The sequence below is a fragment of the Coturnix japonica genome, chromosome 1, assembly GCF_054131305.1.
Source record: "Coturnix japonica strain WE chromosome 1, WE-NBRP24, whole genome shotgun sequence".
Taxonomy (NCBI): domain Eukaryota; kingdom Metazoa; phylum Chordata; class Aves; order Galliformes; family Phasianidae; genus Coturnix; species Coturnix japonica.
This window is the reverse complement of record NC_140663.1, coordinates 119,325,962-119,451,436: the sequence shown is the minus strand read 5'-3', so window position 1 is coordinate 119,451,436 and position 125,475 is coordinate 119,325,962. Positions and strand designations below refer to the sequence as shown.

Sequence of the window (125,475 nt, the reverse complement as noted above, 5' to 3'; positions counted from 1 at the left end):
GGTTGGTCACCAGGAGAGGGAGGGGAAACCCTCGAACCTCCTAGTTCTGGGCTTTGATGTCCCTGTCCCAGCATCGGTCGCGGTGGTGGATGAAGGTAAATGGGTTCGAGTGTTAAGATAAAAACTGCATAATAGAAAAGATGCTGCCATGACCTACTTGTTCAGCCTGTCAATCACCATGGACCTCCCTGAATCAAGACCTGGTCACCTTAAGTGAAATGCTGTACAACATTTCTGAATTGCCTGAAATGTTATGTAAAATATAATAAGTTCTAATTTCACATTACCCTCTGAAACTTTAAAGTATGAACCTTTAAAAAGAAGTAGTTTCCCTTGAATAATCTGCCCAAACGTGAGCATGTCAAAAGCTTTATGTTAGATATGAGGGAATTGAAAGGTCTGTGTTTCACAGAATCACAGAATGACCCGGGTTGGAAGGGACCTCAAGGATCATGTAGTTCCAACCCCCCTGCCTGGCAGGGCCACCAAACATACACATTTACTAGATCAGGTTGCCCAGGGCCCCGTCCAACCTGGTCTTGAACACCTCCAAGGACGGGGCATCCACAACCTCCCTGGGCAGCCTGTTCCAGGGCCTAACCACTCTCCTAGTGAAGAACTTCCCCCTAACATCCAACCTAAATCTTCCCTCCTTCAACTTGGATCCATTTCCCCTAGTCCTGCTATTATCAGCCCTGTCGAAGACTTTACTCTGCGATGGCTGGTTCATAGCCATGGACTAGCGCACCAGGATGGGAAGTGTTTTAGTCTCCTCTATCCTATTAGACTGAAAATATAAGAAAAAAGTTATATTTTCATATTAAAATAAGTTTAAACAAACACTTTGCAATGCATAGAGGCCAAACTAGAAGGAATCAGTACAACTTGGTTGTAAAAACACTCCCCACTCATTATGCCTACTGCTTGTTTAAATCATTTGCAAGTCAGATCTCACCGAGGTACTGTGCATGAGTTACTTTCTCTGTCATTTATTTGTTTGGCTCTCCAAGAAAGTGATTTGCATATATTTCAGAGATATTTATTAGTTTTATTTAATAGCAAGCAGCAATAATCTTCTGGTGCTCCTGATGAAAACAATTTGAAGGGTACCTTACTAGCTAACTTGTTAGACTTGAATCTCTAGCCCAAACAGCAGGTAGTCACTGGGTTCAACAAATAACAAAACATATTTGGGTGCAGTAACGATGGAAAGTCAACAGATGGAAATACTTCTGAAGAATTTGTGGATTATTTTGTGTTTCCAGATTTAGATTTCACTTTTGATGAGTAATTTTAATTTGCATTTGAAATGTGCCATAATGGCATGGTACAATCCCAAACAGCGCTCTTATTTACTGAAATACTACGTACCCATCAAATTTTCCACTGAGAAATGTTCAGTAAAACAGCTTCAATAACTACTTTGATGACATTAATAAAAATAACTTTATTTTAACAAATAATCAGAAAATGCAAAGGCTCTGATGCCTGCAATTTGTCCTTTTTCACAGTATTTTATTAATAATTCTACCACTAACTAAGTTATTGTGAAGTTGTTTAAATAACAATGCTTTGTTGTATCTCAGCTGAATGACCAAAGCAGTGAAGGTGGTAATACAGGTGTCTGACTGCAGGCAAGCAGCTGAAGTGCTGTTGGCTGTTGGCCACTCCACAGCCAAGCACTCCACTCTTATCATGCATATTTCCATCTTAAAACAGGATTCTATAGTCTTTTAAATCAGTTCTCCAGGCATCCAGCTTGCTAAAGTAACCTACATTAAACCCAAGAAGATGATTAAGTAGATTTGGTGTCTCTGTCTTAGAGACACCATCATCCTCAGGAGCTGCAGGGCAGGCAGGTGGAATGTTCTTCCAATGGTGGAAGAAAGCTCTCAGCTTCCACTGCAAGCCTGCCAAAACCTTCACAGTATTTTCTTGCTTTCTCCAGAGGAATGGACAAATGTGGAAAAATCTAATTTCCATGGACAGATACAGTCAGTCGTTCACATATACCTGCTTCTAGGCACATTGTCAAATCGCTATTAATACAGATTAAAGTAAGAAGTAAATGTATCAGGATGCTCTCTAAGAGGATCTCTTTCTCTGCTGCACTTCTTAGAACACTTGCAAACAATACAATGCGCTCTATAAATGCCTGGCCTTGTGCAAGTGACCTCTCATTTGCTGTGAATGTGGTGGAGGGGGCACAGTAGCTTCTGCAAAAGAAGAACCAGTGAACAAATAATGAGAATGATGTTTTTTTTATCATCAAGGACTGTGAAACATCAAAGTATATGTTTATATAAAACCAGTATACAATCCTACCTGCAGAATCTGAAGTATAACTGTTAAATTTTCACTAATAAATATTTTAAATGCATGAGCTCTGAGTAATCCTTTTGTTATAACAGCAGCGAAATATGGGGCATTCCTTTTTTTTTTCTCATTTGATCTCAGTAATTGTTATGCACAGGAAAGAGACAGAAAACCATCTCTGTAAGAGCAGCGCCCAACTGTTCGCTGCAAGACAATGCTTTTTTTGTTTGTAGTTTTTATTCAAGAGCTATTTGTGTTGAGCTCTCCCACTGAGCTTGGCAGTCTTTGCGTGTTATTATCTGCAAAACTACAAAATCCAGCCCATTCTCAGCTTAAAACAGGTCACAAAGAATTTCCCGGCTTATTCTCAGTGATGGAGACTTTCCCAAAAGAAAGTAAGAAACTTCTACAATTAGCCTTTATTATTTCAAGCCTTTGAACTGAACCGTGGGCCAAATTTTCAGTTTTACACCATTAAAAACTCATGATGAGGACCGTTACTTCTTCATTTTATTATTTGTAAAGAATGCTGTCAGTTCAAATCGCTCACTATGTATTATTCCACACCGGTGCTTCCTACTGAGGGAAAATAGAGCAGAGAAAGATCGTAAAAGGATTCTCCTCCTTCCCCCACACGCCAGTATTTCCATATAGTCATCATGACAGTTACTCTTAGCCGTTTTTATTACTGAAAAAAATCTGATTTACATAAGCAGGACAACCAAGCAAAGAAAGCAGCTTCCGTGTTCAAACACTAAAGCCCTTCACCATCAGTACCCCCATCCTCTTTCCCTATGCATCCTCAGGACAACAACAGAATATGTGATTTTCTGCTCCTGCAGTCGTCACAATGCTGCTACCTCTCACCTGTTTTCTGTTCTAACCCATAGGCTTCGCATTCATCTACACATCCAAGATGATCTCACTCCACCTTTATTGGACAGTGACACATGCCCATTTGAGTTTGTAAGATGCACTGTTCCACTGTAACATGGAATTAGCTTAAATCTGCCCCTCCTTTTTACTTTACCTTGATCTTAATGACAAATATTGCTTACACACAGAACTTCAGCATGCTTTTCTCTTGTAACATTTTGTTTTGCGAAGTATTCTACCTAAAAATCACAGAGCAGTGTACAGTTGATACTGCTCAATTGCAAAGGCGGTGTTGGGAAAGCAATGGGTGGTGTTAGAAAGAAATGAAGGATAGAGCAATTAAAAACCATCACAATAAAGCCACAGTTTCCAAAAGTAGCTAATTACACTCCATTGTTAATTACATTTTGAATAGTTAATTATTTTTAAAACAGAGGTGAATCCTGTCCTCATTTAAAACAAGCAGCAAAGTTTTCATTCTCTTAGCTCAAAATTCAGCCTTGCATACCTTATTTGCTTGTCTGGTGCTAAATACACTTGTTTTTATTCTCCCAGGAGAATACTAACCCAGCAGTTAATTCTTCAGGTGACATCCCCCCATTACAGAGAAGAAAGGTTGTTTTGCCTCCCCCAAGCCAGCCCCATTTCTGTCCAGAAATGTTCTTGCATTACAGCTCAAACCAGTCTGATCTGATTTGCATCTCTGAACACAAGAATAAGGAATTAATTCTCCGTTTCTGTGTCTGTTCAATTCAAAATACTCATTTCATAAAGTATTTGAGATGGATGTTGCTCTCTGACTCACATACTAGCTTTGGAAATGCCAGCTTCAGTGTGCTCATTAGGCAGAACTTTGGGAGACTTTGGAATTAAATGCTGCATAAACATTCAGATATCCAGTACAGTCCTATGGAAATGAGAAGAATTTGTTATCCAGGAAAGGATATAGCAGTATTTCATATAGTTGTTCATCAACAAACATTAGATTTCCAAAATCATCAAGATAACATTTTAAAATCCACCTGTGCATCAAGGTAAGGCTACTATTAGTAAAAATCCACTTTGTTTTGCATCAGAAATTGAAATATATTTTACTATTATTCTGGCCATATAGTGAGGACAGAATGAGTCTGTATTACCGTAATACTGTGCAAATAGGTGATCAGTATGTAAATGCATTCTGACTGACAGCAGTCTAGGTGCCTGGTTAATGTTTAGAAGGTAACCCATCATAGACACTGCAACATGCTTCACTATCAGTATCCATTTAGGGCAGCAAGTACATTTTGAACTTTAAGTAGATGAACAAAAATGTTTATTTCTGCCTAAATTAGAACGCAAAGAGTAGTTCATTGCAGAAGTCTTAGGAACAAAATTGAAATGGTTTGGCAAAATGAGAAAAGCATTAGATCACTCAAAGTTCTAGACTTCGAGTCTATGCCCTTTAAATAGTGGAGGTGGATGCAGGAGGATGAAATTTCGCCAGATAGAGATAGGAGCAATAATATATTGGCTAAAAAGCCAATAATCGAAGCACGAGAAAAATCTCCAACAATATAAGAAGGTAATTTTAATTCTTTCCATTTAGAAGCTATCAAGTATTGAGTTTTTTCTAATGCTTGGAAGATGGCCAAAAACATTTTATCTTTTATACGGGGAAACACTTTACGAACACTGATGGGAATCTACTCATTCTAACAGGAAAGGAAGCAGTGTTTCTATAAAGAGTTTGTTAACCTACAGCCATATGGTGTCCTTCCATAAAGAAGTGCTTCATAAGGAAAAAAAAGAAACAAACGTAAAATAACCTGTTTGAATATGTTGGATTTATGCCACGTTTTGTCCTTGCAGCCTGGTGCTAGGAGAGGTATTAGCAGCCAAATAGAAAGGTCAAGGACAGGTTGGTGAACGCATAAGCCTGGGGATATACATGGGAAGACAGGAGGAAAGGGAATTGAGATAATTTGTTGGATCTATCCCTAATGTGTACAAGAATACCAGCTCAAAACAGCCTCAGTCTGCTTAGCTTTTGAATCAGGAAACTGAACACAACTCCCCTTCCTCAGATGTGTAAGAAAAGCTGTAGACAATCTCTGTTATGTTTCTCCAATGTGACAATTTACAAAGGGAGATTTTTACTCCTTCTTTGTTTTGCCAACTCTCGCCCCATTTATTACAATTACAGGAAGTATTTTATTCTCAAGGGAGAATCACACAGAATTTCAGCCATCTTGATGTGCTTTGTACCCCAGAAATTGAGAGAGGGGGTGCCAACAGTATGGGTGGTCTAAAATGATGTAACTTACTCAAATAGGTAGAACTAGTTTATGGCCTGGCACATTTACAGCTAAGCAGTTCTCAGGCTGACGTTAATGGAGTCATTTATTAATATGTTATTAATAAATAACTTTTTGTAGGTGAAAAGATCCTTTAACTTTTACGAATTACTCAGTCATGTAGGCTTCTTTCTTCTTTTAAGGATAGGCAGCTGAATTTCCATGTTAAATCTGGGGTTGTATTTACTTCTTGTTGGATAATACAACTGAAGAAACAAAGTTTGCTATTGATTAAATCAGATACAAATGATTTACAGTGCTATACACTACACTTAATTGGAGAGGAGTCAGCAGGATTACACAGCTAAAATAATATAACTATATTCGTTATAGTTTTATCAGGAACTCTAGAACAAACTACCATTCCAGCAGCTAATACATCAGCAGTGCCTCCGCATGTAGAAATTATTTGTTTGCCCTACTTCACTGGCAAATAGCTCCAGATATTAAATCTAAACGACAGTCTTGTTAGATTAGTTTATCTAGGAAGGGTCGCTGCTTGGCTGAATTAAGTCAGACTTAGCCCTTTAAGCATTAAATGTCCATCCTATAACTGCAATAAAGACTAGACTTCACTAGCTGGAATATGTCTGAAATACTACACCAGCAAAATAAAGAATAATAATAATGGAAAGAGTACAAAGCAAATAGCTCTGCTAATTAAACTATTTTGTACATATTAATTCGTCTCTGCTGTTTAGGTTTTCTAAGTCTTCTTTCATAACTCTTCCAGGGACACAGGGTAAATATGATTTTGCACTGTAAGACATTTTTGCCTATGTTATGCAAATATTGTGTTCAGAGTAAGCTCCCATGTATTTCTTTGACATACCCACCTCACACATGAGAACAAATGGCAACTGATCTACAGTTTGTCTGTAGACTAACAAGTCAGCCAGTAAATAAAGCAGCAAATGGAACATTTTTTTGATCAATCAGAACCGTTTATCATGAAAGTACCTTACATGGCCATCTTAAATGTATAACAGAATTCCCCTGTATGTTAAAGGTCGCAGCTTTTGAGAAGTCCTGATCTTCTGTTGTTCATTTATGTCTTTTAGAATGCCATGTTGATTACACAAGCTTTGCTGTTGTCGTCACTACAATGTATAGCACTTGCTGTGTACTTCAGTAATAATGTCAGTTGATTTCTGCATGTTTGTTTGGTTTTTAATTTGATGCAGTTCAGAAGCAAACATGACTTCCCCTATCTTTAACTATGAACATTAAAATAAGCATTTTTCTGAAGTATATTCAGAAGCCAATGTATTACTAGAGAGCACCAACAAGGTTAAGAAAAGTACAGCAGTTCCAGTGCAATGAGAATCATAATGGCACTAAAGGAAAACTGAAAGCTGTAACTAAACAGAGCAGCCCGAATTTCTGAAGAATAGAAGACATCTGTCTGACCACTGCCCACTTGGAGGAGATGCTTATAGACCTAACCTGCACAAATCACATCTTCCATTTACCATCCTGTAGATAGTGCTGTGTTGTGGCTAAGTCCAGAACAATTTTACCACTGCATTTTTCTGAACAGAAACTCTCATAAATTACTTATATTCCTAAAAATATTCTCTAGCATTTACAGTGTACTCTGTAAGCAGATGAACGACCTCCAGAGCACTTTGAGGAGAATCAATTAAAGATTTCTGAGCTGCAGCAGCCAGATGGCCGAGTCTGAGACCACATCTGGACTGCCAGAAATGTTAAGCAAACCACGTTATCTCGGTGTGCAAAAATATCACAAGAAAAAATCCCAGATGATCCAATAAACTCAAAAAAATCCTCTCCTGTTCTAAAATGGGCTTGTTGGTGTAAAGGGATCGATGCCTGGGAGAGGCGCCAGAGATTTATGCAACCGCTGCATTATTTGAAACTGATCAACAGTGAGGGTTAGCAGCTATGAGCATTTTGGAGCTCACATACTTCTCTTAACCAAGAGATCAAAGGCAGGAGATTATGATCAGCCCAACCACAACCGGACAGAAGAAAGATTTTAGGAACCGCAGCAGTGGCTGGATGCATTACAGGTAATTAAATTCATATTTCCCGTACTTTACCTGCATATTTAGAGGTGGAATTACACTGCAGCAGTTAAAAATAAATGAATGCATTAGATAAATATAAATTGCAAAAAAATCTGTTGCTTTCTAGGACACTGGGAAGCTTCCCATCGTGATGAAAGTAGTATATTTTCAGTATAGTCTCAAAAGCCTTCCTTAAATTCAACACGTAAGAATTCTGGTGACAGGGACCTATTTCAGTGGCCAATTCAGTGCACAATATACTCACCTTCTGTATTATTAATAGAAAGGGCCACGGCCATAAGTTTTGTGGAATTCAAATATGGCCACTTTTGCCTCTATATCCACGGTCCGTTTATGTAATTTAAAGGATGCTGGATGAATTCAAGCCTCTGGTTTGGAGACCATGTAGCATGGTGCAGCTGAGCCTGCCTAGAGCAAGGCCCTCCAGCCTGCAGCAGGACCAGAAGGCAGAACAAACACTGTGCCATGTTCTGAGCACCCATTCACACGGTGGGAAAGGTCCCTGGACTTGTCCAGTGGTCTGGGCTGCTGGATGAATCTGTTGGTGCTCACCCCAACAGGACCACAGCTCTTAACAGTGAAGCAACCTCTCCTGTCCTGCTGTCACACCCAGCTCCCCTCCCTTCATGGCTCCCAGACCAGTTTTCCATTATTTCTCTTGGGAGCTTGCTTCAAAGGTTCATCACTGTTGTTAAGGAAAATTGAGGATATAGTTCCCATTTCTCTTTTTACCCAGGTTCCTTTCCCATTCTACAAGTGGTATTTCACCATACTTGCTCTTTGGCTGAATTTCACAAAGCCCAAATTAGCTGACAGTGCGTGTTTCTCTGAATGATGAGAGCAGAGTGTTCTTCCTTCTCCAAGTTCCATTATCTGCACTGTGGGAATAGTGCAGAACCCCACCAACAACATGTCTATACTCCACAGGGACACCTGAATTAGTGTGTGTTAGTGACCTTTGTTATTTCATCTGGTATACACTTATCTAATGCTGTTCAAAAGTATCCTCTGGTCAAAACACAGCCCAACATCTTCACAAAGCTGTTTATTAAATATACAGAATTACTTCTAGCAAATTTGCCAACTCAGCAAAGACAAAGATCTGTTCTGCTTAACAAGGATGCTTTCAAAACCTGCTAACATTGATCCCTTCCCTTTTAACACTTCTGTAATGTAATGCTTCAGCAGTTTTTCCCCCTGTTATTTTGCCCACAATCAATGTCAATCCAACAAATCTAATTACCCCCAGAAAAGGACCGTGAAGTGTCCTATGGCTGGACAAACATTAGCACCCCAACTGAGGCCAGAGGAATACTGGGGAGGGCTGACAACATAGTGGTGCTGCCTAGAGCTGCTAGAGATTGAGCTGTCAGTCTCACAATGCTGGACAAGGGAAGCCTGTAAGGCAGTGTGTCCACACAGTCCCTGAGCACCTCAGCTACACCACAGATGGGCTCATACCACATGTCCTGAGCAGCCTCCAGCAGCTTTACATGGGAGTCTCCAAAAAATCCCCTCTCTCTTGCATATGTTATGAACTTATTTCTTACACAAGGATCAACAGCTTATAATAGCGTGGTGAAGAGATTTGTACTTTTAGTCACAGTTGATGAAGAATAGGTTTGATTTTTCCTTTGTCGTGTCAAAAGCTCAGCCTAATTCCCCCATCCATCATCCTTACAGAATCCTTTATACTTTCTCAAGATACCAATGCATTTATACTTCAGTCTGATTTATTTCTTAATATTTTCTTTCCACCTCTTTAAAAACGTTTCTGGACCAATGCAGTATTAGCTGTCTCTCTCTAAGGAAGTAAACTTAAGTCATATTCCATCTTGTCCTCCTGCTTCTTTTGTTCTCTTAACTGCAGCTATTTTGCAGGAATACTTTGCAACCTTCTTTTTTTTGCTAGCAGGAAAAGGTGCCTTGTCCTCTTTTTAGAAGGGGCACAGCAGAGAGCAGCACGTGGCATTTGTTCCTCTGCCTGTTCCCAGGTGCCTCCATGCACTGTCCATGCTCTTTGACTTTACAGCTGCTGCTTTAATGCAACACATTTTCAGCAGCATCAGATATTCCTACTTCATCACACCAGAGATCAAGCCAAGAATTACAATTATTGATTTATACATGAGAGACAACACTTTGAGCAGGAAAACAAATGTTTCGGCGCCTCTATCAGCATGCGTTACTAAAACTGTGGGATGTATTCATTTCAACCTCTGTGCCATCAGACTCTATCAGCCCCAGTGCATAAAAGAAGGAACTTATTCTAGCAAAGAATACTCCACTTCTGTTTCCAGTAGGAAGCTGGGGGGTGGAATAGTCATACAAGCTTTTCTCCTTTATTACTTCTTGCTCCAGGGTTTCATTTCCAAGACCTCTACTCACATAATAATTCCATAGCAACTGCATTTTGGGGGCAAAAGACTACATGGGAGAGAAAAGACTCCCAGCTGTGCTAGCAGAGATCATTCTCGAGCTTTATTTTTCCCAAGGATGCTGAGGAAGCTAGGGCTGTTAGGGATCTGTGCTTTTTGATTGCTCCCTCCCTGCAGCAGAAGGGAGGGCCAGAGCTGGCTTACCCTCCTGATGCACTGCTGCTGGGGAGTCACCTGCTGCCATTGGTTTTAGCTCCTGCTATAGATAGACATAGCCACCCAAAAGCACATCCAGTTTCTTCAGCCACATCCACTGGCTTACTAAAGTCTGCATATCTTCCTCCTCAACAAGCAAATGCTCCAGACAATAATTCAGCTCATACAATTAGTGGCAGCAAAGAATCCTTGAGCAGCAGAAGCATGATTAATTACCATCTAATAACATCTGCCTGCCTTTAGCCTGCAATCTCCTGATCCTGTAGGCTTCAGGGAAGGATTTGCAGGGAGCCTGGAGCAATGGGAATACTAATCTGAAGTTTTGTTTCCTAAATGCTTTCTATCAGGCTTAAGGAACAGCAGGCAATACATGTATTTGCACACAGGTTCACGCCATAAGGAATCATACATCTTTTCTTCTGTCTTAGTGTCTGATGCATTAATGTTTTGAAACTTAACTCTGTAACACCATAGGTCTTCTGTTAAGTTTTCTCAAAGGCAGCACTAGTTTCAGAGTAATACTGTATATGATTAAATTCTCAGTACCGGGGATCTGTTTCCATAAACAGTCCCCCCTAACTTTAACTAAGTCTCCATTGAATTGAGACCAGAAAGGAAACTCTGGAGGCAAAGTGTATATATACTTAAATGGCAGCTGTCAAGTGGCTTGGGCTGCTCCTTCCACGGTAGCTGTGGTATCTCTCCTCCCATGAGGTTCAGCATCACCAAAGATCAGCAGCTGGGGAGGAGGCCAACATGCAGCCCTTCTCCCTGCTGCCCACCAACATGATTTTTTAATAGGTATAAAACACACAATATTCCCTCATTTAAGCTTAGGCAAGTTAAAAATAATTCTGTCATGAGGATATTACTTCATACCCATACTACTGTTCTCTACATTTGTAGCCACACAAAAGAGGACGAAAATACATCAAGACCTGTAAGGCAGCCAAAATCTTTCAAATATGTTTCCTCACTACAATACACAGAGGCCCTAGAGTGTGCCCAAAGAAGTGCGAAGAAACTGTAAATGATCTGGATCACAAGTTTTTGAGGAGCATCTGAGGAAACAGGGATTATTCAGTCTGGAGAAGTGAAGGCTCTGGGGAAACTTTATTGCTCTCAACAATGACCTGAAAGGAGGCTGTGGTGAGGTGAGGGTTGGCTTCCTCTCCTAGGCAATGGTGACAGGACAAGAGGGAATGGGCTTATGTTGTGCCAAGGGAAGTTCAGGTTGGACATTAGGAAAAGTTATTTTCCAAAAGAGTGGTGAGGCAGTGGTAAGGGCTGTTAGTTAGGTTGTGGTTGGACTCGATGATCTTTAAGGTCTTTTCCAACCTGAGCAATTCTGTGTTTCTGTGAAATAACTTAAAGCCATACATAGTCACCCAGTGACTTACAGCTGATTGCTTACCTTAAACAGTAGATTTCCTGAAAATCATTTAAAGCATTAGAAAAAGGCATTAAATTTAGCACTGGTGTTCTCTGATTTACTAACCATCCTCCCTTTCAAACTGACAGCCTGTTGCCTAAGAGTTTAGCACAGTGCTGCTCTCCAGTGCTAGTTTCGGGTTTGGTAGTATGTCCTTCCATTTCACTGGTGAGAGAGCTCCACATTGTGGGAGGAACATGTACCACGAGCAACAAGACAAAGGATGCCGAAAAGAGAAGTTATTGCATCCAATTTAGTCTTATTTCACTAACCATTTTTCAGCGGTAAGTGTCTGACAAAACTCCAACCTCTCTCTTTCAAAGGGGATGTACGTACGACAAATGCATCGCTTTGCTCTTGCCAGTATGTAGGGAAAGACACTGCACAGAAATGAGGGGAGAATGATTCAGAGATCTCATCTCAGCCAAGAATTTAAGTATACACCTAGCATAAGCTGGTGGTAAGGTTAGACCTTTTGAATGATAGGTAAGGTCAGCATCAAAAACAATCTGAAGCTAGGGAACATTTTCGTCTCACTGAAGTGATGTTTTATTTAGAAAGTGCTGGCACTAGAATTTTCTATGCCATCATTTTCATATGTTTAGTTCCTCTATCCATTTTAGACATCAAGATCGTAACTGGCATATTCTGAGGGATATGCTTACCACTGGTATCTTTAAGAAAAGGTAATAAACAAGACACTCTCTACTAGGTAACTGAAATGCAGCCTATGAAAATCAGAGTGCCATCATCTTTAACAATGAAGTTGCTCAGTATGATGGCATTTGCTTGCGTGCAGTGATTGGGTGGCATTCTATTGCACTGATTTTATACCTGACAAAAACAAAAAATAGAAATTAAAAATGAATAAAGAACCAAAAAACATCTAATTTCTTCCACCCTGTTAGTGGTCATCTTTATTCCCTGTGACACCTTTTCTCTCGAGGACAAATTCTGCAAGGTATAGGTGGCACATACTGTTTAGTCTCAGAACTATCCCTTCTCATCACCTTGTGCTGACCTATATATTTTCTCTTGGGTTCTGAGTTTCACTTCTTTGCAGTTGCCCATTTAGTGACCTCTTACTTGTTCACAATCCATTTTCTTAAAGCTGACAGGCCAGCCACCATTTTTTCACTGCACTTTAACCTTTCATGCTTGTTCCCTATGAATGAAGTCTATGTATTCTACAACACAGTTATCAAATAATTCAAGATGTCTTTTACAGAATGCTGGAAGGTGGTTGGAGCATTATAGAGATCAAATAGCAACACAAAATGCTTTCAGTGGCTGTATGTGGTGCATAGTTGTTCCCCTGCCAGATTTGGAGCAAATGATATACCTCTCTCAGCTCCAGCTTTGTGAACCATCAAGTCTCTTATATTCACACTGCTCAGGGATGAGAAGCAGAGGGTACCAGTTCTGCACAGTGATGCTGGGAAAGGAAGCAGATGTCTGTGAGTATTGCAAGCCACTAGGCCGAACCAATGCCCCTCAGCAGGGACACCAGAACCTGAGATAACAGAAGATGACAGCTTTTTCCAACAGTTCTCAAAATCCACAGACAGACTGCTCCAGAGAGACATAGAATGCCCCGAGTTGGAAGGGATGCACAAGGATCACTGAGTCCAACTCCTGGCTCTGCACAGGATCACCCAAAATTAAATCCAAGAAGCTTCAGCCCACTGTAGCCTCAGCCACACTTCTGGTGTCGTGTCTTCCCATCCAGAAGGACCCACACAAGCATGTCTTCCTCTCCTGGCTCCATTCCCAGGCCATTTTCTTCCATCTGTCCCTCCTCCCTCTCCTACTTATCTCTTAGCAGCTCCCAGGGACAAGCCACCACCCTGGAGAGAAGCTACCTCCCCGCACCAGCAGATGCAGTCCCCAGGTCCCTAATGCAGCAACCACTGTCAGTCAGTCAGAGGATAGCTGTACTAAAATGCCACATCCTCTCCAAAGGTCACAAACTATATCCTAAAGCACAGGGTCCAGTTAATTAATTAACATATGTAACATTATTGAAGAAAATTGTTTTTGAGCAGTGTGAGAGCTAGATAAGATTTAAAAAAAAAAAAAAAGGTGTATACATGCAGGCACAAGCAAAAAAAAAGAAGTGAAATTGTTGACTCATGCTAGTTATTAACTCAAGGCCCCAAGGGAAGAGCACTAATGTGAAAGTTATAAAGCTGAAAAAATAGTTTTAACAAACAGAAGGCAGATAGAAGACAGTAGCTCAGTGAGGTGGAGACAGAACGTTAGGCTTCTCCCAGGAGCAACAAGGGCTGCTGGCTTTGCATGTGACCGACAGCTGCATGATAAATGAGAACATGTCCTGCACCCCAATAATAGTGAGCCAGTGGGAAAGGACTGCGGCCTGGGAGCTCAAGGCACATCTAGGCATCTCACCTCCTGGTTAGTAGATCCACCTGCCCAGACACAGAAATTAAGAGCATCAATACGTGCATCTCGCAGTTTGGATGAGCAAGAGTTTGCGTGTATTTAAGAACTAATGCAAAGTAGTAGGCTGCTTTCTTTCTTGTCAGAAGAAAAAGAATTTCCATCCATTTTGTCTCATCACAGCATGGCAGCCATTTTCTCACTCTATTGCGCAGCTGCGGCCTGCCTTCTTGCAGCAAGGCAAGCCACGGCTTTGATTCTGCTGCTCATTATTAGATCATTTGATAAGTTTGTGTTTTCACAACACAGATGCCCAGGCTCTGCAGAGAAAAACACTTTTACGTCCTACTATACTGTCAGCAACCACTCAGTCACACTCTCATTGCAAAGGCAGAAGGAAAAATGGGCTAATGCCTGTTCCCCCCCGCCATCATTTGAGCAGGGCATGTATACACAACACTCCTCGGCTATTCCTATTGCAGGAGGAATTGGCACCAGTGTAGGAACATGCAGAAAGAACAACCAGGCTGGCATAACCTCCACCCTTTCCTTCAGACCTGTGCTCCAGACCCTTGACAGCTTCTTCGCCCTTTTCTGAACACACTCCAGGACCTCTATGACTTTCTTACAGTGAGGGGCAAAAAACTGAACTCAGTACTCAAGGTGTGGCCTCACCAGCTCTGAGTATAGAGGGATGATTTTTTCCTTCTCTGTACACAGATGAACAGTGTCCATCTCAATATCAGCTGGCTTTTCAGTTGGGATTCCCAATGACTTTTTGCATTTGGGGAAAAAGGACTTCAGATCATAGTGGTTTAAAGCCTTTCCTGCACTATCCCTAGCAAGTATCAGACAGCTGTCATTGTCACTGAGGTAAGAGTGAAGCAGAAGTTGTTAAAAGGAAACAAATAGATAAAAGAATGATTTATCTAACCAACAAAGGAGGGAAGTCTCCCAAATATTAATTTTGGGGGTTGGCAATACTGAAGTCAGCCAAACAGAGTCCAAAAGAAACATTAAGGTAGAAAATTATTCTGTTTCAGCTACTTGCTAAATCAAAGAGAGGAAGAGACTTCAGACATTCTTGCTGTTCTATTGCTAGACATGCTGATGTAGCAATTATCCTATCTGCCTTGCACAGTGCTATTATGCAGTCAGTTTCATTTGAAGGAAAGCTGTCCTGAGACAAAAGATTTAAGAATACTCTCCTATTCACAGGATCCTTTTTAAAAGGGTTGTTTCATTCTGTTTGTTTTTTTAAAGTCACATTTATTTGACAAAGAAACCTCATTGTTTCATTGAGTTTAAGATTAGATCATTACACCAGAGGTGCTATTATTTGTTACAGTCATCCATGACTGAGCCACACAGTATCATTTCAGCAGTGGCTATCACTACATTCATAATTGAAATGAATTTTATCAAGACAAGAGATGGCATGATGATAGAGATACTAAAGACAGCTGTGTCTGTCTACAGTCTATACACAGGAAATCTTGCCTTGAAGGTTGACATTACCTACACTATGTTACTGGGTATCCCATATAGTCAGAAAGTATTTTTAGATGCTTTCAAGTTGGTGACCGCCATACACATGTATTCCCATTTTCAGTCCTCATTCTGACATTTTAGAAACAACAGTAGCTTTTGTGTGCAGATTAGTTGCTGTTGTAGACCTTCATATACCCAGTATAAACAACACGCTGCCAACAACAACCAGCCAATTAAGTAGTAGAACTGTAAAAAGGACTCAGCCCTTTGGAGTAAGTATTTGAGGAGCAAACAGTATCAAAGATATGTGGCATGTGAAATGCATAAGTGGAATAGCTGAAATAAAGAAGAAAACCATTGAGTGACTCTAATAATTGGGCTGTATCCCTGGTGCCTCATCTGCTAACAATATGAAACAAGACTTCCAATTTAACCTAAGTTAGCAAGCACTCCTGTCTGTTGCTTTGTGTGAACTCAGATTTAACCCAAACATTTTAGTCATTACTAAAACTCACTTTATGTTAAGAATCATGACATACTAGAGTGCATTAATAGTGATTTCTCATATAATAGACACCTTGACTACTAAGAAAACCAACCTTTCAGTGTAGACATTGCCAGGACTTGAATGAATTTCCTTAGAAGGTAACAATGACTTACTTTCTGTCATTGCCTAAGTTCTTAAAGTTGTGCTTTGAACAAACATAGCCACATCTTATTAAAAGGTGTAAATCCTCAGGTGTGATAATTCTGTGGTAATGCTTGGTTCAAAGTGAGGCTTCAAGTGGAAAGTAACTTAGGATAATAAGCCGTTCTCATCTTGAAACTGGTATCCTATTGTTTAGTTAGACAACAGTTCAGATACATGGCAGTGAGTATGCAATATTGCAACAATATTGCCTTGAAACTCCATTCAAAATGCCTATATAAAAATAAACACTACAGTGAAGTTCAGGTTTGGAGTGCAGTGTTTTAACAAAGGATGCACTCTACCTTATGAAAATTGATCTTTGAGCAGGCAGCTGACTGCTATATTCCCTGAGGTGTCTGCTAGAAAAGATGATTTCCTGAGCAGTAACGTAATAGAAAATCCACGTACATATTGTTGGAACTACTCAGCAAATCTCATGACACAGTTTATTTGATGAGTGAGAGGAGTGCCTCTGAGTTCTTCACTTGGGAGAATTCGAGTTGCCCGAGTCTCCAAGGTATACCCTAAAACATACTCAATTCAGCAGCTAACCTATTTAAAAGGCAAAGATCAGCCCAAAGGGGATTCAGTCACTATGACATGGTAGTTTGGTATGCATCAGTATACCAAAGCAGTTCTATAAATCACCACGTCAAAGCTAACAATGCCATCTCAGAGTCTGAAACATGGTCCAGAACTCCCTATACTCAAGCATAAGATCATTGTGGATACTTAACAACAAAGGCATGGGGAAGGCAGGCAAATTCTTTGCACCCGAGGCTGTAATAGCTTTTTAAAATTGCCATGATTATCATGCCTTCATTGGAAGACTTGTTCTAAAGGTTCATGCTAAAATGGTAGTGCATATTAGGCTTTCATCTGCCTTCCAAAATATGAAGACAAAGCTCTGGGCGTACAGGTACTTTATGTATTACATTACTTTGCAACTAATGTGGGTGGACTATACCATCTGCTGCAAAATTATCTGGAAAACTGGTGATTTTTCCCATCTTCCCTAGTTGTTGGGGATCTAGAAGTGATTTCTGCTCAGCATGTGTGAGTAGGCATGGTATTAATTAAACTGGGTTCTCTGCAGCACGTTAATGGACATACATCAGAATTAGCTGCCTAGTTTTTGCCTGTTGCACGATGGACAGGTTCCTTCCAAGGATTTGAAAGAGACTGAAGTTGCACTGTCTACCTACAGTACAGCCTGTGCCAATAACCCAGCATCAATCTTGCTCTGTCTCTCTGAGAGAGCACTGTATTCTCTGGTTCTTATTCATGCAGAAGGGAGGAGAATCAAACAGCCATCAGGATCCATGATGCAGCACTACGTATTTCAGGATACCAAGGCTTCCTTTCATTCTCCCATCTGCTGGTATGAATGCCAACAGTAAACCAAGATTCACATCACTTCCTTTCCTAAGTAGGACCAACTCATATCAGTGATGGCCCACTTGTACCAAATCCACTTCCATACTCCAAGCAATTCCTCCACAGTCCTTAGGTTGACATAATCTTCAGGCCAAGTTTTAGTGGACCAGTACCCAACTATTTTCACATCAGTATACTTACTGTGGGCTTTGGCTCTCAAAGGCCAGAGAACAGAGGAGGGATTTCCACTGTTTTACTCTTTTCTCTACAATCTCAGTTCTTACTGCTTCACTTTCTGGCAAAGCTGATTTCTTTAGTGCTTCTGCCAAGCAGAATTACTGCTCTTGCCTCAGGGTCTGATACAGCTGTTGGTTGGCTTCCACCCTGCTCTCCCAGCTACTTTATCAGGAGTTTCAGATCACCTTCTGGGCATAGCCACTATGTTCTCAGCCTGTGCCAGATACAGAATGATCTGATTTTCCTCTAGCATAGAAAAAAACCACTACAATAGCTGCTTTCATTTATTTTTTAAATCATTTTCATTTCACATACATAAAACAATCACAGTAGAGGAATCAAAGCTATGACAGAGGGAGCAATACATTCCTTTGGATCAGGTGATCTGTGATTCTGTGATTCTGAGGTGGATCTAAAGTATTTTTCTTTTCCCTGCAGATCAGGTCAAAACCCATCCTGACCTCTTTAGGAGGAGGATCCCAAGATAAGTCTGTTAAATACAGCTTGTATCTCTTGACTGATCCCAAATACCTGCATTGTTATTGAGTTTCAGAGTTGAGTTATATACCTCTACAAAGCAGCCTGTACGCTTTTTTACACCGGTCCTCACATGTTGCTTGAATTATGCAGAAAGCAGCTAACAAGTGGAACCAGGTACTACAAGCGCTTAGAATGGAGCTGGATGAAAGCAATGGAGAGGAACAGCTTTGTCAGAGGAAATGCTACATACATCCTGGTGTTCCTACGGTGCACTTTGTGTGCTTGTGAGACATCAGACCACAGTAGCATTCTGTACACCACAGTAATATGATGTAAAAGCCAAGCTGGGCCACACAGTAGCTCTGTGGAGCAGGAAGGCTCTCCTCAGCTCTGCTGGGGTTTGTGCTATGTCCATGCTGCCTTTAAACGCGTCATGGCCAAGAGTTACACTGCCTCATTGCAGCCTTTCAATACCTGAAGGGAACTTACTCCCAGGAGGGGAGTAAACTCTTTGAAAGGGCTGACAATAGCAGGACTAGGGGAAATGGTTTTAAGTTAAAAGAGGGAAGATTTAGGTTGGATGTTAGGGGGAAGTTCTTCACTAGGAGAGTGGTTAGGCCCTGGAACAGGCTGCCCAGGGAGGTTGTGGATGCCCCGTCCTTGGAGGTGTTCAAGACCAGGTTGGACGGGGCCCTGGGCAACCTGATCTAGTAAATGTGTATGTTTGGTGGCCCTGCCAGGCAGGGGGGGTTGGAACTACATGATCATTGAGGTCATTCTGTGATTCTGTGACGTCAGAGAACATATCTATGTATGTACGGGGGTTAATGCTATGCCATGACATCATCCTGCTGCCGTCCCCGCGGCGGGCCCAGCACGGAGCCGCCCCCAGCGGGCGGGGCGCGCAGCGCGGGGCGGTCCCGGCGCAGAACCGCTGCCGGCAACGCTGGGCCCGGGCAGCTGCCGTGAGCGAAGCTGTCGGCGGGGCGATGCGGATGGCGGTCGGTGCGGCAGCGGGGGACGGGGCGGCGCAGAGCCCCGGCCCCGCCGCCGTGTCGCTGGGTTTGAGCGTGGCCGTGGTGTCCAGCTTGGTGAACGGCTCCACATTCGTCCTGCAGAAGAAAGGGATCGTGCGGGCCCGCGGGCGAGGTAGGGGCCCCGCCGGCCCGGGAGCTGCAGTGCGGGGGGGAGCGCCGCGGTGGGATCCCGGCCCCATGCGGCACGGGCGGCATCGAGCCCAGCCCCGCCTGCCGCGGGCACGTCGGGCTGCCCCGGGTGCGGCCAGGGGAGCCGGGCGGTGGGCGGGGCGGGCCGGGGGCACCTTGCGGGCGGCCGAGGGCTGCGGGTGGGGACGCAGCGCGAAGTCACCGCTCCTCGTGTTGCAAATCCCATCCCTCGGTATTGTTTTCTGCTGTAAAGCTGCTCTCTGAACAGCCTGGCCAGAACACAGATGGGAGTTCACGAGGCGTGGAGGTATTCTGTGTTTTACGCTGCAAATGGAGCTCCTCAAAGCACGCAGCCTGCAAACAGCAGTTTGCCGCTTGCAGCTCGATGCTTGGAGTGTAGGGAGACTGCAGTGTGTGTGTGTGTGGATGCAATGGAGCAGAACAAACTTCCAGCTCTGCTGGCACCGGCTGATGGCCTGATCTGACAAGTTGTTAGGCTTCCTACAGTGACACGGGGAAATGGTTTTAAGTTGAAAGAGGGAAGATTTAGGTTGGATGTTAGGGGGAAGTTCTTCACTAGGAGAGTGGTTAGGCCCTGGAACAGGCTGCCCAGGGAGGTTGTGGATGCCCCATCCTTGGAGGTGTTCGAGACCAGGTTGGACGGGGCCCTGGGCAACCTGATCTAGTAAAGGTGTATGTTTGGTGGCCCTGCCAGGCAGGGGGGTTGGAACTACATGATCCTTGAGGTCCCTTCCAACCCGGGTCATTCTGTGATTCTGTGTGATTCTGTGATTCCTACAGTGACTTTACATTAAGGGTCTCCAGTAAACCACTGTTTCATAGGTGTGCTCTCCAAGATGGCTGTAATCTACTTTTATTGTCTGTAGAGAAATTACACTGCATCATAACTACAAATCTTTTTTGTAAGGGAGACAGAAGAGAAAGGGAAGACTTTTCATCCCTGCTACAGGAACTTTCCATCTTGTGGTACAGTTGGGCCTCGTTGCCTCTGTAGCATCCTGAGTTAGGTGGCTGATGGGTGTGCATTTGCACGGGTGCTGTGTCACAGCTGTGAAACATCTGCTTTGGAGATATGACTACTTGTGCATCTTTCCAAGTGTTTCCTGTCTCTGTGTATTGGAGGATGGGCCAGGTGACCTTTAAAGCTTCCTTCCAGCTCAAATAATACAATGAGACATCCAGCCCAATACCCTCAGTTTCCCTCTATGTAACGTTGTGAAGCTGTGTGGCTCTTCCTTGAACCTAGCAGTCAGAGCGAAGAGTCCAAGATGTTCGGTGTCGGATGATGAGTTCTTTTTCCACTGGCTTCAATAGGTGCTGTATAATTAACAAGGAGGCACTGCAAGGCTTTTCTGTGATCTCTCCTGAGTCAATAATATCATGTCATTGCAATTAGTAATCCTCAGAAACAGCAGCGGGTGGCAAATGTTTTGCAAAGTTATCTTACTTGAGTCAATATTTTCTGTAATTTGTGCCCCCGAGTGTTTTAATTTTATATGCAATAACAAAAGTCTAAAAAATGATTACTCCCACTCTAAAGCTGGCCATTTTCATTAGTCATTTTCCATCTCGCTTCAATTACGTAGTGTGATTTCCAAGCTCTTAATATTTCATAACTTTCCAGAGTTGCAGTTTATTTTATCTTTCTTTCACTTGGGATTTCAGAATGCACGCTGTAGAACTGTAGAATGGCTTAGTTTGGATGGACCTTAAAGATCGTACAGTTCCAACCCTGTGCCCCACCAGCTCAGCCTGCCCAGGGCTCCATCCAACCTGGCCTTGAGCACCTCCTTGTTGCACTCCAGGTCAAACTTCAACCATCTAAGCATGAAAATAGTCATCCTTGAGCTGGGAAGGCCAAGGAAGACTATCCTGAGTTTTTATGCCTCTTGGAAGTGTGTTGTTATGTCAGTAATTCAGAGGTTTCAATCACAGCCTTTTCCAGATATTCAAATACAGGAGGATCTGTCCACACTAACATATTGCCAGGTCTGCTTGCAAGATAGATTCTTGATGCAGCTTCATTGGAGCTACGTATTGGAGCTACACATGAGCTCCTAGTAGTGGCTCATGTGTCCATGTTAAACTTCCTTCAGAGTGGCATTTGCTGACATTTTAGATGCTTTTCAAACTCATATAGCATCAGTGGTGCATAGTTATTCCAATCTAGAGACCAGAGCCTCTGGCTGTTATGTTCCCTTGAGAAGCTCTGATTTGGGCAGTTTCATTTGCCCTGCAGGCCAAGTCTGGGCATCTTCCATCTTCTCTCTTATTTTCCTCCCACTCAGCTGCCTTGAGGTAAAAGGTTAAGATAAAAGTCCTTGATAGTTGAGAGTACTGAAATTGTCCTGTTTTGTTGTTCTGATAATGCAGTTTCATATTTCTCTAATACATCTTCCTGTACTTCCTCTCCCAGGTACTTCGTACTTGACAGATATAGTATGGTGGTCTGGCACTATTGCAAGTAAGTATCTTAAATGGCTTGATAGTTTTGAATTTTTATCTATTTATTTTGGAAGGGGGAAGTTGTGGTTAGGTGGCGAAATGAGACATCAGAAAATCTGGTTTCTAATCTTGGATCTGGCACTCACTTGTAGTAAAGCTGCTTTCCCTCAGATATATCCTACTTTTACTAGACTGTCCCTCTGTCTGTTCTGTCCGATGGTGTTAGAAAAAGCAAAGAGCTGGATGAACCCAGCTCAGATGGTTTTTTTCTCCTGGATTTCCTGAACCATCTGATACTTGCAGCTCTTGGCACCCACACGCTGCTCTGACTGGATTCCTGCATGTTTTCTGTCTCTGGATTGCACTGGTACACCCGGTTTTTAATAAAAGTCAAAGCTGAATAAGAAATTGTAGCTGTGCACAAAGGGGCTCATTGAGCACATGTTATGTTTCAGATCAGAAAACACTTAGCCTCAATTTAAAAACCAATATCTTTTTTTTTGATTTCTGGTTTGATAGCTCCGGTTTCAGTGTTGCTCTTAAATTGCAGGATTAATATGAAACCTTATGTGGTGCTGATTGTGAGATCTGTGCAGTTCTAGTTTTAGTGTCTTTGTAAGTTATCTTCACACTAAATTCACTCTCTGGTTTCAATCCGTGCAGAGTAACTAAGCTTTCTCCTTCTGTAGTTCAGTCTTAGTCTTACCCACAGGAGTTTAAAGGCAAATCTGGTTTATAGACACTAGTCCAGCCTCCTGTGGATTATTTGGAGATGTTTTGATGCTGTTTCTGAGAAGCATATGAGTCCAGTTATGTCCCTTGCTTTGATGCCACAAAGTACTTTGCTGTCCTCAAGCTGTGCAAGAGGAATGGAAACTGATTAGATCCCTCAAAGGATGGGATTCACAGCAAGTATAGGAGCCAACAGAGCTTCTAAAGCAAGTCTTCAGCTTATTCAGGCTGAGTTTAATTAGTGCTTTGTGGGTTTCTGACTCCATGATCATTGCTGCCTAAGAAGCAGTAAATCTATGCTTTGGTCACTGTTGTTTGTTCTCTGTGAGGATTCTGTATTGAAGCTCAGAACAGACAGTTTACATAGGAGAGTTTTTGGTACAGGGATCAGAGGAAAAGACTTCATTCTCAAAAAAAGCTTCCTGAATTGGCTGAAGGTGCAACAGCTGAAGGGACTGGTTTAAATTGGCTTTAGTCTATCAGGGAGGTGCAGGTATTTCAAAACACAGCCTCATTTATTTTACAAAGAAACCAATTATGGACTTTATAGGTTCATTACTGCAACACCGTTAGAAACTGCAATAGCAAGGGCTGGGCAGGCAGGCAGCTGTGGCATCTAGAGAAAGGTAATCCCTTGGGAATTAATCGGGTGAAATTACATTATTATTTTTCAGGTAAGGAATTTGGAGTTAGGATGACTAACAAAGCCCGCATCAACTCTATCAACTTGTTTTTCCAGTATTTGTTCAGACACTGCACAAGCATTTCTGTGTTGGCATGCTAACTCACAATAACACTGCCTGGCTATTTTGTGGCCCTGGGATCCACTAGAAGACTTCAAAGAGAGGCTTATGGATTCTACTGAGAGACTTCTTTGACTTCTCAATCTTCTTTAACACTAGTCAAGAGAGTGATTGCAAATACCTCAGTTGGCTTTATGTTCAGTAGCTAATTGATTACTATTAGATACAGCACAAGCTGAACCTTTGCGATAAAACGAAGCTGATAGATGTACACTAGGAACATTCCTAGTGTGTATCAGCTGTGAATAGATTCAGTCTGTGGGAAGAGGGCAAAGTTTGTTTGCAATAAAGCAAAGTGAAGTGCATGGAGCAGGCAGCTTTCACTGTTCAGATCTGCTTTGACCGGTCTCCTCGCAGATGTAGAAATGTCAGTGTGCATCAGGCTTTGTGGAGCAATAATTTGTGGGATGGATATCAGTGCTTCTTTTGCAAGCTGGAAGCCTGATGTGCCTTCAGGAGCTGAAGTAGTGACTTGATTTACAGCACTGATGTGTGTGGAGATGAATTTCTAAGCACTGAGGACTGCATATGTTGACAGCAAAGGTCTTCAATAACCGACAGATGGTAACAATCGCTGAGATTTATTTTCGTTTTAATTGGTCTTATTTAATCCAAGTCTGTAGTTCCCAGCGGTTACTGTTCTATGGTAAGGCTGAAAAGTTCATTTGGCTTATTACACGTGCAGTGTGACTAAAGCTTCACATGAGACCTAATTTATGTGTCTTGAGTTGGTACATTAGTGCTGTGTAGTCAGAAAAATGAGTCACCTGACCTATACAGAAACAAAAAGCTCAAACTTTTATTGGAATGACTGGGAAATGTGCGAAACCTGCAGATTCACAGCATGCCAGGTAGGTCCTGCCTTCCATACAGGATGTCACTCAGACCCATTGGATGCTTTAAGGATAGTGACTCAGCTGCCCCGTGTGCCTACCAAAATACAGACCTGGTTATGGTAGCTGAGTTACTCTGCTCTTAGGGGCTGAAAACCTTCAAAAGACCAGTGCTGACCGATGGACCAGCTTGTGCTGCTCATAAGCTTTTCTGGCTTGTTCTTGCATACAGAGAAAGCTTCAGTGACTTCAATTAGAAAACTGCAAACATGGCAAGATTATACTAAGTTTGTGTATCTCCTTTGTGCTTCCCATAGGTCACACGGGTCTTCATCTTTACTGGTAGTGTGAGCTAATTTAGTAAATTAATTGATGTTTGCACTGTGCTTTGCAGGTGTGAGGAGTGCTTTGATGATAAAGACGTTTGATAGTTGAGTGCCAGCCTGAGCAGCAAGACAGCGTGGATTCTTGAAAAGTTTTCATATCTTTATAATAGCTTTTAAAATCAACTTAAAACTTGAGCTGTGTGTAATTTGTGTTCAGTCTCAGGGCTTTTGCCAGTTACCAAACTGTAACTGTGTAAGCATAACGTTGGCCTATTATAAGCGTGCTATAAACTTGTATGCCAACACTTGCAAAACCATCCAGCCTTTTTCTTTTTCTTTTTTTTTAACTGAAAATTTGAACACATGAAGTGTTTATTGCAGCTGTGGTGTGCAATAGCGTGGTAAATTTTAGGACTAGTTGTTATGGGGCAGAGAGGTGCAAATAAGATCGTGAGGCTGTTAATGCGACTTGGTATGGATATGTTTGGTTTTGTTGGTTGTATTTCTTTTTGCAATGATCAGAAATCTGATGTTGTATAATGCTGTGAAAAGTTGATGCATTCTATTCTATATTGAAGAGCTTTTATTTATGTAGTTGATATTTCATTATTAGATTTGTTTGCTGCATATTGTCCTTATTTTAACTCCCGAAGGTAACACTGCTGTTAGAAACTGCAAGTCAGTGTATTTGTGTTATATGAATGCACATTCTGAACCTGAAAGTATAGATTTCATGTACTTACAGTGCTCCTTATATGAAGATATTTGAGTGTAATTAATGACTCTTTCTAATTGATGATCTTATTTATAGTTCACCAAGAGAAGTTGCAAATAAAATTATTTACTCCTAGATCTTCTTCTATGGCAAATACAAATCCTGTACTGATGTATAACAATTCCAGCCATTTGGGTTAAGTGCAAAATGAACAAATCTCAGCAGATCTGTAACATCTGTTTTCCAGTTCAATCAGTCTTTCTCAAACAATATTGGGTAACTTTTCATTCCTGTTTTGTTTTTTAAACAAAGAAGCTTAAAGACTTATTTCTGCTTCTCTTAACAGTGGCTCTTGGTCAAATAGGAAATTTCTTGGCCTACACTGCAGTCCCAACTGTGTTGGTGACTCCCTTGGGAGCTCTTGGCGTTCCATTTGGGTAAGAGTTTACTTGTCTTGTTTTTATTTGAGTGCTGTTACTCCTTAGTGTTAAATAGGCTGTGTGATCACTGGATGTCTGCTAAGGAGATGCCAGGTTTATGAGCGTAATGATGAGTTGTAGCTTTGCCTGTTCTGCTTTGCCCAGTGAAGTGTGTGTATAGACTGGTGGTAGTGGGAGTGTGGTGAAGAAAGGGTTCCTGAATGTCTTCTTTTTTTGTTTTTTTAACTGTTCCAGACTGTAGGGATCATTATACAACTGTTTTTTCCCCTTCATTTTGATTATTCTGGACTCTTCTGCTCATTCTCTTACTCACAGTTCCCTTACTATGTAGATCATTCCTTTTGTTTCACATTTGTTCTCTGCCCTGCTGTCCACAATCCATGCATGTTTATTGATGCTGATTTTAATTCAATTGGATTTGGCCCAGTTTCCTGAAAGTGAGAGGCTCCCCTGCGTATGGATGCTCACAGGTTCTTCAATGTTATGTTCACATAAGGGAAAGGGCATAAAAAATAAGGCAGTGTTCCTGATTGGAGTTTAATATACAGCTTTACACAAGGATTGAGTAAAGCTGAGACTGGATGAATCTTCCTTTTCATAAGTAAGAAGTGTGTTTGAGGGCTATTTGAAGATTCACTAATGTTTGGTAATATTTCTTTAAAAAGGAAATTCATATCACACATAAGTGTGACTGTATTAACAGGATGTTTTCAGACTTAATTTTCTTCTTTTTCTTTGTGAAAGGTCCATTTTAGCTTCTTATTTGCTGAAAGAAAAATTGAACATTCTTGGCAAGCTGGGATGTTTGCTGAGCTGCGCTGGGTCTGTCGTTCTCATCATTCATTCCCCAAAGTCTGAGAGTGTAACAACTCAGGCTGAGCTCGAAGAGAAGCTTACAAATCCAGGTACACTTTGTTCCTTTTTCAACTCGGAATGATTTTGTGAGGCTGACTGAGAGAACACGTGAGGAGGAAGGTAGCTACTTCTATGGCACAAGAGAACTGACTTCTGAAGAAAACATGACATGACAGAGGCAAACTGGTGCAGCTCTTGTGTAGGAAAACAGTGACTTGATGTGCATAGGATGCCTAAGGTTTATTGATATGTCTATGCAGAAAGGAAAACGTAGATGCTTTTGAAAAAGTTCTCTTTCACAGGAAGCTTAGAACAGTGGCCATTTGAGCTTGTAATGTTCTTAAGTTTTGGATGTGTATCACTTTCTTAGTGATGGAAGCTATAATTCTAGGATCTCGATTTACGTTGTTTTATGCAGAACAAATGATACTCATTGTCTTTTCTTCTTGAATTCTACTCCTATTTTTCATTCATAAGAACAGAACTTCCAATTATGGTTACTTTCTTTAATTGCTTTAGGTAAGAGAGAAACTCAAACCTAACAGCATCATCTATCCAAAGTCATGGATGAAAGGAAAAACATAAAAAAACCAAAAGAGTTGCAAACAAGACATATGGTCTGGTCTAAATTTAGTTTACCTGAACAAAATGAATTGGAAATATATGACTTTAGAGTTTTAAAGCATACAATATTTGTCACTAGTCCAATTGGTATACTAACACTATAGTGTAAATGATACGCCCTCCCAGTTCTTCCATCTGTCCCCTCTCATCTCAGTCAGTTATTGGAGTCTATCTTTATGCTTATGCTTTTTGCTGGATCCACACGCTGTGCTTTAGTGAATGAGTGATAATGAGGTATCATCAGGGCTTCCGTCATAAGGGGCTTTATGCCTGATGGGAGAGAGTTGTTAAAATAAAAACCAAAAAGAAAATACATCTGAAATTCTGTTCAGATGTGCAACTGTCTCTTTTACTGCTTGATGATTTGCTTTACACAAAGAACAGGAGGACACTGTTAATTTCAGGTGCCCACAACATCACTGAAAGCACAGCGTTTTGGCTCTGTATTCAACAGCAAATCATAGCTGTGATGTATACTTCAGGTGCATTGACAGGACATGATTTGCCTGCTAAAATCTTATAGAATGCCAAGAGTTCTTACCTTGCTATTATCTTGTTTTGTTTTCCAGTTTTCGTGGGTTACCTCTGCGTAGTACTGCTAATGCTTCTCCTGCTAATCTTCTGGATAGCTCCAGCTCACGGACCTACTAATATCATGGTTTACATCAGTATTTGCTCTCTCTTGGGCAGTTTCACTGTTCCCAGTACAAAAGGCATTGGGCTGGCTGCTCAAGATATCTTTCACAATAATCCGTCAAGTCAAAGGGCTTTGTACCTCTGTCTGGTACTTTTGGCAGTATTAGGATGTAGCATTATCATTCAGTTCAGGTACATCAATAAGGCACTGGAATGTTTTGACTCCTCTGTGTTTGGAGCCATCTACTATGTTGTGTTTACGACTCTAGTCCTGCTGGCTTCAGCCATCCTTTTCAGGGAATGGAGTAACGTAGGAGTGGTCGATTTCTTGGGAATGGCATGTGGATTCACTACGGTATCTATTGGAATTGTTCTTATACAGGTCTTCAAGGAGTTCAACTTCAATATCGGAGATTTAAATAAACCTAACATGAAGACAGATTAATTTATTTTTTTCTTTTGAGGGGAAACTGGGTGGCTCAGGGAAAGATAAAGAGCCTTTCATTTCTAGGTCACTGATTCAAATATGGTTCAGGTTGGTAGTCAGCCTCTGATGATTCGGTGGCCTACATGAAATGAATTGGAGGCCTCCATCCAGTTTCAAAGGAACAGTTATCCATTGTACCCCAGTCAATACAATAAATGACCTTAATTGGAACCATGGATTGAGTTAGCATAGAGACTGATGTATTTCCTTACCTTAGAGGATAATCTATCAGAAGAGATGTGAGGATATTCTGACAGACTTGAGTGAATCCTTGTCTTATGGCTGAGGTGTTGTTTTTGTGGGTAGAAAACATCGGTTTCTAATGCACTCAATCCAACTTCTTTCCATGAGTGATGTATACCTTAAAAATAAGAGGGGAAAAAATGCGAGTTGAACAATTTGTTAATATTGCAATGTGTTCACTGTCAAGGCTGTGAATTCTGGGACTAATGGTGGTTGAATTATGGACTGCAGATTTGTCCTTTTTAGTGACTGTCTTGTCGTGCAGTGAAGACACCGGGGAGTTTAAAATTAATTAATTGAATTATTTACACAGAGCAGTGAACCTTTAAAATCCTTCACTATTTACTTATCAGCTGATGGTAGTGTTCAGGGTTTGAATTTTCCTTTGTAACATGTGCATTAAGACATACTGCATTCACCTGGGAGTTTTTAATTGGGAGCAGACAAAGACTGTAAAAGCTATGGAAATGATGCACAGACTCATTGCCTATATTGGTGGCTTATTTGTAAGCAGCTCAGACCTATTTCAGTGCCTTTGTAATCCAAAAATACTGCATAAATGTGAATGTATTTGTTTCAGATGGCCTATATTGGTTTAATAATTCAGTCTCACTGTCAATAATACTGGATTGTATTCAAATTCTGAACATGTAAAGCATCCAGGAGGCACATATTTTGGAAGAATAGACTTGCCTGAACTGAAACTCTTAGACGCTTCAACAGCTTTGGCATAGTTGTAATGGGAAGAGGTAACCTATGAGAGGACTGCTCAAAGCCAGCCAACATACCTTGGTTCTAATTGACTAAACACAAGAAGCTGCATTGCAAAGTAGTTAATAAGCGGCAAAAACAAAATAGACATTTAAAAGACAGAAAAGCATAAGATTTCTCATTGCTCGGGAAAAGGAAAAATGGCCTTGTCCTCTTGTAACGTGGGAAAAGGAGATTGAAGCCTTAAATGAGAGCGCTGAGTTTCAGGAAACCAACTGGAACATACATTCAGATCCACTAACTTACAGACCTTTATGAATAGTTCAGCAATAATATTTTGACAGGTAGTACTCAATAGCTTAAGCTGCGAGTGGAATGATTCTGAACTGATTGTTAAACCTTATAGAGAACATTTGTACGTCAAAAATAGTTAATTTTCACATGTTTATATTTGCTGGTTAAAAAACCACAAGTCAAAAATTTGTGAGGAAGGCTTGAGAAGTCATAAATGTTTGTTTCCCTTTGAGTACAGAAGCAGAAATCGTTCAGTGGGACTCAATAGCTCTGGGTCAGGTTGTTTCTTGAAATGAACAAAATATGGTTACGAAACAGCGTTTGAAAAAGTTCATGATGTTTTTGAAGAATTCGTGAATCTTTGTGACTGGCTGAGGGTAATGCAAATGTTGGTTAATGGAAGTAATGGCGTCCACTCTGAAGTGGGTTTGTTTTGGTGTTTTTGTTTCTTTTTCCTTTGGTGTGAATTAATGCTATCTTAAAACTCACCTATTGTTTTGGATGCCACTTTGACAACTCTGAACTCCGGACTCATGATCTGAACTGGCAGAAATATGCACTGTTATAGGCTGGCACCTAAATTGGGTGTCTCGGCTTAATAGAATAGCACTAGCAGAAAACAGGCCACCTTGGATTTGCAGATACTTCATATGATTTCTAGAAAGTTTCCGAATTGTAGATGGGGCAAATTGGACCACAAAAGATAGTTATTCAACTCTGTGGGTATTGATTAGAGATGGTATATCGGTTATCAGCAGACATTTGTTTTGTCACGCTAGTTCCCTGTTTTTACTGAAACCTGAACTGTACGTAAGTTATGAGGCCTGTAGTTGACCTACTTTTTAAAACAATGTTAATTGTTTTCTGAAGCAGTCAAACTGTCTTTTCAACATCCACCTTCACAAGTTGAGCGTTGGTTTTGTACCAGCCTTTAATCTCCGAATGCTTCCACAAAGAACTTTCTTTAGGTTAAAGTGCAAAAGTTTGTGGTCTTATCTCAGACCTCCTTTGGCCATATTTGTGTGTTTTGTTTTCAAACATTCCTATTTATTTAGAAAGTGCCTATCCTAGTCCGTTAGGTGCATATGCAAGTTATTAGTTAATATTGCATCCACAATAACTTGACTGCCCTGTCTAACTCTTGCCATTTTCCGCAACACACAAACAAGTTTACTTGATGAGCACTCTCCAAGCAGAGTAAGAATTAAGTAGCAACCATGTTCTGTGGTCCTTTGGCCATCCTTACAGCTGATAAATGTATGGGTGGATGTCTTCTCCCCGGCTGCTCCTCATCCATGATGAGCTTTCTAGAAATGTCTAGTTAACCATGTTGTTTAAAACAGATGTCAAAAGCCAGCACATAAGATGAAAGAAATTCTCGTGGCCTTGCACATCATTTATATCTGCAGCCTTTTACATAGTGAATGCTAAATAACGGAAGCCTTTATTTTTGCTACTTTGTTCAGTATGTCACGATGTTCTTTTGAGTACTGCTGTACCTGGATCTGGTTCAATTCTAACTTTAGGAGTGTATTAGCATTTTGTTGTCACTGTTGGTATCATTCTTCTTCCCTGCATCCCGTGGCCTCCCTTTTTTAGTCTTTGCCAGTTGCTTTTCTGATTGAAAAGGAGGCACTGCTGAAGTTGAATTTTAGCTGTTCTGGCTTTTTTTTTCCCCCACCTCTGTCAAGTAAGCACTTGAAAAAGACATTTGAGTTCCATCATCTCAGGGAGCAAATGTGCATAGCTGTTTCCTGAGCTTTCCCTCATGGAAGTGATGGAGCCTACACGTGTAAAATGGACTGATTACAGTGGTGGGATGCATTTGAGTTAAATTCAAACCCATACAAAAGGTTTTTCACTCTCTATGTCTGACTTCTGTTGTACTTATCAAACATATCTACTTGTTACTCACTTGACAATAGCGCTTTGATGATTATCCCTTCAGTGTATGGAGGATTTACATGTGTCACTCCCGATCTTTACTAGGTGTCAAACACAAAGATCCCTCAAATGTTCAGTAGGAAAATAGATACATTTTTGATACAACAACCAAAAAAAGGATTTGTTACCTTAAGTACTTATGTAAAAATGAAATATACCTAAGGTTATCTGCTGTACTGACTTTCCGAGACATTATATATGTAAATAGAGCCTATTTATTAGTGAGCTAAAACTGATATTAACAAGAACCTGTCATATCACAGTTTGACAATTGAGGCTTCCTATTAATCATCTTGGTTTGTATCGAACGTATGTATTTTTCTGAAGTAACTAGCACTGAAAAATGAAAACACTGGATTTTGTTTGTTAAAACACTAGAATCTATGAGGTTTAGCTTTGCTTTTTATTTGAAACATAGAGGGTTTGTACTTGAAGAAAGATCTGGGGTTAATAAGTATGAAGCGCTTAAAACCGGACTTGGCACGTTTTACCCTTCTTTCTTCATAAATATAAAGCATTCTACAGATGTTCCTCAGTTGTCTCGCTGAAGCTTCACTGTTAAATCAACTATTAACAAACATTTATCAATTACCTGATATCTTTTCTTTACGGAGGCCAATCTTTGAAGTAATGTTTCGATGCTACTGAATACAGGCTGAAGCGATGCAGAATGTTAGTGCACCACATGAGGCACCAGCGATGTGGAAAGTTCTTACTATTAGTGCCCAAGTGTTTCAGACAACAATGTTGAAATGATTACAAAGTTAGAGATGAAGAAATCTTTCTTAAAGGCTGAAAATAAGTGTTTTTGGTGGGTTTTCTTGTGCTCGGTTGGGTTTTGTTTTCTTTTTTTTTTTTTCCTCTAAGCAGATACTCTGGAGGGTAGAAAATGTTACACAAATGGGGTATTTTTAACTTAATTCTTTCTTTGTTTTCAACTGTGGAACTTTCTTCTTTTTTCTAACTTTTGTTTTCCTGGAATGTTAAAAAAACAAAACAAAACCAAAACCAGTTCTGATGAGATGTGGGGTAAAAGTGGATGGCAACAAATACATAATGTCAGGTTGCTTCAATGCTATTGCAATATAATCACTATGGATTACATAAAAATGGTTTATTTTATTAGCTTTCAAATAATGTGTATATATATATACATATATATATACATATATATTTGTTAATGGCCTACCAAGTCAAGCTTACTCTTTGCTTTTTAAATAATAGTTATAGGCATGTTGTATTTGCCTTGTGTAAATTACAAGAGGCTATTTATTAAGTTTTCTGATGACTAATCTATTTATTAATCTGTAACGTTTTAAAATAAATGATTTTATTTCTAGCTCAACGCTTGTTTTGTGACTCCTCCTCTTTATCGCACAGGGTAACTGTGACATATAGATGTATAGACGTCAGACGTGTAGTTATTCAGATGGTGGGATAATCACAGAATCACAGAATTATCAAGGTTGGAAAAGACCTAGAAGATCATCTAGTCCAACCATTACCAATACTTCCCGGCTCAATCATATTCCTCAGCACCACATCCAAGCGTTTCTTGAACACTCCCATGGTCGGTGACTCCACCACCTCCCTGGGCAGTGCATTGCAATGCCTGACTAGTCTTTCTGAAAAGTAATACTTCCTAATGTCTAGCCTGAGGACATTAGGCTGTACATTAGGAAGTATTATGAGGAACTGTTTCAGTCTTTAGGCCTGTGTCTTAGGGATCAGACTGGTTAAATGCAGCAGGGATGTGGCCACCAGAGGCCGTTACAGCTGCCTGATTTCCCCATCAGTTTTCAGCACTGAACTCAGCAGCCTGGTGGGATGCTTTAATACTCCGCCAGCTGGTGATATTGTGCCAACGGATACCAGACAGCGGCTCTGGGTGGATATCTTCTTGTCGCAACCTTCCCACTGTTTGTGTGGAGATGGAAATGGTTGCACAAGAGCCAGCTAAAGGGGACGGCTTACGGGACAGACCATGTGATGGGGGCGGGCTAGAGTGAGGCTGCCTCGCCCTTTCCGGCTGTGGGACCGGCGGGGCGGGCACAGCCGAGCTCGGGGAAGGCGCTGCCCTCGCGGCTCGTCCCGCCGTCGCTCCTCACCCTTCTATCCCTCCCCTCATGGCGGTGCAGAGCTCGGCCGCCCGCCCCTCCCACCGCCCGCTCCGGCCTCCCCCGCCTCTTCGTCCTCCCGAACGGGGAGCGTGAGGGGCGGCGACCGCAGGTAACGGGGGGAGGAGGGCGGGGGAGGCCTCGAGGCCTGAGGGCTGAGCAGGGGGGAGGAGGCCGGGAGAGCGAGCTCCGAGAGGCGGGGCATGTGGGCGCCAGGCGCGGCCACCGGTGGCGACGTGCCGGGAGCCGTGTGGGTGAGGAGCCGGCAGGCCCCGGTGGGCTGTGCATGGCGGTGGGGATCGAGCCTGGAGGGGTTCGTGGTGCCGGGTTCGTCGTGGAGCCCAAGAGGTTCTGGTGCAGGGCTGAGTGCCAGGTGAGCTCCGGAACAGCTTCCCAGCCCAGGCTGTGCTTTGGTCCAAGGTAGGAAGGAAGGTTTTGGCTGCGTTCTGTAAATCAGAGAGAGACTTTGGGTTTGTTTCCATTCTGTGAAGGTAGGAGTTGCGTCTGGCAGCTGGTGTCTCAGTCCTGGCATGTCTGTAGGTTGTCTGAAATATGAGGCTGCCTATCTTATAAAGCTCCAGGTGGAACATGAGTGAACTTTGCTCATCTGGCTGGAGAATGAGGTAAAGAAAAAGTTGCATCAGGGATGGAGGAGGTCGTGTCATTGACTTCACGTTGGGTCCGCTTTGATAGACTTCTGGGAAATGCAGGCAGGAGTGCATAGCAGTGCTGCTATGAAGCACACTCTGTGGTCATTTAGCTGATGAATGATGCTCTGTTGTAGTGAAGGTCCTGCAGTTGAACATTGTTCTTTATATAGAAGAGGATAAGTATAAATAACATAGAAAGAACGGGATGCACAAGAAGTTAAAGAATGGATTTTTTCTTGTTTTCTCCCCCAGTATCTTAAAATTGAATGCTCTTTGGTTTTTTCTTTCTTAATATCACATTAAAGGAGTACATTTGCTCAGTGTTCAAAAAGTCTTAATGTACTTAAAGTACTTAAATGGTCTTTTTGAAACTGATGCGTCTTTTGCTTTGGGCGTTTCTGCTTCTAGTGTGCTGTCTGTACACACACGTATGACATCTTGGTAAAAAAATGTTAAGATCAAGCATATTTCCTTGTTTATCTTGTCTGTGTAGTACATAAAAATAAGTCTGCACTCTCATGGACAGGGCTGGAAAACTTTATCTCTTTTTTAGGAAATTAGGAGGAAGTTTTTCACTCAGAGGGTGGTGATGCACTGGAACAAGGAGGCTGTGGATGCCCCATCCCTGGAGGCCTTCAAGGCCAGGCTGGATGTGGCTCTGAGCAGCCTGGTCTGGTGGTTGGTGACCCTGCACATAGCAGGGGGTTGAAACTGGATAATCATTGTGGTCCTTTTCAAGCCAGGCCATTCTATGATTCTATGATCTGATTCTGTTGTAGGTAGACTTGCACTACAATATTGGAGGTGCTCTTTCCTACTTTCTGGACTCCTTGGGCTCTGGATGATGTGCATCTCGGCCTTTTACAGGTGCACGTGACTGAGATTGGAACCAGCAGCTCTTATGTCTTAATTGTGTGTTACATCCATCCTTGATGTGTTCTCTGTCCACATGTCTCAGAGAGATACTCACAGGTGCACATAACATGATGAGGAAGAAGATCTGGATTTGTGCGATAGTGAGATTAGCATTAAGTTATGGACATTGGGGTTTCGTAGCTGATTTCTTAATGTACCAATTAATGTTCTTATTAATTTATATTTTAGCAACATAACATTGGGAGTATTTAAGAAGTGAATGCCGCTGGATTTTGGAACAAATTGGTACGTATGTAACAAGCCTTCAAAGGGTACCTTAGTGAACATGTGTGTTGTTAGGGGATGTTTCTTGTTCCTGTGGATTTATGCCTCTGGAAGGGCAGCAGGGTCACTGTATACTTGTTATAAGCTTCGGTTGCTTGAACCCACTCTTCTCCCACATAAAGCTTTGTGGATGGGAGGGTGTTAAGCAGGTGCCCTATTTGAAAGTTAGAAACACAGAAGTTCTCATGGAGCTCTTACAAGTGACCAGAACTTTAAATACAGCAGAGGTGAAGAAGAGCTGTACCTGAGGTAACTCTCAGTAACATCGTATCAAAATAGGCCTGTTGTTTTCAGATCCTTCTGGTGAGTCATGTAGTGCTGGTGATGTGGTCGAAACAAGCCTCGTAATTAATGGCACCGAGCAGGGAAGGGTTGCCAGCGTGTAAATGCTGATGAATACTTTCAGGAAACGTTTCTGTACAAGGAGATGCTTCTGAAGGTGTAAATGAAAGTGATTACACACAGCCAGGTGGAAGTGGCTAAACAAACGCAATTCAGAGAACAGTAGCTCTGTAGCAAAGAGTTTGGAGGTTACGCTGTTGGAGCAGTTGAAGCTGACTGCACAGGAAGTGTGAAGAAAACCACTGGTTTGGGGTTGAGTGAAAAGAGACTTCCACCGTATTGTGGGAGTGATAATATATCAGCTGAAATGCAGTGCACAGCTTCAGGAGCTGCACTTAAAGCATGGGCTGTTGAGAGAGGACCCAGAGGGCAGCATAGCAGAAGGCAGCTTGCAGGCATGGAGGGAGCTGTACATTGTTCCAAGGCCAGAGTGGACATTTGTGATGGCTTTTGTTAGTCAAATCACAGAATCACAGAATGACCCGGGTTGGAAGGGACCTCAAGGATCATGTAGTTCCAACCCCCCTGCCTGGCAGGGCCACCAAACATACACATTTACTAGATCAGGTTGCCCAGGGCCCCGTCCAACCTGGTCTTGAACACCTCCAAGGACGGGGCATCCACAACCTCCCTGAGCAGCCTGTTCCAGGGCCTAACCACTCTCCTAGTGAAGAACTTCCCCCTAACATCCAACCTAAATCTTCCCTCTTTTAACTTGGATCCATTTCCCCGTGTCCTGCTATTGTCAGCCCTGTTGAAGATCATCCCATTCACAGTTAAAAAGATCAGCTTGTGGAAAGAAAATCCAGAATTGTAGCATTCAAAGATTTTAGTGTATATTTAGGCTGTTTCTCAGAGAAAAGACAGTCTGCTCAGCTCTTGAGGGCTGGTGGCCAAGTAGGCAAAGTTAGAACAATCTACTGTGTTAACTTTTACTGACTGTAATTATTGCTTTCATATATAATGCAACTATTAGAGCTGATAATTAATTTTCTTTGGCTGGTAACTCTCTCATACTTGCTTAAGCTAATCTGCTTTCAAATGTAAAATATTATTTCATCTCACAAAATCACTTATAATGTCTCTGCACATGTAGCTAATTTGTTACAATAAATATTTAACATCTTTTAAAGCTCCTTACCTTGTGCTCCTGTGGAGAGAGAGAAGGACTTCTGAGCAATGTTTCCTTCTGTTAGGGTGGTGTCGCACTGGAACAGGTTGCCCAAGGAGGTTGTGGATGCCCCATCCCTGGAGGCATTCAAGGCCAGGCTGGATGTGGCTCTTTTATCTATAGGTGTTTTCCTTTCGGCCAGTTCTCTGAACATTCATAATAACCAGCAGCCTTAAAATAAAAGCCTAAATATAGTTTCCATTTCCCTTCGTACTAAAGAGATGTTAATCTTCTTGAAAGGACTTTGGGTTGGGTTTTGTTTTGGGTTGTTTTTTTTTTTTCATTTTAAAAGGATTTCCACAGATATCTTAAATTGCAATCTTACATATTAGATGAAATCCAGGAGATCCTCATTGCAGTATATAACAGGAGAAAGAATGTACTGAAATGAGTGTATTTAGCCTAGAGGATGAGCATGTAAAACCTTCATCTCTAGTCCAGCCTAGTTAGTGCTTTTTGTTAAGCTGTGGTCTTACATAACTAAGGCTTAGGTTGGGTGGGTGCTTTTCAGCAGAGCTCATAGTTACTGTAGCTGAGCAGCAAAATGCTTCAGACAGGTGTGGGAAGTCTTTGTGCATCAACAAACAGAGGCCTTTTCTTGTTCCTTCTTTATAGCTGGTAAATGCACGCGCTTACATCCGGGCTCATTTGTGACAGGCAATTTGCTGTACAATTTAACACCTCTTCTGCTCTTCTTTCACCTTTTCTAGTGAATTTATGTGGAAGAGATGCTGTGGCTGTTCTCAAGCTCTCTGACAAACTAATTTCAATGTAAGTAATGATTTGTTTGGTGTTGTCAGTTAAGCGGTGTGCAGGTCACAGGTCTGTGTACATAATGAAAAGGAAAATAAATCCTATCAATTAGAAGTTTGCCTTTCCTTTCTGAGAAGCTTTTATGTTTCGAGGTTTCAGTTTCTATATTCTGGGTCAGATGGCCTTGACTCATCTGTGAGTCAAGCTTAGATGTGCTTCTTTTTCTTCCATTGGCCAATCTCAGGAAGAACCAGACACACGAAGTGCTGGGGAATCCTCTGTATGTTGTACATTTCTACCACTTTAATCATGTGTTTGTTTTGCTCAGGTTTCAGTATTGCATCACCTTGTGTTGAGTAACAGAAGCTGTACTGTTCACCGATCAATGTGACAGTCCCCAGCAGTTTACGAGATGAGCCAAGCCCGTGGGAGATATGACTTCTGCATTGGGCTGGTGTTGGCTATGAGCTCCAGCATCTTCATTGGAGGGAGTTTTATCCTGAAAAAGAAAGGCCTTCTCCGGTTAGCCAGGAAGGGCTCCATGAGAGCAGGTAAATGCATGTTGAAGAAACTTGATGACATTCCAGTTTTACTGCTTAATAGATTGCTGAATTTACGATTTCCTCCTTACTTTTCGGTATGTGGAACCTCAAACATTTATCCAGCGTGTTCTTGTTGTGTTTTTTCCCTCTGGTGTCAAATACACCTAACTCAGCATGTGACACATACTACTTGTTTTGCATACAGTGCCCTGTAGGGACACTTAGAATAAAACTATTCCTGTTGCACCTTAGTTGAGGTTTGAATTCATTTTGTAAAGTGAGCTTGGAACCAGCACTCACAGCTGCATTTACGCTCCTAAGGGGGTGAATTTAACTGCATTTGTCAGGAGAATGTTTTAAAAAACTCAGTCACACTTATGATATGCTGTAGTGGAGCTGCTGAAAGTGTTTGTCTCTCACTGTTGCCTTTTTAAAGCCAGGAAGGTTCTAAGCAACACACAGTTCTACTTATGGATTGATATATTACCAACTCAAAAAGCCTTGTTAGTGGGCATTTGTATACATTTTCAGCATTATTTTGTTGAACTGAATTTAACAATATTAAATGACTTTCACTGTTAACGTTTTGGGAATTGATTGGGTCCAACTTAAGAACTTAAAGATTTTTGAAGCCACTTTTCCCCACTTCAATAGCTGTAAAGGAAATGAGGGATTGATACATTGCGTCAGAGCTGTAGTAGAACATTGGTTTGAGAGCAGCATGCAGATGGTTGCAGAATCTTTAGACTGTTTAGAAGGTTGAATCTGAATATTTTAAGTTCGGTACCAGTCCTGCCTGCTTCTGAAAGATGGTAGATTTGGGGTGAGATACACAATTTGTTCTGCCTGGTTTGGAATGGGGAAGTGTGACTGCATTTCACGTTGGTGCATGTAGTTGATTGTCTAAGCCATGCCTGATTTCCATGGCGTTTGTCTGAGATGTGTAACTTGGCTTTTTGTTGCAGCGAGTTGAAAGAACTGTCTTTCATGTCAAGCCAATATGGTCATCGCTGCCATTTCTAATAAAAAGGAAACAAAACAATCAGTTTTCACAGTGGGCTGTAGGAAGCACCTGCATGTCAGAGCTTGACAATGACTTCAATTCCTCTAGCCTGTATTTTTAAGAGCAAACAAAAATGTTTTGGCAGTGTTATTAGTGACAGGGCCAGCTGTTTGTTGATATATTGATGGAGTAACACTCTTTCAGGTCAAGGTGGTCATGCGTACCTTAAGGAGTGGCTGTGGTGGGCTGGACTTCTTTCAAGTAAGTAAATTTGGGGATGTTGTCCATCTTCTTTGCTTCTCATTATTTAACTCTGAACTTACTGTCTGTAATCACAGTAACCGTAGCTTAATGGATGCCTAGCCTGTGTTTTGCCTTGTAGCTTGGCACTGCAGGTATCTCCATGTTAAAGTTCATGACTCCATTTAGCAGGCTGTGGAGATACAACATGGACACCAAAGTAAAGCACCTCTTCTTATTTGGCAGAATTAATTGTAGTGCCTGTTGTGGTCCCCCAGCCTGTTTTGTGTTTAAAGCAGTAATGGGGGTTTTGTGTTGTACTGGTACTGTTAGCCCAGCACCACCATTAGATTTTTCCCTTATTCCCTTATTGCATGTTCATGTGTGCAAGAAGATTTACACGTTTGTTGCATAAGGCACCCTAACTTCTTTTTATTATCATTACTACTCTGCAGTGGGAGCGGGCGAAGTAGCTAACTTTGCTGCCTATGCTTTTGCACCAGCTACATTAGTGACTCCTCTAGGAGCTCTCAGTGTTCTTGTAAGGTAAGAAATACTAACAGAAAGCAATGCGATTGCAGAGAGTAAAGCTAAATATTTATAAGTGCCTGAGATATGCTGTAGTAAATGTGGTTTGTTTGTAACTATACATGAAGAACAGTTATAAATGTCAGAAGTAACTTCTGAGTTTCTCCAAATTTGAAGTGACTGCTCTGAACTGGTTCTGGCAATCTGCACCTCAATATGTGAAAAGCTGTTGCCTTCTCCAACACGGGAGTATTTTTGCTCCTAATTCAAGACTTTTGTCTCTTTAAAATGATTTTTACAAGTGCCTCAATGCAGAGTTCAGGGGAGGCAGAATAAAAAGGAGCTGCAGAATCCTGCAAGTTAGTTCTGCCTGCAGGATCTTGATAGAAAATCGACTGCGTTGCTATTTTAAATAAAAGCTTAATCAGTGGAATTGCCCTCAGTGATTTATGGCCATTAAGGGTGTCCCTGCTCACCAAAAAGCACACATTATGTATGTTACTGGAATGTATAGTCAAATCAAGTGTATGCAGATGAGCAAATAAATATTACTAATTGCATGTTTTGTCCATTCTTTTTTTCTTAGTGCCATTCTGTCATCCTTCTTTTTAAATGAAAAACTTAATCTACATGGAAAAATAGGGTGTCTGCTAAGTATACTTGGATCAACCGTGATGGTAATTCATGCTCCACAAGAGGAGGAAGTAGAAACTTTAGATGAAATGTCCAACAAACTACGTGATCCAGGTAAGAAAAATGCTGGCTTGGTCTCTGAGTAGTTAATACAGAAAGATCTGCACTTACTTTTCTCTAAGCAGACAGTTTTATTACCAACCTTCATTACCAGAAAGATGATTTGTGTCTGCTTCATGTTGTCACAGCAGAGTAGAGATTTAGGTTCTGTGGCATGATTTCACAGGGAGTCTTCATGTTGAGACAGTGGCAAAGGTAATGTGTCTGAGTTTCATTATTTTAGCAAGATCACGCTAAAATTGTTTTAACTTCAGTGCTGGTGGAGTAACGCGTGCTTTCCTGTTACCCCTAAGATGTTGGATAGAGTACATAAATAACAAGATGTCTTTTCTCCCCCAACACAGGTTTTGTGGTCTTCGCAACACTTGTTGTCATTGTGTCTTTAATTCTAATAGTTGTGGTGGGACCTCGCCATGGACAGACCAACATTCTTGTGTACATCACAATTTGCTCAGTGATTGGAGCATTATCAGTCTCCTGTGTCAAAGGTCTGGGCATTGCTATAAAGGAACTTTTTGCAGGAAAACCAGTGCTGAAAAGTCCGTTGTCTTGGATTCTGCTGCTAAGCCTTATTGTCTGTGTGAGCACGCAGATCAACTACTTGAACAGGGCTCTGGATATATTCAACACTTCAATAGTGACTCCAATCTACTATGTAATCTTTACGACATCTGTTTTAACTTGTTCTGCTATCCTGTTCAAGGAATGGCAACACATGGCGGCTGATGATATTATTGGCACCTTCAGTGGCTTCCTTACTATTATCGTGGGGATCTTTTTATTGCATGCCTTCAAAGATGTTAACTTCACCCTAGCAAATTTGCCCGTTTCCTTGCGGAAAGATGATAGAGCAGCAAATGGGTCTTTGCTGAGCACGTATGACTGCTTTAATCACGATGAAGAAAGTACTCCCTGTTTAAGTGAAATACAATCCACGGAGAGCCTCTCAGCCAGGAGAAATGGAAGTCTGTCAGCCTTCTGAAAACATCCACTTGTTAAATAAGAGAAGAACAATTCTGTAACTCTGGATTTGTTATTTTTTTCCTGCTGTGAAATGTCTGAGCTTGTCTGGAACCTCATGTACTTCTTAACAGTGTAGGTAGACAATCTTTAAGTTCGATTAGTTCAGATCACAAACACTGAAGGGGGGTTTAATTTGCCTTATTTTTACTTTACAAAAATACTAAAATGACCTCAGACCACAGCTGGTGTTATTGCTTAAGTTATGTAAATACTTTCATTTCCCTCTTCTGTTTCAGGATGTATTGCACTAATGACAATTTTATCCAAAATAAATGGCTTTATTTCTGCACTGGTGGTAAACGGACTGCAGTGGGCCTCAATCCTTTGTACGTGTGCCCCAAAGTCTGCTGAATGGCTGTAACATTTTACAATGGGAGCTGTCCCAGCCTGGGCCAGAGGAAGGCTACAACCAAGCAGCAGTAATCATTTGAAGGTCCTGCTTACCTAAAAATCTTTGTTAGACCTGGAGCATTTACATCAACAAGCCAGCCCTAATCACAGAATTGTAGTTCTGGTTGCAGTAATACGGTACTTCAGGAAGCGGACCAGGAAAAAACAAACCCAAAATGTCACTGCTTCGACAGTGCTCTGGTGGTGATTTTTTTTTAAGTACAAAGGCAGAAGTATTAATGATATAGTTTTATAAGAACATTCCTACTGTAGATGGTGAATGTTAGAGCCAACTATTTACTGCTCTCATTTTGTCAGTTTCAGTGCTTAATGTTAAGGAATACACTTTATTACCATGACAGAAATCAAGCAACTCCCACCCGTGAAACTGACACTGCTACCTTCCTTTTCATATGTGGAGAAGACACCAAGATGCCAAACAAGAAAAAAGGTCCTTGAAATTCTGGGCAAAGAACAGGATTAGAATTTCTGTCTGGTTTTCAGGAGCATCACATCTCTGCTGTTCAGGTACAGAGCACAGCCCTCCTAAGACCTTACAACTGGATGCATCAGACTGCTGGCTGCCACGTCCATTAACAAAACACCAGCCTGACTTACTGAGCAACAGGCTAAAATTTCATGTAACATTTTACTTTATAATAGATGCTTTGGATTCCAGATCCATCGTGTTTCATAATTTAAAATAAGACAGTTATGCCTTTTGTGCACTTTATTTTTTCCCTTTAAGGCAAGCAATTATACTAAGTGAAGAAGGCAGTGGATTATTATTTTTTAAATCATTTATATGTGATGGGAAGCTAACAGAGGAGTAATCTCTGAAATTCTCTCAAACATATTCATTGAAGGAAAAATATCATCCTGAAATCTGTACTAATGCTAGTATTTCTAATGTGTTCACCTAATCGGTTCACCTAATGCTGCCAGTTTAACCAGTGAGAATTATAACTTACTTAAATCACACCACAACTAGTTAATTTTACAGAGTTCTTAAGCCAAAAACCAGGCTCTGTTACTTAACTAACTGTTTATGCAGGACAGGTCCAACTTGAAGCCTGAGGTCTGTGAGACTTAGCTCTAAACCAATAATGATCTTAGCAAATTAAGCGTTTCTTCTTCAGTTCTTTAATTGAAGCCTGAAGCAGAGGGGAATGTTTGATTGACCAGAAGGCTTCCTGGCACTCCACTGTGAAGAAATAAAGAGTTTTCTTTAAGAAACATTTATTCATTTGGTAGAAGAAATGTTTGAATCAAGCTGCTGTAACAAAGCTCGAGCATCTCCCACACACCATGGCAGCCATGAGTGCCTGCTTGCCAGAACAGTGGCTCTCAAGCACAGACAGTCTGGGACAACCTGTATCAGAGTAAATTTACTTGCAGACTGTCTGGCAAATCTGTCTTCTGTTTTGTGAGGAATGTTAGCTCTTTTTTTTCTTCTCCTTTCTCAAGGGGAAACAAGAACTCCTTACCACATGTAAACATGGATTTGGGTAGATGTGTCTCTATAAAATACAAGTAATGGAAGAAGCTCTTACTAGAAAAATGTAGAGATACCGTTCTAATAAAGTTCCGCCACTTACAAATAGTAGGAATATTACCAGTCGCCTCCATGTTAAGTAACTGTAGAGCAGTCCCCTGAGTTAGCCTTCATTTCTGCAATTACTGATCACAGAGAGTAGTTTTGCATAGTGAAAGAGCAGTCGACTAAAAAAAATTATTCACAAAGCAGCTGCATTATTTGTTGGTTTGTTGTTTGTTTGTTTTTTAATAAAGGCTAATTAAGCAATTAATGCTCTAATACAATTAGGCATTGATTTCTAAATCTTTCTACACAACCTAGTTTCTTACCCCCCACAGCTATTATTTTGATAGCTCGAGGGAATGTTTATTCTGATCCGGTTTAAGATGGCCACCTCAGAAAAGGAATGCAAAGAGATTGCAGGAACAAACCTTCTTCTACAGCTGCAGGCTTTTAATCAAAGTATATAAAATTTTAGTCTAGAAAAATAAGTATGGATTGTATACAGTTCCTGTGCTTGGAGACTGAGGAAGACAGTGCACCACTCAGATGGCACAGGCAGACTGAAAAGGACAGACAAAAGGATTTCTTCAACCTGTGGGCGTTTTGTCGTTCTCCTTTCTCATACTTTCAGCCTAAGCGGGTGCGAAAAGTACCATTAGGGAAGAAATCTAGTTGCTGGCGAGGGACTGATGAATGGGCGGCTGGAAGCAGCGCACGTGTTCCACGGGTGTGCTCTCTCCATCTCCAGACTTCAGATACTTGTCCAAAATAGCGATTATTTCATCATTCAGAATCTGGAACTTGCGAATTCTTTCAACCATTTTCTTCAAAGGCTGCAGAAATAAATAAAACCCCGACAATTAGCTGTGGAGATGAAAAGCACCAAATGCTGTGACGTCACTTCATTACAAACGTTTCCCCATTACTGCTAACGCAATGAAGAAATCCAGGGTGCGTTCCGGTTTCTGACACCGCAGCTTTTTGTACAAAAAGGGCAATTTACAACTGCCTTGTTGTAATCATAATCTGTGTGCAAGCATAGGAGATGTGCAGCATTCAGAAAATCCTATGCAGCCAAGTAATTACAGCCTTCCGGCTCCAGTATCAGCATCTAATCCTTTGTACTCTGATTTTCAACGTTTCATTCCAACAAGCGATCAGTACATCTACACAGCACCTGAATACAAACAGCTCTGGTCTGTTTGTTTGTTTGTTGTAGTGAATTAAGAAAAAGCAGATGTTTTCAACGTACCACATTCTTTATAACCTCATCTTTGCCATCATGCTTTTGGACTTTCAGCAGGTGGTAGCAGAAATCCAACACGTCAAAGCGACGCTGCTGTCCCAAGAGCACAATGATCATGCAGCCAGCCCAGTGCAGGCCATCTCCAAAGCACTGCCTGAAACAGAAACCAGAACACAAAGAGCCTTCAAATACAGCTACAGGAAACGTTCAGGAATCAGCCACTATACTAAAATACATAATAACTTCAGAATGCGTCAAACATGAATCTAAAAAAACACTGTAAAATCTAGTAAATCAATTTTGCTTTCCAGGTACCACATGTGATGCAAATGCATGCTTAACGCACAACAAAAGGAGGCTTTCTGCTTTCTACAACTTTTTTTACAACTTACCGTTAGTTACTTCAAGGACATTTCCTCCCTCCCCCCTCCACTTTGGCTCTAGCAGCATACATTTCATTTTCAAAGAAAACAAAAGGGAATTCAATACTGTTATCCTGCTTCGGGCTGTGGACAGGAAAGGAAGCAAATGCCATTTCCGCCATGGCTGGTCAGTGAAAAAGCACTTGACAACAGCAGTTTTTCAAAATACAGACGTGTGCAAATTTCAGACCCAAGAACCGTATTAAGCGTATTCACTTTCAAATACTCATCCTTGAAGAGAGGAGTCAGATGAGAAAAGACTGTCTAGGAATGCGCACACATGTCCAGCTATTTTATTTGCATTCAGCTCCTGTAATATGGGAAGACTACCACTGAACAACGTGTGCTAGGGCCTGCTTGTCATGGGATCATTCATTCTACACTGCCAGTACTTCATTAAAATAGAGGGTTATTTTCTTTAAAGATACAATCATTTCTGTGTTCATGCATTATGAGCCCCTCCCAGAGACCGCAGCGCTTCCCTTGGCTTTGCAGTAGGCAGACACACAAACAAACCCCTCTGTTTGGTGCCTCGCAGCCCCCCCAGTGCAGGAGGAACAAAGGAAGCACTGTTGGCGCAGGTGCACCGCCAGCAGCTGCCCATACGTACTCCACAGTGAACTCGTGTGTTCCCACGGGGATGCAGTAGACAAACTGCATCGCGCTCCAGAGGCGGTGGAATTCTACGCACTCGTCCACGTGCATCACCCCATTGCTGGGCAGGGGCCCACGCCAGATGGGATCATCCAGGAAGGATCGGATCCTTGTCAAGATAACCTCAAACATGGACAGGCCGCAGCAGAGGCGCTCCTTGGTCAGCAAGTCACCCTCCCTTGCGATTGCTATTTGCTGAGAACGGAGAGAAAGTGCAAAATCCGTCACATGGAGCACTCAGTTTACAGGCCGCCTTCCACACTGACTTCTAGAAAAGTATCATCCTGAGCTAACAGCATAGCCCTGTTCACACCAATGGTCCAGTTCCCATCCTGTGCACTGCTTTGGAGCACGGTGATTGGAAAACATGTAATAGGAACTTAAAAAAAAAAAACAGCCATAACTCAGTTTCACTTGGTTTATTCTAGGAGTTTCTCCTGACCTTGAGGTGAAGTCAGAGTTCAGTTCAGTGAAAAAGCACTCAGACAAATCTAAGGGCCTTTTCAAATAAATGCGTATGCTGCTGCCACAGTGAGCAATGCTAATGTGTTAATGCTAGTTCTGAACCTGTCCAATGGAAGTTTTAAGAGGTTTTTGCCTGCTCAGATGGAGTCTGAGAGCAGGAAGAGTGTTCAGTGGCCTGCTGCTAGTAGGGGCTGTAGCTGCTGCAGCTGCTAAAGATGAGAACGCTTCAAAGACAGCAGAAATGGACTCAGAACCAAAAAACGGCAATACCATGTTAGTGCTTGTCTCACTTGCACCACCACACTGACTGCTCTCTTCTGCAGCACAGCAGCACCCACCACTGTGCATTACAATAAAAGCAGTCTGAAGGCTTTGCTTCAGAGCACCCTGCTCTATACAATTCACATCTCAGTGGCTTGTAAACCACTACGGTTCACAGTGTATTATTGTACCCCCACAGTGACAGAAAAACAGTGCTGAAGCTACAAAGGCAGTGGAAAAAGAATGTCCTCCTTGGTTGTCAGCTTGCCTAGAGAACTCAGTTCAAACAACCACTCATTTTCAGTGGCTATCTAATTTACTGGCCAAAAGAGGAAGAAATTGTTTTAAGAAAATTACACTCATTAAAATGGATCACACTGGGTGGAATTTGTATTAGCAGCTCACAGCCTGACCCGTACACTGAGCATGTATTATGTAGCAATGTACATGAATAATACAATGCTCCTCCAAACCTGTCACCTCCACCCATCTCAAGTATTTTAAACTTTGGGGCTATAACAGCTTTACCAAATCCATGGATCTAGTATAATATGAGCAAGCTGGGTGTGCGGGTTGAATTCCTGACACAGCTATCTGCACTGTGTTAAAGAACAGGCTTCTGAGTGCCCAGAAATGCCCAGAATTGCCTCAGACAGAAATGAGAGCAACATTACCTGCGGTGTTCCCAGCCTTTCAATGAGAGGGACCAAGTGTAACGGAGCGTATTTGGATTCAAGTCTCTTCATTTTAGCATCAAGCCTTTCACCCTCTGAAAGCAAATTAAAAGGAGCGTTGATTCATCTGATTCATTTGATTGATACCTGACAATTTATCCAGTGCAGTAGAAAGCTGGATACGGTTTTATTTTTATAGGCCGTTTCAATTCTAAACAGTTGGTTAAAATTCAGTGTGTTTTTAGAAAAAAATCCCTATTTTAAATTGTAGATTGGGACGTCCAAACAAAAAAAACACCAAATATTTATAGAGTAATACATTTAATGCATTACTAGATTCAAGGCAGAAAGGAAGGCTCTATTATGCTGCTGCTGCTAACGTATCTGACTTCCTCTTGTACTAACCAACTAAACTGCCTGACTGTAGAAGGTGGGTTAGAGTGAGGGTGGTATTTTGTGTGTAGTAAGGCTTAAAAAAAGTACTTGGCACCCCGCCGCTACTAGCAAGTAGGAAATATTCTTTGGCAAGTGAGAAGTACTGCTTACAACGGTCTAACAAACGGTTTGTTTTATGTACAGAGATGTGAGAGTCTGAGAATGGTCTCAAAGATTTTTAGCTGATGGGATTTCTCTGAGCAGAACAGATCAGCTGCCCTGGCAGTGAGAAATAGAGGGGACAAGACAGACCAGCAGCCTGGAAAGAAGAAGAGCAAGGGGAAAAATGCTCACTTCCTAACAGTGATGGATAAGAAAAAGGGATACTCAAGAAAGCAATCCTGAAAACATCAGTGTGTATCAATGGAGTAGAAAAAAAAATACAAATAAATAGAAAACAAACATGTGAAAAGTCTACAGGAACCGCCTGCATTTACTTTATCTGCTCCCAGGCTTCATATACCTCATTGTGATTGACAGCCACATACACTAGACAGTAGCTTCAGAAAAGCCTCTCACCTTACCCACACTGAGGCATTACTTCTGCCCCAAATACCCCACCTGTCTTGTGACAGAGCATTCCTCAGCTCCCTCCTGCAGTCTGCACTGCAACTTGCCAAGAATATATTTTTTATCCAGGCAACCGGGCCTGAATCAGTTACCTCTACTGTAAATGTAACAGCGGTGTTGTAAAGGACTGGAAGTGGTCACCAGTCACGCAGCAGCATGTAAGGAAAGCAGAAAGCATCGCCCCAACAGGGTGTTTTCATTCCATACCTTTGACGTGAACTCTCGGCAGGATGTTTTGGAACGGTGCCGCGTGCAACAGGTCACACACTTCTTCTAGGGACTGGAACAAAATGGAAAGAGGCAGTTAGGAACGAAGAGTCCCCGGATCACACCAAATGCCAAAACTGGGCTTCCAAAAGCATGCTGGTGCTGACGCAGGAACAGCAGAGGGCAGCCAGCCTCTGCTCTCAAAGCTGCACACATAACTGCTCTGGCGCGCTCTTCACAGAAGCGCTTCCAAAGACGATATGATTTCACCAGGTTACCTTGGATTGACAAAGAAATCAGCAGCTCTCCTCCCACCCTGAGCTGGCAGTTCTTAAAGGACAGGATATTTATTAAAAAGACTAATTCAGGATGAGTAATTTCGGTGTGAAAGTGGCAGACGGATCCTGAGCAGACAAACAGAACTGTGATGGATGACGCACAGCTCAGCTATTTTTACCACCACTGTTCCCACAACACATTATCACGTTGGGCATGTCTCCCAGCCAGGCAGGCTGAGACACCTCCAAGGAGCTGCTCTACCTCTTCGGGGATGTGGGGAAGGAAGAGAGAGGCCTCCTGCTTCTTGGTTGCTGTACATGCAGAGATGACCAGCAGGTGACACACAGCTTTGCTGTGCTTCTGCCTCTTTTCTGGAGTCCTCAGTGCAAGTATTGGAAGAAGTTCATCAGCCACAGCCCTGGCAAGGCCAGAGCACTACAGCTGTGTGCCTTTCCTAGCTCTAATCATTGATGTCAACAACATGAAAATGGGCATGATATGCAGCGAAGATTAACAAGATCCAGCCACTAGCAGAGATGCACTGAAGACCATAAATCTTGCATTAGTTATGGTAGATAACCACAGTGGAAAAATACTGAAATAGTGATAGGACATCAGGGTACCACTGAAGGCAAAACCAAGAGGAGGGACAGCAAGCAGGGGTGCATTACTAGAAAGTGCCTTCAAGGCCATGACACAATGAATGTGACCCCAGCACCAGCATCACTTCAGTGTACCCTCAGCCAGTCGTCCCAGGCAGCAGCAGGGCCTTCACCCGCCTGGCCTCTCACATCGTGCTCTGTTAACCTGAAGCCTGCTCTAGGAATCCAGTTTCTCTCTGCCGCGACAGTTATCCCATCAAAGGATATGGTTTCACCGCCAGTCACCTGGCCCTCCCATCACTCTCTGTCCCTAGGGAGGAATGCTCTAGCACTAAGCAGATCTCCTGAGGAACAGCAGCATGCCTTCATTATCTCAGCTAACATTAACAGTTTCAAACACCTGAGAGAAGGACTCTTACATGAGGATTTATGCTTGTGCCCAGCAGGCCCCCAGCCAGCATGCTGGGTGAGTTAATGTCGGGTTGGTTGGCAGTCAGCAAAGATCTCTTCTTGACGGACAGCCCAGCCTCAGTGCCTGTATGCACAGGTGGGGAGTCTCTCCCCACCTAGAAGGGGCCACACAAGTAAAGAAAGGGAAAACACCACTCATTGCTTTTCAGGCTCATAGCAATGCCCAGCTTTCCCACTGTGAGCACCCAAAAGCATTAAGACCAAGAGATCAGCATAGGAAATTGTTTCCACCTATCTGTCCATCCGCAACAGCAATCCTGCAGATTTCAACCTTGCTATTTGTGCCATTAGTAACACAAATTTGAGAGTACATTTGGAGACACGGCAGGGTTTTAAATCAGCACAGCAGGTACCTACCAGGCTCTGCTCAATAAGCAGGCAGAACAGGACAGCATTTCCCACCTCCCGCAAATTCTGGAAACAGACAGTCTTCAGCTCTGCGTATTCAACGATATCCTTCAGCTGATGATGGAAAAACTCCAAGATACCTGAAATCAACAGAGAAGCAAACAAATAAAAGAAAGAAAAAATCAAAGTTGGGAGCCAGAAAGAAATGTAGCGATGATCACACCAGTACAGCTCTCCATGTATTAGCACATGAGATTATTTCTGATTTATGGATGTGCTTCCTAAAGGAAACTGAAAGGAGCAATATTCAAACATATTAACAATCAGAGGTTAAGCATTAAGCCAGTGCTGTGTTGATCATTTCAACTGGATAAGTCACGCAGAATGGAGTGCCTACATTCTGCTGGATAGAGCCGCTAAAGTAGGAGGTAAGAGAATGATTTCCAGAAGCAGGAGGACAGAACAGGGCTCTGGTCTGCTATTAGTTCTGTTCCAGCCTCTTATTCTTGATTCTATTTCTGTCCCTGATCCTCCTGAAGGCCCAACTAAGGCACATGGAAAACAAAGACGAGCTGACTGCTGGTAACCAACAGCTTCACTAAGGGCAAGTCATGCCTGAAAAACCTGGTGGCCTTTTACAAGTGGAGTTGTAGTGGAGTTACAGTACCGGTGGATAAGGAAGAGCAACTGGCGTCCTCTACCTGGACTTGTGCAAAGCATTTAACACTGTCCAGCATGACATCGTGGTCACCAAGTTGGAGAAGAATGGATTTGATGGACGGAGCATTCACTGGATCAAGAACTGGCTGGATGGTCACACTCAGAGAGTTGCAGTCAATGGCTCAATGTCCAAGTGGAGACCAGTGATGAGTGGCATTCCTCAGGGATCGGTGCTAGGACTGGTGCTATTTAACACCTTTGTAGGTGACAAGGACAGTGGGTCTGAGCGCACCCTCAGCAACACCAAGCTGAGTAGTGCAGCTGACATGCTAGGGAGAAGAGATGCTAAACAGAGGGACCTGGACAGGTTTGAGAGGTGGGCCCACGCCTACCTCATAAAGTTCAACAAGGCCAAATGCAAGGTTTGCACCTGAGCTGAGGCAATCCCAAGCACAGATTCAGGTCTGTCTTCAGAACAGCCCTGAGGAGAAGGATTTGGCAGTGTCAGTTGATGAAAGATTCGACATGAATCTGCACTTGCAACCCAGAAGGCCAACTGTATCCTGGGTTAGATAAAGAGCAGTGTGACCAGCTGGTTGGGGAGGTGATTCTGCCCCTCTGCTCTGCTCTTGTGAGACCCTATCTGGAATACTGCATCCAGTTCTGGGGCCCCAATACAAGAACATGGAGCTGTTGGAGCTGGTCCACAGGAGGGCCATGAAGATGATCAGAGGGCTGAAGCACCTCCCCTATGAGGACAGGCTGAGAGAGCTAGAGCTATTAAGCCTGGAGAAGAAAAGATCTTACCTGAAGGGGCCTACAGGAAAACTGGGGAGGGACTTTCCATAAGGGCATGTAACGACAGGACAAAGGGAAATGGCTTTAAACTGGAAAAGGGTAGATTTAGACTAGATATTGAAAAGGAATACACTGTGAGGGTGGTGAGACACTGGAGCAGGTTGCCCAGCAAGGCTATGAATGCCTCCTCCTGGAAGCATTCAAGGCCAGGCTGGATGGGGCTTTAAACATCCTGAGCCAGAGGAGGTGTTCCTGCCTACAGCAGGGGGTTGGAATGAGATGATCTAAATGGTCCCTTCCAACCCAAACCTTTCTATGATTCATTCTATGAAAACTACACATTGCTCCAAGTAACCGAGTTCCTCTCAAAAGTCCTTAACAAACACTTTTCTTTCTTCTCTGAAAGCTCCCATGGCCATATGCAGATACATAAATGCACACACCCACACACAGGCACTCAAGAACAAATGGTGTCATTATTTTGAGAATCTGACAGTCCGTATTTATTACACAGTTGTTCCAAAAGCCGTTATCAACTACCTCCTTTAGATGCAGCGCTTGATTTAGGGGCCGAGCAGAGGAAAGTTTACAGAAGTACACGGGCACATTTTGATGGAACAGAAATGATGCTGGAAGCACAATCTGCTCCCCAGTGGAGTCCCAGGGCAGCAGCAAGTTTCCATTAATATTTAAGCAATGACATTGCCGGTTACATCTACTTGTACTGCACAGCACACAGAAGGACATTCCTATGAGACTCCACGTGCATAATGAAGCCCTGCAGAAAGACCAGCTGTCTTAGTTGCATTTAACTGCATGCAGCCTCCATCCTTCTCCTAACTCTGTGGGTGCAAGCTGTAAGCTACTGTGTTAACATACATGTTGTATTTTGCAAGGAAAATGAATCGCTTTGCTGCTCCTTTCCAAGAAAGCAACTTTAACTAAACCCCCTCTATTCCTGCAGATAGGATGACGTTAGGTGCAATAATAATTGGTCATATAATCCCAGTTTCTGATTTACACAGATATCAGCAGCCTTGCTTCTGCTGAGATCAAACAGATCTAGTAAAGCACAGGAGATTAGTAAAGGATTAGGCTCCATCTCAACAGCGCTCAAACAGCAGATGCCAAGTTTCAGCTGTGCAGCCTGCACACTAATTAATTTAGGAAGTCAGACCAAATCAACACATGGTCAGATTTCTTCACTTTGGCCTTCTCTCATTTTCTATAAAGCGATCTCAGTTCACACCTAGAGACTCAAATCAAACATGTCCCAGAGCTTGTAACAAGCCTGGTACCTCAATGATTAACTACTGGTTATTAATTATAGACCTAAGGTGTTGACAAACAGCAAACCCGATCTTGAAAATAACTCTGGATCTGCCTGTGTTATGACTTATTTTCTGCACAGTGCTGACTTAACAACTGTGAGGTGAAGTCTGCCAATCTGCAGCAGCAAAATTGTTCCCAAGAGACTGGGTGATATAATGAACTTCAGTTTATGTTCACTCCCCTGCAGACCTTCAAGTGCTACCTATGATCATTTCTTTGGCTCCACAGGGACATCATTAGCTTTGCATCTCAGCAGTCACACCATTCCTTTAAAACAAAAAGGAATTCTGATCAGGAAGCCTGTGCACTGCTTATTTTGTTAGAAAGAAATATCCTGTCGGTCTTCATATCTATCATGTTAATCGCTGTCCTTTCAAAATCATATAGCATTTTGTTTTATGAAAACATACTGTACGCTTCTGCAGTGTTTTGTCAACAGTGAACCAGGATTACCACTGTTCTCATTAAGTACAGGCACCTGAAGGGCGTTTCCAGCACCACCGCCTCTTAAAGGATTTCAGTGTCATTTCTCAGCTTCCTTTCTATGTCCAAATCAGACAGAAGCAAATACACTATGGAAAGCTTCTGAAAGTTTGTCATTGCTGAGTATCGGAGCTCAGAAAATGGCCTCCTCCTGTGTTTTTCTGCAAGTCCTTCAACAGCACTCCTGTCTTTTCCAGCTTTGCATCTTCCCATGTCCCTACGTACTTCTCCAATGGACAAGTAGCAGAAAAATCTATGAGTAAATTTCCTTCATGTTCTCCCCCAAGAGAATTCAAGTCATGGCCCCTCAGCAAAATTAACCTACCTTTCCACTGATCCAAGTTCATTCAAAAACCTGAAATGACTGGAAGCATCCTTAGCCCCTCTGCTATGTCCCAAGCTACGCTTCCCTCTCACCACTACTGCTCTCTTCCAGCCAGGGCTCCCTCCAATTCTCATTAGATACTCCAGCAGAAGCACAGGTAGAGACAGTTTCCTGCTGGCTTGCTGTGCTGAAGCAGAAAGGCACAGCCAGCAGCATAACTGGTCAAAGGAGAGATGGCAGCACAGCTGGCAGCCAACTGGAGCCACGGAGCTGGGGGGCTTCTCCTAGATGGAAAGCAAATGTAATCACAAGATGTCACGGCCTTCTGCAAGCTGTAATGCACATTAGGCCTCACACCAGGCCTTTAAGCCTCATCTCACAGCAGAGCTAAGGAACTATTACCCTCACCACAACTAACGGCATTTCAGAGTGGCAGGGCATGATATACTTGTTTATGAAAAAATAAAAGGAAAGCTGTATTTAAACCCTACGAAAACACCAGAAGAAAAAATTTATTTCCAAGATCAAAATTCAAGTTCAGACTTTTATAAGCCACTGATCCTTTCAAGAGCTTCAGAGACTTTCAAAGGTCTCTTTAGAAACCCTTATGCTTAATGGGTTTTTTAGACAAACGTTTTTATGACTACAGGATGAGCAAGTTCCCCACTGCTCTAAGATTGTTTCTATGGAAACAAACCCATTGGTGAACAGGAGTCCTGAGCAATTCTGCTGCTACTGTCTGTGCTCTGCTCCTTTAAGCAAGAATAAATCTCTCTTCAGAAATCCAAAGGTCCAGAGGGCTGATCACGTAGAGCTCCCAGAGCTGCAATCAGTGGAGTTCAAACAAAGCTCTCAATCAAAGTTTGAAGCACATGAAATAGCTGGAGCCTTACCGAGAACACTTAAATTGCTTCGCTTGTGGAGAATGGACTCAGGAAGTTAATTCTAAATTGATGAACAAATGTTACATTGAGACAGACAAGAATTGTGTATCTAATCCATAAACTGGAGTCATTGCTTTGGTCTTTATGTGTAGGCAGTGGAAGGTATAAAGAAGCCATTAAATGAGTTGTTAGGGACGAAAAGCAGCATACAAGCACACTCTGTATGATGCAAACTAACTACTACAACTACTGAACACGACTTCTGCAGCAGGCTGCCAGAGGCAGAGAAGGCAAGAGACAACAGCTGGCATGCACTCGCTTGCATTTTCAATGTGAGCCAAGTGAATAAGGTGAACAAGTGGCAGAAACGGTACAGAGATTTTAGCACAGAGAAGAGAGGACGGTTTTTTTAATCAAATGTGGGTTGAGCCTTTTCCTTTCACACTATGACAGTTCCTCTCAGTGTGCCAGACCGAGGCTAAAATCTACAGCAGGATGCCATCATAGAGAACATTTTCTGTCACCAATCAGACGCACTCCAAGGGCAGGCAGCTCATGATGGAAAGGCTCCAAAGGCAGCAGTGCAATTCTTCAGTAGTGCTACAGTCGGATGAAAACCCCCTGAGCTTCCACACACATTTGCTGTTTAGGAGTTTCAGATAGAAAAGCTGTGACTGTGCTACAAAGACTGCTGCTATTGCTTCTTGGAAGAGACTCTCTGGGAAGTTATCAAGTGTTCTTTGCTAGATATATTTCAGCACAGAAAAACACCCCTGTTGAGATAAAAATCAGCCTGTGCACCAGCCACTGATATGCTGAGGGGCTCAGCATCAAGTGGGTTTTTTGAGATCCATTCCAATTTGAGTTGCCATCTTCTACCATAACATGAAGTACTCTGACATCTCAGGGCAGCAGGAATCCAATCATAGAGGATTTATTTTCAAGTAGTAATCATGAGGTCAAAGTTATTAGTAATCTCTAGAAAACAGGAATGCTAAGAAGGATTTTAAAAGGTTTAGGTCCTGCAGCAAGAGAGTAGATCACCTCTGTGAATAGTTGCACAAGTAAAGTTTTGCCTTTCTTAGAGGATAGACTGCATTTTTATCTCAGGAGAAAGTTTCTGTTTAGGTCCCTAATAGTTCTTGAAGCTGAGGATTTCTGGCAAGAGAACACAGGCTTCCTAACCTCACCTGCAGCTCCTCAACCCCCAGTGATGCAGACTCCATATCTGAGAACACATACTACTGTGGTCAGGACTTAATGAGTGGCTAAAAACCCCAGAAAGATTATTTTTAAGCTGCTAAGTACTATGAGTCATCCATTTCTATGCTCCAGGGAGAAAAACAGGAAGGAAACACTTAGTGAGTCCTCGATTTCGTTTAACATTGGTAATGAGCGTCAAGCAAGCTGTGGGAAGCAGAAAAAAACAACCTTATTCCATTTGGAGTGGCATTTAATAAACCTAAAGAACTCTGAAATAATAAAGATATGCTCAGGAGGTGGGTGGCACATGGAAAGATTAAAAGATTAATTTGTGTTAATTAGATATTGTGGAGGAGGAATATTTTGAAGGGGGGGGGGGGAAGCAGCTTCAAAATTTCAGAGAACAATGCGATAAATACTAATCAGCCAATTATTTCCCCATAGTGGCGTAAAACTTTCAAAGACGTTTCTTCTTCTGCAACTGTTGTGCTTCCTGTTAAAAAGCCCCAGGGCTCCCTGCACAACCTTCTGACACAACTGCTCTGGCAGTCCCAGTCTGCCCCTCAGCAGTAAGGTTCCTTCTATTTTACATTTCTGAAGAGTAAAGCAAGAGGAAATAAAGGCTTTTCTGGATAGTCTGTATTATCTAAATGAGACATTTAAACAGCACTGGTGCAAAGGGCCAGCTTGCAGAAGGAAAGGTCAACATACATGTGAGAAAGACCAGAATGAGAAATTATTGTGGATATCCCAACCCAAGGTAATCACGTCATAAGGCTGTCTATAGACAGACCTCCATCCTTTCATTTTCCCTAGGGACTGAAGCTGTAAAACACCATCTAATCCTTTATGCCGTAGTTTCTGAAAGCTCAGCCCTTAGCGATACTTGCTATGAAAAAAATGACTGAGTTCTGTTTAATGGGACAGAGAAGAGATGGAGAGACAGACAGAGGTACATAAAATCCAGAAGACAGTAATTAGTGTCACTTTACTAAGTTCATAGTAACACCAAACATGAACTAACCTGGAGAACCATACTCATGTCTTGGCAGCCTACAGATCTTAGGCATCACTTCCATCAGGGTCTTGACATACTGAAGAATTGTCCCTTGTAACTAAGAGAAAAGAGGCACTTGTTAACATATCAGTGTTACTGGAGAAACACAACAGTTGTGTTCAAGCCACATCAAGCACTTTCCTTCATGTGGCGTTAGCTGCTTATTCTACACTAAGAGTGCTCAACAGCTAAAGCCAGGAAGGAAAAGAAAGTCCAGGACACCATCATCTTTTCTCGCAGCCAGCCTCTATTGGCCAACCAACTTTTTGATTTTGGTAAACAAGTTCATCAGAACGTTTTCAAAAGCAGCAGAAGAACAATGCTTAGAACGAGGCACCTCTGCAACAGCTTACACTGGATATTCCAGGCACACTAGTTAAGACACAGCTCCAGTCCACAGTCAGTTTACCTTCCTGCCATTAGACACCTATCTCTCAACATCAGATCAGGTGTAAGGACCCCTCCCCCACCTCGAGGCTTTTCAGCCTCCTTAATTAATGCCAATTGTTCCATGCTGCCTTTAACAAATTGAGGTGATCTGCAGAAAAGTAAAAATAATCCCCCTCAAAACAACAAATCAACACTCAGCTCCAAAGCAAGAAAATTACATTTCCATCTTTCCCTGAGATTATACCATGGAATCACATAGAATCATAGATGGCCTGGATTGAAAAGGACTTCAAAGATCATCTAGTCTCAACCCCCTGCTATGTGCAGGGTCGCCAACCACCAGACCAGGCTGCCCAGAGCCACATCCAGCCTTGAATGCCTCTAAGGATGGGGCATCTACAGCCTCGTTGGGCAACCTGTTCCAGTGTCACCACCCTCTGAGTGAGAAACTTCCTCCTTATATCTAACCTAAACCTGCCCTGTCTCAGTTTAAAACCATTTCCCCTTGCCCTATCACTATCAACCCTCGTAAACAGCCATTCCCCCTAGCACTCCTTCAAACAGGCTCCATCCTTTCAGGCATTCCAAAAACATACTTCGAACAATGTTGGAATGACAACAAACAATATGTCAACTGCCTGAAGTGAGATTATGAATAGTACAGCTATGCACCTGTTAAAGTTGGAGCAAGTAGGCAGCATGCTCCTTACTGAAACAGGAGCTGGGGAGGGAAAAAACATTCCTGTAGCTTAAACTTACCAGCAACACATTATGACTGTATGCAAAGACATTTATAATATAGTGAACAAACAGCCCCTCAACCTCCTAGTTACAAAAAAAGGCCGTTTCCAGTACAGGGTACACAGGCTGTATGGATAACTTCTCCAAAATCCGATGGTCTGAGCACTCCTCTGAATAGGCCTGATGCTACCCACTGCCAGATCAAGCACGGAGATTAAACCTTCCTTGTGATTAAGGGTCATCTGTCAGTGACATTATTAATCAAAGTCCTGAAGCCACAGGAGGCACAAAGCACACTCCAGCTGCTTTGAAGCATTCTGAGAGAGTAAATTCATGTTACATTTCTTAGTTGCAGCCAATTCATTTGAAACATTTATACTTTTCCAGTTTACCCAGGACCAGCAGCACAGATCTCCACAAATTACATGAATCCCCAAAGCAGAATTCAAGATTTTCAAAACACTGCTCAGGATATTTCCTACCAGAAGTTGTTTGGGATAGCAGAACTGAGAGACAATGGCATACCAGGCTCTTGACGACTTTCAGCAGCTCCTCCATCACCACAGCAATCCCCTGATAGCCCAGAAGCCGACAGATGACTTTAAAGTGAGGGGGGCCAACAAAATTCCTGTAGTTGCTGTAGATGCTGGAATATGCCAGATTCAGTGCCTAAAATGAAGAAAAACAGATTGGATTAATGAAAATAGCAGCTGACTGCATCTTATGAAGAATCTCATTTAAACAGTAACTTGTCTTTAATACTCTACAACATAAGCCTTGTATCTCACTCTCTATCCAGAAAGTCAAAATATAAAGCTTCCTTTTTGTAAGGCAGGAACTCCTTTGCTAAGCAAGAAAAACCCATAAGAAGTATTTGTTCACCAGACATCCTTCAGTTGACATTTATAGAGTCACAAACATTGCCTCGTGTATTTTTCTGTTTACACAAGTAGAAAAGGATGAATTTGAAGCACAACTTCTATTCCCACGCAGTCCATTTTACGTACAGCGTATCTTGAAAGAAGTGCCTTCAATTTTCAGTTCATAATAGGTGCTGTAAACCTCTGAGGACCCCATTACAGATAACAGCCTTTTGCAGTTCCTGCTCTCTCTAGCTAATTAATAAGGGTCTCTTTTCTGCACCCCCCCCCCAATCTGTACACAAGATTAAAGCAAATCCAAGTCTGAGATGCAACCTCACAGAAATTCTTTTGGAGTTTATAAAGAAACACAGAATCAAGTTAGAAGGGACCCTTAAAGGTCACCTAGTCCAACTGCCCTACAACAAACAGGGACACCTACAGCTTCATCAGGTCTCTCACCAGCTCAGATCATTAAGGGCTGGAGGCAATACTAATTCCTAACTCCCACTGACTGGACAGCATGAAGCTGCAGTCCCTCATGTACAACAAACCTATTGGTGCAGATCTGTGCTCACACTGAGAGGATCTGGGGCACTGAAATGGATGAGAACTGGTAAAACATTACATGTGCAGACAAACATCCCAACATATGGAACGTTTTATAGAGTTATCCCAAAAAGGAAAGACTCCTCTTTCTCTTCATGTGGGGACATGAAGACAGTCAGGTAGATCTACAAATTAAACATGTCCAAAGTGTTTCAGCCACAGCACAGAGAGAATTCTCCTTCACTGGCTCAAAGCATCCCACTGCCACAAGCTCTCTGTGCTGCTAGTTAGGAGAAAGGGGCTCCCCTTCACACAGCATAAATTTGGCACGGAAAAGCAAGCCCTAAAAGCATGGTTTCATTATAAACAACTCACCAGTGCATACCTGTAAGTCTGCCAATCTAACAGTACACCTTTTTCCATTGCAGAGAAGCACCTGACCCGGTCTGCCTGTAAGCACTGGATCAGCAGTAAAGCGAAGCAGGACCAGAGATTTAGAAATCCCCATTACACAGCACTGCTGCTTCCCCCCCATGGTGCACTAAACCATCAGACACCGAAGGAAAATGCCATTAACACAGAGGGAGGGGAAGGTAGAGAGAGGGAGCTCACATTTGTTCAGCTACGCTTTGCTCCCTCCCCTCCTGAAAGTGAACAAAACAACACACACAAAAAAAAGAAGAGTTGCTGGTTGCTGATGTCATCCAAGTGCTAACATAAATCACTCACAGCACCACCGGTACAGGCAGAGGAGCGTATAACAGGGATGTGCAGGCAGCCTGCTGCCCAATGTGAAGCAAGCAAAGGAGGGTGGTGGGGGGGGAAGGACATCATTTTTCTCCTTTGAAAACCAAGGCAACAGCACCTTTAGACAAGATGTGGCCCTGCCTGAATGCAAGTAGAAAAGACAAAGAAACCAAGCACTGCAACGCCGTGGGGAAAAAGACAGGAGTGAGCAGAGAGAACTCGGTCCTGGGAGTCTGAAGGGAAGAGAAAGCAAACTGACAACAGAGAGCATGAAGCAGTAACTCCTGAGGAAAGCGATGCAGAGCGGTTGGTGCCTGTCCATTCATTTCCACAGCATTAGCATCTGACTGTCCCGTCCTGACATCTCTGCCAGGAGGTGACGGTAAGTACCGCCTTCACATAACACCACATGGTGCTTTCCAAACATTTACCTGCTCTGAATTACGCATCTTGTTATAATGACAAAAAAAAAACCAAAAACCAGTATTATTGTTATTTAGTTAAGCATCGAATACTCTACGTAGAAAATGCTGTGATGAATAAATGTTTCTATTGGGAAGCATTCTATATAAAATAATTGTATTTTTAAATAATTGGGAATCACCAGCTAGAAGGGAGACAACTGAGCAAGGAACAGCTCTGCTCCTACTGATGTTCAGAAGTCAGGTATTTGTCAAAATGTCTCTCTCTGTTAAGCTTATCTGACAGCAAACTCAGCTCCTTTATCTGGTTGCTGTACCAAAGAGTGCACTTAACTTGATCAGGAAGGCAGCACCATATCATCACAGAAATAATAAGGCTAAAAAAGACCTCTGAGATCACCCAGTCCAACCAGCAGCCCACCCCCACCATGCCCACTGGCCACGTCCCTCAGTGCCACATCCACACGGCTATTGAACACCTCCAGGGACGGTGACTGCACCACCTCCCTGGGCAGCCTGTGCTGCAGCGCTGCTCCTTATGGACCAGACTTTGCATAGGGAAGAATATTAGCAATTAAAAAAAAGAAGAAGAAAAAGCATTACATTGATGAAAGCTGTATTTGAGAAAGCTCTTCCAAAGGGCATCAGGGCACCATGACTGATGCCAACAGTGTGCGGCCATTACAACAGCTGCCTTAGCTGTGGGTAGAGAGGTGCTAACTCACCTGCAGGAAAGGAGAACATCAGGGAACGTGCAGTTAATGTAAAACACGATGGGAGACTAAAATATTGGCTGGTGATGGCTCCGCATGCTGTTCTGTTTTCAATTAGCCATGACTGGAAAAAATCAAAGACTTGTGGGTGGCCAGAGGAATGTATCACTCAATTGCCACTCTCGCCATCCTTCATTTGCCAAGTAAGGAAATCAATTGCTCATGAACTGGATTACAGAAATCACCATATAAATAAAATAAAAGGCTAGATAGATAGAAAGTGGCTTTCTTCTTTGGAAGAAAGTGGCTCCCCAAAGCCAAACCCAGCAAAACACACCATCTCTCAGAGACAAGATACAGCTGGTCGCCTGGACAGGCAGCAGCTATGGCTGAACTAATACAGGCACACATTTAACATTTAATCTGGCAAAGAACTATGCAGTTTAAAGCTAAAAGCATTGTTTCCTAACAAATTCCTTCTTTGAATTACAGAGTGCTATGATTCACACAGCATCCCCTGTGCTGCAGCATCTCAGCTTCCACCCTGGGAAGCAATAATTTCTTTAGGAAGGGGAATCGCTGCTGGGAACGCCAGTACACCACAGCAGCACCACAATGGGAATAACCATCCAGAACATCACGGGAAGCACAGCAATGGTGATTTGGCCCAGAATGGCCAGCTGTGCCGACAGCTTCTACAGTGTCATGTACCACCCCAACTGGAACAGCGTGCTGTCCAGCTACTCCAGGAAGAGCTTCCAGAAGGAGGAGAGGGTGCCTGCCAGCCGCTCCTCATTTGTGGTGGAAAACCTCACCCCGCTGACCACGTACCTCCTGTGTGTCACCTGCCAGTCCGCCAGCCCTTCCAGCGACCAGTGCCAGGTGTTCAACACTCTGGAACAAGACCCAGCATCCGCCAGCACCACTAAGAAGGAGCTGGCATTGGGCATATGGTTGGCCAGCAGCCTCCTGCTGCTCATCATTGCCGCAATCCTCCTCTATGGCTGCCTGCACCTGCTGTGCCGTGCGAGGCGTGAGCGGCCACGGGGCCGAGCCGGGGCCTCCCCAAGGGAGGCACATGACTTAGAGGAGCCCAGCGGGCAGAGCCAAGTGCTACAGGACAGCGAGGAGAGGCAGCCAGATGGCATCCAGCTAGCCACCATCATTGAGAATCCTGCAGTCTGCAGGGAGACTGGCCAGATGGTCTCCAGCGGCCGGGAACGAGCTCCAGCAGTACAACAGTGCTCCGCTGTCAGTTGGGAACCTTAGGCCACAGTAGAGCCATACTCCCACCTGTGCCTGCTGCCTTCATGGCCCTTTCCAATGCCCTTATGCCGTCATTGATGCCCTGGGTGAAGACTGAGGTTCCCCAGAAGTTTGCTGGTTAAAAAAGGAAGCATGGACCAAGCCATGGGCTTGAATTCTGGGGGTGGGTTTGGTTGCTTTTCTTTCATCTAACTGAGCAAAGAGACATAAAAACAAGCATAAACAGTGACCAAGTTAATTTTTAATTCCTTTTTTCCTAACAAATACAAGAATAGAAGTTTCCACACGGGAGCTCAGTTTGCTATACTGAAGCACAAGCCCTGAGCAGAACAGCTTGCTGGTACATGTGTCACCACCCAATTCTGACCACTTCTCACCCGCTCTCAATAGTGCCCACTCTCAGCAATGGCTCAGTCACAGCACATCAGCTACACTCATCAGGTTTTCCTTGTTCCTTTCACCTCTCTGAAACCTCCACTCAGCTGAACACACAATACGGCACCTGTGCAAGGACAACACCACGTAGCTAAAGAGATGCTTCAGGCCAACCTCATTGACACTCTCCGGCTTCCACCATAGGTTCCTTTCCGCACTGCAGGCAAGTGACTTCCCACAGATACAACTGAGTTCAGAGAAGCAACTCCTGGTCCTTCCTCCTTTTTTGATGACAGAACTCATCCAGCAGCTGCCAGTTTCCACCCAACCGTACTAAGTTTTGTACAGCCAAAGGGGCAAGGAAGTAGAAACATACTGAAATGCATTTCCTGTTTGTAACAACCAAATCTGCTCCTCATCTCACTCTGCCTTGGACTTCATGGCAAAGTATCAAGCAAAATCCTCAGACAGAATCCTGTTCACGTTTGCAAAACGATGCATCTTGTCTCACTTATGTGTATGCCACCCTGTTTTAAATGTCTGTTTACAGCCCCTAAAACTGTAGTAAACCTTTACGTTGCTTTATAAAATGGTATTTCTAGAATAAGGACACACTCGCTGTGCCTGCAGGTATTTTAAGCTGCCTCTGGCACAGACATCCATGTAGAGCCTGCCTCACTGACACAGCTTGGTGGTGCCAGCAGAAGTACAGTGGGCAGCCAATGGGCCAACAAGCATCCTAGCAGGCAGCAGGGCTCAGCAGCTGCTTGTTTTGGCCACACCTCCCACAGCCTGTGAAAGACCTCAACCCTCATCTTGCTGGAAATAGATGAGCACACCGAAGCGTGAGGCTTCTTTACTTCTTTTTCTCCCAGGACAGGTAAAATATGCAGAAAGGTGTGACAAATAAAGGGAGAGAATTGCTTTTCAGAAAAAAAAATCCCACCTCAGAAGGCATCTTTGTTACATTAAGCTGGCAACGTGTTCTTCATCCCTGCATAGCACTTCCTACAGCTGACAAGCGTTTGTCTGACACCAATCTTAAATAAACTGTGAAGATGACAGCACTTCTCCGTTGTTTTGAGTCAGGGTGAATCATGAAATGCACTGACAAACTCTTCAGAACGTAAGGGAAACACCACAGGTCTGCTTCCAAAAGTTTGCACACCAGTATAGATAGAAACCATTATCTTTACACTAAGAAGTATTTTCCAAAGGGATGAGTTATTTTTCACTAAATAAGTCAGCACATACAAAATGCAGAAGACATACAAGCATGGAAAAATTCATCAAGTGCTGTTTAAGGCAGAAAGCTGACTATTAAATTCTGGTCTACAGAACCAGGCCCTTTATAATCAGTTACTCTTGCCAACTACGCCCTGGGGGTGCTGCAAGCACAGCACGGACAGCCAGGCAAGGGAAGCCACTGTCATACAGAAAGGACTTAGAACAGTTAAAGAGTGTTCAAAGGAGGACTACAGAGATAGTGAAGGATCTGTAGGGCAAGGTGTGCGGGGAGCAGCTGAGGTCTCTTGGTGTGCCCAGCGCAGAGCAGAGGAGCTGATGGAGGCCTGATGGCGGCTGCAGCTCCTCACAGGGAGCAGAGGGGCAGCGCTGAGCTCTGCTCTGTGTGACAGCGACAGGGCCCGAGGGAACGGCATGGAGCTGTGCCAGGGGAGGGGCAGATGGGGGTCAGGGAAAGGGGCTGCACCACAGGGCGGTGGGCATGGAACGGGATGCACAGGGCTGTGGTATCCAACCTGGCCTTGAACACCTCCAGGGATGGGGCATCTACAGCCTTTCTGGGCAGCCTGTGCCAGCAACTCAGCACTCACTTGGTAAAAACGAAATTCATAAGAACCCCTTTGATGGCTCCTCTTCACAGCAATGTGGAAAAATATTCAGCTATCTAAAAACATACGGCTCTCACAGTAAAGATTACCGAACTCATTTTAATAATGTAACCTTACTGATAAAATGTTCCCCAGTAAATCCTCCTCAGTCACCCCACTGTATCATCCTTTAGATAAATTACGTTAGCAATCTGTACTAAATTCAGGGAGCTTTTTGCTCTTTACACAGCATCTGGTGAATTCCTAAAATAGTAAAGAACACAATAACTCTAATGTAAGAGAATCCTGCGCTCCTATAATTTACCATTGCCAGTTGGAGAACAATTACATAAAAACACTTCTCGCAGGACCAGATAATCACTTGTTACCATTCCGTATTAAAAAAAAAAAAAAAAAAAAAAAAAAAAGGTGAAGCTTTCCAACTCTTTTACATGCTAAAGCATGAAAATTTTACAGGAGCAGCACATTCTTTATGACTAAGGTGCGTAATTGCAGAGTACACAAGTATAAATCCCACAGGCTTCTGCAGAAATCCCATGTGAACCCGCAGAGCGCCATGAGGCCGATACAAGATGAGGAGATGAAACGATCATGAACGAGATGAAATGATCAGAACGCCAAGCTCATCACAAAGACTGTGACATCCTTGGGCTGAAGTTGCCAAAGAAATGCTACATCTTCTCTGAAATATCTTAACCCGTTTAGTATCTGATAGTTTAGGACAATAGAAGTGTCTACTTTCCTGCTATGTCAGACAATAACTCAAGCTGTTTTTCCCATCTGCACCCATGTCTCCTGCTACACCTTCAGCAGCATAGCAAGCAAGTGGTTGCACTCAGGATGGGCTCGCATTCTCCCTTCCCCAGCTGACAACTCTTTGAGCCCGCTCTGCCACTACAAGCAACTGCAGTGCAAGGTGGTTGAGAGGAGCAGCTGTTTTTAGCCATCAGGCAAGACTAACCATCAGAATAATCACTTGCTTTTTGACTCAAATATACTTCAAGGCACAGTCTAAAAACGAAGTAAATACTGAATTTAACACAACCACAGAATGAATTTGAGTCCATTTCTAGTAGCTTTCATATTCATAAAATATATGAATATTTTTTTGTAACATTCATGTGAAACAATACACTTAAATACTAGCAAACCAAAAATGTAAAGAGAATAAACTCCCACCTTTGATCCATAGAGATACTGGGGCTGAGCATTGGGCTGCTTATCTCTCTGGAACTCCTGAGAAAATGGCAGCACAGTCCGAACAAATCTACAATAATAAAACAAAGACATAATTATTATTAAACTTGAGTTATTAGGTGTGTGTCTAATGTACCTTATCCTGTACACCACTGTTGTCTATGTATAACAAAGCCAGACTGGTAGCCTTTCAGACCTGAGGATGGGGAAGCACAGCACCTGCAATACCCAAACACCTGAGCACAATACGAACTCAGTGGTCAAATCAGTGGTTTGAATGTTTCATCATATGTGACTGATGTTCTAATATGTGTGTAACAATATAAACCATGCCTAACAAACAGTGTTACCTCTGTACATTGCAGAAGGGGAAAAGAACTACAAGGATATGGAATGCTGCAAAAGATGTGGACAAACAGTCCACTCTGAACTGAGGGCTCCAAGAGCCTGAGAATCTGCAAGTCTGAATCCTCTCCTAAGCTATCAGCCCTCTGATAGTGCCATGTAACCATGTAAATCACATTTTACAGCAGTATGGTTTTAGTGGAGGAAGAAGTTAGTCAACATCTCCCACAACCCTAATACTGCTTTAAATTTAAAAGGCATAAAGTTGCACGGGCATAGGGAAGCTGAAAATGAGTCATTTAAGAATTGCACATCAAGTGTTTGCATCCAGTCAAGCTGTTCCAGCTGACAGTGTCCAAAACAAACTGCATTTAGGAAAAGGTTTCAGAAAGGGAAGTTTGCAGCATATTAAAACATTGAAAAATAATACTGTACCTGGATGTGTTTTTGTTTTAAATATGTCCAAATCGAATTAACACACAAAATAAATGATTCATTAATCATTTCCCCTTGTAAACATGTAGGTATTCTATTTATGGCAATTCTGTAGCTGAAAACAGGAACAGCTACCTAAACAAAATCTGTTTCAGACAAACATGTACAAATTGTATCATTCCGTTTAAAATTATTTCTACTACATTTTATTTCTGAGTAATCTGAATTATTCTTCTGAAAATACATAACTTCAAACAAACCTAACTTGAATTAGATGGTAAGAGGAAATCCTGTACTCAGAGAGAGGTGAGGTGCTGGCACAGCTGCCCAGAGAAGCTGTGGTGCCCCATCCCTGGATGCACTCAAGGCCAGGTTGGATGAGGCCCTGGGCAGCCTGAGCTGGTGGGGGGCAGCCCTGCCCATGGCAGGGGTTGGGGCTGAGTGGGCTTTGAGGTCCCTTCCAACCCAAAGCATTCTGTGATTTCTTCCTAGAAACCATAACAGTTCAGCATCACTTGCACTCTTCAGCCTTTTTCAATGAGTAGATCTGTTCTCCTTCTGACATCCTGCAGGTTGCCTTCCTCCTGCTCCTCTTCCAAGAAATAGACATCATACCACTTTCAAGGACTGAGGATTCAACTCTCTGAATACCAACAGTAATGCAAGGCAGATTGTACTTTCCCTCCAGTGCTGCTGGCTGCAGGTTTTGGCACATTACAGGATAATCAGTTCTTTTCATTTTTAATCACCGCTGAATGATCTCAGTAATTTACCCATTTTAATCAACACAGGTTGTAGGCAGCCAAAGTAGATTAAGTGGATGAAAAGCCTGCTGGCTAAACAGAGCTTTGCAGCAGTGATTGCTGAAGGATGACACAAGCTCTAAAGTAAATATTTTCAGGATCAAATCATGTTATGTCAGTGTTTCTGTGATACCTCCCAGGAAGGAGTTCATGGTGAGCACTTTATATTCTTAAATAGATGATGGCAGTTGGTTGTAAAGAGAAAACTGCAAAGGACCACTGTGGTTAATGATCCCACTTCCTTGCTGCCACAGGCACCGGGTCACGCAACTTCATTCATAAACTTTCTGAGCTTCACCTCACCATAGTCTCTCCCTCCCTCCTTATAAAGTGTCCTTCTGGACTTCCCTGTCTAATGGATAGGGATCTGTTCAACCTCCAGCCTGCCCAACATACCAGCTCAAAGCACAGTTCCTACATCTCTTTAGGAATTCTAGATCCAATGCACCCTTCCTGAACATGACTATCAAGCACACCTGTTTTCACATCATACAGCACAGTGTATCTTAAAAGCATTTGTATGACATTGCTAATGAATCTTGATCCCTTCTCCAAGCTGCTGAGAAAAGCAAAGCATGCTACGGGAGCAGCACAGGGATGAAGTGATTGCTTTGACTTGATCAAAACTGCAGCTACTAAAATTCAGCTCCTATTTAGGCCATGGTTTCTTCATGGCTCTGTAGATTTAAGGGCACACTGCACAACCCAGTTCATCTGAGTTTTCTGCAGCTTGCCCATCACTGCAGTATCCGAGCACACTGCAGCGTGCTGCTGCTTGAAGTGCCAAGTACTTTTCAAAAACAAGACCAGACCAATTGGGAAGATAAAAGCTACAGGAGCAGCAAAAAAGAAGAGAGCTCTTAAAAGAAGTCTCAAGCAACTAAGAAAAGGTAAGTGAGAAATGGATGCTTAGATTGCTCTCAGTGTAAGAACTGGCCAGAACAGCTTCAGAACAAACCAAAGAGAGATAGATGGCTTTTCCTACAGCATACAGCTTCCCTGCAAACCCCTCATTACAGCATCTCATGAATGTGAAAGCTTTGCAGAGCTTTACAGAAGGACTGGATAAAGCAATGAGAGAAAAACAGTCTGCTAAGGGTCAGAAACACACTAACAATCAGAAAAGCAGCAACCTCAATAATTAAATTCCTAGATCTTTTGATAGGAGCTTCATTGTTTCATCTCAGTACATTATGTCATATAAAGATATTCCTAAACCCCAAATAATTAAATATGCCATGTTTCAATACTTCTACACGAATAACGGCAGTCTCTGAATAAAACCCACAGGCTTTATAACCATTTCAGTTCTTACAAACGTTTGAAATCACCAAGTTCAAACGCTGCTGGGAAAAAAGCTTCAAGAATAGTGTGCTAGGCACAAATCAATCTGGTCAACACACTAACTTTAAAGAAGTTAGTGTTCTTTAAAGAGGAAGAACCCTCATGCCTCAGCTCCACTCAAATTAACAGAAGGCAAGGCACAGGTACTTCACATTGTCTGGGACCTCTGCCTCTAGCTCCCCACCCCAAGCAATACCTTCATCTCTACCTTCATCCACCATACTCATTTCTCTTTAACCTTTCACTGTTCCATTGCTCCCCTTGCTTACACATACTTTCATTATCTGTCAAGAGTTAAACAGACTGCTCATGCAAAGTTTGTCACTGGGCACTCGTGTACTTGTTGTACACAATTATTTGTGCTTAGTTAAATACACAGATAACTCATCAATCTAAAGCTCATGCAAGGCAGTAATGGAAAGAATGACCATGATTGAGAACTACAGAAGTGCTAGAAATTATCCTCCACCAGCAAAAATACCAAAGGACACAATATTCTGTGTCTGCCATTAACTCTCATCACACTCATTTTCTCCTGAAACCAGACTTACTTTGTGATGAAAACAGATCTGCCCAAGATATGTCTCCTTTAAGCATCCCTTAAATTAATTATCCTGAATTAACTACCCAACCAGCCTGAGGAACAACCTAACTCAATTTGTGTGCAGTTTTTAAATAGGGAAGCAGCTGTCCTATTGGTACTATGGTCCTCATAGCCAAAATGAACAGAGAATAACAAATGCTAGGAGCTACTGAACATCTTTTATTAAAGCTGCTACATGAGGTATCACCCTTTCATCAATATTCTTTTAATATTATGCTGATTTGATTCTTAACACATCACACCAAACACTCCAGTACTGATCTCCAGACACATCAATGTGCACAGTTCAACTCTGCTGTGCAAACAGATTCACGTAACAAAAGCTTCTTGGCTAAAACTTAAACACAACATTCACTTTTTCTCTTTTTCCAGACAGAATCTTGGCTCTAAACCACAACAAAGCCATCAAGAACATGTCAGACAGAGAAAGCACTCCAAGGAGAGTGAAAGATGAGCACAGGCTTCTCCTGCCATAGCTCAATATTCAGTATTGTTTTACTGACTCTTCACAATGCTTTAATAAGATTTGCTTGAAAGCCAAAAGCAACACAAATCCTTAAGAACAGCACAAAATCGGGAAGCCCAAGTGCTGTGCCTTCCACTCATTCAAACTCTGAATCCTATCATTTGCTTCCTATTTCCATTACTTATTTCCATTACATTATCTCCCTCAAGGCTGCAACAGCATGAAGGAAGGACATCTGGAACAGAGCTCTAACACTACAGATGCGCACTGTTCTGCTACCGTAAGCTGAGTGAAACAAGAAAAGCTCACCATCAGAGAAGATAAACTTTTAAAAGTAGCACTAATCACCTGAGAAAAAAAAGAGATAACAAGACATGCAATTTACAGCTTCTCTGGATGACCTAGGATTTTTCCTCTGCTCCAAGTACATACTAAAAGGTAAGACTTGCATGGCTAACAAAGGCTCAGCAAGACACAACCATTGGACATGAAATAGCCACAAGACCCAGGAACGTGGAAGACAGCAGCAAGGCAGATGAAACCATATTCAGCGAGCACTGAACTCTTCCCTTTTTCTTCTTATCGACGCGGAAAGAAGGAACATAATTTTACTTCCGTCATCGCACAGTTGAAGATCCTGTTTACCAAATGTCTTTCTGACATGCACATAGCAGTATTTTTGGACACACTTTATTTTCAGCATATCATAACTAAGTCATAAAATGTCATAAACTGTAACCTCAGCAACCAAATTCTATTTCTACTGTGGACTAATAACAGTCTTTCATACATTTGACAGTACTTAGCAAAATGACTCATTTTACCTCGTTGCAAGAAAAGCACTAGCAGCGAAAAATACACTAAATGAATGGTGATGGAATTTGTTACCCATTACTGTGAGATTAAGTTGCAGGAGAGCAAGAGAACTGCTGCCAACAAAAGGCTACCACGCCAACCTGTTAGTGGATCCATTGTAGCAGTAGTTTGGAAGGAAATCGTAGTTGAGTTCCCAAAATACATGAAGAGTGATTCGTCCGTAAGGGGCTGACACATTGTGATTGGCTTCCCTGAACATGGCATCGAAGCTGTCCAAGGTCATGTATCTGCTCAGTAGTTTGTGAGTCATTTTGTTTATTTCTATCAAGCCATCCAGCTCCTACAAAAAAATAAATCAAGAGGAAAGAAAAACAAGCAGTAAATTTAACAAAGTAGAGAACCTCAACAATGTACATAAATAACCTTAATTGAATGGGAGACTATCAGTGGAAAAAGGACAGCTGATTCCTCTCCAGTCTCTTACTTTAATTACAAAGTTGGAAGGAATCTGTGTCCCCAAGACTGCTCTATGTCTATACACCGAGGGTATGACCTGTCTGCACTGCTGGCAGGGGTCTCAAACACAGATATGAGCCAACTAAGCTAAAGTTAGAATTCTAACACTTAAATGGAGTCAGAAAGAGGTTCAAGAAACAGCTTCTGCATTTCCTATATTATAAGCAACCACGAAGTTATTTCTGCTGGGCAGCGAAACTGGTGACCGAACTTTTGTACTAGGAGTTGCTAGGGATAATACTAGATTTATCATAAATCCTTCTCATGGTTTAGTCAGGTAAAGAGCTTACTAAGAGGCAACAAAGGATGAGACATTTCCAAACAGAGTGAAAGCACCTACAAAATCACTAGCTGTGGATTATACATGTGGGCACTGCCTTTCAAAATGTTTCTTCTCTTGACAAGACATTTCCAAGTATGGTTTCTGACACTTTCTTTTCAATAAATTACAATAGAAATGATCCATCTTTGACACCAGACACTGAAACACAGTATTTATGGAACAGAGCTCTGAACATGTTAATGACCAGACTTGGTCTAGCAATTGCAAGGCAAGTTATGGCACAGCCTCTAACCAGCATGTACCAAGGAAAAAAAAAAAAGAACACAACCTCCCATTCAAAAACTACCACTGAGCATTGCTTATAGTTGTCCAATGACATATGAAGGAATATCCAGTGGAGACTGGGCTTCATCGCGCTGTGCAGTCATGTTCCCATACAGCGCTATTTCATTTAACTTATTTAGCTACAAAGACAGCAGAAGTTATTTACAAGTTAATTAAGTCAGCCTCTTCCCCTCTCTCCAGAAGTGACTGTGCAGTTAATCACTGAGAACACAACTAGAGGGCTCCCAGCCAAACTTGAGATTTTTTGTTCTTTTTTTTTCCTTCTACCATTAAAAAAGAACACGTGCTTTTAATGGGAAAAGTAAAAAATAATAATAATAAAACAAAATAAAGAAAAAGAAAAAAAGGTGTAACACTCACCACAATGGAAGTCAAATCCTCACTTTCAAATCGACCGATTGCCAGCTCCATTGATCTGTACATAGCTGCTGAAATTCGCTGAGTGATCAATCGGTTCAGGTCTATTGACCTACCAAGCAGCTGAGGAAAAAATGCAATTAAGCTTTGAACTGAACGTCAAATCAAAAGACAAGCCATACAAGGACTACAAGAACTACGAGGTTCCACATATTAACAGACATTTAAACAGTGAATTTGCATTCCAAACACACAGAAATAAAGTATATGGGTAACATCTATAAATCCACGATTATCAGGCGCTACATTTTACATCTAAATTCTCATAAAAAGAAGTAATATCACACGCAGTATTTATATCTGGATATATTTATCACCATTTAATGCCTCCATTACACCGTGCCAACAACACGTTAGAAAAAAAATGGTGAAAGATGTTACTAGGAAGACAACTAATACACACATTTCTCCTATTTGGCTTGCATTTGCTAAACTGCAAGACATACTTGCAACTAAAACAAGATCTTTTAAGGTTTTAGTTAGTTTATTCCTTCTGCCGACAAAAACAAGCTTATCTCAAATGTCACTTCTGCCACTTACAAAGCAGAACAGAAAGCACAGAAATAGTTTTGCGTATCTACAAAAATAAACACCTCTGGAAAAAATTGCCCAGCAATGCAAATACAAGAGTATAAGTTAACTCACTTGGACATGTCTTTGTTTCAGCAGCGTCTCATAGCGGTTGGACTGCAGCAACTGAATGGTTGCTCCCTGATTCTTACATTCTGAACGCAACCGTTTATCCAAAAGCAGGCTATCAGGAAAAGAAGAAAGCGGATGAAGTATAGCAAACAGCAAACCCAAGTATGAATAAAAGTTCATGCTACTGAAATATCTACCTGCCAGCCATTGCCTTGTAGTATGCAAATATTTGGTCTGCCAGCTTGTAGACAAATTGGTCAAAACACAGGTTTACCTTAAGAGAAAGGAAAAAAAGTGCATTTATGGCTACACAGCATTAACAAAGAGGAACTTATCCAAAACTTTCCACCACTTAGCAGGTAAAACTAGAAGAGTTAACGTTCCTAAGGTTCCTTCCACAAGATGACATTCAGCCTTCAGCATTAATGCAAAGGGTTTTGTAAAGATCTACACGTTTCCTTGTGATGCAACAGCAAATCAGTCATCCATCTTCTCAACTTGTTCCTCATCTCCATCTGCTGTGAATCTCTTGCAATAGGTCTCATCATTTAACATAGTTTACACATTAATGTACAGATTACTTTTCTCCTGTAAGTAAGGTTGCTTTACCTCTGCCTCGATCTCATCATAGAGGAACTGCTTCTTAAATTTAGTAAGCGCATAATGAGCACTGTCATTATAAAGGTCCAAAGAATACAGAACATACCTGAATGAAACAAACAAACAGAAATGTTACATATCTATAGAGATATAGCTCTTCAAAATAGTTAAGTCAACATACTTGAAGACTGAATATTGTGATCTACATGTGTATCACATAAACAAGATTTTTTGCTCTTGGAGTTTGTATAAATATTCACACTTGCTCATTTAAGAAAGTCTTTTGTTAGTTTAATCATTTTTACAGATAAGTTTGCAGTCTGAAACTTGCTTTCGAGATAGTTTTTCATCAGGTGAAACAATGTTTGCTCTTAGCACCCTGGATTATATTGAGTAGGCAACCAATTATGTTGATTATATTGTGTTATTAAGAAGGTCTACTGCAAAATAAGCCTAGAAGAACGCATTACAGGGAACAACATATTTAGCTGCTGCGATTACATTTACATTAAATACTTAATATTTTAATCACTTTGAATAAAAACCTGTGAGTTGTGGAAATAAGCAAAGAGAAGAGGAAAACTGTATGACAGTTTAGAATACCTTCTCAGTGACTGCTTGTTAAAATCAATTAAAGCAGTAACATTATTATAAAGAGTGGCAATCGTTAAGAATAGTCATTCAGCGGAAGAGCACAAGTAGGTCTTACTCCATCATTGACGCCTCTTTGGTCTCCAAAATATGGTCTGTCAGAATCCAAGGCATTGACATCTCAATTGGAAACTGGATTCTTCTTCCCATGGTCAGCTCTAAGAAGAATTCCCTGAACCACAGCTGGGACAGATCACAGCATTGCTGCAGTGTTTCTTTGGGGATAAATAAGGCAGAATTACACTTCTTACAGAAGTACATCAAGAACAATACAACTGTGATTCTGATGATGCAAGGTGAAACAAATAAAAGCAGGAATTGAGTCATACACAAGCCAGATGTGTAAACTCAATTCAAAATGCAGAGCCCATGACTTTTTGAAATAGTTCTGAACTCCATGTTGGCCCCCAAAGAGGTGCCTTCTTACAGAAAATACTGTGGGAATGAACCAGACTACCATTTAAATGGAAAAAATTCTGCACACCATTATGGGGGGCTTCTAAGTTAAATTATCATTAAGGGTCTGCTCCTCAGCTGTGCGCTGAACTTGGAAATTAGCTGGTGAAGGAGACAACACAGAGACCATTAGTACTATCCATCCCTCTGGAGGAATCAATCACTCCACACATCTCTGTTCAGCAGACGGGCAGGAAGTGACATACAGACATGTGAAGAAGGGATTAAAACAAAAAGTTTCTAAGGCCACTGTTGGGGACACAGACATACATTTTCCCACCTTTCCAGTAAACACTCAGCACAAGCCTTCATTTGTATAAGGCTTAAGAGCTAAAACAAAAAATACTTTTTTTTTTTTTTTTTTTTTACATTAAAACCTTCCAAAATAGGATGTACTGCTCACAAGGAGCGTTATAACACAAATTAACAGGCTCCCCCTTCTTTGAGGGTAAAGGAGTCCAGTAACAAAACAAAAATGAAAGACAACACGGCATGGCGATGACAAAGACTAAACACATTCAATGTCAGTAGGTGAATTCTTTAGGACAGTATGTTTCCGATTACAATTAACTGAATAGTAAAAGTGGTGAAATGACATCAAATTTACCACAACAGAGAATCCATTTCCTCTGTGATTGAAAAAAATAAAATAAAAAATAAAAAAACACCTCAAAACACAAAAACAACCTCCTTTTTAAAATTTCAATGCACAAAAAATTATCTGTCCCTTGTTTGCATGAATACATTAAAAAATAAATAAAAAAATGAGGTAACAATATGAAATTTGACCCATTATAAATGAATGTGTAACAAGTCAAAATAAACCTACCACAATAGCGAATATCACATCTTGTTTGGACAGACCGAGGTTTTTGATGAACAAAACAACAGTAAGTTGGCTTAGGCAATCGGAAACATTTCCCAGGTTGTGTTAGAGGTGTTAGGACATGCTAAGCTGGACACTGATCATCTCCATATCTTACCACTGAAATTTATCAAATGAGTGTAGAAGAAAGACTCGCGATGGAATTTTTCTATGTCCAATATGGTGGGTCCCTCAAGGCTACTTCTCAAGGTTTTCTTGGAACCACTTTTGTCAGCAATGAGGGACTCTAACATAGTTCTCACCATGTAAAGCTGTATCATTAAAGGAAACAATTGTGGTGGAAGGGGGGGAAAAAAGGAAAATACACACGGCACATTAGTTGAGCAACACTGAGAATTACTATCAGTAAGCGACTGCTCCACTTCAAACTGAAAATTGGCACTCTGTGGGCAAAAGCCTTCAGGCAAAAGGAACGGATGCAGCGCTAGCCTACCCAGAAGCACAATGCCTACCCACGCCAAGGGCCTCCACCGACTCTGAGCAGCAGACCATTTGCAGTGGAACAGTTCACATCACCACAAGAGTAGAAGTAATAAGTAACGTCTTACCACCAAAGTTTAACAGAGGCGGATAGATGTAGGACTGCCTCAGAAACTTGTGTGTCATTTGCAATAGCTTTTCCAGTCCCAGAGCCTTGAGCTGCTTCAACAGCTCAGCAGAGTTTAAGGACTCTGTCATAGTGCGAATCATGTAGAGCTAAAAACCAACAGACAGGGGCAGGCAAGGGAGAGAGAATCCGTTAATAAAAACACACAGGTAAATAAGGAAGGGGAAACAGAAGCAAAGAAATTGCGTTAGTTTGTTAAAAATGAACAGCAGCATAGTAAGCATGCAAAGGAAAGTAATACACTTCTAAAACAGAAAGGTTTCTTCCTTCAGAATAATTGTTGCCACCCAGTGCTCCCTGAGGCGAATGGAAAAATCACCATTCACCTCAGCGTACATGGAGTCAGGCCCACAGCAACTGGCTTCTCAAGAGTATTTGACAAAGACTGCCAAGTATGTCCAATTTGCAAATAGCCTTTTTAGAACTGCAGGAGATTAAGAGAGAAGTACCTAAAGTGGATAGGTTTGACCTCCTCCCCTCAGCAGAGACAAACAAGTGTGCCACCCCAAAGAAGAAATGACAACAGAACTGTGTGCTCTAACAAGCCACTGAAACAATGTTCTCAGACACGACACACCAAGCATAGAAAAACACACAGATGGATATATATACATATAAGTTGATTATATTTCCCTCAGAAAATTAGAAATCAAAATGAAATCTTCGTTAGAATCATCTCAGTAAAAACGTACACAATCTTTTATTACCCAAAACTGTTATCCACATGGGTTCTCTTCCCCACTGATGTATATAAAAATATTTGATTTACAAACCCCAGTGGCCTTCAATTTTTCACCCAAAGTGCTCAGCACCTCATTTTCTCAGCTGGGCTATGAAACCCAGGCCATAAACTCTCCAAACAAATTTACAAATAAAATAAAATGGGAAATGAGACAGAGAAAATAAAGACAGTGTCTAGGTATGGGATTTTGATGGCTGCCACAGAAAATGCACTTGAAATACCAATAATAGCAGCACAGTATTATACAGATTTTAGGGAGCAGTTTCTTTTTTCATTACTGAACAAGATGAGGGATCTTGTCAAGATTCAAATACCCTCCCATACTTTATATTCTAAATATAATTTAAAACAATGTAATTTATGAGACTTAACCAAAAGAAAAAAATCTACCAGCCACATCAGAGAGAATCTAAAATGGAAACAGTTGAGAAATAATCAAATCATTCCAAAATATTATATTAAAATATTAGGAGCTCAAGGAGAAAACACTTCTTTGAGTCAAATTATGGAGATGGAACACTTGGAAAATCACAAATCAAAGTGACAGCAACCCAGAGAGATGATTTGGTTAAGCATATGGTAAATATAAATCTAATCAGAGTAGATTTTGAACATTCCAAAAGAAAACTGCACTTTAAAGTAGTTTAGCCAGAGTGAAAATATGATGTACAATAATCACTGACAAGTATCATAACCATTAGATGAGAAAATACCTGAGTACTGGAGGGTCCCACCGCACGCCTTGGGACTTTGATATCAAAGCCACTTTTGGGGTCTTTTTCTCCCCTTAAAGCTGGGTCATTGAATGGTTCATGACCTGCTTCCCAGTCACAGACCGTCTTTCTGATGGCCTGCAAAACACTGAACACAATTCACGCTGCTTCAGACTTGTAGGCTTCCAAGCGCACAGAAATCCTGCAACAAACAGTGCCCTGGAGCTCAGGGTAACTCAGAGGAACCACAAACAACTTTGCCCACGTCTTCAAGGCCAGATCCACAAGATAGTTCTACACTGTTCCCTCAGAAAGTACAGTCCAGAGCTCTCCTCTTTTGTCAGAAGAAAGCTGACCTCTGAAACTGGTTCAAAACCCAACTGTCAAGAATTTGCCTTTGTGATGCTCAGTGAGTGCATCAAGCCATTTTATACTCATGCACCATAAAATGCAGGCATGTTAATTGAATAAAACCGCACTAAAACAAGACAATTTGAGCTTGAATTGAAAAGGAAGAAAATAATTCCTGTTTCCTGCAGAACTCCTGAATTCAGCTGGATTTTATACAGATGTTATACTTCAACTAAACTGGGAGTAAACAGCTGATGTAAAAGTTAAGCATAAAATCAAACAACTAGGGACATGAAAATGAAGTAAAAAGTCATAGTAACCAGTGTGGGACAGAGTATTTGGAAGAGAAGTGGAAGGCTAATAAGGTACAAAGAGCAGAAATGAAGAAACAAGGCAAGATGCCGAGAGGGCAGAGAAAATACTATGGGATGTAAATATCAGACACAAGGAAACACGCGAATCATAAGAAAGGTGGACAGCAACAATTATCTTCAAAATAAAAATACCAGTCTTTCTTTAAATGTTGTAGCATTTATCTTCCTTACAGGCAATGCTGTATGAAGAAATCCTGAGGTACTGCTAAGGAGCTCAAGACAGCTTGGACTCCTACCTTAGCCATACTGGCAGTCATCTACTCTGACTCCCAACATACAACCAGCCAAGCTAACTCTGAATACCATACAGCCTACAAAGGGAGCATGGATTCAAGAGGCAACATTTAATAAGAGTTGGAGAAAAGAATACAGGAGAGATGAAGAACGTTACCTCTGAATGACATTTTTCTTCTTTTTAATTGCCTGCCTTAATGGCTCTCTAAGCGTGACCTGGGCAAAGTCCTGAAGAGCTGCATAAATGGTATGGCGAATGGCATGATTGAAAACACTTTCCATTCTTCCCATCAGCACCTGAAGACCTTTGATCATGGCAATCACCTGGAAAAACAAAAAAATAAAAAATACGTTCTTAAATTTTTGTTTGCATATTTATTCAAAAAGTCTTTTTTTTCAATATAGGAAAAGAAAGAAGAGGAATTAACAAGTTCAGAAAGGTAAAGGAGAAAGTCACTCTGAAGAGGTTAGTTTTCCTGTACCTTTACTGTATTTTGAGTGAAGGAAAACATGTACTTTCACAGTCAACACAGACATAGAAAATGCTTACAGAGAATGTTCTCTCTTTTGTATGGAATTAATCTTTGGAGAATCCCTGTCTAAAAAGAAAAAGGAAAATTTCTTACCTCAACCAAAGCAAACTTCTCCTCACTGGTATAATTGTATCTTGTTGCTCTTTCATACTCTTCTGCATTGTCAGGACAATCTTTATTAGAGTATTTGTCAGTTGGGTGTACCAGCTTCCATGAATACTGCAGTTCACAAAGTGGTATAGGGAGAAGAAAGATGGAAATAAAAAAGGCCTGATAAACAAAACATATCTGAACACAAATAACATGCTTATAAAATACTCAGATGTTTTCAAGAACATCTGAAAAATATTTGTTAATATTCTATTCTCAAAACCTGCATAAATTCTGAAACAGAACATGATGTATGTAAGAAGGTTAGTGGATACTGAGTGAATTCAGAAAACAGATCAATAAGTGAATTACTCCATGCCAGAAGAAAATCTCAGTGGGAGGGCAGAAGAAGTTGCGTGACAAGCACTTAAGGGAATCGATACAAATCAGAAAGACAAAGAAAAGCATGACCTAAAATTGGCAGTAGTAAGAGGTAAAACAAGCAAACAAAAACCCAACAAAACGACTGCTGTGGTTTGTTCTGGAACTGGCAGTATAAAAACAGAGGTAAAAATGAGAGATTTCTACAGAGGTATAACAAAGCAGGATCGAATCTGTCTTCTCTCATACAATATATCACCTATTTCAACCCCTTCTAGGTTGTGCTCTGCTGTAAGTGAAGCACGCAGCTTTTATCTAAGTAAGAGTCTGGAATATATGATTAATTCCCACAGCCTCCTCTTCAGGTTTTGCATTAAGCAGTTTCTGATTGAAAAAACATATATAAATGGTTACTTTTCTAACTAGCATCTGTTTTTAAAGTAAGTTATTAAGATACAAACCACTTTGCAGGTTATTTCCTCTCCTTCATCTCTTTTCAAATTTTATATTACCTACATTTACCAAGTAAAAGTCTTCCTTATGTCTTCTCCCATTGGCTAATGGAAGCCCTTCCATCTTTTCTGTGTATACAATTAAGACCTCCCACATTTCAGTTTACTAAGTCACAATATCTAATCATAGTCAACTGAACACGCTGGCTTCCTGTGTGACTGCATGTTGGTAAGCATATTTTTAACAGAATTATTCTAAATGATATGGAAAAATAAATGAAGTCTTAGTCTACAAAACATGTGCCAATAGCCACAGGAAAGCACCTGGTCAAGGCTCACAGGTGAACACCTATCCACATAATTTAAGAAGTTAAATGCAGTGTATGAGAAGGCACATGCTACTGGATATTCAAAGCAGTAACGTTACTCCTAGACTTTGAGAGCTGAGGTGCCACTTTCCTCTGGGAACACTCTGAAGCAAAAGGAGAAAAAGAGTGCAGTAAAAAGAGAAGAGAATTAAGGGAACAGTACATAACATGCTCTTTTTTGTTCTGTTAAAGCAAAGCCTGTCCAACCTCATTTTCCCTCATCAGAAAACATACCACTTCCATGACATGTGCACTCCACTGGGACAGAAGCTGCAAGCCTTGGAGAGAAAGATCAAAGAGTTTCCGATACTCTGCATCTGTTTTTTGAGCTTCCTGTCGGCCAGAACCAGTCACCACCTACAATGTTTTTAAACAAAGAAACAACAAAGAAAATTGTACACCTTGTGTACAGCATTTACAGTCACATTTCTCAATGTTTTCTTAAGCATTAAACAGCATCGCTTATCAAGACTTGGGTAGAATAGATCAATATCACTTCTTTCTTCTAAAGAATTATCTCATTATATTTCACAGACTTTGGTCAAGAGATAGAAACCACCAGGACTCTATCATCAAAATATCATTGCAGACAAGCTCAAGACACTGATTATGTATCATATATGCATGGGTATCTGATTTTAGTTTTCAATTCATCTCTTCAATTACAGCTTCACTTAAAGCATTATGAGCACACATTTGGAGTAAAGGTTAGACAGCCTATTCCCAAAGAGACATGCTGAAAATGTCTGGGATATGTCAATAAACAGAAGACATCTACAGTTTGTATGATATATCAGAGTTTAAGATTCAAAATTTAAATAGCATTAATATCATGCACAGGATGGGTACTAGCCTAGCACCCAGCTTTTCTTGAGTGAGGTCTTGGAGCTTTATCCTTTACCCAGCCTGAGATTTGCCTACTTTTTAGCTGTTCTACAACAACTGCCAGCCAGTGATGTAAAATCTGCGCAAATAGCTCTAATCCCCCACACCTCACTGTTGCTGTAGCGAGCCAGTTCTGATATGAAACGCATATGGTCTTCTCTGATTTGGATCATCTGCTCACATATATTGTACTGGGGACTGCTGCTGGAAGACGTGCACGTCCATCTGTTGCAGAAGACAAAAAAAATCTTTAATCAGTTGATGCAATAAAGACTGCAGCTGATACTAAAAAAGAAAGAACAAAAATGTGTGACTTCTTTTTTTTCCTTAAATCTTCCTTCTCATCCATGCGAGACCTTTCATCTCCTCTTTCACTTTGCTGCTGCTGTGAAATACAAACTGCCATCTCTCTTCATAAGCACACACTTAGGGACAGGACCAAAAAGGACTGAAAGCCAGGGCAGAGGGACAAGTATAGGCCATAAGATGTTTAGCCACTTTCAGCTTGTTCTTCTTCATTTACGTTTAACTAAGGAGAGCTTACAGTATGCTCCAAATATAAAAATATTATTAAATACTATTAACATGTTATCAAGAGAGACACAAAATACATGCTACCAAATGTTGTGTTAAACAGCCTCATACTTTTAGTAGCTCAGTAGGCTCGCTACTGTTGATTTTCTCTTAGCAATTACATGCAAGTTACATATTTTTTTCTGCAGGAATTAAAATGCGAAGCACTACATTCTAAATTCACATAACTGCATGGAGGGAAGGTCTCAGAGGTGCACAGGAACATTTACTAAAATGAAGCAATAACCATAAACCGTGGAACAATTTATATAAAACAGCTGCATTTTCTAGCCATTTTGCTGCATTGTACCCCTACCAAAACAAAAAGAAGAGGGACACAAGCTAAGTTTCTGCTCCATGTACAATATACACATGCACTACTGCTCACCTTGCTTAGTATAATCCATCATTTCTTTTACAGAAAGTTTCATATTTAAAGGAAAAGATAAAAATTACATTAGTGTAAGGTAAATTTTACATCCTCCAACCCAGGTGAAAAGCAATGCCACCGATGCAAGAATAGCTCAGCAGCACAGAAAGATGGTTAAATAACCTGTCCTTTCCATTGTATCTACTATGCAAAGTACATTAATAGTGAAATACCCACACCAAAAAATGGACCAAGGTGAAACTCCTATTTAAAGTAATTACCATAGATTATTATCAGGTGATTATGAAATTATACCTTATGGGTCTGAACTTCCCCAGCCCATATACTCCCCTCTCTGTATCCTTGTCCTACCTACCTCGACTTGTTTTCCTCATAATGGGCACTTGTCTTGATGTATCTTGCAAGTTCAATCTGCATATCACCAAAGAGCGGGACAACCTGCAGCTGCTGCACAAAGGGAATAGATTAGATTAGATAAATGATTAAATATGCATCTTAGTGAAAGGAAAATGCTATTCACCCAGTGGTAGTCCAAAGTGATCTTTGTTGTATTTGATTATATTAATCTGGGCGTCAATTTAAAATGCAGGGGGAACTGCCTTCTACATTACATATTAGGAAATGCTTATCTTAACCAACCTTAAAGAATTTGTCAATCTTGGCTAAATTTATCCTTTTTTTTGCATCCAGCTTGTAGATGTTACTGACACTTCCATCCATCAGGTACAATCCAAAGCCCATAACCTGGCAAAAGAAAAAGAAACAAAGCTCTCTGCAAAAGAACCCCAGGGGTAAAAACACGCTGAAAACATGAGACAAACACTCAGTATTTACTCCATACTTCTTTCTTCTTCTACTTCTTTCGCTTATCAACCAACTGATACACATTGCCTGGCAATCTTCTATTAAATGTACTTATATGAGCTAAATTTTTCTGATTACTTACCCTATTTTTTAAGTTACTTGTTTCCTCAAAGCTTTGATACGCAGCATCACCTCCAGAAGCCTTTTTATTTGCCACCTATCTAGAACTAAGGTTCCCTAGTTCCCTTCTGTTGTTGTTATACTTCATAGAAACACCACTCTATAGAATTAGTTTCCCAACAAGGCTGCAGTTCAGTTAGACTAACTTCAATTTATGAAGAACAAAAGTGGATTAAAGTTTCCTTAACAGATTTAATGTTAAAAGTTCATGTGGTTCTGGCAAAAGGAAACAAAAATCCAAGAAGAATGCAAACATCTTTGTTCTGCTTCAACCTTTCTTTAAGTTTGTACTGAAAAGAAACTTACTTTCAAAAGCATATGTTTCTCGCTGGGGGTTAGATACATTTTGTTTTCATAGTAGTCCACACACAAATTCACAATATCTGCAAGCAGTTCTTCATAGCCAACAATCACCTCCAACTGCTGCTGTAATGACTGGAAAAAAAAAAGGAAGAAAGGACATTAGTCAAGAAGTTACAGTCCCTCAGGATCAGCAGCTACTACCAAACTGAAAGGGTTTTCTTTTAAAGGTTTTATACAGCATTCAGTATTTTGGAAAAAGGCAATTGAAGCTTACCTGTGTTATCTTGTTGTGATTAGCAAGGAACATGGAGAGATTCTGGGACTCTTGAATGGATTGAGGATCTGCCATTTTCCGTAGGAACTGAGCAGCTCTTTGCAAATAGAAAATAAAACAACCATATTTCCCTTCAGTGGCAATGCTTGTAAGCAAACTCATCCCCTCTCAACACACTCATCTCTGCATCTATCGGGTAGTCAATAGAACCTGTAACTGTCAGTACAATCAGTACAATGGCAACACCATTTGTTGCATGTACAAGGTTGTTGACCTTAGCATATCTCCCATCTCCTCAATCAAGCAGAAAGAGATTTTGACACATAAGGCCAGTGCTTTCTTGCCAAAGCTTCTCAAAAACATGTTAGCCAAACCTACCCTTTTATTGACAATTCTTAAGAGCAACACTGAAATATCGTAAGAACAACTTTAAGTTACAAGCATCAAACTGGATGCCAAAAACTGGAGTAGAACAAAAAAGTCAGCTTTCTCTGAAACTTGAAAAGCAGTATTGAGCAGTGCATATCCAATACATTTAGTGAACGCCATGATAGAAGTACTTGCCAGTTTTGCCTCAAAAGACAGAACAATCTTTAGTTGTGGGAAGAGCAGCATAAAGAAAGTCAATTTAGTCAATGGTTTAGCTGCAGTAATTGCAGAAAAAGCTGCCCAAAAGGGAGCTACTGCTGCCATCTTGTGGGAGCTCTGTCTCCCCACAGCATAAATCCTGATCCTGTCCTTAAGAGCTTACCTCTTGTAGGCTGAATGGTCGTTCTTCACACTGCACTTCATATTCTTCAGCTCATCTAGTACTGCAAACATGTTGATAAATTTGCCCAGTGTGATCAGATACGCTTCAGAGACAAAGTCTTTTCTCCTCTCTGCATGGCACAAGCGTCTCACCTCCCCACAAAACCGTTCAATTGCATTTCTCTAATGAAAAAAAAAAGAGTCAGAGAGTAAAAGCCACAATGTTTCCAAGATTCATCCCACAACCAGAGGTCAGACACCTGTCTGTCCTCCCCTCTTAACAACAGTCCACTTTGGTGCACCTATAAGAGCTAATGAAAAGCACCACCAAAGCAACAAAAACATTTAAGGCCTGTGAGGCCAACAACACATGAGCACGGCCTTTCCAGCTTCACCTCTGTGTACTACAAATGTCACAAAGGATTTCCTTATGACAGGCAGAACCTGCCTGGCACAATTGGAAATATTATCTGCAATCTGAAGTCAGAAAAATTTAAAATCCCTTTGAAACAAGTGATTTTATAGCAGAATAGTGATTAATGTCAGCACAGCCATCCTTGCTCGTGGTTATTTGAGGGCTTATTTCCAAGTGTGCACCAGGGCCATCTGAGATTGCCTTATGCATACACAAAATGTGTTGTACTTCTGTTTCCTTTCCTTCCATGGTGTCAGGGACCATGTGCAATTAACTTCTATTTTATCCTCAAAGTCTTAATGGAGGAATCTCTTTTTTTGGTGGTGGTGCACAGCAAGAGAACAAGGAGCAATAGGCAGAAGTTGGAACACAGGAAATTCCATACAAACACAAGGAAGAATTTATTTACTGTGAGAGTGGTGGCCCAGAGAGGTTGTGGAGTCTCCTTCTCTGGAGATACTCGAGAACCACCTGGATGCTTCCCACTGAGACCTGCTGTAGGGAACTGCTTTAGCAGGGAGTAGGATTCAATGATCTCTAGAGGTCCCTTCCAACCCCTGCAATTCTCTTATTCTGTGAAACTCCTGAAGCTTTAGAAATGCTGCCCTTCTGAGAGATCTTTTTTTCCCCCAAATTATAACAATTAGGTTGAGTATCTGAGCATGTAATATCAAGCATACAGAATAAGCATATAATCTTGCTAACAAATGTTTAATTTCTATTCCTTTTACCTGGAAATACATAAAATTCATCAGTTTTGTGACTTCTGGCTCCAGCACTTCCACAGTTTTCTCATAAATTTCCACTCTGTTAGGCTGCTCATTGCACTTAACCTGAAGACAATTAGAAAGACCATCAATCACAGTTACAGCTTTCCCAGATAAAAAAAATTTCCCTCAGAAACTCAGATCCCAAATGACAAACTAGAAAACATATTCTCATCTTAACTATACAAATTTAAGGCATTGATAGCTGGCATTAGTAAATCTTCACCATTTTTCATTGAGTTTAAAAACAGAAATTGAGATTTTTTTTTTTTTCTGTTATCTCTGTTCTTTGTGCATAAAAATATTTGCAAGCTGTTGCCAATTCACAACTTTAATTTTCCTGATGCATCTTAATATTCTTCCCATCCCATCCCCGTATCACCATTCCCAGACATGCATTCACAGGCTTTTATTTCTGCACACGGATCAAGAAAACACTGCATAGCTCTGACAAGGAGAAAATAACCATTTGAAAACCTAGGATGTTTAACCCAAATGCTAATTATCACATGCTGCATCACCTGTTAAACCTGCTCTGAATTTAAATGTTTGGGGAAGAAAAAACAAAAGAAGTCCAACTAGTTCCCATGTGTTAAGACACTGTTCTATGGCATGCACAGCTTGCTAATTCAGGGATCAACGCAAACTTAATTTCAGAACTCATTACTAAATCTGTAACCAAGACAGAAGTGCACATGCTACATGATGGTTTATTTTGGACCCTTTACCTGGGGAATGGCTCTTGAGCAGCTCCTCCATGTATACAACATGACAGCATATTCCTGGCCCTCTTCTAACATTTCATTCTGCAAGAGAGAAACTCGGTAACAATATAGCAGTGTAAAACATAGGAGTTAAATTCATTTCTCTGCCATTGTTCCAAAGTAAACTTTTTCTTATCAGAAAGTATACGTGCAAATGTGTATTGCAAGCTGAATGATACATCTTACTGCATGTTTTTTAAACATGTTTTTAACAACTAAAAGTTCAGAATGGAACAGTGTTTACAACCTGCAAGTTCCTTTGTATCCCAAAACAGCAATATCACCAGCAGAGAGAGAGTTATGACTAACAAGTCTCATCTTCTATTGTGTAACTGTTATGTTAAATACCACAAAAGACCTGACACAAAAGCATGTCAATAAACAACAAATGTATACAGTGAGGAAGCCAAAAATAAACCCTCACTGTCACTACACTGACAGAGAAGCATAGGAAATTTTTTAAAACTACCGGCAATTATGTGCAAGAAAAGAAATGCCACACTCTTGTGTGTGTTACTGCCTCCTGGAAACGTTACAGGCAACTATTTTTCTGTGACCACAATTCTTACAACGAAATGCAAAATGACCCTTTATTTCCCTTTAATTCCAGCTAGCAGAGACGTATCTACCTGAACACCTTCTTACCATGCTAGAGTGGACTGTAGCTTGCTCAATGTATCTTGCAATACCAGTGACAAATGCATTTCTGTCCTCAAAGTTAGTGTTGAAGTTTGGCTGCAAAGAAAGCAAAATATCAAATCAAATTATTGGGAAGGAAAATAATTTTTACGTATCATAAATGCGAACAGTTCTGTTATTGTTATTTTGTTTGCTTGCTTTTTAAGAGTATATATTCTTGCAAAAGAACTGCAGTATTTTTTGTCTAAAATGACAGCAGACCTGGTAAAGCAGAGATGATGGCGGGGGTTCAATACACGGTTGCTGATCTGGCAATGGTAACTCTTCCAAGAGATCCACATTGGATAAGGCATCCTCCAGTGTTACTTGAGCAGTCATTTTGCACCTGTGGTTAAAAAAATACATACATATATATGTATATGTATACATACATGTAACTGTAGTTGTTTTTTTTCCTATATATACATCTAACCACTTAAACAGAAAACAAACAAATACCGCAAAGAGCAGGGAACCATTACTACTGTGGGAAACAGGTAGTTTCCCTTTGATGAGAACATTTCCTAGACACCATAATGGAAGAGGACACCGTCAAACCAAAACCCAGCCGGTTTCAGTATGCAAGTTTAAAATGAATGTTAGGACTAACAACCTCCTCCTTACTTTATGACTTCAGAAACGCTTCTCTTCTTCCCTGCCACACCAAAACCAGAGGAAACACTGACATCAAATTCATAGGAAAAAAGGACTGCCCTCAGATGTAACCATAAGGACAGTACCATCAATCTGAAGTTAAAAATAAACAAGTGAAGAAACCACCAAAGACAACGAAGAGTAAAAGCAAAAACCAAAGCAAAGGGAAGGAAACACTCAGAACTGATAAACCACCTGCCCTCAGAGACCAACCAGCACGCTGAGCTGTAGCTGCAAAACCAACAAACCACACATGGAGAGAGCTCACCAACAGTTTCTAACAACTACTGTCAGTCAGGTCTGCAGGCCTTTTGCTTCTTGAAACCATGGATGGCTCCAGCTCTGCTTCAAGCCTGAGCAGGTAAGTTTTCATTAAAACAAATAAATAAGCAGTGCACATGTTGTACAACTTGCAGTCCCAGTTGAAAAATGATGAAGGACAGGACTGACAGGAGCGCTTGCTGACAGAGCTGCCTGCAGTCAGCACAGCTCCTTCACAGCCAATATGGTTATTCTTAAATGACAGGCAGGCAAAAGCCATGGCATCTTCCCTTCAATAAATAAACAAATGCCAAAAGAATTCCATATCTGGGCACAAGTCCCACAAGGAAGTTGAAGCCTATTATATGCTGAAAACTCCCTCTGAAAGCCAGGAGCAACAGCACAGGCTGCCCAGAGGCTGTGGGGTCTCCTCTTTGGGGATCCCCAGCAGCTGCCTGGATGCAGCCCTGGGCACCCTGCTCTGGGTGGCCCTGCTGGTCTCCTTCTCTGGAGATATTCAAGACCCTCCTGGACGCCTACCTGTGCAACCTGGTGTAGGGAACCTGCTTTGGCAGGGGGGTTGGACTCGATGATCTCTGGAGGTCCCTTCCAACCACTACAATTCTGTGATTCTGGAGCTGGGGCTGGAGCAAATAGGCCCTGAGGGCTCTGCCAACCTCAGCCATACTGGGATTCTCCTATCCCTCCTCAAACACGGCCCTGTTTCCCAGTGTGGAACAAGAGCCAAAGATACAGATACTAGAAAAGTAATTTAGAACTAATAACCATAGGATAAGCAAAACCCAAACTCTCTCTCACTTACACTGCTGTCCATTTAACAGCACCAATATGAGAAATGCCCCTCAGTAGGACGGATGCACAGGGCTACGAAAGGAAGACTTCCTGCTGCCCCTCAGACTGTGAGAAAAAACACAGGAAAGGACATTTTTTCCAAGCCCTTCGGCATGATTTCACAAAGACAGAACAGCATTCTGTGAATTGGGAGAATGTAAACAAATGGGCGCGCACTGTTACAAAAACACTCTTGTGCTAAGGTTGCTGACAGACTCCCTTGGTAATTGCCATCCACACAGCTGGTGTTCGGCTGGCCAAGCCACCATTTTGGCATGTCTGTCCTCCACTTTTCCTATCCTGTTATCTAGCAAGACACGAAAGAAAAACTCCTTTCTGCCCAGCTCTGACACCATTTGCATACGTTGAGGGCAGCAGAGGAAGGGGGTGAGTTCTGATCAGGATGAGTTCTTCTAGGTGAAACCACTGGGCCGCAGCATTACTATTTCAACAGACTCCCTTCAGGCAGAGAATGGAGAAACTTCAGAGACCTCCTTCAAAAAAATCACAAGCCATAGTCTGATTATGAGTTCACCTCAATAAGAAGAGATTAAAACGTTGTAGGTACACTGATAATTACAGCTACATGGTAAATTTACTCAAGCAGCAAGGTTTACTTTCTTACTACACTCCTGTGATGCTGTATTTTCAGCTGAATGGAATTTTCCAGGACTGATTTGCTCAAGCAGAAGACACATGAGAATTACTTCAAAACAATCCTTTTTCTTCCTTTTTTTTCTGTTTCTTCTGCCTTTGCATCACGGCCCATCATTACGGCACTGAAGTCAAAATGCATTCCAGGAACATGCTTTCCTGGACATGCACAACTTAATTAAAAGCCATTTGTTATCTTGCATCCTCCCTCCAGGAGAATCACACACATCTGCATGCTGGTTAGTTAAATTTTAGTGTCTGATGAGCACACCCATCTTCGTAAGCAGGAGGAAGCAGTGTCTGTGCTGATTCCCAGACTCTTTCCAGACTGCAAAGCTAGCAGACAAGGAATCCCTGTCTCCTGCACAGACAAGCAGCAGACTTACCATGCAAATTCCCTCTGCATCCAAGGCTCAGAGGTATCAATCACGGGGTGGGGCTTTTCTGCTTTTTTATAGGGCAACACCACCAACTAGCTTGAATTAAAATATTCTTCTTTCTCTTCATTTGTGGAGGAGACAAGCACCAGATGGGCCTGACCTGCTTAGAACAGTCTGTAGTGCAGAGAACAACATCTTTGCTAAAGATTAATTCCAAGCATACCAGAAAATGCTTAGCATGCATATTTCACCCTTGCTCTCATTCTTGGCACAAGGATGTAGCTCTCCTGGCAGGGGGAACTTGCTTGGAGGGGGCATGATGGATAAGGCTGTACTAGACGATCTTAGAGGTCTTTTCCAACCTGAACGATTCTATGAGTCTACATACGAGGACTGCTTACAGTCATATGACTCTTAGACATAAGAGTCTACAAGAGGACTGCTATAATACTGTTCCAATCTCAAGATCAACTTTTGTTGTTGTTTTTAAATCTCCTACACCCAAAGGAATTAAGGATTATTTTTTTAAATGAGGAAAAGAAAGAATAAAAACACTTTCGAGTCTTTAAGATATCTTCTAGTGACAGAGTTACACAGGTTAGATTATTTATCAAAGAAGAAATTAGAAGACAACTCATGCACAGTCTATAATTACCAAAACAGGAAAACGATGTTAGATGTTAGGAGATAGTTCAAGAAAGAGCACACAAAGTCCTGCAGATGTAAGTGAATTTAGGTAAATATAAGCTTCATGAGACCTCCTTGTAAGTACAGAAATCACCAGGCATTTCCTCTTTCACTTCTTCTTCCAGAACCAAGTCTTCCACAGAAACAACCTCTAATGGCCTCAAGGATCTATCCAGCTGAACCTGAAAAACCCTCTGATTCTCAGTGTAAGAAGTTCAACCTTGTAACTGGGTTTTCTAATCTCTACTGACTTTCTTTTCCATTATTCACTCAAAGTTCTGAAAATCCAGAAATCTGTATGGATTTATCCGCACAGAACCATCAGAGTAGTAACTCAATAACCCTGTTATTGTCCGGGATGTTCAGGGAATTGGTTTTGGTAAGGTCATGTTCTACATAACCCAAGAAGATTTCAAGCATTGAAATTTGTGAAAGAAGTATTTTTTACTAGAATTCTGAAATCCTTAAGGTTGGGTTTAAACAATACATCAAAAAAAAAACAAACCTGCTGGATTACAGAAGCTCTAGAATATTTTCTGACTTCATAGATGACAACACCATTTAATTTGACTGAATGCAGATGCTGGGAAGAGATTCTCCCTGTCCATTTGCAGACCACTGGAAGCATTTCTCATTTTGTGTTTAAATAGATGCACTGCATTTCCAAGTGTTTGTGCATGTTCCCAGGCTCAAAATAAGACAAAAAGGAAGTCTGTCTGCTCTTTAAACAGCACTTCCTCTGACACTGGCTCTCTTCCCTCCCAAGCTTGCAAAAGCATCTTTGAATTCCAAATTAAATGAAGAATGTTAAATTAAGCCTAGAGCGGGTCCTGAGAATTACAAATGCATTGCAAGGCAGGAATTTAAACATGCATCTACATGAGGGTTTTTGTTTTGTTTTTAAATAAGCTTAAATAAGTAGATGAAAAATAAGCAAATGAAAGCTTACCCTACTTTTTAGGGCAGGTGAAAATGGTGAAAATAAGGGAAATTCTACATTCTCTATAAGTATGTATTTAAGGAAGGGAAAAATAAGTACATCCCTGTCTGGCATCAGAAATAGTGATGCCAGCAGGAGCAGGAAGTAACCATGCCCCTGTGCTCAACCCCAATGGGGCTGTAGTTCAAGTGCTGTGTTCAGTTTGAGGTCTCTCACTGGAAGAAAGGCATTGAGGCCCTGTAGTGTGTCCAGAGAAGGGCAATGAAGCTGTAAGGAATCTGGAACACAAGTCTACAAAATCCAGCTGAGGGAACTGGGATTGCTCAGCCTGGAGGAGGCTCAGGGGAAACCTTATTGCTCTCTACAGCTGCCTGAAGGGCCTCTTCTCCCATGTAACCAGTGATAGGACTACACGGAATGGCTACACAGAAAGGGATAAACTTAAAAAGACATCTGAACGGTCAGTTAAACTGCAGCGTGTGAGACCAACCTCAGTGAATTCCATAGGAAACAATGACAATATTCCCACAGGAACAGGCTTGGTCTACACAGCAGAAGTTGTTCAGTTTTATCTCTGTAGCAATGCAACATTTTGTCATTTCTTCTGCTCCCTTGTGTCATTTTTCTATTTAATGGCTTGCAGAAAAATCAATTAACTCATTTTTCTATCAAGATAAATTGTTGCAATACTCCTTGCAATGTTCCTAACCAGGATAATCGTACAATCATAGAATGGCCTGGGTTGAAAAGGACCACAATCACAGAATCACAGAATGACCCGGGTTGGAAGGGACCTCAAGGATCATGTAGTTCCAACCCCCCTGCCTGGCAGGGCCACCAAACATACACATTTACTAGATCAGGTTGCCCAGGGCCCCGTCCAACCTGGCCTTGAACACCTCCAAGGACGGGGCATCCACAACCTCCCTGGGCAGCCTGTTCCAGGGCCCAACCACTCTCATAGTGAAGAAATAAATGATCATGTAGTTTCAACCCCCTGCTATGTGCAGAGTCACCAACCACCAGACCAGGCTGCCCGGAGCCACATCCAGCCTGGCCTTGAATGCCTCCAGGGATGGGGCATCTACAACCTCCTTGGGCAACCTGTTCCAGTGCGTCACCACTCTCTGTGTGAAAAACTTCCTCCTATCTTAACAGTAAGGAACTGAAACGATCTTTTAGAAGACACTAGTTGGTGAAATATACTGTTTTTCCATGAATTAAACCTCAAATGCAGCAGCTGATCAGCTGCATATTCTGAGTACACAGAAACAATTTTATTAAATTGATAGGTAAACTGCTTCGCAGATAAGCAATACACCAGATCTGCTCTGTGTGAATGCTCTTTCTCAGTGCTGGGTTGACAGAATCTGCCTTTTTGTGAAGGGGATTAATGCAGTGTGGTTGTTGGGTTTTTTTTTGTTGCAGGAGTGAAGCTATTCTGTGTTCCTAAGCAACAGATTAGCATAAACTGAAGGAACAAATAAAAATGCTTTTCTCATCATTTATTGACCCACCTTATTAAAGGAAGAGACCAAAGGAAGCAGGCGACAGCTGACAACCCTTTATGCAACAGACCTGACGTAGAGCTCAGCTTTCAACAAGCAGCTTGCGTTTGGAATAAACAAGGCTCAGTAAACACAAAAGGGAAAACTAAAAATTCCAGTGCTGAATTATCCTACCCAGCAACACAGCAGATCCCAGAAGGGTCAGATCAGGGCAATGGTTCACCTAGAGCCAGGCTCCTGAGTGCACTTGACTAACTCCCCTTCTCTTTCTCAGGGCAGCAGTCACAGCCCCAACCTGCCAGAGTTTAAGGAACATTTGGACACTGCTCTCAGTCATAAGGTTTGAATTTTGGGTGGTGCTGTGTGGAACCAGGAACTGGACTTTATGGTCCTCTGGGGTGCCATGCACCTCAGAATATTCTCTGATTCTGTTCTTTACCCTTCACACAATTCACTTATCCCCTGTTGTTTAATCTTTTCTCCTTGCCTTGCTGTGCTGTCCCGCTGCTCCATCTGCTGCAGCTGTCCTTGATGCATTTTCTCCATGCCTCCATTTCAGATTCTTCTGCTACTTCAGGAGTTTCTGCTGTGCCACATGGATGTGCTCAGAGGCAGCACAGCATGGCACTGTTTTGGGAATGGTTAACAAAGGTGCACCTCAGTGCATGCACTGGAAACAGCAGTGGCTGGTAGGCAGAGAACCTGTCTGCCATGTTATAGGTGAGGGAGCCACAGGGACTAAAAGGGCCTCCTGGAGTCCTTATATGTAAACACAAACAATAGCCAAGTTCTCAAACTGTACCTTCATTTCACCAGAGCTGGGACAAGAAAACAAAGCAGAAAACATTGTTTTCTCCAGGGACTGCATTCTTTCTAAGCCATTTTCCTGATGGAACACTAATAGTCTTTACATGTGTCTTCAGTTTTCGTTTTCCTTTAAATAGGCTCATCACCTGATGAGTTTTATTCTTTCATTATCATACAGAAAATGAAAACACGCAGACTTAGCAAAAATTCTTCATCTAAAGCTTTACTTCTGGCATCACACAGAATCACAGAATGACCCGGGTTGGAAGGGACCTCAAGGATCATGTAGTTCCAACCCCCCTGCCTGGCAGGGCCACCAAACATACACATTTACTAGATCAGGTTGCCCAGGGCCCCGTCCAACCTGGCCTTGAACACCTCCAAGGACGGGGCATCCACAACCTCCCTGGGCAGCCTGTTCCAGGGCCTAACCACTCTCCTAGTAAAGAACTTCCCCTAACATCCAACCTAAATCTTCCCTCTTTTAACTTAAAACCATTTCCCCATGTCCTGCATCACCTGAAAAGTATCTACATGTCAATCCTGAGCAGTGTGTCCTAACAGTTAACCTGAACTTCACGTTCAGAACATAAAAGGCAGCACACTCTCATATTGATTTAGCAGATGTCAGTGAACCCTCTTGAAATAACCGGGGCTGTACTGAGAGAAGAAGTCAAGCTCAGATCTATATCATTATAGATAGATTAATTGGCCAATAAAGTGCCCATGCCCTATAGCCAGTATCTCCTAGTAGCTGCTCTGACTATGAAATAATGGTGCAGATCCACTTAGAACCACAGAACAGCTGCCTGGCCCAAAGACCACCACATTCACCTTTATTTCTCTATGAGAAGGAATGCAAGGCACACCAATGAATCTCACATTCGTTACATCACTACAATGGCTTACTATGGTGTGCCATAGTAAGTACAGCCATTTAAGATCGTATAAACAACAACAGTTCAGAAACCCGCACTGTCACCGCTGAAAGAGAAGCCAAGTCAATCATGTGGCTGACTTCTGCTGTGACATAACGCGCTGCTCAACACCCAAGTTTACTTTTACTTGTCTGTACAGCAAAGGAACCACAAGAAGAATCTGCCCCAGGAATGCAGAGTAATGAGTGTAAAATGAAACTGTCTTGACTCACATGTAAAATAGATAGGGTAATTATGCTAAAATTTGTTTTCTTTTGCATAACAGTGCAAGTGATCCCAGCAGCTTCCGGGCCAGCAGATGAATAAAACTGAGCCGGAGGAGCTTTATATGAGAGCTTTTTGTTCCACTTTATGTAACTTATCACAGAATCATAGAATTGCAGGGGTTGGAAGGGACCTCTAGAGATCATCGAGTCCAACCCCCCTGCCAAAGCAGGCTCCCTACACCACGTCACACAGGTAGGCATCCAGGAGGGTCTTGAATATCTCCAGAGAAGGAGACTCCAGGACTTATAGCTCCCATACAACTCCTCTGAAGCTTCCATGCCTTCAACAGACCTCAGACTGAGGTTATCACAAATCTCTGAGAAGCAAAACAAGAAATAAACATCTCATGATCCTGAGAAACAGGTTATGGAAAGACTATGACGAGCACTCTCAGGATCCAATCACCTTCCAGGACAGCTCTCTTTCAGAGAGAATAAACAAAGCATTAACCAAAACCAAAGAGCACATCAGGCAAACTTTTAACATAAATCACGCAGCTGGAACTGATATCTGTCAATTACATAATTAACACTTTAAGATCAACTTCTCAGTCTGAAGCTTTAGGGTAACCCTGTTCACAGAATCACAGAATTGTAGGGGTTGGAAGGGACCTCTAGAGATCATGGAGTCCAACCCCCCTGCCAAAGCAGGCTCCCTACACCACGTCACACAGGTAGGCGTCCAGGCGGGTCTTGAATGTCTCCAGAGAAGGAGACTCCACCACCTCCCTGGGCAGCCTGTTCCAGTGCTCCGTCACCCTCACTGTAAAGAAGTTCTTGTGCACATTCATGCGGAACACGAGTTCTGTTGAGCAGAACTCAAACACTGCTCCATTCTCCTTGTGACCCTCAGCAGGACCTGCCCAAATGCAGTGTCCATTCTGCAGCCCCACATTCTGCAGGCTGCTTCTGAGCACCCCCACCTCTTTCCTGGTCCTGGAAGCTACAGAAACACTGCTGCCTACGCCAGCCAGACCTCACAGACCTCTCGTTTGGGAATGCTTAGAAAGCCTTCAGCATTAGGCCAGGAGGAGCTCCGTGCTGAAAAAGCCAGGGTTTATGAAAGGATGCAGGGATAAGTGAGATAAGGACGAGAAGCAGCAGAGCGCTGATATGAGGACCAGCATCAGTTTCACGCACGCAGCCTTATAACTAAGGAGAAACCCCCTCAGACAGCTTTCCTCCCCTCCAACACACGCCGTGCAGCCACAGGGCTCCCTGCTACACATAACGACGCACATGCCCAAACTCTGCCCAGACCCCCCGCCGAACGATGCGGGAATTCGGTTCCCACCGAGGTAGCATGAACTCATGGCCCCAACCCATCAGACGGCACACGAAACCCAGGGGTGGAACCGTGAGGAGCGGCGGGACGCGCCCCGGGCTCAGCGCTCCGGACCGGGCAGGGGGCGAGGCCGCACCCCAAGCGCCGTCGCTCCGGGCCCGGCCGGGCCAGGCCGCTCCGCTTCCCGGGAATCGCTGCCGCGGTGGCTGCTCACCCTCTCGGCGCCGCCGGCTCCCGAGAACGGCGCTGCCCGACGACGGGGACCCGTCCGGAGCTCGGCTCGGCTGTGAGAGCGGCGCTGGGCCGGCTGCTCGCTCCTGGGCCGCGCCCGGCGGGGAGTTTCCTGTGTGAGTCACCGGACTGGGAGCCGCGCAGGGAAACACCCTTCCTGCGACCCAGCCCCTCCTCCCGCCGCCCGTCCCAAGCCTGCCGCCCCTTCCCTGCCCTTCTTCCCTTCTTCCCTTCCCTCCCGGGCCGGCCCCTCCTCCTGCCGGCGTCTTGCTCAAACAACGGCAGCTTGTTTCGCCGCTATACAAAAGGCCGCGCTCCCATCCGAATATCTGAGGAAACAGCGGTACTGAGGCACCACGGCCACATTCATCTGTGTGGAAAACTAATGCGGTTTCTTTCCTTCCCTTCACCTCTTCGTCAGGACCCCAAGGAAGGGTCGAGGATCTAACCTTGAGGAATCAAAGGGGACGCAACAGAAAACCGCCTGGAAGCATTTCCTCTAGGTGGTGCTCATGTATGGCTTGTTTTCGTAGCCGAAGAGCTGCTGCTTCTTCCTTAAAGGCTGGCAGGATCGCTGAGGTAGTGTAGGCCAGGTGAACAAACACACCGTGTGTGAGGGGCTGCTGCCAGTTTGCAACCTCTAATGGCCTTTGGAAAGTGGGAGTAAGCTGTAAAGCCCATCACTCTCAGTACTTCAACCTCTGACTTATGGAATGATTCCACCCATTCCACATCAGCAAGAATTCCAACAGTTTGTTGTTGGATGTGGCTACTTGTTCTTCTCTGATAAAATACTTCCATAATATATGTTGAGTGCGTATGTTATAGAATTGTTTGCATTGGAAGGGAGAGTTACAGGACACCTAGTCCAACTCCCCTGCAATGAGCAGGGACACCCACAGCTACATCAGGTTGCTCAGAGCCCCATCCAGCCTGACCTTGAATGTCTCTATGATCCATCACAGAATCACAGAATGACCTGGGTTGGAAGGGACCTCAAGGATCATGTAGTTCCAACCCCCCTGCCTGGCAGGGCCACCAAACATACACATTTACTAGATCAGGTTGCCCAGGGCCCCGTCCAACCTGGTCTTGAACACCTCCAAGGACGGGGCATCCACAACCTCCCTGGGCAGCCTGTTCCAGGGCCTAACCACTCTCCTAGTGAAGAACTTCCCCCTAACATCCAACCTAAATCTTCCGTCTTTTAACTTAAAACCATTTCCCCATGTCCTGCGCAATGTGTTTGTATCAGTGTTTGTATCAGTGGAATGAATCTCACCCATCACAGCCCATGATCCCTCGCTTCTTTTTCCCTGCTAGTGGAGCTATCTGCTCTTTAATGACATCCCCATGCTCCAATTCATACCATCCCATAAATTTAAAATATTGATAATTGATTATATGCAGCCTCTTTGTCTATCGAGATCTTTTCCACCTTTTTCTATGCTGGAATTAGAGGATGATCCCATTTCACCACCTGGATTGGATGTCTACATTCTCATTTAACACAAAGCAGGCTTATCAGTATTACATTCTGGAATGCCCCCATGACTCCTTGCTTTCCATTTTTGTGCAATTTAAGTACTGCAATGACTGTACATGAGTAAGGGATTCAGAGGGTCTCTGTGACCACTTCTTGTTTCACTGTATCACCAGCTTCTTGTTTTACCGTATCATCCCTCGTTACTGCACAAGTCAGTACAGGCCTCCTGGGCCTGAAGTCCTGCCTATGTATGTCTAAGATGCTTATTTACTCCTGTTTTACACCTTTCCACCCTGGTATTTCAGTAACTGAGCTTAACAGTATGCCTATCTATCCATTTAATTTTTACCTGCTTCTTTTTATCCTCACTAAGGAGATAACACAACACAGGAACGTGCTGTGATCTGCCATGATCCAACACAGAAAGGTATTTGTGAAGCCATACAAATTGCAGAGATGTGGGAATGTTTTCCTGTAAGTGAGCAAAAGAGTATAGGAGGAGAGCTGGCAACATGTAGATCTGTAGAGTTAATATCATTCAAATGCAAATGGGGGGTGGATTTTTTTTATGAGCATGCAATTTAGAGATGGTATCTTTAATCCATGCTACCAAGGAAACCATGCAATCAGCGACTGCTTGCTAACTGGTTTTGCTATCAATATCTTGACACTAGCAAAGGTCCTTAAGGACCTAGTTAATCAGGAGGTTATTAAACTAAACAACAAAGAAAGCATTAGAGAAGTTCTGAAATCTGTTCTAAAACGGGGCCTAGATAACATAGATTACAGGAAAGAAAAGGAAGTACTGAGGCTGACAGATAAGGGCCTCTACACTGTAACTTCTAACAGTGCAAGTTAGAGAGGAAAAAAGAAATGTGGAAAGTGTAGCCAAAAAAGCCAATGGCATACTGGGGTGTATTAAAAAGAGCATGTCCAGCAGGTCAAAGGTGGTGATCCTCCCCCTCTACTCTGCCCTGGTGAGGCCTCATCTGGAATACTGTGTCCAGTTCTGGGCTCCCCAGTACAAAAAAGACAGGGATCTCTTGGAAAGAGTCCAGCGGAGGGCCACTAAGATGGTGAAGGGCCTGGAGCATCTCCCCTATGAGGAGAGACTTAGGGAACTGGGTCTATTTAGCCTTGAGAAAAGAAGGCTGAGAAGGGACTTGATCCAGGTTTATAAATACCTGAGGTGTGGGAGCCATAGTGGTGAGTCTGGTCTCTATTCAGTAGTGCGTGGGGACAGGACTAGGGGTAATGGGATGAAAGTACAGCATAGGAAGTTCCGCACAAATGTGCGCAAGAACTTCTTTACAGTGAGGGTGACGGAGCACTGGAACAGGCTGCCCAGGGAGGTGGTGGAGTCTCCTTCTCTGGAGATATTCAAGACCCGCCTGGACGCCTACCTGTGTGACGTGGTGTAGGGAGCCTGCTTTGGCAGGGGGGTTGGACTCGATGATCTCTAGAGGTCCCTTCCAACCCCTACAATTCTGTGATTTATATAAGACTGGCAATATTTATAAAGTAATGCAGCAAATTCACAGCTCCAAAAACAGCTTTATGACATGAGCCGCGGTTTCACAGCTGTTATTAATGTACAGCACTCATACAGTAGAAACACCCCTCTAACTTTAGTAAGTTACCATTTAGATTCAAGCAGAAACTCCCGCACACAATTGGTTGAATTCCTATTATTTAATCTTTTATTTATTCAAATAAAAATGCAAACGGCTGCGATTTTCTCTTTTAAAATGTATGTGAAATGGAAAAAAAAAAGCTCCTAGGGATGTAGCAGGGTTGTAGAACAAGCCCTGCATCCACTTCTCTAAAAACTCACCCTTTCTGCATCATGATCTTCACAAGAAATGAACTACTGGATGAATGGTTTGTGTACAAAAGGTTTTGAAGGAGAACGATCAAGTTGTATCTGACGACCTCTGAAACATCTCAGCAATCCAACAGGTAAAAGCAACGTGTTTCACACTGTAATCTTCACCATGCTTAAACTGACAAGCTTACCACCAAAATTAGTAGGCTTTCATCATCTAACATCAAAAATATCACTACTTTACGGCCTGCAATAATCCACTTCAATTAAGTTAATGTTGTTATTTTTTTAATATAAGGTTACCGTGACATTCATAACTGTTCCCAAATAGTGCTTAGGAGCCATTAAACAAACAAGATAAATGGCTCTTAGCTTCTTTTTTCTTTCCCCCAAAGGAAAAAAGGCCCAAATGAACTCAACCAACCTTTTGAATAATTACAAGAGCTGAGTCACAGCACTGCACGGTGCCCTGTGACCCAGCCACAGCTGCAAAATTAATGGAAACAAGAAATCAGCAATTATTCAGAATAATAGTTGTTAAAAAAAAAACCCTTTATACAGCACGAAATACACTTCATATATTTCAAGCAAGATTGTTCACGCAGGATGCATTTTACAATGCACATTTTTTCACGGTAAAGCATATTCAGACAGAGAACAATACAGCCACAACCAACACACTTAAATACCTGTACATTATTTACATCCAAAAATACTTTACACAGCTCCAAACCGTCGGTATAATTCAACGATGTACGTTTCAAAATGGAGTGTAAAATGCTTACAGTTCACAAAGGACATTCAATGTAAGTGCGGCTTTCAGTTGTTGTGCAGCTCAGCAGATTCAGGCGCTAGCTCTGTTCCACGCCTGCCATCAGTGACAGAGCTAAAGATTCCACTGTGAAACAAACCGTGTAAGAAGTGAGTGTTCGCACACACATCAGTCTGCAAACATCCGCTGTAATATTCAATGTCATAGTTGAAATGGAAAATAACAGCTTATTTTTAAAATATTTTTTATTTTGGGCCCCTCACTACAAGAAAGACATTGAGGCCCTGGAACGTGTCCAGAGGAGGGCTACAAAGCTGGTGAGGGGTCTGGAGCACAGGTCTTACAAGGAGCAGCTGAGGGAGCAGGGACTGTTCAGCCTGGAGAAGAGGAGGCTCAGGGGAGACCTTATAGCTCTCTATAAGTTCCTGAAGGGAGGTTGTAGTGAGCTGGGGGTTGGCCTCTTCTCTCATGTAATCGACGATAGAACTAGAGGGAATGGTTTTAAGCTGCACCAGGGGAGATTCAGGCTGGACATTAGGAAGTATTACTTCTCGGAAAGGGTAGTCAGGCATTGGAATGCACTGCCCAGGGAGGTGGTGGAGTCACCGACCATGGGAGTGTTCAAGAAACGTTTGGATGTTGTGTTGATGAATATGATTTAGCTGGGAAGTATTGGTAATGGTTGGACTAGATGATCTTCTAGGTCTTTTCCAACCTTGATAATTCTGTGATTCTGTAAATGTTAACGCTTCAGGATCTAAGATGGTAAAGACATTTTAAATGTTATGAATTTCTGATATTTCTTACTGATGGTTAACTGGCAAGAAATAAGCTCCTTTGTTTGAAATACTAATGGCAGCAAACAGAAAACTGGATCAAAGTTGGGGGAGTTATGTGCAGTTAGCCATTCTCACAGACTGTTCTTGCAGACAACCTCTTGCTGACTGAAAAGCAGCAATAAGATATAACCTCTATTAGAAGCCCATCTGCCTTCCTTATCGGAAAGAGCTGATCCTAGAGGAGAAATAGGTGAATGTGCATCTAAATCCAAGTTAATTCCATTCAGAAGTCACGCCCTAGCTCTAACTGGCATTGACAACCCATTTAAGCTGGTATCATATCCTCTTCTGTTTCTGGTACTGAGTAACCTCCAGCAGGAAGTCAAGAGCACAAGGGCAGCTGCAGCTAAGGCACCGAAATATTAAAATGTTATTTGTTTAAGCTATTTCCCAGCTGTCACCTAGCAACATCAAAAATGTTTGTATATACTCTTCAGGTCTTTGTTTTAATTACCTATATAGAAGACTGCCTTGGCTGTATCAGTCAAGGGATACAGGCTGAGGGAGCTGGGCTTGTTCAGCCTGGAGAAAAGAAGGCTGCAAAGAGACCTCAACTGCACACTTCCAGTGTTTAGAAGGGGATTATAAACAGGAGCGGAATCAACATTTTACAAGGGTAGAGAGTGATAAGACAAGGGGAAATGGTTTTAAGCTCAAGGAGGGTAGGTTTAGATTGGATGTCAGGAGGAATTTCTTTACAGAGAGACTGATGAGGTGCTAGCACAGGCTGCCCAGAGCTGTGGATTCCGCATCCCTGGAGGTGTTGAAGACCAGGTTGGATGGGGCCCTGGGCAGCCTGCTCCAGCACCACATGTGGAGGTTGGTGGCCCTGCCTGTGGCAGGGGTTTGGAACTTGATGACCACTGGGTCCCCTACAACCCAAGCCATTCTGTGATTCTACGATCCTTTCTTCAAGCAAACAGCTAAACTGGAGACAGTTGTCATGAAAAAGAAAATATGGTACATGTATTCTAGAATGAATGAATTCAACTTATTTGAATGTAAGGCTTTATGTTTCTCTGAATACTTCATTTATTACTTTCATAAATGAGATTCTTTAATCTGTACTAACAGATTAAAACTTAAACATGTTTTGTGTGATGAGTGCAGGCAAATGAAAAGCATCATGTACTTACAGTGAGGAAATGAGCCTCGGCAGACAGCTTTGTTGAGGACAGTTACAAGAAACATGTGGCAGTTTTTAAAGTCAGACTCCATTTTCTCTATGGATTCCATCCTACAATGTAGAAGAGAGGTACACTTACCACTCAGTTGAGCAACTGTTACCTTCAAAATATAACCACAATTTCACAGTGAACGACCAGCACGTTCTCTGCATTGCATTCCATCTTGAATTTAAAAGATTCTAGTTATATCTGAGTATGCCACACTAGCTGTGGCAAATTTAGACTGGAGTGCCTGAGCACTGTATCAGAGTGGCATTACTAAGGATAGTCATCTCTTTGTAAGTGTCTGCAGTTACTAGGGGGAACTTTGTGGTTTCAGCTGATGAGAACTACTATTCTGAGGTCTTCACAGGAATTTCAAGACAGCCATTCCTTGTGCCAATTGCTTTGGAGATAAACTTACAGTGCCAAATAAAACGGGGACAGATAGCAAGTTAAACAGGCCCCAATCACCCATACTGCCTTCTTATTACAGAATCACAGAACAACACACAATTGTAGGGGCAGGAAAGGAACTCCAGAGTTCACCTAGACTTTACATGAAAATCTTCACCCCAAAGTCAACTTTCATAGACTTCAACATGTCCACATTTTTGCCCTTGAAATTTTCACAAAGGTTTTATAATGTGGACAGTCTAAGTTACAGAAATAGGATTATTTAGGTATTAGATTTAGATTTGGATGAATACCTCTTTTTGTTGCTACACTCTGCAATCTTTTCAAATACTCTAAAGATACCTACGAACCATACTTGGCATTAGAAAACGCTGAATATGCACTCACACAAGCATATGTTATGTTCTATCTCAGATAAATTTCACTTTTGTTAAGAAACAGTGATTAGCTTCTGGCACCTACTGTTAAACATCCCAAAAGCACATTGTGAGCTGTGAAATCATGACTGTGTATTATTTTAGGTATGTACACTTACTTCCAAGCTCCCAAACCCGCTTGCCAACGGTCTGCAAACATCAGCACTACATTTAAAACTTTCATTATAGCCTCCTTCACAAAGCTCACCTAAAGTAACAAAAGGAATAACAATAAGAAAAATAATTGTTAATGAATTGCATAATCATTTTCATTGTTAAGGATACAAAAGTATCCTACGCCATTTAATCTCATCTGTAAAAATGGTCTCCAAGGTATTACACAAGTCTGCCCAGTTAAGATGTATCTTGTATTTGCCCTCATTCATTTCATGATTATTTCACTGAGGATTAGCACAGACAGTATATGAGATTGATGACTGCAACAATGTATGTCTTCATTTCCTACCACACTAGCACGTACAATCCTCACTACATTTCCAAGCCTGTTTGTTCAAATCCCAGCACCTCTGAAAGACAAATGTATGTAAACCCCAATGTAAATGATTTAATTTTCTCTTCTTTATAGAAATGAAACTGACACTTATGAGGGAAACAACATCACCATTAATCCTGAACAAGTTACCGCTTCCTCAAAAGGATCTATTTATTACAATGTATGTATGACCTACAAAATAGTCACAGCATAGTTAGTACAAAACTATTATCATGCCCTACTGAACTCAATACATCAAATATTCCGTTTTTACCCACCTTTTCTCTCAGTAAGCAGCGATCATGGATTGTAGATAGGTATCTATAATGAATCTTTATTAATTGATCCAAATCTTTAGCTTCTTCTACTTGGTGCTGAAATTCCAAGCCGGTACTGTGAAGAATCTGAAAGAGAAAACCACAGCTAATTAAATCCTATGTTGCACAGAAATCCTTGTGACTCATTTCCAAGACTTTCTTTTTGAGAGCCAATAACTGCCTGATACATTCACTCTTCCCTTTCCAATCTCAGCTGTGAGGTTCATCCTGCTAGCCACTAAAAAGTAAAAACTCTGAATTCATCTCATAACTCAGTGATGTTTTGTATACTTTGTACAAGTAGGAACATTATCACTGCACACAAGCAGATACATTAGCTCTGAAGAAATCAATTTGGACTACATTATTTCAATAAAGGCCAACAAAAAGGCAAGTGTGTTGATAGGAACCTTCTAGATGTTACCTTTATTTTTGAGAATTAATACTTTTGGATCTGCATAGTAGAGATTTTTTAGAAGAATCTAACTACATAAAACATCTGCAGCAACACTTTTATGATTGTAACAGCCGTACAGAAACCTATTTTGACATGAGTGTGCATTGCGCACACAGCCCTTGTACAAACAGCCAAGAAGAAAAAAGGGATAAGAAATAATATCTGAAGATCAGTCTGCACATAGAACTTGTGAAGCACTCTTAGAGTTACTGATTTTAACTGTCCAAGTAAAAGCTGAAACTTTTTAATCTTAAATTTTAGATTAAAATCACCTTGCAGAACAGACATTAGAAAAAGAATTTGCTTTATTCACAGAATCACAGAATCACCAAGGTTGGAAAAGACCTAAAAGATCATCCAGTCCAACCATCCATCCATCACCAATAGTTCTCACTAAACCACGTCCTTCAACACAACATCCAGACATTCCTTGAACACCCCCAGAGTCACTGACTGCACCACCTCCCTGGGCAGCCCATTCCAGTGCCTGACCACTCTTTCAGAGAAGCAGTATTTCCTAATGTCCAGCCCGAACCTCCCCTGGTGCAACTTGAAGCCATTCCCTCTAGTCCTATCACCAATTACACAAGAAAAAGAGGCTGACCCCCAGCTCACTACAACCTCACTTCAGGAAGTTATAGAGAGCTATAAGGTCTCCCCTGAGCCTCCTCTTCTCCAGGCTGAACAATCCCAGCTCCCTCAGCTGCTCCTCATAAGGCCTGTGCTCCAGACCCCTCACCAGCTTTGTTGCCCCCTTCTTTGAACACACTCCAGGGCCTCAATTAACTTATATCTCTTTAGTCTGGACAGTTACAAGTTCTTAGCATAAATGAAATTATGATATAAGACAAACCCTGGTCATGATGTAGTTGTGCAGGCTGTTAACAAAATGCATAAGTTTCACTCTTAAGAGGAACATGCGATGTATTTGTTGTTTTATACTTTCTGGTTGTGGTCCAAATCGAGGCAACGTTTCATGTTCTAATGAAGTTCCCTCCTTCACCTGTTGGTTTTCTGCAGCACATACTAGTTCTAAAAACAGAACATAAAAGTATTAAAACATTTATGAAAACAAACTGTAGCTAAAATGTTACTTAAAAGTGATTTATTTCTCATCACTATGCATGATACACTGATATATGATTTTTCTTGCAATTCAGGTGTTTTATTAAAATATAACAGCAATATATTTCACTGTGAAAATGTATGTACAATGTAATTCGATAAATACTAGAACAGGAAATGTTATTTAAGAGCTAATTATGTAAATGGATTAAAAAAATTAAGAAATGAATGTGTATACTATCTCCACAAAGGGGGAAATACAACACAAAGCCTTATCTGTAAAGTTTTAACAACAGTTAAAAAAACACATCTTTTAGGAATAGAATTATTTAGCTGATGCACAAAACACAGATGAACCACCAACTTTCTAATTCGATTTTCCAGGATACAAATCACATACAGACTTCATATAGGAAAGGAAAAACAAACTGTGAAGATTAAGAGCTCACCAGCAGACCTCTTTCTACAAACATCAAATTATTAAACTGTAGCTTAAATTATGTATTCTTATTTAGTTTACTGTTTCAATCTCAACTACAGTATTTTTTCTCATCTTGTTTTCTAAACTCGCTTGCAAGATATTACTCAAAAACAGGCTATGAATAAGGGGTGTGGTGGACAGATCTTCCTATAACTGCAAGATAGGAAGAAAGAAATACAAGCTTCTATACAAACCAACCAGGCCTGAACCAAAGAGGCAACAAAAATGCATGAATAGCATTGTCTGTGAGGCTGAGGAGATGTGAAAAACATGCCCTACTTAGTATACCTGGTTTGTGAAGCTAAAAGAGATTGATATTTTACAGATTTAATCAAACTACTCACTTCAGAAAGCAACAGATCATTTATATCCTTAGACCACACAGAAAGTTGTTAGAGTATCTCTTATTGAAACAGTTTCTTACCGTCAAATCTTAGAACATCCAGACTATACTTGGCCCACTTTATTTGCAATAAGAGCAGAAAAACTTGATTGTAAATTTTTTGGCACTCTAGGCTTATAACTATGTCCACAGGCCAAGGAACCTAAGAACAGCAGAGGATGAGACAGAAAAGGTAAGTCACGTTAATACAACACTTCAACTCTATTCTAGAATAAAAACCCGCAGCAATATTAAACTTACTATACCCTACCTTATAACTCAATGTCAAGCCATCTAAGGTGTGGACAGGCAGTTTCTTCTTTGCTGTATCAACACTTTCAAATGATATAGACAACCTTCACAAGGAAAGAAGTGATTTTATTGGTGGTGATTTAATTCTCATTTAGAGGCTACCTGCATTACAGTTTTTTTTTTTTTAACTTTCTTATTGTTAATCTTATTGTTCTTATTGTTAATTGTAACATCTGTCCAATTTAATCTGACAGAGCTGTGTTGAAAACGTGACAACAACTCAAAGCTTCATTGAAACAGATTCTTGCAATGAATATGCAGTAATTAGTATTGAACTATGCAAGAGAAACGTACTAATAAAGGCAGAAGTGAAAGAGACTGTAACTAAAGCCTGTTTTGCAGGATTTTGCATTTACCTTGAGCTGTCTTCTGGATAGCGCTGCCCTACTGCTTCTTGAAGCCGAACATTTAAGTAGGCAACGTTCTGCCAAGTTTCCTTTTCTCTAATTTTGTCAAAAATGGATGTATAGAAATCATACATAGTATCTCCAGCTTCAAGTAAGAAAAAGTTTCTCATAGCTTGCAAATATTCTACAAGCCTAAAGAAGGAAAAAAATAAAGAACATTACCTAAGTCTTCATCGAGTAAAGAAAAGCTTCCAAACATGTTCAAATAAAACAAAATAATCAATTCATTTTTTCCTGTCAACTTGAAAGGCAAGCTGTCTTCAACAGGCATGATCATGGCATTCAGCCTTCCTACAGGCCAGAAAGCTCTCAAAAATGGCTTACAGTCTGGCAATCCTGTCCCTTCTTTCTAAACAGAACTTAACAGAGTACTGTGTAAGAAAGGACTTCAAAATAGAGCTCCAGGAAGTGATGATAGCGATTCTTCCTTGGTAGTGCCTCCGTATCTCTTTCAAAACACAACTGCAAAAATACATTAAGTACTTAAAGTAGCATCAAAGTACAACAAATTCTGACCACCTAAAAGGAACAGGCTATCTTATATCATGTAGTACAAAAATATTGTCTAATGTTGTTTCACGTAGTAGAAATTTTTTACCACCATAACCAAATTACAGACTATATAGATACATTCTGGCCTCCTAAAATTCATCTTCCAGTTTCAAATGACAACACTATTAAAAATACTGTCCAAAACAATTTCCCTGTTTTCAGTGGGTGTTCAACAATGCTGCTGGTTTAAAGTAGATGTTCCAAAGTTTCACTCGTGACCATCTTAGATTTCCCCTTTTTTGTTAAGTATTTTCTTGAGGTTTCAGTTGTTGTAGGAAAAAAAAATTAAAATTTTAAAAGAAAATTCCTGCTTTTACTTATATGGCAAAACATTGGTAATTAGAAATGCTAACCATGTTACTTTCTTACCTATAATCCTTCTTTAAAGTTTGCATTAGATTACCACAGCACTCCAAGTATTGCTTGTCTATGTGAGGATAAAGGCAAGACCTCAGCGTCAGTTCAAAAGTCTGGCAGGTGACCGATTCTGAGGATCTGTCCACACAAACATCCCCACCAGTAAACTTCTCGTGGAAGTCGCTCTGCTCCAAATATAATCTTAAAAATTACATAAAATACAAATACTTAGGGAAGAATACATATAATTTACACAATATATAGAAGAAAAATGTCATACCTTAGAAAATTTTAATCAAAATTGGAACCTCTGCTCAAAAAATAGGATCACAAAATAAAAGGTGTTTGCACCTATTTTCTATACTAACCAATGTAAGCAGCCAATTCCTCGCTGATTTGTTTTTCCTCTAACTAAGCAGGAGGGTATTTATTGAGATTCTGCCACTGATTATGGGTGCTCCTCTTTATTCTATTTGCTTGTTTTCTGCAGCAGCAATAAAAATCAGCTTTACCAAATGTCACTAAGCAGAACACTGCTCTCAACAACACAGCAGGAAGATCATTCATCTAGTGGGTATTTACTTACCTGGCAAAATTAATAGCCAGCAGAGGGTCATGGACATCATCCAGTTCCAAGTGCCTTTCTGCTATAGACTGCATCTTTATCAGGCTCTCCTTGGTGGCCTGCTGCTCTGTAATAATATCTGGAACAGATTCTTCCCCGTGCCTCAGGCGAGACTGCACAGATTCCAGGAACAGTGTATACAGACTCTTTCTTTCAGCATCTAAACTGGGCAACATGTTTCATGGTAAGGTTTCATCGTAAGAGAAAGTATCACCTGAACTACAAGCGCAGCTGCAGAATCCAACATACACTTAACATATTTTAGACTAAATTTAGGCTACTTCTCAAGTACATACTTAGAACAAAATATCACTGGATCAGTGTGTTTAGACTAATGCTTCAAGTCAGGCACTGCTAATCAGAGCCTGTAAGAGAACTTCTTCCTTCAAACATAAAGGCAATTAATTCTCAACGCCTAAAACAACCATGTTACAGAGGGAAACAAGCCTGTAGAGATGCCAACATAATTCAGCTATCCCTATTAACCCCATAGAGATGGTGTGACTGAAAAAGCACGTTTCATCTCCTCCAGAAAAAATTAACATTGATTACACTGCTACACTGTGGTTTACAACCATTCAAATAGTAACCTGGCTATAGATATGCATAAAAATGTCAGTATAAGTTTCATCTAATTATTTGGTAAACTTCTTTTTGTTGAAGAAGTTCTGTAAGCTACCTCGAAATTACTCAACCACTTGATAAGGAAAAACAACTATTTATTAGATCAAAACACGGTTTTACTGTTTATTATCACTATCTGTGTTTGTCTAATAACAAATGAAATGTTTTGAAAGCATGTAAAAAAAAAGTTCATGAAAATATGAAGCATCAAGACCTGAGTCAAGTACCTGAGTGAGTACTTGATCATTGATCATTGTTCACTTTGTTCCTGTCACTTTGGAAGAATAAGTTTTCCATCAGAACTGGAGTTACAAACCACGATACTGACATATAAAGAGGACAATTAAACTGCTCTGTAATCACAAACACCATTATATAAAATATTCCCATGCTGTTAGGTACCCTATGGCACAATACTCCACCAACTGACAGCTCACCCCTGGATGCAGCCTGCTGTGGAGAGCCGTCTTTGCATTGAAGATTCTTTAACAGCTGCATGGATTTTCCAGCCATGATGATTTGCTTTAGCACAGGTTTCAGAAAAGAGACCATAGTGTGTTGCCTGCTTGAAGGGGCCTGATCGCTGCCAGAACTGGCGCTGGCATTATCACTCATCTTCTCTTCATTCTCTGTCTTTTCTGACACACTATATAACGTGTAGGTAGCATACCAAAAATCTCTGTGATCAACTGGAACGTTTTTGTTCCTGTTGAGTAGGGGGAAAAAAAAATAAAAGGCGTTAAATATTTCCCTTTTTAAAAGGTGAAACTTCCTTAGTAGAAGGTTTATCTTCATAGAATCATAGAATTACCCAGGTTGGAAAAGACCTTGAAGATCATCAAGTCCAACCGCAGCCTAACCATAGTACCCTAACTCTAACAACCCTACACTAAATCATATCCCTGAGTACCACATCCAAACAGCTCTTAAACACATCCAGGGATGGTGATTCAACCACCTCCCTGGGGAACCTATTCCAGTACCTAACTACCTTTTCTGTAAAGAAGTGCTTCCTAATATCCAACCTAAACTTGCCCTGGCACAACTTGAGGCCATTTCCCCTCATCCTGTCACTCGTTACTAGTGAGAAGAGACCTGCCCCTCTCTTCATCTTTGCTCTATGCTTTGCCTTTCATGCAGAACAGTCAAGAAGTACTTTCAAACTATAAGTGTCCGGCACCAGTGCCCCTACCTCTGAATGATGAATTCCTTCGCAGGATCAAACAAATTGCCGTGGACAATCCATTCATCTACTGTCTGTAAGTACGGCCTCACAGTCTCAACCCAGAGAGAGAACAGAAGGGACACCTGAATTTAAAGAAAGAAAATAATTAAGTAAGAATTAAGTAAAAAATCAGCTTTGTAAGTATTACAAGCAACATGGCAGAGTCTAACTCATTAATTGCATGATAGTAAGTTAATACTTAGCTATACTTCAAGACTTTTCAAAGATAAAATATTCAACTAAAAATTACAGGACTAGCGGTATTAACGGAGACGTTCATTGTGCAAGTTTCCCCTTATTACTTTTGTCATTGCAATTAGACCCAAACAGCAACTTTCATTACTCTGACATCCTTTAAATGATAACTGGTAGCTGTAACACACCGTGGTTTTATAGTGCAGAAAACGTGAAAAAAAGGACACAGTGACATCTATGACATTATCACTAATGCTCATCTCCTTGTGAATCTTGTATGTAGTCTGAATGAACTCGTCAGAAAACAGTAATTCATTATGGCTACCAGATTTGTCCTCAGTTGCTGAAGGACAGTGTACTCAGGCAGTAGAATGAAATCTATGTTACCAAATATTCTAGAGTGTGATTTCATTAAGGAGGAATGATTTTGCCTACCGTTTGCTCAGATGCTTCTCCAACGCTGTCATATTCAAGAATAGCTTTGTAAAGAGTGTTAAGCAGATGAGATGCTCGGACAACATTTCTAGTGTCAGGTGGCACTTCCGCTACTCCTGTGCTAAAAACCTTGTGAAGAACCTTCAGCTGTGCCAGGCGGGGAGACAGCTTATCTATTACTATTGAAAGTGTGACTGTTTTGTCTGAGAGGAAGAAAAAAAAGATGCATAAAGGCAACATGCAACGGATAATCAAATGTTGGTATCGCTATTCACGAGGTTTTAAAACGCAGCATGACACCTTTCCACATTTCAAAACGCATTCACATAATATTCTGCGTGCTTCCCTCTTGTAAAATATCCCATAAAATTTCCCTTGCACTGTACCTTTGTTGATGATGCATTTTTCAATTTCTGTAAGCTCTTCTTTGAAGCTAATGAAGTATTTGTATAAGGCCCACATAAAAGCCTGGTATGTTCTGAACGGGGCTTCAGCGGTTTTCTTTGGAGTAGAAACATTTTCCGGGCTGTGTCCCATCACTTCATCAATAAACTTCTGCAGTCTAAACACGACTTGACCATAGGCGGCTATCTGTTCCAACACAGACCTTAGGCAATTCTAGAATAAAGATTTATTTTTTATTTTATGAAAGCCTAACAATTAAATCATCACAAGATATTTATCTGAATTTACACACAATGAAATTCTGCCATCTTTATTGCTTCATCACTTTCTCACATTCAGGAACAGCCCATCCTGCTCTGACTAAATGAAGAACAATTAGGGAAATGTTACTTTCCCACAAGCAATGTAACTTCCTATTCCCAGAAGTGACATCTTCCTACTGACAGGTACATTCAGCTGAGATTCAGAAACAACTTACATGGGTTAAGTGAGTTACAATAATATCGTTCCGCACAACCACTTTTCCATCATTCAGCTGAAATATAAAGAGCTTTTTCACTCCTGAAAGTAGCCTTGAAAAGAAACAAAAAGATTAATGCTTTTTCCCCACCTTGATGGACTCATAAAAACATTAATAAAAGAATCAGCTCTGCCTTACCTACGTTTCTTGTTTTCATATGAAAGGGGATCAAAGATCAACTATAATGCTATTCATACTGTTAAGTTGTTGCTAGACAAGAACAAAACACTAACACAGACTAACACATCCTAACGTTCCTCTCCAAATAAGACATTTTCCAGCCGTGGGATGAGTCAAAACCTACTTTGCAAAGTTGGACACTGCATTAAAAGACCCCAGGGCAACATCAGAACAAGCTGTTCTTCTTAACAGTCAGGCTTGAGGAATCAATACATACAAGCAGCAGTAAACTATTTTCTTTATAAAACTCAATGGTTAAATATACAGTAGCAGCATCTTTATTGTCAGCAACACTGGAAGCTAGAAGCTCTGTAATAGATCTTTCTTCAGATCCATCTTCAAAGATAAATCTCTTATTTCCTTGAATGAGGTGACAAAAACATGGAAACTTAAAATGCAAGCTTTATGATACCGCTCTTACCAAAGAGTTTCCCTTATAACCTGAGTTTCTGTGACTAGTGTTCTCTCTTCTGGCAGGTATAAAGGATCACTGGTGTACAGGTGGTGGTCCCTAGAGAAATGTGAAATGAAAAGAATTTAAGGGCTGAAATCAAAGAGTGAAACAGCAGCTAATTCATACTTCATCTCAAAAGTTTGCTTCTGAAATTGAAACTTCCACAGGCAACTACGAACATTTCCCTGTTGTACCTCACAATTCTTTGTAAGCCTTCCACAGTATTTTTTATATTTTAAGACACACTGACTATTCGTATTTGTGGTGTTTGACTGTTTATCAGAGGCAACACTTATACAAGCAATAACTATACTAGATTTATACTTTAACAGTAAAGATGACTGAGGGAGCTGGGATTATTCAGCCTGGAGAAGAGGAGGCTCAGGGGAGACCTTATAGCTCTCTTAACACTTCCTGAAGGGAGGTTGTAGTGAGCTGAGGGTTGGCCTCTTCTCTCGTGTAATCAGTGATAGAACTAGAGGGAATGGTTTTAAGCTGCATCAGGGGAGATTCAGGCTGGACATTAGGAAGTATTACTTCTTGGAAAGGGTAGTCAGGCATTGGAATGCACTGCCCAGGGAGGTGGTGGAGTCACCGACCATGGGAGTGTTCAAGAAATGTTTGGATGTTGTGTTGAGGAATATGATTTAGCTGGGAAGTATTGGTAATGGTTGGACTAGATGATCTTCTAGGTCTTTTCCAACCTTGATAATTCTGTGATTCTGATTCTGTGATGCTTAATTAAGTCATTATTTAGCTTTAAACGCCAGCAAGGAAGATGTAAGTGATACAGTTTTCTCACCAGACTGCAGCTAGGTTGGAATGCAAGTGCAAACTATGTGAAAAACGAGGAGCTCTTCCTGTCCAGTACTGAGGAACTACATGCTGCTCCAACCAGCTGCGGGCATCAGGCTCACCAACTGTAAAAACATACGACTGTTAGTGAGGTCTTTTTATTTGTTCAGGAAATGCTTATAAAACCACACAGAAATGTTATTAATACGCCTATCTGCTCAGCTGCAGAAGCAAAGACCTGTTCACATAAATCACATTTTTCAACTACTTTGCTCATGTGACTTGTGCATCAGACACTAATTAACACACACAGAAATGTCTCACCTCCTAAAGCTGTAAAAGTCTTAAAAAACAGACTCAGAGATGTGCCTAGTTTTCAACTATTCCTCAGAAAATGCATTTCTATTTCAGGCACTTGTCACATGATATATACATGTCATGGTTTTTACGATGTTTGGTTATCAGTATTCCACATCATAACATAATAATAAGCCACCAGTGTTCTAATGACATAAAACTAATTTTTCAGAAGTGTTTTATACCTAGAACTGAGTAAATCAATTCTGTTGCCAATTAGATACTGTTTTAGTATCCTGATAGTTAACAATAAACATTTACTTTACGCCCATCAAGCTGCATGCTACAACTACTGTGTAAAGCTTTCATTTCTATCTTGGAATATTTATGCCTTTTTCCACACAAATTAATAGAAGCCTTCTCCATTAGCATCAACGGAAATTAAATCAAGCTTTCCATATTGACAGATTAAACAAGTAAAGTGAATCGTGGAATTACAATGATAGGTCTGATATTCAGTATCTCACTAAAGAATAATAAAGAAGTATTTGTTTGTAAAATCTGAGTATATATGATTCGTTTAGAAGAATTAATACTTAAGCTAACCTTTCCAGGAAGCATTAGGTACTGTTTTCTTGTTTGGATCTTGGTCTTCTAAAGGTGTTCTGTCTACTTGAATACCAGAGTCCTCCCTGCTCAAAGGCTGAGTATCCTCCTCTTCCTCACTTTCTCCAGACCAATCCTAAAAAGGGAAACAAGACCCCACATGTTCCAGTACAATATAATGGACAGATCTATACTCAGCTCCTACTGACTTGCTGAAGGTGAACATAACAATTTTCTTTCTTGCACTACAAAGCTAATTTCAAGACATTAAGACTTAACTGTCTCACAGAGACTGGTTTAAACGATATTAACATTAAAGCTGCAGGTTTTGGATGGAAGAAGCGTTTGTATTTATCTGCACAGAAACTGAGCACAGTGGGTTTTAAGTGTAGAATAAAACACAAGCCACTGATTTTTTGAGCTATATTCCACATGCCCACAATCACACGAGAAGGCTCTGATAATGATAATGTGCTTTGCAAAGTTACTGCCAGAAATTCTCCTTCTGAGACTCAAAATTTAGCATGACCCGAACTTCTTCTGCTTCTTACTTGCTACCAAAACTTCTCACAATACTGGCAAAATTCTAACTTTTGGAAGCCCACGTTAAGATGATCTGGGAAATCCACACACATTCCATTAATTTCAACTTGCTTGAAAACCCGCTGTAGTCCTTACCTCATCCTGCCACATACATCCTACTTTGATACTAAAAATTCCACATACTCCTTTATACTACAGACGATATTTGGTTAAGGCTAGCAGTCACCTATATTATGTAGGAAAGAGGCCAGAAGTGTCCACTGGCTGCCAAAGAAAAGCAATTTATTTTCCCTGAAATCTTTCAGGGGAATCAGAATTTAGGAGTGGCAGTGCTTAACTGCAGAGCTAAATGAAGTTCCGATAAGCAGCAGGCAGACAAGGCCAGCTCAGTTGCAAGGCTGAGACAGAACAGAACGAAGATCAAAAGCATTTCTATTACTACCACTCTGCTTAAGTCTGCATGCATTTCATGGTGTTAATAAGAAGCAGCATGGTAGAGAATCCTTTAAGAACCAAGGTAAACAGAGCACATAAGCCAGGGCAATTTAAACAGGTCTGTAGCATACTTCAGAACAGTTTATAGGCCTTTGACTTTAAGAAATTACTTACTGGTGAATCTACACCTGGGCCAAAGTAAATTTCTTCTCCTTCCAACAAATATTTTCCCCAATCAAACTTTTCTTCCTTTTCTAGAAGTACAAATAAAAGAAAACAGTAAGTATCACTTCACTCTGACTGCCTTTGCAAACAAATTCCAAAGCTTAAATTACCTTCATACTCTAAATCTAAAACAAAGACATTGCCATCCACTTAAGGTTACACCACTGCTCATTTAATAAAGTCATACATGTTCAACATGACACACAAATTGTGATATCAACTCTGTATATTCTTTATTTATGAGTTCTCGATTTTGCTGTTCACACTTAAAATACGCAGCACAGAGAGCTGTCGGCATATTTATCTCTATTATGTTACACTACCCTATGCTTCAGGCCTGGAAAAACATGCAAGAATGCGACATCTCACTGACTGTGACTACTCCATTAGCTCAGTGGAGACATTCTAACTGTGTAACTTACATACACACAATATAGTGGACTATAAACAACAATAATCGTCTTACTCTCCTAAAGACACCACATATCCATGATGTGATGATAATATTTTAAAAGCAACAAATCACACTTAGAATATATTATATCTGAAACATGAAGCTTACTCAACTGTAATTAGAGCTGTTTGAGATAACCTCTTCATATTCACATTCCTGGAATGGGCTGAAAGTGCATTCAAAACACCGCCGAGGGAATGTGCAGAGATCATTCAAAAAGGAATCTTAAGATGCAAGATTTTCTTTAGGTTAGTCTGAAATAGTTTTTCTTTCAGTCTATGATACAATACTGTAAACAAATGGGGGAGGGTACCCACTCAAACTTAAGCACAAGCCTCATTTTAGGCACTGAGTGAAACAGTCCTATTTCAGAATGCAGGCAGCTGGGGTCTCCCCCTGGAAACCTTCAAAAGGTATTTATCCTTCCTTGACTACATTGGGAACACAGGAATTTATATTACCAAAGCTGTTTCAATACATATCCTATTAAGGTGCAAGACAGAGACTGAGGATAGAAACCAGTTGTCTGTCTTTGAGCAAGTAAGAGCTCCCAAGGTACTTTGCTGGCTGAAAAACCCAATTATGGAAAGCAACATAAACAGGAGGCAGGAAAGGCTATTTGCAGACTATTTGAAATGTACACATCATCAAAAAGACAATCAATAATGCACCTCGATGTGATGGAGATCATTAAAATGGAGAGGAAAAACAGCCTCCTTATCAGCTTGTATTAACTGAGTGCATCTTTTGTCAGCAACACAAATATCTTGTGAACTTACCTGTTTCTTTTGCTCTTGGTTTTTCCACGTAGGTGGTGTTAGATGGAGAATCAGACAAACATAACAGAAGAGACAATATGGAATAGTGTGTATCTGTCTATAAAACACATCAGAAAAATAGCCAATTAAAAAGATATCGAACAGATTTTGGTTAAAAACAAATTCAGCCCATTATCTTTAAGAATGATCCACATTAATTCCCTCACCTCAGTCCTGAACTAAAATAAGGTCTGCAACACAATATCCAATGGTATCCACCTTTGCCCACTAGCTAGCTGGTCAATATGGAAATATGTATGGAACACTCTCAGCTGCCTCTCACTGAGCAGCTAATCAGGAGATATGGAAAAGAGATAAGAGGAACCCAGAACTACTGTGAAAGTAAGAAAGTCACCTGATGACTTCACATCTAGCCATGTGTTTATTCTGCTATCTACATCCCGTATGAGAGTTAGTCAAAGAGCTTTAGTAAGTCATCAGCAGAACCACAAATGAGAGCTGGTATTCCACTTAGCAGGCACAACACTGTTAAATATCCAGTCTTCCCAGTTATGCGACACTGCTGACAGCTAAAAGCAGTTTAACTTCCAAGCATGAGACATATAATATCTCCAGCTGTCCTCCAGTCACAAAAAGTCTTAGGATGTTTGCAACACTCAAGTATAAAGTGCTTGCTTGGATTTTCGTTTCTCTTCATCTATCAAAACAAATACAAGTTAAAGGTTTGTAATAAATAAAAATCTATGGAGAATGGTACAGTAAGTTGAGACGTGCAAGCTTTTGAGAGTTCCAGAGTTCTTTACACATAGTAAAGGAAAGCTAAAATGGTCCAAAGAGAGTTATGTGACAGCAGTTCAATGAGAAGGAGAATCAACTCCAACTCCGAACAGAGCCTCGTATTAAAGAATGACACTGTATGGAGCAACACCTCTCAAATTGCAAGCTCAGACCTCCTAACAGCAGGAACTTCTGCTTTTCAAAGGTGAAATTTATAATAGATTACCACAGTGGAAAACACTGAAGTGAGGCAATTTTTGCCATTTCCACTCAAGGCACATCTTAATCACAGGATCACAGAATGACCCGGGTTGGAAGGGACCTCAAGGATCATGTAGTTCCAACCCCGCTGCCTGGCAGGGCCACCAAACATACACATTTACTAGATCAGGTTGCCCAGGGCCCCGTCCAACCTGGTCTTGAACACCTCCAAAGACGGGGCATCTTAAACCGCTTTGATATAAACCGTATCAAAGGCAAAATGAACAACCCACTCCAAAGCCACAAATGCAGCCTCAGTAAGGAAGCTACAATCCAGGAGTGCTCCATTTGGGAATAATAAAGTCAAAGGGTTCACATTCATTATTTAAGGTAGAAATTTGGGCAAAGAGCAAGAATTTCTGCTCAGTTGGCCTCTGTTTTCACAGAATCACAGAATCGTAGGGGCTGGAAGGGACCTCTAGAGATCATCGAGTCCAACCCCCCTGCCAAAGCAGGCTCCCTACACCACGTCACACAGGTAGGCGTCCAGGCGGGTCTTAAATATCTCCAGAGAAGGAGACTCCACCACCTCCCTGGGCAGCCTGTTCCAGTGCTCCGTCACCCTCACCGTAAAGAAGTTCTTGCGCACATTCATGCGGAACTTCCTATGCTGTACTTTCATCCCATTACCCCTAGTCCTGTCCCCACGCACTACTGAAAAGAGACCAGCCTCACCACTATGGCTCCCACACCTCAGGTATTTATAAACCTGGATCAAGTCCCCTCTCAGCCTTCTTTTCTCAAGGCTAAACAGACCCAGTTCCCTAAGTCTCTCCTCACAGGGAGATGCTCCAGGCCCTTCACCTGTGTGGCCCTCCACTGGACTCTTTCCAAGAGATCCCTGTCTTTTTTGTACTGGGGAGCCCAGAACTGGACACAATATTCCAGACATTTTAAAAGATCTCGACAAGGCTTTGGCTACAACATTTGTACAGCAGTGAAAATAAATTCTTTAAGCCATGAAAATGAGCACAGTGAAACACTGAAAGGCCAAAAATACTTCTTCTAAAGCAAATAGGGAAACTACAGAATACAGCTCTGAAAATCCATGCTGTGAACAGCAACCACAGACTCTACTGCTATAAACCACCTGACATTTCCAACATGATGTTACAGTAGAAGCTCACAAGAAGAGCACAAAAAGGAGAAGGAAACTGAAACATACAAGACATACGTACTTTGGTTTCTTCTATGCTTGGAAGTGGTGAATTCAGAAATTTTTCTGTTAATCTTTTCCAGCTGGCTGCTTTTCCCAGGTCAGAATGAACTATCAATTTTTCGTGTATTCTAATAATAGATAATAATAACATAAAGTACAAGTAATGCTTCAAAAAAAAAGTTAACTAAAGTGTTATTAATCCATAAAGTCATAACTCACCCTTCTATAGTCCTCTCTATTTTATGACTGTTCACATCAAGGAAACGGTGAAATCTGTATAAGAAATCTGTATTAGAATATGCTTGATAAGGCAGCTTATGTAGGAAAGAGAATAAAGACAACTTACTTTATGGCAATTTTTTAAATCTTATTTTCTGTTTAACAAAGCCTGCTTAATTCAACAACACCATTAAATATCAACAACATTTAATCTCCGTGCCTCTTATCTCAAGAAGGATTAAGGGCAAGCGGCCTTAAGAGACAGAAAAATGGAACACAGCTTAAATTTAACCAGCAATTTCAGATGAATGGAAAGTTACTGCGGTAACAGCAAAGTAAGTAATTAAAGTATGGCATCATTTAAAGTCAAGCAGGGCAAGGAGATGAAAAGAAACTACTGTCAAAGTCATCTGTGTCAAACACACAGAGTATCTGGGAGCTGCACCACAAGCACTGGCAAAAACAAACACCCCCATGGAAAGGGTTAACCCAGATGAAACTCCTACTTAAATTGGAAAGGGCAGTATCTAAAAGAAAAGAGAACTTCATCCAAACAAACAAAAAGATAAACCACCAAAAGTAGCATGTATAGGGATAAAAAAAAAAAACCCAAACTTGTGAAAGGTACCATAGACTCTGCAGAATATACATCAGAACAGGAATCACAGAATCACAGAATGACCCGGGTTGGAAGGGACCTCCAGGATCATGTAGTTCCAACCCCCTGCCTGGCAGGGCCACCAAACATACACATTTACTAGATCAGGTTGCCCAGGACCCCGTCCAACCTGGTCTTGAACACCTCCAAGGACGGGGCATCCACAACCTCCCTGGGCAGCCTGTTCCAGGGCCTAACCACTCTCCTAGTGAAGAACTTCCCCCTAACATCCAACCTAAATCTTCCCTCTTTTAACTTAAAACCATTTCCCCGTGTCCTGCTATTGTCAGCCCTTTTGAAGAGTTTACTCCCCTCCTGGGTGTAAGTTCCCTTCAAGTACTGAAAGAAAAAACAGGAAATGGGATGTAACAGCACTGAGCACATGAGCAAGATCCAAGATACCAAGAACACAGGGTTGAAAGGCAGCCTAAACTCATATGGCTGCAGACACAAATGAAAATTACCACCTCTGAATCAGAGGCAGATGACAAGTTTAACCAACCAAATTCAGAAGAAAACAATCTAAAATCACCTCGGTGTCAAGGTAATGAACTAGAAAAAGAAACTGCAAGCCTAAAAACAAGGCTTCTTAATAACATAACTGGAGGAAAAAGACATGCCTGTATATAAGAAATGAAAAAGAACCTTTTTCTTAAGCATGGATCTACTAGCCTGATTTCAGCTACATCTAAGGCTTTGGAATAAATGCCAGAAGGAACAACCCAACAAGACTCAGGGTACTATGGTTAGGTTGAGGTTAGACTTGATGATCTTCAAGGTCTTTTCCAACCTGGGTAATTCTATGATTCTATGATAAGACAGTAAACTGTGGCAAGCACAAGAATTAGAAGCCTTAGGGGGAAAAAATAAAAAGGCTGGAAAGAAAAACTTTAAAATCCCATCTGATGCAAAAATAAATTGTCACTGTGAAAGGAAGTTATTAATGAGAATGGCCTCATCCCCTAACATCCAACCTAAATCTTCCCTCTTTTAACTTAAAACCATTTCCCCGTGTCCTGCTATTATCAGCCTTTTCAAAGAGTTTATTCCCCTCCTGGGAGTAAGTTCCCTTCAGGTACTGAAAGGCTGCAATGAGGTCACCCCGCAACCTTCTCTTCTCCAGGCTGAACAAACCCAATTCCCTCAGCCTGTCCTCATAGAGGAGCCTCGGGGCTCCTCAGACCGCGGGCGCTGACCTGAAGTTGGACCAAGCGAAATTCAGCGCCGTTTGAAACCGGCCTCCGCCCGGCTCCTCCTCCTGCTCCTCCTCCTCCTCCTCTGGGAGGCCGGTGACGCTGCGGATGAGGGCGCGGACAGCTCGGTCTTGCTCCTGCTCGAAGCGGCTCCGGCGGCCGGGGGAAGCCAGCAGCGGGGCCGCCATCACTGCGCTGCGGGAGGAGGAACTGAGGGGGGCGCCACGGAGCAACTCTCGCGAGAGTTCGCAGCGACTCCTCACGAGAGCACAACCCCCATCAGAGAGGGGAGGGGGGAGTGTGGTGGGAAGGGAGTGTGCGCATGCGCGGGGCGGGAAGGGGGAATAAGGGTGGACGTGGTGTGTGGTAATGGGGGTGGAAAAGTTGAGTGTATGTGGGTCGTTTCGCAGCTAAAGGCACAGCTCTGTGGTTGTGTCATGTGTGCACAGGAGCACCCTGAGGTGTGGGAGCCATAGTGGTGAGGCTGGTCTCTTTTCAGTAGTGTGTGGGGACAGGACTAGGGGTAATGGGATGAAAGTACAGCATAAATGTGAGGAAGAACTTCTTTACAGTGAGGGTGACGGAGCACTAGAACAGGCTGCCCAGGGAGGTGGTGGAGTCTCCTTCTCTGGAGATATTCAAGACCCGCCTGGACGCCTTCCTGTGTGACGTGGTGTAGGGAGCCTGCTTTGGCAGGGGGGTTGGACTCGATGATCTCTAGAGGTCCCTTCCAACCCCTACAATTCTGTGATTCTATGAGCAGAAGGTTTGGAGGGAACCTGTGGAGATCATCTGCTCTGACCCGTCTTATGTTGTGCCAGTCTTGGCAGTGAGGAAGGTCTGAAGTCAGGGTCGGGTGCTCCACCTCGCAGGCGTTTTCCCTGGGGCACAGTGTTACATCATCCTGCTGTCATGAGCAGTAAATTGGATTGAAGCCTTTTCATAACCACCCCCCCATCACGTCCAGCTGTCAGTGAGCTGACCTCAACAGCTGCAGCTGCACTTCCGGGACCAAGGGCTGCTTTGCATAGCTGGAGAAATTCACTGTGTATGTTCTGTAATAGTACATGGCTACGTGGGAGGAGTGGAGCGATAAACCAGCTTCAGTTTTGTCCCTGTTCTGTGTTAAGTGTTCTCAGTTACAGTACTGAGCAGCCTAAAGCACTTCTGTCCTTCACTGTAGCATTGTAGCGCAGCAACAGCATCCTGAGCATGAGCTTCCTCCTGGAAAGCAATTATCCCAATCAGAGGGAAATGATTACTGACCCTTTACTGCAAGTCCTTCCTTTGCTGCGGTTGTCATAGCCCATATCCTTTACCGTTAGGCTTTGTTGTGTCTCATTTCACCAGCAAATTCTGGGTGTAACCTTTCCTCCCTCTCTCTTTGCAATGAATCACAGAATCACAGAATGACCCGGGTTGGAAGGGACCTCAAGGATCACGTAGTTCCAACCCCCCTGCCTGGCAGGGCCACCAAACATACACATTTACTAGATCAGGTTGCCCAGGGCCCCGTCCAACCTGGTCTTGAACACCTCCAAGGACGGGGCATCCACAACCTCCCCGGGCAGCCTGTTCCAGGGCCTAACCACTCTCCCAGTGAAGAACTTCCCCCTAACATCCAACCTAAATCTTCCCTCTTTTAACTTAAAACCATTTCCCCGTGTCCTGCTATTGTCAGCCCTTTCCAAGAGTTTACTCCCCTCCTGGGAGTAAGTTCCCTTCAGGTATTGAAAGGCTGCAATGAGGTCACCCCGCAGCCTTCTCTTCTCTAGGCTGAACAAACCCAACTCCCTCAGCCTGTCCTCATAATGAAGAGGAATGACCTCCTTTACCATTACAACATTGATACTGGCACAACCAAAGAACCAGCCAGTGGATCACAGTGAGCAGTAAAAAAAAGGGGCCATGGAAAGAATCATCCCTTTTTAAAATACATGAAACATATCAACAGAGAAGTACAGCTTTTACATTTTGTTGATACATTTAATGCATTTCTTTAAAGAAATACTCTTCTTTCTGGGGTGCTTTGTATTTGTTTGTTTGTCTTAAGTTTCAGACCAAGCTTGCTCTTGGTGTTAGCCAAGCAGTGTGCTGAGCCATCATTGTTTGTCCTGGTGCAGTCAATAGAGACTTCAGTAGTTTATATTATAGCAGTTAATGGTTGGAATGCTGTGAATGGCATTGAAAGAAAGTTATTAGACATTAAAGCTTCAGATGCTTTATACAACACCGCTGTGGTTTTTAGCCTATTGCCTACTCCTGTGTACTTAAGCATATCTGTACCACTGCTTTAGTTATTGAGAGAGGAAGTTTCGGGCTTTGCAGTGACTGTGACGTGCATGTGTCTTCTGTGCCCTTTGTGGTACACTACCCACTTTGATACACCATCAGAATAAAAGGGATTTTCACAGGGAGGGTTCCAAATCTTGTTAGATGCCTCACGACAAGCCAAGTCCCACAAAACACAGGCCTTAATAACAACACTGTCTGAAAGACTTCCTGCTTCCCAGCTGCCCTGTGCAAGTCCTTTCCCCTCACACCACACCCTCATTGCACTGTTTTTGGAGCTTCACAGTGAGCTGCATCAGAGGATTGGTCCCATTTAAAAAATAATCTTGTTCTCATTTTGCAAGTTTTAACCCAATCCCATCCATTGGAGGCGTCAAGAGAAGAGGGAAGAACCGCACACCCTAAAGCCTCCAGGCAGTAAAACTAAACCCTCAGTAGCTGGTGAATCAGAAATCTGTAGCTAGCTTTCAAAACAGGATACAAGGGCTGGGACAAATGTATAACATCTGTGCTCCCTCAGTCATAAAAGGTTTTAGTGCTACTTTTTTCTTTTTCTTTCTTTTTTTTTCTTTTCTTTTTTTTTCTCATCATAAGTCTCCTTTTCTCTTTTTGTTTTGACACTTTACAGTAGCAAGGCTTGGTGTCTGTTTTCAACTTGGGGAGGGAGCACCAGGCAAAGAGAGAGCATGAAAGCTTTCTCTTAAAGAGACCTCTGCTCCTGGTCCTCTCACTGTATTCCCTGATACTCCCCCTCCAGCTTTCCTGTAAGCCACCTTTAGATACTGAAAGGCTGCTATATGGTCACCTTGCAGCCTTCTCCAGACTGAGCAACCCCAGCTCTCTCAGCATGTCTTCACAGGAGAGGCCTTCTGATCATCTTTTTCGCCCTCCATGTCCTTCTTCCTGAGGGGAGGCTGTGATGAGGAGGAGCTTGGCCTCTTCTGCCAGGCAACAAACAGGACCTGAGGAAATGGCCACAAGTTGTATCAGAAGAGGTTTAGGCTGGACATATGAAAGAATTTTTTTTCTCAGAGAGTGGTCAGGCACTGGAATGGCTGCCCAGGGAGGTGGTGGAGTCACCATCACCGGCAGTGTTCAAGAAGCGTCTGGATAGGGAGCTAGGAGATGTGGCTTAGGGGTTTCCTGTAGGTATGGTGAAGGGAGGATGGTTGGACTAGATGATCTTATAGGTCCTTTCCAACCCTGTGATTCTATGATTCTTGCGCTGAGGGCCCCAGTTTCCTGCAGTACTCCCAATGGCGTCTCATGAGGACAGAGCAGAGGTGGACAATTGCATAACTCACCTCTGCTGGCTGCTACCAGAAAAGTATGCAACAAATTCCAAAGGACTGAGAGATAATACTGTGTTTAAAGAAG

At 41.7% G+C, this 125,475-nt stretch overlaps 5 protein-coding genes across 18 annotated transcripts; 3 read left to right on the top strand and 2 right to left on the bottom strand.

Annotated features, from left to right (window-relative positions):
* The first annotated feature begins 19,172 nt into the window (after nucleotides 1-19,172).
* On the top strand, nucleotides 19,173-32,901 carry NIPA1 (NIPA magnesium transporter 1). Its single transcript, XM_015851135.3, has 5 exons — nucleotides 19,173-19,430; nucleotides 21,885-21,932; nucleotides 25,669-25,759; nucleotides 26,507-26,667; nucleotides 27,811-32,901. The coding sequence occupies exons 1-5, from the start codon at nucleotides 19,271-19,273 to the stop codon at nucleotides 28,320-28,322; spliced, it is 972 nt and encodes a 323-aa protein (XP_015706621.1). The 5' UTR covers nucleotides 19,173-19,270; the 3' UTR covers nucleotides 28,323-32,901.
* Nucleotides 32,902-33,598: 697 nt separating this feature from the next.
* Nucleotides 33,599-42,178, top strand: NIPA2 (NIPA magnesium transporter 2). Of its 7 annotated transcripts, none has more exons than XM_015851171.3 (8): nucleotides 33,599-33,785; nucleotides 35,428-35,484; nucleotides 37,747-37,807; nucleotides 38,118-38,340; nucleotides 39,539-39,595; nucleotides 40,030-40,120; nucleotides 40,689-40,849; nucleotides 41,200-42,178. In XM_015851171.3, exons 4-8 carry the CDS (start codon nucleotides 38,202-38,204, stop codon nucleotides 41,835-41,837), a joined length of 1,086 nt encoding a protein of 361 aa, XP_015706657.2. In that variant the 5' UTR covers nucleotides 33,599-33,785; nucleotides 35,428-35,484; nucleotides 37,747-37,807; nucleotides 38,118-38,201; the 3' UTR covers nucleotides 41,838-42,178. The 7 variants fall into 7 exon arrangements, with proteins under 7 accessions (XP_015706657.2, XP_085388706.1, XP_085388715.1 ...); XM_085532572.1 differs by lacking the exon at nucleotides 33,599-33,785 and adding an exon at nucleotides 33,892-34,046; XM_085532575.1 differs by lacking the exon at nucleotides 33,599-33,785 and adding an exon at nucleotides 33,892-34,093.
* Nucleotides 42,179-44,023: 1,845 nt separating this feature from the next.
* On the bottom strand, nucleotides 44,024-97,121 carry CYFIP1 (cytoplasmic FMR1 interacting protein 1). Of its 5 annotated transcripts, none has more exons than XM_085532525.1 (31): nucleotides 96,982-97,121; nucleotides 87,758-87,881; nucleotides 87,503-87,592; nucleotides 86,822-86,899; nucleotides 86,058-86,159; nucleotides 84,913-85,094; nucleotides 84,162-84,258; nucleotides 83,891-84,019; nucleotides 83,240-83,344; nucleotides 82,956-83,047; nucleotides 81,744-81,861; nucleotides 80,986-81,108; nucleotides 79,554-79,679; nucleotides 79,085-79,251; nucleotides 77,969-78,116; nucleotides 76,455-76,602; nucleotides 74,623-74,779; nucleotides 73,923-74,019; nucleotides 73,511-73,587; nucleotides 73,317-73,425; nucleotides 72,615-72,734; nucleotides 71,251-71,450; nucleotides 66,280-66,367; nucleotides 58,841-58,984; nucleotides 57,152-57,242; nucleotides 50,452-50,582; nucleotides 48,743-48,815; nucleotides 47,531-47,625; nucleotides 46,087-46,325; nucleotides 45,061-45,208; nucleotides 44,024-44,641 (listed from the first exon to the last, which is right to left on the bottom strand). In XM_085532525.1, exons 2-31 carry the CDS (start codon nucleotides 87,872-87,874, stop codon nucleotides 44,477-44,479), a joined length of 3,756 nt encoding a protein of 1,251 aa, XP_085388651.1. In that variant the 5' UTR covers nucleotides 87,875-87,881; nucleotides 96,982-97,121; the 3' UTR covers nucleotides 44,024-44,476. The 5 variants fall into 5 exon arrangements, with proteins under 5 accessions (XP_085388651.1, XP_015706647.2, XP_085388654.1 ...); XM_015851161.3 differs by lacking the exon at nucleotides 76,455-76,602 and adding an exon at nucleotides 76,004-76,157; XM_085532528.1 differs by having other exon boundaries at nucleotides 82,956-83,044.
* Nucleotides 60,422-64,314, top strand: LOC107307622 (fibronectin type III domain-containing protein 9-like). Its single transcript, XM_015851153.3, has 2 exons — nucleotides 60,422-60,853; nucleotides 62,099-64,314. Exon 2 carries the CDS (start codon nucleotides 62,222-62,224, stop codon nucleotides 62,873-62,875), a length of 654 nt encoding a protein of 217 aa, XP_015706639.2. The 5' UTR covers nucleotides 60,422-60,853; nucleotides 62,099-62,221; the 3' UTR covers nucleotides 62,876-64,314.
* Nucleotides 97,122-100,161: 3,040 nt separating the features above from the next.
* Nucleotides 100,162-122,003, bottom strand: TUBGCP5 (tubulin gamma complex component 5). 4 transcript variants are annotated; one of them, XR_014940835.1, is made up of 24 exons: nucleotides 121,810-122,003; nucleotides 119,956-120,009; nucleotides 119,756-119,864; nucleotides 117,540-117,636; nucleotides 116,874-116,984; nucleotides 116,256-116,335; nucleotides 115,104-115,239; nucleotides 114,208-114,325; nucleotides 113,373-113,462; nucleotides 112,730-112,823; nucleotides 112,233-112,464; nucleotides 111,847-112,049; nucleotides 111,184-111,299; nucleotides 110,429-110,697; nucleotides 109,329-109,532; nucleotides 108,755-108,943; nucleotides 107,783-107,965; nucleotides 107,386-107,470; nucleotides 107,157-107,277; nucleotides 106,040-106,218; nucleotides 104,691-104,816; nucleotides 104,039-104,127; nucleotides 103,057-103,157; nucleotides 100,162-101,207 (listed from the first exon to the last, which is right to left on the bottom strand). XR_014940835.1 is itself a non-coding variant. In XM_085532537.1 (24 exons), the coding sequence occupies exons 1-24, from the start codon at nucleotides 121,992-121,994 to the stop codon at nucleotides 101,161-101,163; spliced, it is 3,213 nt and encodes a 1,070-aa protein (XP_085388663.1). In that variant the 5' UTR covers nucleotides 121,995-122,003; the 3' UTR covers nucleotides 100,162-101,160. The 4 variants fall into 4 exon arrangements, 2 of the variants coding, with proteins under 2 accessions (XP_085388663.1, XP_085388666.1); XM_085532537.1 differs by having other exon boundaries at nucleotides 109,329-109,527; XM_085532540.1 differs by lacking the exon at nucleotides 116,874-116,984 and having other exon boundaries at nucleotides 109,329-109,527.
* Between the last annotated feature and the right edge of the window lie 3,472 nt (nucleotides 122,004-125,475).

Excerpts from the sequence above, each read along its gene's own strand:
- TUBGCP5 (XM_085532537.1), bottom strand. The coding sequence starts at position 121,994 with ATGGCGGCCCCGCTGCTGGCTTCCCCCGGCCGCCGGAGCCGCTTCGAG. Across the intron at positions 112,824-113,372 it reads GTTATAAGGGAAACTCTTTG|GCTACTTTCAGGAGTGAAAA; the intron begins GTAAGAGCGGTA and ends TTTCTTTTCAAG. Across the intron at positions 109,528-110,428 it reads ACAGCAGGCTGCATCCAGGG|ATGCTGAAAGAAAGAGTCTG; the intron begins GTGAGCTGTCAG and ends TGCCCAGTTTAG.
- NIPA1 (XM_015851135.3), top strand. The coding sequence starts at position 19,271 with ATGCGGATGGCGGTCGGTGCGGCAGCGGGGGACGGGGCGGCGCAGAGC. Across the intron at positions 25,760-26,506 it reads GCTCTTGGCGTTCCATTTGG|GTCCATTTTAGCTTCTTATT; the intron begins GTAAGAGTTTAC and ends TCTTTGTGAAAG. Across the intron at positions 26,668-27,810 it reads AGAGAAGCTTACAAATCCAG|TTTTCGTGGGTTACCTCTGC; the intron begins GTACACTTTGTT and ends TTTGTTTTCCAG.
- LOC107307622 (XM_015851153.3), top strand. The coding sequence starts at position 62,222 with ATGGGAATAACCATCCAGAACATCACGGGAAGCACAGCAATGGTGATT.
- NIPA2 (XM_085532580.1), top strand. The coding sequence starts at position 38,202 with ATGAGCCAAGCCCGTGGGAGATATGACTTCTGCATTGGGCTGGTGTTG. Across the intron at positions 38,341-39,538 it reads GAAGGGCTCCATGAGAGCAG|GTCAAGGTGGTCATGCGTAC; the intron begins GTAAATGCATGT and ends ACACTCTTTCAG. Across the intron at positions 40,850-41,199 it reads CAACAAACTACGTGATCCAG|GTTTTGTGGTCTTCGCAACA; the intron begins GTAAGAAAAATG and ends CCCCCAACACAG.
- CYFIP1 (XM_015851161.3), bottom strand. The coding sequence starts at position 87,874 with ATGACTGCTCAAGTAACACTGGAGGATGCCTTATCCAATGTGGATCTC. Across the intron at positions 84,259-84,912 it reads GACCATTCAGCCTACAAGAG|AGCTGCTCAGTTCCTACGGA; the intron begins GTAAGCTCTTAA and ends CTATTTGCAAAG. Across the intron at positions 84,020-84,161 it reads ATCACAACAAGATAACACAG|TCATTACAGCAGCAGTTGGA; the intron begins GTAAGCTTCAAT and ends TTTTTTTTCCAG.